This window comes from Meles meles, chromosome 19 (assembly GCF_922984935.1).
Source record: "Meles meles chromosome 19, mMelMel3.1 paternal haplotype, whole genome shotgun sequence".
NCBI classification, from domain to species: Eukaryota; Metazoa; Chordata; class Mammalia; order Carnivora; family Mustelidae; genus Meles; species Meles meles.
Genome location: NC_060084.1, coordinates 4,371,948 through 4,508,518, shown reverse-complemented (window position 1 = coordinate 4,508,518; position 136,571 = coordinate 4,371,948). Strand labels below are relative to the sequence as shown.

The 136,571-nt window shown below is 58.6% G+C and overlaps 6 protein-coding genes across 12 annotated transcripts; 5 read left to right on the top strand and 1 right to left on the bottom strand.

Annotated features, from left to right (window-relative positions):
* Positions 1–24,739: 24,739 nt before the first annotated feature.
* Positions 24,740–40,137, top strand: MLYCD (malonyl-CoA decarboxylase). Of its 2 annotated transcripts, XM_045988496.1 has the most exons (6): positions 24,740–25,312; positions 32,738–32,850; positions 33,782–33,938; positions 36,761–36,910; positions 39,006–39,557; positions 39,594–40,137. In XM_045988496.1, the coding sequence occupies exons 1-5, from the start codon at positions 24,770–24,772 to the stop codon at positions 39,537–39,539; spliced, it is 1,497 nt and encodes a 498-aa protein (XP_045844452.1). In that variant the 5' UTR covers positions 24,740–24,769; the 3' UTR covers positions 39,540–39,557; positions 39,594–40,137. The 2 variants fall into 2 exon arrangements, with proteins under 2 accessions (XP_045844452.1, XP_045844451.1); XM_045988495.1 differs by having other exon boundaries at positions 39,006–40,137.
* Positions 40,138–46,458: 6,321 nt separating this feature from the next.
* LOC123931199 lies at positions 46,459–48,971 on the top strand. The gene is made up of 4 exons (XM_045988075.1): positions 46,459–47,161; positions 47,600–47,789; positions 48,544–48,710; positions 48,905–48,971. Exons 1-4 carry the CDS (start codon positions 46,980–46,982, stop codon positions 48,969–48,971), a joined length of 606 nt encoding a protein of 201 aa, XP_045844031.1. The 5' UTR covers positions 46,459–46,979.
* An 18,791-nt stretch (positions 48,972–67,762) lies between these two features.
* Positions 67,763–78,534, top strand: OSGIN1 (oxidative stress induced growth inhibitor 1). Of its 3 annotated transcripts, none has more exons than XM_045987921.1 (6): positions 67,763–68,416; positions 71,969–72,073; positions 73,503–73,639; positions 74,357–74,548; positions 74,808–74,899; positions 77,253–78,534. In XM_045987921.1, exons 2-6 carry the CDS (start codon positions 72,007–72,009, stop codon positions 78,199–78,201), a joined length of 1,437 nt encoding a protein of 478 aa, XP_045843877.1. In that variant the 5' UTR covers positions 67,763–68,416; positions 71,969–72,006; the 3' UTR covers positions 78,202–78,534. The 3 variants fall into 3 exon arrangements, with proteins under 3 accessions (XP_045843877.1, XP_045843878.1, XP_045843879.1); XM_045987922.1 differs by lacking the exon at positions 67,763–68,416 and adding an exon at positions 69,097–69,375; XM_045987923.1 differs by lacking the exon at positions 67,763–68,416 and adding an exon at positions 71,012–71,140.
* A 1,127-nt stretch (positions 78,535–79,661) lies between these two features.
* On the top strand, positions 79,662–107,704 carry NECAB2 (N-terminal EF-hand calcium binding protein 2). Of its 2 annotated transcripts, XM_045987488.1 has the most exons (13): positions 79,662–79,886; positions 82,296–82,320; positions 87,398–87,506; positions 89,384–89,409; positions 89,555–89,652; positions 99,065–99,201; positions 101,705–101,829; positions 101,956–102,035; positions 104,600–104,653; positions 105,243–105,355; positions 106,381–106,458; positions 106,932–107,023; positions 107,270–107,704. In XM_045987488.1, the coding sequence occupies exons 1-13, from the start codon at positions 79,662–79,664 to the stop codon at positions 107,296–107,298; spliced, it is 1,191 nt and encodes a 396-aa protein (XP_045843444.1). In that variant the 3' UTR covers positions 107,299–107,704. The 2 variants fall into 2 exon arrangements, with proteins under 2 accessions (XP_045843444.1, XP_045843445.1); XM_045987489.1 differs by lacking the exons at positions 79,662–79,886; positions 82,296–82,320 and adding an exon at positions 85,430–85,718.
* A 2,742-nt stretch (positions 107,705–110,446) lies between these two features.
* On the top strand, positions 110,447–112,130 carry LOC123930948. Its single transcript, XM_045987490.1, has 2 exons — positions 110,447–111,733; positions 111,939–112,130. The coding sequence occupies exons 1-2, from the start codon at positions 110,809–110,811 to the stop codon at positions 112,016–112,018; spliced, it is 1,005 nt and encodes a 334-aa protein (XP_045843446.1). The 5' UTR covers positions 110,447–110,808; the 3' UTR covers positions 112,019–112,130.
* Positions 112,131–112,417: 287 nt separating this feature from the next.
* SLC38A8 (solute carrier family 38 member 8) lies at positions 112,418–132,942 on the bottom strand. Of its 3 annotated transcripts, XM_045987487.1 has the most exons (12): positions 132,799–132,942; positions 132,612–132,702; positions 131,554–131,744; positions 128,326–128,524; positions 124,955–125,096; positions 124,283–124,384; positions 122,087–122,144; positions 118,240–118,354; positions 116,629–116,776; positions 116,025–116,233; positions 114,801–114,852; positions 112,418–112,955 (listed from the first exon to the last, which is right to left on the bottom strand). In XM_045987487.1, exons 3-12 carry the CDS (start codon positions 131,740–131,742, stop codon positions 112,862–112,864), a joined length of 1,308 nt encoding a protein of 435 aa, XP_045843443.1. In that variant the 5' UTR covers positions 131,743–131,744; positions 132,612–132,702; positions 132,799–132,942; the 3' UTR covers positions 112,418–112,861. The 3 variants fall into 3 exon arrangements, with proteins under 3 accessions (XP_045843443.1, XP_045843442.1, XP_045843441.1); XM_045987486.1 differs by lacking the exons at positions 132,612–132,702; positions 132,799–132,942 and adding an exon at positions 132,061–132,588; XM_045987485.1 differs by lacking the exons at positions 132,612–132,702; positions 132,799–132,942 and having other exon boundaries at positions 131,554–131,987.
* Positions 132,943–136,571: the final 3,629 nt, after the last annotated feature.

The window sequence follows — 136,571 nt, the reverse complement described above, 5'->3', positions numbered from 1 at the left end:
ATGGAGTCCCGCAGTGGTAGCCTGCTTCTCCCTCTGTGTGCTGCTCCCCCTGCTTGTGCGCACTCGCTCTCTCTCTCTGATTGATAGATAGATGATCGATCTCTTTTTTTAAAAAGTTTTCCTTAATGAGTAGTTCTGAGGAATATGTAACCCCACAAATAATTTCGAGACCAAGCCTCTCAGTCTGTCACATAAAGAGTCCATCCTTCATACAGATGGAAAACAGATTGCTTGTCTAAAGAGACTCCTGCTACAGAGAGAGCATTTGGAGGAAGGTTTTCTTTATTACGTCACTTCTCTCCCCAAAATAAACCACTTTGGAATTTTGAAAGGTATCCTCTGTGAAAGTGTTCACAGCACTGTCCACAGCAGCCAAACTATGGAAAGAGCCCAGTGTCTGTCAAGAGATGAATGGAGAAAGAAGATGGAAAACACACACACACACACACACACACACACACACACACACACACCTCAGCCATCAACAAGAATGAAATCTTGCCATTTGCAATGACGTGGATGGAACTAGAGGGTATTATGCCAAGGGAAACAAGTCAATCATCAGAGAAAGACAATTGCTTTATAATAGGCCTACATCTGTACCCTGCAAACTTACTTACTGATGGGTATGTTCCGTCAAAATGCTTGGAGACTGTATCAGTTTCCTGTGGCTGCCAAAACAAAGTAACCCTGAGTGGCATAAAACAACACACGGTTGATGTTTTACTGGAAGTCACAAGTCCAGGATGGGGTCCACGGGGCTAAAATCGGGATGTCAGCAGGACTGAGATCCTTAGAGGCTGTAAGTGAATCACTTCCTTGCCTTTCTGGCTGCTACCGGTCACCTGTGTCCCTGAGTTCCCGTGTTACACCTCCTCCTCCGACTTTCCCTCCTGCCTCGCTTTTTTTTTTTTTTAAGTTTTATGTATTTATTTTAGAGACAGAGAGTACAAGTTGGGGGAAGGCAGAGGGAGAGAATCTCAAAAAGATGCCCAGCTGAGCGTGGAGCCCAGCACGGGTTTGCTCTCAGGACTCTGAGATCATGACCGGAGCTGAAACCAGAGTCAGAGGCTTAACCAACCGAGCCACCCGGGGGTACCTCCTGCCTCATTTTGACAAGGACCCTTGTGATGATGAGGGGCCCACCTAGATAGTCTCCCCATCTCCAGGTCCTCAATTCAACTACATCTGCAAAGCCCCATTTGCCACACAAGCTCATTTTCAAGGCTGTGCTTTGAGGGGAGCTGGACCCCATCTTTAGCTAATGCATATCGCATTTCTTTTGTCACATTTCTGCCCTTTTGGCTGAAAGTAATAAACCTCCTCCTGTTTGAGTAACAGGAAATTGAGATGCTCCTCTACCGTCTGCTGGGTCAGCTAGACCAAGGTTTAGATCTTGACTCAGGCACTTCTCCCTGTATGATCTGGACACATTTGCTGCCCCTCTGACCCTGCCCTCCCTGTATGATCTGGACACATTTCCTACCCTTTAGTTAGAAAAGAGAAGCTAATCTAGATGTTGGAGGGCGGCAGGGAGGACGAAAGGCCACAATGTATAAATCGCTTGCACAAGGGGTCTGCTAAGAAATGTCAGTTTCTCTCCCCCAGTGGGCTCAGAATTTCTACCTGCGCAATTCTGCATCCGTGGAGAAAACCTCACCAGGAAAGATGCAGAAACAGGAGAGCAAGTCCAATCCAAGAGTAAACACCACTTTGCACCAATTTCACGGTTTCGTTTAGGGATTAACAGACAGACTGCTTCATTCACAGCTTCCTGAAAACAGTGCCAAGCATGACATTGATAAATCAACCAACTTAGAACCAAACGCATCCTTGACCTGGCAAGGGGCGCCGAAATAATTTCCTTGAAAACAACCATCTCCCTAATTGAGCAGCCGCTTGCTTTGACAATTTCCCAGATTCACAGAATGTAAACACAATCAGCCATATTTGTTCTGCAAAGTGCCTTGATTCTCATTGGAGATCTCGAAGAGTGTGCTGTTGGAGAAACCCATTCACAGGTGGACATCCTCCAAAGGAAACATCTTCATTTTCCTGCTCTGGAAAGTGGGGCTTGTCAAATCGCATTTTCCTGCCAAAGACTTTTTCTTCCATGCAGTAACATTTCCCTCTGCTGGAATGTCTAGGTTTTGCTACTGTATTTACTAAGAAGAGTTTTAAAAGAAAGAAGCAAGTCCTAAATGGGGTCATTCCCCACCACCACCACCCCCAAAAAGACTGGATTATGGTTTCAGTCTCTCCGGGAATATGACCTGTTAACAGTCCATCTGAAATTTCCTGATCAGCGCTGGAGAGGTAATCCACGTGATAAAAATCCTTCCAGTCCCTTCCTCCCAAAAAGAAGTCCTTTCTTTTTCTTTGGCTGATCACTTCCTTGCCTGACCCTCTTACCCATAAAAACCTTATATTTTGTCAAACTCCTCCGAACGTCTCTCTACTTGCTAAAAGGGATGCTTCCCAATTCATGAATTGCTTAATAAAGCCCATTAGCTCTTCTATTTACTCAGTTGAATTTTGCTTATTTTATCTTAATTCCAGTATAATCAACATACAGTACTAAATTAGCTTGGATGTATAATATAGTAATTCAACAATTCTATATATTACTCAGTGCTCTTCATTAGTGTCTTTTTTTTTTTTTTTTTTTTGTAAGTAATCTCTGTGCCCAACATGGGGCTCTAACTCACGACCCCAGAGATCAAGACTCACATTCTCCATCGAGCCAGCCAGGAGCCCCATGACAAGTGAACTCTTAATCCCCATCTCCCACCCCTCTCCCCTCTCGAACCATCAGTTTTCTATAGTTAAGAGTCTGTTTTTTGGTCTCTTTTTTTTTTTTCCTCCTTCGTTCATTTGTTTTTTTTAAATTCCACATATGAGTGAAATCAGATGGTATTTGTCTTTCTCCAACTGACTGATTTCACTTAGCATCGTACTGTCAGGTTCCATCCACGTCATTGCAAATGGCAGGACCATGTTCTGTCCGATGGCTGAGTAGCAGTTCCTTGTCTGTCTGCACATCATCTTTATCCATTCACCAGTCTGATGGACACGCGGGCTGCTTCCGTATCTTGGCTGTCGCAGGTAATGCCGCGGTAAACACAGGGGGGCATATGTCCTTCCTAATTCGTTTTTGTATTCTTTGCATAAATACCCAGGAGTGTGATTACTGAATCAAATGAGACTTCCATTCTTCATTTTTTGAGGAACCTCCACGCTGTTTCCCAGAGCAGCCGCCCTGGTTTGCGTTCCCACCCTCAGTGCATGGGGATTCCCTTTCCTCCAGGTCCTCGCCAGCAACCGCCGTCTCTTTGTGCTTTTGACTTCAGCCGCTCGGACAGGTGTGAGGTGATGGCTCATTGTGGTTTGGATTTGCATTTCCCTGATGATGAGTGGTTGGATTTGGGGTTTTTAATAGAACAAAAAGAAATTGAATAGGAAATGCACTTTTGCATTCTAGGCAGAGGTTCTTAAAGTTGTGTGTGTGTGAGAGTCTTCCAGGATACTGGTTTAAAAAAAAAAAGAAAAGGGGGCACCTGGGTGGCTCAGTTGGTTAGGTGATTGCCTTCGGCTCAGGTGATGATCCTGGAGTCCCAGGATCGAGTCCCACATCGGGTTCCCAGCTCCATGGGGAGTCTGCTTCTCCCTCTGACCTTCTCCTCTCTCAAGCTCTCTGTCTGTCTCAAGTAAATAAATAAAATCTTTAAAAAAAAAAAGTGATCTTAGTACTCCATGCCCATCTCCTAGGAATTAGAAAGAGGGAGCCTGCAGTGGGGCTGGTTAGAGCCCTCGCAAACGCACACCCCACCCCTGCCTGTCCCAGTGAGTCTGACACACGGGGCCTTCCCAGGAGAATTAGGCTGAATTCTGAAGGAAGGAGGGCAGTCGCTGGACAAATGCCAGTGTGGGCATCCAGTGTATCCCTTTAGGATGATTTGGTGGGAAAAGGGAGATATTCAAGCTCAAGAAATCTATCTTCCTCTATTTTCAGCTTTACTGAGGTGTAATTGACATAGAAAGACTTGGACAGATACGCGAATTTAGAAATACTCATCCATCCTGGAAGCATCGCCACGATCAAGTTCATAAACATAGCCATCATCTCCAAACGGTTCTTTGCATCCCACTTGCTGGTTTTCCTTCATTGTTTTTTGTGCGATAAAAACATGACATGAGATCGACCTCTGGACAAATTCAGAGCACAAGGCAAAATTGTCAACTGCAGCGCCGTGTTGTACAGCAGATCTCCAGAACTTACCAGCCTTGCATAACTGAAACTTCATATAGTGGAAAAGAAACTTCCCATCTCCCCTTCTTCTCCAGCCCCTGACACCCGTCAGTCTGCCCTCTGCTTCTCTGAGTTTAATTATTTTATGCTATTTGTTTTTTTAAGATTTTATTTATTTGACAGAGACCCAGGGAGAGAGGGAACACAAGCAGGGGGAGCGGGAGAGGGAGAACAGGCTTCCCGCGGAGCAGGGAGCCAGATGGGGGGCTCCTCTCAGGACTCTGGGATCATGACCTGAACCACAAGTTTAATTATTTTAGATACAGTATATAGTGGAGTCGCGCTTGGCATATCTAACTTATAGCATAATGTGCTCCAGGCCCACCCATGTGGTTGCAAATGGCAGGATTTCCTTCCTTTTTTAAGGCTGAATAATGTTCTGTTGTACGCATATACCGCATTTTCTTTATTCATTCATCTATGGATACTTCGATACCAGATACCGCCAGCCTATGTCGGGTTCTTGACTTTGGACCAAGAAAGAATTCATGGATGAGTCAGAGTAAAACAGAGCGGAGGGAACGTTATTGCAAAAGGGAGAGTGCACACTGGAAGGGGGAGTGGGGGTCCAGTCTGGGGTCTAAGTCCCACCGCGAGAGATGCGGGGTTCTGCTTTGCAATCATAATAAAGGGGCAGGATATTCGTGTAGGGTCTGGGAACCGGCGGGAACTTCCAGGAACGCTGCGTACCATCGCGCATGCTCTGTGCCAGCTACTCTTTGCAGGCTAACTGGGACTTTGTGCTCATGCGCAACAGCGGGACGCGTGTGGACAAGAGAAACCGCGAAGCTGTGGCAGGGCTTACCCAGTTGTGGCAAACGCTCTGTCAGGTGTCGCACTGCGTGCCCGTATTTTGTTCCTCCTGCAGTTTCGCGGCACTTCCCTGTTATGGGCCTCGATTTGGCTTGCTCCCACGCGTTGGCTGTTATGAACAGCGCTGCAGTGAGAACGGGACTGCAGGCATCTCTTCGCGATCTCAGCTTAGTTTGGAGGTGGGGGGGACACCCAGGAGTGAGATCGCTGGACCATATGGGAATCCTACTTCTAATTTTTGGACGAAGCTCCGTACCGTTTCCCATAGTGTCTGCATTCCCACCAGAAGCACAGAGGAGTTCCGATTTCTCCCCATCCTCACCAACACTTACTATGTCTCCGCCTTTTTTTTTTTTTTTTAAGATTTTGTTCATTTATTTGACAGATGGAGATCACAAGCAGGCAGAGAGAGAGGAGGAAGCAGGCTTCCTGCTGAGCAGAGAGCCCGGTGCGGGGCTTAATCCCAGGACCCTGAGATCATGACCTGAGCCAAGGCAGAGGCTTAACCCACTGAGCCACCCAGGGGCCCCTATCTTTTTGGTAGCAGCCCTTCTCACAGGTGTGCCTGCTCCCTCCTCCTGGTGTTGATTGGCATCTCCTGTCCGTTCTGATGCTGACCCCTTCTCGAGTAGCCACTGGCCATTGGCCCGTCAGCTTTGGAGAACTGTCTATGCAAAACCTTGGACCATTTTTTTCTTTATTCGAGTTATTTAGTTTTTTGCTATTGAGTTGTAGGAGTTTCTCATATATTGGGGGAGCATCACGCACAATTGGGTATATGGTTTGCAAATACTTTCTCCCATCCCAGAAGCTGACTTTCCACTCTTCTGATTGTTTCCTGTGCTGGACAGGAACGTTGTAGTCTGACGTAGTCCCGCTTGTCTGTTTTTGCTTTTGGTGCCTGGGCCGTTATTGTCATATCCGTGAAGTTGTCACTAAGATCGACCTCAAGAAGCTTTTCTCTCTGGGTTCGTGTTCTCTTCCAGGAATACCATGGTTCCAGCTCTTCCTTCCCGGTCTTTAATCCATTTTTTTTTAAAGATTTTATTTATTTATTTGACAGACAGAGATCACAAGTAGGCAGAGAAGCAGGCAGAGAGAGAGAGAGAAGGAAGCAGGCTCCCTGCTGAGCAGAGAGCCGGATGTGGGGCTCGATCCCAGGACCCTGGGATCATGACCTGAGCCGAACGCAGAGCCTTTAACCCACTGAGCCCCCCCCCCAGGTGCCCCTCTTTAATCCATTTTGAGTTGGTTTCTGTGGATGGGTATCTTGTTGAAGGCAGACAGAAGAAGGGGAAAGAGGGGACAGGGGACATGTGACAATTTTACGAAAGCGGTCGTTAGAGTCCTCATGTTCGTTTCCCGTGGCCACTGCCACAAGTAACGGCAAGCATAGTGGTGAGCAATTTAGAACAACGGAAATGGATTCTTTTACAGTTGGGGGCGGGGGTAGTGATGGTGTCACGGGGTCCGCAGGGGCCACATCATAAAGGGTCCTGGGAAGGGTGTTGTCACCCCACCCTGCCCGTTCTCCAGACCCCAGGCTGCAATTGCAGGTATTTAGCAGAGGGACCTGGCGGGGTTTCCCCGTCAGAACGGCCTCAGGCGGCGCTAAGCTTCTGTGCGATTCCACACGCAACCTCTGCCTTCTCCCCTCCTCCTTCTCACCCCACCCCAGGGCAGTTTCTCGGAAGGCAAGTGAGAGCGACGTGACAATTCACACGTGAATAACTTCAAAGCCCTGGTTTTGATTGGACTACAGAGCACACATCCTAAGGGTACAGGGGTAGGACTGTCACATAAATAGGCGTCTGTGTCATCCACTCAGAAATGACGAACGTGGGGTGCCTGGGCGGCTCAGTGGGGTCACCTGTCTGTCTTTGGTTCGGGCCTGATCCTGGGATGGATCCCAGTGTCAGGCCTCCTGCCCAGTGGGGAGCCTGCTTCTCCCCCTGCCTGCAGCTCCCCTTGCTTGTGCTCTCTCCTTCTCAAATCAATTTTTAAAAATCTTAAAAAAAAAAAAAAAGAAAGAAAGAAAAGAAATGCAGAACTTTCCCGACATCCCCAAATGCTCTCTTCCCAGTGAGTGAACACACGTCCCTCAGAGATGTAAACCACTGTTCCGCCTTTTGTCACTGGAGATCAGTCCCTGCTCATCTCGTATGATAAATACATATAACTTTTAGAAATTTCCAATTTAAAAGATGCTTCAGTGATCTGCCAACAGCTATATTTTAACTTTTCACAGTAAGTATCAAGTTACTTGGGACCTAACTCGCGATGCCTGCAAACCTCAAATGCTGTGACTTTGAACCACGGCTGAAAATCTGTTCCGAGTGAACAAGGGTGTTGGCAGGCTCGGAGCAGGAGCGTGTAAAGCAGTAGTTGACAATTTGAAAACAGTCCCTCTGGCGGCCGCGCCCCACTGTTTGTGACCCGAACCGATGCCCTTGTTTGGGGCAGCCTGTGCTTTGGCAGCTGGAAGCATAGAGGGAGGGCGTCATCCAGAAAAGAGAATGCCCCCTATGGTGGCGTGGCTCCTTTTCCTTTTCGCTTCTGCCATTTGTCCCTCCGTTTTGGAAAAACCCACCCCTGGGATTAAATTTCAGCGCAAAGAGCAGATCTGGGGCTGCCTGGGTGGCTCAGTGGGTTAAGCCTCTCTGCCTTTGGCTCAGGTTGTGATCCCGGGGTCCTGGGATCGAGCCCCACATCGGGCTCTCTGCTCAGCAGGGAGCCTGCTTCCCCTTCTCTCTCTCTGCCTGCTGCTCTGCCTACTTCTGATCTCTCTCCCTCTGTCAAGTAAATAAATAAAACCTTCAACAAAAAAAAAAGCAGATCTGCCCAGCTTCTGTGAAGGGGCCCTGAGCGAGCCGGGCATCCCCAGCTGCCCAGCTTCACGATCGTATATTATCCTTCTCCCCAAAGACCTTGCCAGTATATGTTTCTTAAGGCCGTATCTAAATGTGCTTGGTAACTAGTAAAATCCTCCAGGGGTTATAGTTTCGAGGGGCAGTAGCACGGAGCTGTTTCTCTCGGCCCTGCACCTGTCAGAAATCCCCATTCAGCCACTGCAGTCCCATCCCGTGGTGACAGCACCTCGCCTCCGTCTCCATCCAATGCTGCAGAGACCATGGAGCAAAGAGGTCATGTGCACATGACATCAGCCACCCTGGTTGCCTCCCAGGAAGAGAAGACATAGGAACAGTGTCAGTTTCACCGAAGAAACCCGACCTGAACAGGTAGGCGAGGAGCGGGCACAGGCAATGGGACGTTCTAGAGGTGTCCCCAGGGCCCTTCCTACATCCGCACTCATCGCCTTCAGAAGGCAGAGGGACCTCCACTCCCCTGGCCTTTGCTGATTGGATCAGGGCTACACGTCTGCCTCCAAATCTGGAAACGGAGTTGAGATCCTTAGAGCACCTGGGCTACCTCTCTCACGGGGCATGTGAGCTGGGAGATGCTAGAGAGCTTCCCGAAACACCTGGTCTGGGCTCGGCTCTGCCCAGACCCCGGTAGACCGGGGACACGTGGGGACCCTGCTTCCAGGAAGTCTCCATCTTCATGGGGAGGAGAGACAAAAATCATTCAAAAATAATAAGCACCTATTTGTGAGGGGCGTTCTGATGGAAACAAAGGCTGGGACAGAGGAAGGAAGGGAGGCGAGGGGAGGGAGGTGGCAGGGCGAGGGAGGTAGCCTACTGGGGATCCGCCTCTCAGGGAGCCAGCCAGCGGAGGAATGAGGAGAAGCCTGTGCAAATGCCCAGAGGTCAGAAAGTGGAAAGAGCCTGGCACAGGAGAGGGGCTAAGAGATGCCAACTGTGGCTGTGGCCTCGGAGCAAGGAGGGGGGAGGCAGCCGGGGACGAAATGATGGAACCAGATGGGTCAGAACTGAAGGGTTGTGGAGGACGTGGTTTGGAGTGCCAATTTTACTTTGAATGCAGGAGCAAACTACCACCTACCGTTACGCTAGGGAAGAATTATATGACCCGTGAAGACTTGGAGAACCAAGTTCAAGGTGCCTTGGGGGAGGAGAGGGTTGGGGGGTGATGATGGTTCCTTTCCTGTCGTCTCACCGTCACCCACGACTCCTGATGTTTTCTACTTCTTCTTCCGTCCATTATTTGAAGATTCTGACGCGTGATATAAATACAGAGAGGGGCGCCTGGGTGGCTCAGTGGGTTAAGCCGCTGCCTTTGGCTCAGGTCATGATCTCAGGGTCCTGGGATCGAGCCCCACATCGGGCTCTCTGCTCAGCGGGGAGCCTGCTTCCTCCTCTCTCTCTGCCTGCCTCTCTGCCTACTTGTGATCTGTCTGTCCAATAAATAAATAAAATCTTTAAAAAAAAAAAAGATATAAATACAGAGAAACTTCCGTGATGAGTTACCGAGATCAGTAGGTGAACACAGCCCTGTACCCAGCATCCAGATGAAGACACAGAACAGGATTCCCCCCGCCCCGCAGCCCCCTCGCATCTCAGCCCCGACCCCCAAGGAACCACCGCGCTGGCTTCTACCAGCAGACCTTGGTGTTGACAGTTCTGAGTGTCATGTGACGGGATCGCACAGCCCGTACTCATTCGCGACGGTTCCTTTCACGTCGTACTGTGTCGGGAGAGTCGCCCGGGCTGCAAATGGGGTCGGGGTGGCTCATTCTCACTACTGGAGAGTAGTTCGTGGTGTGACGGTCCACACCTTACGCACCGCACCATTGCTGGGATGGACAGACTCTAAGGCGGTCCCATGATGCCCACCCCCCGGGTTTTCGTGCCTCGGTGGGCTCCCTCCCCTCGGGAGTGGGCACGGTGTGTGATGTGATTGTAGCCCACAGAACACAGCGAGGGCAATGGGATTCACTGCCATGATTACAGAGTACTGTGACCTCCACTTGGCAAAGAGACTCCCCCCTTTCCGGCTTTCGTGAAGCAGTGGCATTTTGGGGAGGCCCCTGTGGCAAGCCTAGGTAGGACCTGTGGCCGAGGGAAGCCTCCAGGGACGAGGGTTGACCTCCAGCTGACAGCCAACCAGAAACTCGGCCCCCGGTTTGACAATCAAAGATATAAATTCTGACCCCACAGGAGCTTGGACGTGAGCCCTTCCTACCTGAGCTTTGAAATGAGAGCTCCGCCTAGCAGACGCCTGGATTGGAGCTTTGCAGGATCCAGAAGCAAGGTCCGTCCCCAGATTCCTGGCTCCCAGAAACTGCGAGCTACAAAAGGTATGTCAGCTTAAGTCACTCGTTTTGTAGCAATTTGTTACGCGGCAGTAGAAAAACCAATATTTTGGGCATTTGGGTAGCGCCCCGGTCTTAAAACTTGGGCTGCTGCGAACATGCCGGTGTGAGTCTTTCCGTGAACATGTGTGAGCCCTTCTGTGTGCTGTTGACCTGGGAGGGAACGGCTGGGGCAGATGGGACACGCACGTACGACTGCAGACATTCTGCCAACGGCTTTGCCGACCAAGGTGTGCGCACTCGGGAAAGAGGGGGTTCGCACCCAGGCAATGGCAGCTCACAACCTCCCCGTTTTCAGCCGCCATATCCGCTTGCTCCGCTGTAGGATAAGTGATCTTACAACAAGAAAGGCCTCTTCCTCCTAATTTCCGATGAGCAAAGCTTCCGAGTGTAAAGTACTTTAATGCAAGAAGACTCACGTGTGTGTCTCAGTATGTCATTCTGTGTCACCTGGTATCTCATATCTCATCCAACAACGCAGTCAGGGAGGCGCGCGTGTTATTGTACATATAGAGATGAGGACCCCGAGCCCAGCGCAGACAAAAGGGCGCCCCTGAGACCAGCGGCCCTGGCCTGGGGTCTCCTCGCTCCTGAGCGTGAACTTGGCACTGCCCCGTGCCTCTTTATCCCTTTTCTCTTCCTTTCTTTCTCTTTGCATCCCTTCCTTTTTAAAGAGATCATGAGGGCGCCTGGGTGGCTCAGTTGCTTAGTCGTCTGCCTTCCGCTCAGGTCACGATCCTGGAGACCCAGGATCAAGCCCGCATTGGGCTCCCTGCTCAGTGGGGAGTCTGCTTCTCCCTCTGGCCCTCCCCGCTCTTGTGTTCTCTCTCTCTCTCAAATAAAAATCTTTAATAAAAGAGAGAGAGAGAGATCATGGCCCGTGTCCAGATGGGGGCGGGCAGGGGCGAGGAGATGCCAGGACAACTTTCTCTCCCAGCATCGCTTGCATCCTACCTTGGTAGGCAGACGCTGGTCGGAAGCCCACGTGAAAATCCTCTCCGTCTCTTCGACATTTGAGCCTTCATCATTCTGAGTTTCTTAGTCTCATAAACCAAATCCCAGGTCTCAGAAGCGCTTTCCGTTTCTCTAATCAACAAATATTTGCAGGGTGTCTTAGAATGGATCCTCACCACCATTTAATTAGACAGTGGTTTCGACGGGGCGCCCCAGATGGCGCTGTCCGTTAACATGACTCATGGTTTCAGCTCAGGTCATGGTCTCGGGTCCTGAGATTGAGCCCCGCGTCAGGCTCTGCACTCAGCACCCCGTCTGCTTAGGATTCTCTCTCTGCACCCCTACCTGCCTCCACTCCTGCTTGCATTTCTCTGTTTCTCCCTCTCTCTATATATAACCTTTTAAAAAAGAAAGGGAGGAAGAGAGGGAAGGAAGGGGTTGAGATCGCTCTACGTTTCTTTGCAGGCAGCGACCCCAGTGGTAGTGGGGAACACATAAGCCTACTCAGCCTCAAGGGGAGGGGACTTGGGCCCCGCCCTTGGTGGGGATCAGCTAGATGGTGGACCGACAGGAGGACAGGAGTTATCCTTAACGCTGTCTTGGGAACAGAGAGCCCACAGCAGCCCATGGCTCAGCATGGAGACGTACGACTTATGCCTTGCAGTCAGCTGGAATGGGTCCAAATCTTGGCACGTCCCCTGACTAGCTGTATGGCCTCGGGCAAATTACATAACCTGTGCGAGTCTCAGTTTTCTCATCTGTAAAATGGGAAAACTAAGCCCCTCCATGAGGAAGTCATCTGAGAATTCAATGAAACCCAGCGAATGAAAGGCGGAGCCCCTCCCCGGCCTATAGTCGGTGATCCAGGGTGAATATTATCACTGTGATGACGGAGGCCACTTAGTCCTAGGATAAGTGACCCCATGTGCTGCAGAAACATGCTAACCGTGCCATGCATAGGAATTTATCTTCAACGAAAGTATTTCAATGTAACTCGGGTCTCGGTGAGAACACGGAATTATCAGGAAGAGATTGAATTATATTTAGTACAGTTATTAAGGCAGAAAACATGAGACATTTCTAAATGCTAGAAGTGGTGGCCCGGCCACTGGGAGCTCTCTGGAGGCGGGAGCTTGCTTTATGGGTCCTTGTCACACCAGGGCCGAGAGCCTGGCACACAGGAGACGCTCTCCAAAGGTTCATGGCATCAAATCGCATCTAACGGAGGATGAACCATAGCTTTCTCGAAGATGCGTGCATTATGAGCTCGATAAATACAGCTTCTTCTTCTCCATCCAAAATGGAAATGGGGGAAGATACGGCTTTTTCTTATTATTAAAAGTCATGCGTGCTCACTGTCATATATTTTTTTCATTTCAGGCCAAAAAAATTCAGGCAACTGAAAACATATTTAAAAGACAGTTTTTTAAACAACCTGAGGGTTTTGAAGGGTCAGGGGTGGGAGGTTGGGGGAACAGGTGGTGGGTAATGGGGAGGGCACGTTTTGCATGGAGCACTGGATGTTGTGCAAAAAGAATGAATACTGTTACGCTGAAAAAATAAATAAAATGGGAAAAAAAAAGACAGTTTAAAAAAAAAAAAAAAGAAAAGTCATCCGCCAGAAATAACTACTATCAACATTTTGATGAACTTTTTTTTCTTTTCGAATGCTTTTTAGGAAATAAAAATAGAAGTGTGGTATAATAGCGTTTTATAAGCTGATACTTGTCACTTGGCATCGTGGTCCCCAGACCTGCCATATGCGTGGCCTGGAGTTAAAGCAGGACAGGAGCGGAGGAGCTGCAGGGCAGCTGCTCTGTCTGTCTGTCTGTCTGTCTCTCTGTCTCTCTCTCCTCTCCTCCCTTTCTCTGTTCAGCTTTGCATGACCACAGCATAGGCTGGGGACTGTCCCTACCAGGCTCAGCTGAAGCACCAGCTCTTGGCAACGCCTGGTTCTCAGGCTCCGTGCCTCCCCCTGCCCCCCTCGGCCCTTCCCTCAGGGTCCCTGCCTCCCTCCCCACCCCCACTGCTCCTTCCTCCCCGTCAGGCAAGCGGAAGGACCAATGCCCCCTGAGTTCTGGAGTCTCCAGAGCTTTGCCGAGAACATTACACACGATACCCCGGTCCGTTTCCACTAGCGCTCTCTGAAGGATGCTGTCGCCACCACACCCATTTTACAGATGAGGAAGCAGAGGCAAAGGAGGGAAAGTACCTTCCCTCTGGTGACAAGTGGCGGCTTAGGACTTGAACACAGGACCTAAGACTCCGCATCCTCTGTCTCCACCACTTAGCCGCTCTCCTGCTCGGCAGCAGCGGGCCGGGGCAAGAAGTGGAAATCCACTAACTGAGGGCTTTCTTTCTTTCTTTTTTTTTTTAAGATTTTTTTCTTTATTTATATGACAGACAGCGATCACAAGTAGTCAGAGAAGCAGGCAGAGAGAGAGGAGGAAGCAGGCTCTCCGCTGAGCAGAGAGCCCAACGCGGGGCTCGATCCCAGGACCCTGGGATCATGACCTGAGCCGAAGGCAGAGGCTTTAACCCACTGAGCCACCCAGGTGCCCCTACTGAGTGCTTTCTTGTACTTCTTTCCTCATGTTCCTGAAATGTCCACCCTTTAAGGTAGAGTTGCGTTGTTCTCCAGCAAGGAAGCCAAAGCTCAGAGAAGTTAGGTGACCTGCCTGGGTCTCCCAGCTCATTAGACAGACCATCGCTTGAGACCTCACCTGCCTGACGCAGAAGCTGGTTTGTGCTGTGGTAACACAAGCCTGCTCCTCTCCACACCAGAGCCCTGTGGCTGTCCCACTGCATCCCTAGAAGGGCAGCCGCTACCCCAAGAAACTGACCTTTGAGTAACCAGTCACGAGTGGGGCAGTTTGTCACGTGGACACTGGACCCAGACTGCCTGGGTAACCGTGGGCAAGTTGCTTTGCCTCCCCGTGCCTCAGTTTACCTCCTCAGTAAAAACGCAGCTGAAGATCGAGCCTACCTCTCAGAGCTTTGTGAGAGCTAAATGAATGAGTTTCCACGAGCGTGTAGGACAGCGTCTGGCACCCAGTGAGTTCAGTACCAAGCATTAACGATTCTTCCTATTAATAGAGGCTCATGTTTGATAGAAAATGTATTTTTCCCATTACATTTCCTTTTGAAGCAAACAAAGCAAACCTCCGATGGTGTGTACGTTTCCTGTGGCTGCTGTAACGTCTCTGCCAAGTTCCTGCTGAAAGCAGCATGGGTTCATCCTCTGAGAGTTCCGGAGGTCTGAGGTCCAACCCTATTCTCCCGGGACTAAAAAATCACGGTGTTGACAGGCAGGGCTGCCCCCCTTCTGGAGGCTCCCGGGGAGACTCTGATCTTCCCAGCTTCTCGAGGCACCCAGAGTCCTTGACCTTCGGCCCGTCCTCCGTCTTCCTCCGTCTTCCTCCATTAGCACCTTCAAATTTCTTCAGCTCTGGCGTTGCCGCCTCCCTCCTCCACCGGGAGAACTCAGACGGTCTCCCCATCTCAGGGTCGGCCGCTCGGCAACCTCAGTCCCATCTCCAGCCTTACCTCCCCGTTGCGCGTGTGACCTAACATGACCACAGGCTCCGGGGAGGAGGACTTGGACATATTTGGGGGGACATCCGTTTACCAAGCATGGAATGGTAGCGGGGTCCCTTCCCTCCCATCTCTGTTCGCTTCTCTTTGCCCGGGCCGCCCCATCAAAGCTCTGACTCCTCTTCCAGCGCCCTGAGCCTCTGGTTCCTGGCGCCCCTTCAGCCAGCAAGGAGGACCGTGTGGCTGCCTGCGCTTGCCCAGTTGCTACTTGCCCAGAAAGTAGCATCCAGAGTCAGCGGTGCTGATATTAGCCACGTTTCTTAGCTTGGCTCTGCGGAGCGTGCGCCTGACCCCATCCCTGGGGAACCGTGATTCTGCTTCTTTGCTGTCAGCTCCAAGGCCAAGGTGGTTTTCACCTGCAACCAGATCACAGCCTACTTCCGGTCGTTCCACAGCAAATACACATGATGCACGTTAAGCACTACCATGTGCCAGGTGCTGGGTTAGGCCACAGGAATGGAAGAATAAAGGAGACACAGATCCAGCCCTCACAGAGCTGCGTTGGAGGCACGGATCAGGGGAGGGAGGCAGACGCGCGTGAAAACGTGGTGGGAAGCAGTTGGTTGTTACTTAGCTTAATGGGACCCTTGCAGGCCAGCAGTTTCCCTCTCAGGCGCTGGCCCCAGTGGTTTCCAGTGGGGCTGCATGTCAGATTTCCTGAAGTCTCCGCTCTGTAAAGTCCGGGTGCCTGGACCGGCCTCCAGCGCAATCAAACCAGAAACTCTGGGTGGACAGCCCAGGCGTCAGTATTTTTTAAAGCCCCCAAGTGATTCCAGGCGATGTGAGGACACAGGGCCAGCAGCATGCGCCCGGGCTCTGATGTAACCGGACCTGATGCAGTCTGGACCTGGATATCTTATTAAAACTCCCCCACGTGATTGTAAAGTATAGCAGAATGTAAGCAGCGCTAGTCCACAGCCGTGGGTCTCAGCAGCAGGAGGGCAGTCGTGTCCCCCAGGGGACCGTGGCAGTATTTGGAGACGTCTGGTGGTTGCAGTGGGGCGGGCGGCTGGCATCTAGTGGGTAGAGGCCGGAGATGCTGCTAAACATCCTACAGAGCAAAGGATACCCCCCGGCATCCAAAGAATGACCCTTCCCCCAATGTCTGCGGTGTCACGGCTGTGTGTCACCTAGACACATCCTTGTACGTGCACTCCAGGACTAAGAGACTGGTCTGAAGATGTTCCTAGCACAGCGTAACAGCAAAAACCAACCCGAGGGGCGCCTGGGTGGCTCAGTGGGTTAAGCCTCTGCCTTCGGCTCAGGTCATGATCTCAGGGTCCTGGGTCCGAGCCCTGCATCTGGCTCTCTGCTCGGCGGGAAGCCTGCTCCCCACCCCCATCGCCTGCCTCTCTGCCTACTTGTGATCTCTCTCTCTCTCTCTCTCTTTCTCCCTCTCTGTGTCAAGTAAATAAGTAAAATCTTTAAAAAAAAAAACAAAAAACACCAGAATACAGCCCAAATGCAGAGGCAAATCTACATTAGCATATTCATAGCACAGACAACTTCAGGGAACCATCTGAGGGCTAGAGAGGCATTAACACAGCAGGGGGGAGAGAACAGGGGCTTTGCTGGGGGGGAATGGGGTCTGGGAACCATGACGGCGTTGCCAGCTAGCACCAGGGACTCGATGAGTCTCTTTTCTTTCTAGGCTCTTCGGCTAGTTTGCCATTTCCTGAGGAAATTTATCCTATTTGGTCTTTTTTAAGTTAATTTGGGCAACTCCAGTAAAAAACATCAGTATGCATGGAAGTATTTCCTGCAGTGTAATTGATATATACATAATAGAAAAAAATTAGAGACCGTGTAAATATCCAGAAATGGCAAAGTGATTAAGACATTATGGTACATCAACTCAATTGAATGTTATGCAGCCATTAAAAAGGATAATTATGAAGGTGATTTAGAAGCGAAGGATATGTTTGTGGTATGATGGGAAATGAAAAAAAAACAGGAAATAAACAGCACAAACACAGTGATTACAACTCTGAAAAATATGTTGGCCTATGGACAAATAAGGATTTGCAGAAATACAGACTGTCGTAATTAAGATGCTTGAATTATGGGTGGGTTTTTTTCCCTAAAATTCTCTTTAATGCTGGGTTTTTTTTATATATACTTAAAGTAGACATCTTTCAGGACAACTGCCCAACCCATACCCCTCTCTGCTGAACACTGTGCCCCCCTCCGAAATGATGGATCCCCCTCAGCCCTGCCTGGTCCCTGTGACCCTGTGTCCCATCCTGGGTACCCGAGCCTACCTGGAGCAATCTGATTCTCTCTACTGATTGGCTAGCGAGATTCAAGACGCTAATCCTGCTGGGATAGTCTTTTTTTTTTTTTTTTTTTGAGATAAAATTTGTATAACATAAAACGTCCATTTTAAAGTATGTGATTCAGCAGTTTTTAGTATATTTACAGTGTTGTGCAGTCATGACTCCTATCTAATTAAAGAACATTTTCATCATCCAAAAAGAAACTCCATACCCATTAATGGTCACTCCCAGTTCTCCCCTCCCCCAGCCCTAGGCACCCATTACATTTACTTCCTGTCTCTACAGATTGGCCTGTTCTGGATATTTCATATTTATGTGGGGCTGTATAATATTGCTGTTTTTGTTTCTGGCTTCTTTCACTTGGCATGTTTTCAAGGTCCATTCGTGTTGTAACAGGTACCGGTGCTTCTGGGTGCCTGGGTGGCTCAGTGGGTTAAAGCCTCTGCCTTCAGCTCAGGTCATGATCCCAGAGTCCTGGGATCAAGCCCCACATCTGGCTCCCTTCTCAGTGGGGAGCCTGCTTCCCCTTCTCCCTCCACTGCTCCCCCTGCTTATGCTCACTTACTCTCTCTGTCAAGGAAATAAGATCTTTTTTTAAAAAAATGTATCCGTGTTTCATTCCTCTTGATGGCTGAATACTAGTCCATTCTGTAATCCTTCCCATATATGGTATATTCCGTTCATCCGTTCATGGACATTTGGGTTGTTTCTGTCTTCTATTATGAATAATGCTGCCATGAACATTTGTGTACAAGTTTTTGTGCAAATACATGTTTACAATTCCCTTGAGTATCTAGGAGTGGAATGCTGGGCTTATTGGATAGTTCTTTAACTACTCGAGGTAGTCCCAAAAGGATTTCCACAATGGCTGTATCATTTTACATTCCCATCAATAGTGTATGAGAGTTCCAATTTCTCAACATCCTCACCAACACTTATTTCTCTTTTATTATTATTTTTTAAAGGTTTATTTACTATTTATTTGAGAGAGAGCATGAGTGGGAGTGACAGAGGGAGAGGGAGAGAGAGATTCTGAAACAGACAGCCCTGAGCCAGGAGCCTGATGTGGGGCTCAGTCCCACAACCCGGAGATCACGACCCACGCCTTTTGACCAAGAGTCAGACACCCAACTCACTGCACCACCCAAGTGCCCCGATTATTATTATTACCATCTTAGTGGACTTGGAGTGATATCTCACTTTGCAATGCTTTGATTTGCATTTCTCTACTGACTAATGATGTTGACCATTTTTACGTGTACTTTTTGATCATTGGTATATCTTCTTTGGTATTTATATATATTTGGTATTTTTAATATATATTAATATATTTAATATATTTTAATTATTTTTTAATTTTAATTAAATTTTAATTTAATTTTTAAAAATTATTTTAATTAATATATTTTAATATATAATACATATATCTATTTTCATTCAAATCCTTTGTCAATTTTTTAATTGAGTTATCTTTTTATTGTTGAGTTATAATATATCTTTATATATTAAGGATACTAGATCCTTATCAGATACACAATTTGCAAATATTTTCTGCTAGCCTGTGGGTTGTCTTTTCACTTTCTTGTCGGCATTCTTGGATGCGTAACTGTTTTTAATTTTGATGGAGTCCAGTTTATTTCTCTTTCGTTCTTTGTGCTTTTGGTGTCATTTAAGAAATCACTGCCTAACCAAGGTCATGAAGATTTATACTTATTTGCCCATCTAAGTGTTTTATAGTTTCAGCTCTTGCACTTAGGTCTCTGATCCATTTTGAGTTGAGTTTTCGGATATGGTGTGAGGTAGGGGTACAAACTCATTTTTTTCTGCACGTGGCTACCTGTCGTTCTAGCACCCTTTATTGAAAAGTCTCTTCTTGGGGCACCTGGGTGGCTCAGTGGGTGAAGCCTCTGCCTTCGGCTCAGGTCATGATCTCAGGGTCCTGGGATCGAGCCCCACATCGGGCTCTCTGCTCAACAGGGAGCCTGTTTCCCCCTCTCTCTGCCTGCCTCTCTGCCTACTTGTGATCGCTCTCTCTCTCTCTCTCTCTCTATCAAACAAACAAATAAAATCTTTAAAGAAAAAAGAAAAGTCTCTTCTTTGCCCAGTGAATAGTCTTGGAATCCTTGTTAAAAATCCCTTGACTGTAGATGTATGGGTTTATTTCTGGACTCTCAGTTTTATTGCATTGATCTCTGTGTCTGTCTTTTTGCCAGCACCACATTGCTTCCATTAGTGTAGCTTTGTAGCAAGCTTTGAAATCAGGAAGTGTGAGTCCTCCAAGTTAGTTCTCCTTTTTAGGGGTTCATTTGGCTGTTGGGGACCCCTCGCATTTCCATGTGAATTTTAGATCCAGCTCTTCCTTTTCTGCAAATTGGAATTTTGAAAGGAAATGCATGGGCTCTGTAGATTAATTTGGCCAGTATTGCCATCTTGACAATATTAAATCTTCCAGTCCATTCGCAGGGAATGTCATTGCATTTATTGAGGAATTCTTTAATTTCTTTAAACAAGGCTCTGTAAGTTTTCAGCGTCCAGATCCCAAACTTCCTTGGTCAACGTGATTCGTATTTGTTTCCTTTTTTTTTTTTTAAGATTTTATTTATTTATTTATTTGATACGGAGAGAGAGATCACAAGTAGGCAGAAAGGCAGACAGAGGCAGAGAGAGAAGCAGGCTCCCTGCTGAGCAAGGAGCCCGATGCGGGGCTCAATCCCAGGACCCTGAGATCATGACCTAAGCTGAAGGCAGCGGCTTACCCCACTGAGCCACTCAGGCGCCCCTTGTTTCCTTTTTGACACTCCGGTAAAGTGAACTGTTCTCTTAATTTCGTTCTTGGATTAGGGAAGTCTTTTGAACGGAGGGCATGAGCAGGGAGAAGTAGGAAGTAGCAGGGGACACCTCGAGAAAAATGAGACTGAACACAGATAAAAGCAGAAACCAGAAGTTGGGGGAAAGGAAGGCAGGGAGAAGAGATTGAGAACTGTACTTGAAGCAAACGCTTAAGAAAACTAGATTCGAAGACCAGGTTCCCACATAAGTAGGAGGATCCCAAGCTAGATGGGAGCATGTGGGACGTGGCAGAGACGGCCAGACACCAAAGAAGCCCGTCCAAACCAGAGCCGCTCTTTAGCCTCTGGTGACGAGTTCATGCCACTTCCTTCGTAAAGAGGAACTTCAGGGTGCTTTGTGTTTTTTGTGCCTGTGTTTTTTTCATAATGAACCAAAGGGAGTTTCCACATGCCCTTTGAAATCAGGCAGGCCCAACGAAGGGTGGTCTCGCAAAGAACTACCTCCCAGGAATTGTATACTGCCAAACTCTTTCCGGAAGCTTCCACCTATGAAATTCCAGCACCTGGAGAGAGTCAACCAGGTGCTCTGCTCCCCTCTCCCTTGAGCAAAAGATACTGAAGGAAACAAAGTCCCATCCTAGTGCTGATAATGTCCTGCAGTTTGGCTGTGTGGGGCCCCTGCCTGGTGTGTGATACTCTCTTCCCTAAACGTAGCACATTTGGGCAGAGAAGGAGGAGGAAAGAACCAAACTCCCTAGAGGACAAAACAGCTCTCTCTTAATCGCTGTAATTATTGTCTTGTCATCCCAGCGGCTGCTCAAGGTTATGGTTTTGGGTCAGTCAGCTCCCCACTCCCGCCTCACCCCTCACCTACTGTAGGATTCCAGAAGGAAGCTGCACAGGAAATACAGGTCTCAGACTCATGAAGAAATAACCCTGCCCTGGGTCAACATGTTGCTTCATTTCTGACACATGCAAATAATTTTACACCCATCCCCCAAGAGTTTCAGTTTTATTTACTTACAACACTTTCCTTCCTTCCTTTATTTACTTCTAACAATTTAGCTAAAATGTTACTTTCTCTACTTGCCATGTGCTTGCCCTGAATTGTTTCCCTGAACAAGTCTGTGAGATGGATATTGCTGTCATCACCGTCTCACAGAGGTGGAAACAGCCTTTAAAAAGTGACGAAACCCGCCCACAGTCACTGAACTCGTAAGTGGCAGGTCTACGACGCATGGCTATAGCCTTCTGCTGACTTGGAAGCCAGTGGATTTGGGTAGAAGACTGTCTGCCTCCCTTGCTTGCCTCTGCGAAGGTGACTGCTCCAAGAAGCCCCCCACAGCAAGCTTCAGTTGCTTATTGACTAGAAGATTCTAGAATTTTGAAGCTGAGTCCCAGCCATGGTCAGTCCGTTCTTCTAGCCCCAGCTGCATCTCCTTGGGGGGCAGGGGGACCCAATATTGTCCTGGTCTCTGTCCTTATCTCCTGGTCCTGCTGACTGAGTGCCCCAAGTCTGATCCCACCTGTCATTAACCTGTTCAGCAGATCAGGTATTTATTAGTAAAAATTGCTGGGCCAATCGGCCGTGTTGATAGATCTTGCAAAGGCACCGTCCACAGGGCTGGTACCGAGACATACTTCAGCAGCAAGGTCAGAGGGCGCTTGTGTCCCCACAGCCTGTGAGCATGGGCCCGGGTCTTATCAACTTTCCGATCATTACAATCCAGTAAATGAAAGCTGGTCGCTCATTGGAGTTTCAGTTTGCCTTTTTAAAATTATGAGTGAAGTTGAGCACTTTTCATATTCTAAAGAGCCATTTCAGTTTCCTTTTCTAAGAACTCCCTTATATTCTCTCTCCGCTTTTCTGTTGGGTTCACAGTCTTCTCACATTGCATTGTGTTTTTTTAGGTATTAGGGAAATTCACTGCATGCAAATATTTTTCCAATGTAGGGTTTGTCTTTTGATCTTGTTTTTTTTTTTTTTTTTTTAAGATTTTATTTATGTATTTGAGAGAGAGAGAGAGAGAGAGAAAAACACAAGCCAAGCTTGGGGGAGAGGCAGAGGGAGAAGCAGACTCCCCCACTGAGCAGGAAGCCCAATGTGCAGCTCAATCCCAGGACACTGGGATCGTGACCTGAGCCAGAGGCAAATGCTTAACCAACTGAGCCACCCAGGCGCCCCTTGATCTTGTTTTAAACATAAAGAGCTTTGGGGGTGATGCCAAAACAATGAACACTGTTATGCTGTAAATAAACAAATAAAAAAAAAGAGCTTTGGGGGAAAAAATGTACTTAAATTTACCAATCTCTCTTATGGTTTGTGTCCTATTTTAAAAGCCTTTTCTTGCTCTGCAATTACTCTGCTCTGAAAGTCCTTAAGCCATCTGGAATTTATTTTGTACAGTCTGAAGTTAGACAGGATCATTGTGAGGACTAAATGAGATAATGTGTTTAAGGCTAAGAACAGCAGATCACATTTAGTAGGTGCTCAATAAAGTGCCATTAGCGTGTAGGGGTAGGTAAAGGGCTTAGCCAGTGCTTGCCTGCATCTCTCTCCTCAAAGGCATGTCCCGGACATCCAAGGGGGTTTAATGGGACATCAGTTACCACTGTGTGACTAAGAAAGAAAGGGGTCCAGACTCTGGTACCCACAGATCATGAGATGCCCTGTATATCCCCAAACAAACAAGAAAGGCCCTTCCCCAGAGCCCACTGTCCACCCTTTGATCTCAGCAGGCTCCTTGATGCTGTTCTTCAGCCTTTGTACCTAGACAAGGCTTTTCTTTTTCAAAGAGCACAGCGAGCTCTTGGTTGGACTTTTTCTAGACTCCACTGAACTTGGCATCAGGCCCTGCAAACTCCCTGCAGTCTCCCAGCGGGAGATCTCCCTCCTGTAAGGAGAGACTGCCATAGGTTGTGTTCGGAGGCTACAGGCTGGGTGTAATTCCACCACCCACGACACCAACAACCCACTGACTTCCCCACTGCCTTTCCTGCCCCGTCTTGCGTTGCTTCTCCTGGAGTTTTAAGAATGAGTTCCAAAAAAAAAAAAAAAAAAGGAATGAGTTCCGAAATCTAAAAGTCTAGTCCACCAGGCCACAGAGTAATAGAAATTAGGTGGAAAGAGACAAAAGATACGGCTAGAAAGGAGAGCAGGGGCTGTTAGTGTGGGGTCTGCCTTGCTACGCTGTAGCATTTGGTTTCTGAACCAGTGAATGACATGGCTAGGCGGAGAATTCAGAAAGTTCACTGAACAGCTGATGCCAGGAATGGATTGGAGGTCTGAGCCTGGAAGCAAAGAGGTTACTGTTGTGGCCCCAGTGAGAAGGGATGTGGTTTCGAGGCACCAAAGGGGAATGGGGGCAGAGAGAAGGGAGGAATTCAGGAGCCCTTTTAAAGTAGAAGTCAAGCGTGCCCGGGTGGCTCAGTCGGTTATGCCGTTGCCTTTGGCTCAGATCATGATTCCAGGGTCCTAGGATCAAGCCCTGCATCAGGCTCCCTGCTCAGCCTGCTTTTCCCTCTCCTGCTCCCCCTGCTTGTGTTCTCTCTGTCAAATAAATAAAACCTTAAAAAAAAAAGAAGGTAGAAATCACACTAAAACGTACATGTGGGATGAAGGGCAGGACAGAAGTTATAAAACTGTGTTTTTGAACTTGAAAGAATGAATAGGTCAGCTCACCCCTGTCCCGCCTCCCCCTTCAAACCATAACTAGCTTCTGGTCTCAGCTTAAATACCACCTGCTCATCCCTGCTCACCCTGGTCACAGTGCAAAGCCCGCCCAACCCTACTGGGTCCTGTCACTCCACGCTGCCTATTTCCTCCTTAGCACCCATCACAGTTTGATTATCCTCTCCTTTGGACCGTAAACTCCATGGGGCACCATAGGTCTACCCAGTTCATTCTTTTATCTCCCGGCCTCATACCAAACCTGGCACTTAACAGGTGGTTAACAGACACTGTTAAATGAATTTAGGAAGGAGGGAGAGGGATACCTGGGTGTCTCGGTTGGCTGAGCATCCAACTTGGTGTCAGCTCAGGTCATGATCTCGGGGTTCTGAGATAGAGCCCTGCCTTCTGCTCCTTGGTGGGAGCCTCTGTTTGAGAGTCTCTCTCCTTCTGCCCCTCCTCCTGCTCCTGAGCACGCGCCCTCTCTTTCAAATAAATAATTAAAAAAAAAAAAAAAAGAAAAGGGACGAGTTGGGGACTAAGACGGTGGCAGTGCCCCCTCTGCGGCGTCCCTGAGAGGGGCTGCGGCAGGCAGCTGGAGACCTGGGTCCCGGGCTCCGAGAGAGGAGGGCTGCCGCTCGGGGAGGCATCTTGTGTCATCAGACCCTGGCAACGATTTGAGAGCGCCTAGGCACGACGTAAGACGAAGGCCAGCCTGCTAGAGGACTGCCACCGGGGACGCGTGGGAGCACGTCGTCCTCAGACGCCAGGGACCGGGAATCCGCTGGTGTAGCGCGTTCCCCCAGGTGGCTCGGGTGCATCTGGCGGTAGCAGAGCTCGGCTCTAGGGCGGGGGGTGGGGCCAGAGGACCGCGACTGAGCCGGTGACTTTGGGTGGCCAGGACACGGGGCACGCCCGCACGCCGCCCCGCCCGCCCGCCTCTCCCGGGTGCTGGGACCTTTGGGCTCACTTGGCCCCGCGCCGCGCTCCGCCCCCCGCGCCGGCCCCGCCCTGCGCTCCGATTGGCCGCCGCTCCACCCGCCCCCCTCGGCCTCGACCAATGAAGCCGGCGCGCGCCGGAAGCCGGAAGCCCCCCAGCGCCGGCGTCCCCCTAGGCAGCTGTCGCGCGGCGCCATGCGAGGCTTGGGGCCAGCCCTGACGGCGCGGCACCTCTTCCCGCTGCGGCTCCCCCCGCGGCCGCCGCGGACGCTCGGACCCCGGCTGTCGAGCGGGTCGGCGGCGGAGGCGGGCGCCCTGGAGCGGGCCATGGACGAGCTGCTGCGGCGCGCCGTGCCCGCCACGCCGGCCTACGAGCTGCGCGAGAAGACGCCGGCGCCGGCCGAGGGCCAGTGCGCGGACTTCGTGAGCTTCTACGGCGGCCTGGCCGAGGCGGCCGAGCGCGCCGAGCTGCTGAGCCGCCTGGCGCGGGGCTTCGGCGTGGACCATGGCCAGGTGGCCGAGCAGAGCGCCGGCGTGCTCCAGCTGCGCGAGCAGCCGCGGGAGGCGGCCGTGCTGCTGCAGGCCGAGGACCGGCTGCGCTATGCGCTGGTGCCGCGCTACCGCGGCCTGTTCCACCACATCAGCAAGCTGGACGGCGGCGTGCGCTTCCTGGTGCGGCTGCGCGCCGACCTGCTCGAGGCGCAGGCCCTCAAGCTGGTGGAGGGGCCGCACGTCCGGGTAAGGCCCCGTCCGGGCCCCCGCCTTGCACCAGGTCCGCGAGCTCCTGGCGGCCCTCCCGGTACAGTCCCCACCTGTCCTCGAGCCCCAAACACTGCCCCTTCCCCGGCCTGTAGCCGCGCACACTTTGCCAGCCCCACCCCCAGTTACAGCCCCCTCCGCCCCCGGGGCCCTTCCTTCCCAGGCTTTCCGCATCCTTGCCTTGGCCCAGGGTTTCCTGCGTCCCGCCTCCTAGAAACCCGGCACCGCCTGCCTTTAACGCGACTGTCAGCGCCTCCGTGGTTAAGTGTGCTCCACGAAGTCTCTTTCTTGCTGTTTTAGCTGAGTGCGGTCCGCATGGTACACTTGGACGCGCATCCCGCCGAGCATCACGCAGCCTCCCAAAACGCGGGTGGTGTCAGCAGATGGTAGTGGCACACCTGCGGCGTGTAAGCCGTGGTCTGAGCAGCCCTGCGGGGTGCACAGAGACAGGCCTCTGGTCTCTGCGTCGTGACCCGGCAGGACGTTACACGTTCCTGAGTTCAGCCCCGAAATGTGATGATTCCCGGTTGAGCACTCGAGTAACCAGGCCCCGAGCAGAGTGAGCGCACCTGAGGTGCGGATAAACGCTGCGCAGTTCAGTAACGCTGCCTGCAAAGTTTGCTGACCTTCGGCGTCGTCCCCTTCTGCTCTGGGTATTACATTTGAAGGAACCACTGGTCTGCCCTTTTAGTGAGCAGAAAGTGATGTAAAAGTTTCAGGAAGCTTCCAACGTTCAGAACGTCTTTTGGCACAGTTGGCTTTGAAAAATTGAGCGTGTGAGCGATTATGTCCAAATTCATTTATGAACCCTAAATTGAGCATGTGAGCGATTATGTCCAAATTCATTTATGAACCCTAAATTGAGCATGTGAGCGATTATGTCCAAATTCATTTATGAACCCTAACACCGGCATGGTAGTTTTTACGTTCTTGTCCTCATTCTTAGGTGGGTTAAGGAAACCTACTGAGGTCAGGAGACTGGACCAAGGACTGAAAGCAAATAGGTGTGTCTCCGATCACCTACCCAGACCTCAGCCTAGGGTGCTTTGCACCCTGTTTCATAACCACGTCGTGAGGGGTGAGTTACGGTGCCTGTGGGAGACTTCATCTTTCTCAGTGATGCATGAACACTGGGGATAGTTAAGAGTGGGGTTAACCTCAGTGACAGCCAGTGCTGTGATTGATTAGTCATGATGGCTGGTTAATTTGTAGTGCTAAATGTGCATCGAGGGCCACGATTTGAATTGATCACGTTTCTGACTCAAGCGCAGGCTGAATGGCGGAGACGTCATATTCTGCACACCCGTTGTGTTCCCGTCTGCTTGGGGAAAGTCTTCAATCCAAGCACAGGTTGGTTTGTTCGTTCATTTTTCTTGAACTAGGACCACGGTGGCCCTTCTGAAGCTTGGTTTTTACTACGTGGAAGACTGGAGAATTGGGTAGAATGTCACCTGTCCCAGAATGAAATCACCCTTTCCTCCATCCTTCCACGCAACACGTGGCCACTGGGTGTCTGTCTGACACCAGGCGTGCTCCTGATGTTCAGGTCACTCGGTCAGAAGTGTCCACTCTAGTCTAGTATGGCAAGGGTTAATAGCAGGCATGGTGGCTGGCAGGTGCTTCGCCTGCTGGCTCATCTCGTTCTCAGCAAGCCGTAGGGACCCGTTGTACAGACGGGGAGATTAAAGCTGCTCATGGTCAAGTGCAGTGCCTTGCGTCCTGAGGCAGTATTCAAGCCCAGTCCTGACCAGAATTGTGTACTTTGTTGCAACACGTTGATTCTCAGAGCTGTTGACTTTATTGTATCTAAAAGGGATTTGGTTTCCTTAGAACTTCCCTTTTTCTGCTAAATCGAGGACAAGATAAAACAACCCAGTGAATTACTGGCTCTGTTTTACTTAGTTTTTCACCAAATGGGGAGTTTAATATTCTCTAGTTGTGAGTGTATGTCCTTTTCCCAAGAGTAAGCTTGCGAGTTTCCATCTTACCGGTAACGGCAGCGCTTACCTTTCTCTGGAACCAGTATCATTGCTCACTGTTGGAAAATCATCAGTCCTGCCGTGGCCAGAAGGATCAACATGTGATCCCTTTCCTTTGGCATCCTTGGTGCACCCCAAACCGCCGCGGACCCTGCCAGCCCCGCCATCTGTCTCTCACGCCTCTCCACAGACCCCGTCTCCAGCCGTGCCGGCCCTGATGGAAAGTTCCCGACCCCACCTTGCTGCGTGATTCTTGTTGGGAAGCCCGCTAGCATAGGAGCTGCTCAGCCCTCAGCTTTTCCAACACTGTAGTTCAAGGTGGCCTCAGCCGGGTTTGGGCTTCATGGCGTGCATTATCTATGCGTGTATTATTACGTTATTCACTTGGATTTTATACCTTAACATCAGAGTCGAGCATTTGAAATGTATTATTCCACAACTGCCCACCCCCGCCACCAACTCCAACTTGATGATCAACCCCTGGAAAACTGGGAGCCTTGTCTTAAATGTCTTGCATAGCGAAATGCTGAATGACGCATGAGAGGAGTCCGGGGTGCCCACCACAAGACGGAGTCGGCACGCTCACTCCTCCCGTCTGTCCTGACGTCCCACTGCTGCACTCCAAGTTCTGAGCCCACAGGGAAGCCCAGAGGGCTTGGAAGGTTTCTGCTCGGCCAGCAGAGGCTTCGTGGTAGATGTTTGGACAGCTCTCGGCAGGTTTCAGTGTTTCGGCCCCAGTGATGACGAAGGTCCCATCCAGTTCTAAAGCCTCCGGTTCTGTGACACGTTACCGAACGTATCCAGCCCCTTGTTCTTCCCCACACAAGAAAACTCAACTTATCATTCAGGCGAGAAGGAGTGTGGCAGCCGAAAGCTGTGACATTGAGACTAGATTGGGGGATGGGGGGGCGAGGGGCTCACTCTGGGGAGAGCCTGAGCCAGGTCCTCAGCTGTCAGGGTTCCCTTGTTTTTTTTAACCAAGGTGGTCCACACACGAAGAAACTGTGTGTATCGACAGGCAGAAATATCAAAGATATTTCTTGAACAGAGGATGAGTGGCAATCGCCTGATGTTTGCTTCTGTGTGTGGTCTAGACAAAGGCAAGTAGCCTTTTCTAGACCCTCAGTCGCACCTCTTGGCGTTTCTCTACCTGGAGATCGTGTCCTCCTATCCAGTGTGTGTAACCGTTAGAACTAAACCCATTAATCCCTTCTCCGTTGCTCTATGTAGTCACATAGCACTTTATAAATCCCTGTCATTCAAGCCCTTCAGAGAATAGTTCGTTTTTTTTTTTTTAAATCCGTAGACACCGTCCCTGGGATCCAGTTCTGTAATCTGTCACTGGGATCACATGATGCGCGCGATCCACTTTGAGTCCGCTTCTTCTGTGTCATTCTGGATTGTGGATCTGAGCTAAAGAGGCGACAGCTGGAACCTCTTGCTCAGAGGAATTCAGTGTTAGAAAGCACTGGAAGGTCGGCATATGAATCGCTGGAGCAGGAGTCCCAAACGCCCAGGGACCCGTGGTGCCCTGCGATGCTGGGAGAGCGGGGAGCTCACTCTGCCATCGCCTCAGATCTGAGCATCCCTCCCTGTGTGCCCACGGCACCGTGTCCCGGCTGGGTCGCTCTCCCGTACCTGCTTGTCTCCAGACTTGCAGGACGAAGCCACAGGGACACGCACGGGTTTGCACGAGGGCTGCTGTGGGTTCAGGCTGCAGTGGCATTTTTAGACTCACAGGCGAGTAGGAGGCCAGAAAGGAAGCTGATGGGGTGTCTTTCCCCGGGGCGGCGGATGAAGAAGGCCCTGTGTGGAGAGGGAAGGGGCCGGCTCTCAGGACTGTCCTTGCGCTTTGCTGCTGAGAGGCGTGGTTTTAGGCGGTCCGTTAGCCCCTGGGCCCATTGGCTGTGCGCTGAGGTGAGAGATCCTGCCGGCGGTTGTTGTGCTCAACGTCAGCCTGGTTCCCTTCTAAAAAGTGCTCTGGGGGTTACTGTGCAACTTGGCCCAAAATCAGGTTCACAGACAAGGGCACAGTTCTTGAGGGTCCCAGGTTGTGATTACTGGTAGTGAGGGTTGGCGCGTGCTGTGTGTGTGGTGTGGAGGCCTTCTGTTTTCCTCCTGAGGCTGACTGGGGTCAAGCAGTTACGGTGCTTAGAGACAAAATCCCCTGTGAAGGTGACTCGAGTTCCCATTCTAGGAGGTCTGAGCTCTGTTCAGTGGTCTGTGGGCACCAGAGGGAAGTTGGCCTTTAGAAAATGGAAGGGATTCTTGATGGCAGTTTGAACATAGAAATTCGAGGGAGATGAGAGGTGTGCGGGTCTTGACAGAAGCATGGGGGCCGGCCGGCGTCCCCACTGTCTCGAGGTCCAGCCACACTGGATGCTTTGTCGTACGACCTCTTTCGGTGACTTGTCTGTCCCGCTTTGCAGTGAGCGCAGTGGTCCTGGTTGGTTCTGTTAACTGTGCTCGGCTAGACGGAAAAGGACCTTATCTGTAGTTTGGCAGGGATGCCCCAGTCCCCTGGGCGACAGCAGCCGCCACCGATGGGAATCGTACGTAGAATGTCTGAGCTGTGCTGCCGGGACCCTGTCTAGTGCCTCCAGCTCCCTGTCCCAGCTCAGGGCTTCTGAGCAATGAGAACTAATTTTGCTCCCCATTCCAAACGTGGGGAGATATTGATAGCCAACAACTTCAGGAGATGGGGTGGGAGACCGCTTTTTCTCTGCCAAAAGGGGAGTTTGTTGGCCTTCTGCACAGTGTCCTCCAAGATAACCCCAGTCAGCAGGTCCGGAAAGCCGAGCCCAGGCCTCCTGGCCTCCCCCGCAGTCATGTGTGAGAGTCTGGGATTGATGGCGGAACTGATGCGCGTAAAGCGAAGGCAGAGTCCGTGTCTTCCCCTCCTGTCGCCTGCGGTCTGGCCCAGACAGTTGTGCCGCGTGAGCACCAAGCTTGGGGACTTGTGCCCTTTCACCTAGATTTCCAGATCTCATGTGGCAGGGTCACATTTCACGGCCGTCAGTAGCCCAAAATAGAACCAAGAGACCTTGGAGGGGGAGCTCTCATCGGCCAAATGATTTCTTTCTGCGTTAATCCCGAATTGATCCTGAAACTAGGTACTCCCACGCGCTCCTGTTGTGAATGTGGTAGAGGCCTCTGGCACCCTCCACGTGGAGCTTGGCTCATCCGGTCCTGACCCTCCAGTGCACAGGTTCCTAACCCGGGGTCCGCCAACCCCTGGGGATGAGCCAGAGGTGAGTTTCAGAGGATTCCATGAATCCCAGGAAATGGTGTGTGGAAATTGACTCACATGTTTGCGTTTTTCTGGGGAACGGGTCCCTGGATTTTAGCACGTACTCAGGAGTACGTGAGGACCCTAGGAAGATTGAGAACTGGTGTGGTCCGAGGCAGTATTTTATCAGCCGTGGTTCTGTACCGCCCGGTCGATGGCCTCTCCTCTCCCATACTGCCACTGCCTCCTCTCCATTCTCCAGTCTCTCTTGTCTCTTTCATTTGACGTCAGTCTGCTAACCGCCTTCCACGTGGGACACCCCCTGAATTCTTTGAGCACCAGAAGTTCAAATCACCTCTGCCCTTACTGCGAAGTTCCAGCTGAGTGAAGACCAGGTTATGGAATTGAGAATAAAGAGGAACTAAGGGCCTCTGGTCCAGCCCATAAATCCTTCAAACAGCTCCACCAGACCCTTACCGACCATGTACTTGGTCTCCGCCTATGGTGATGTTCTCTCTCTCCCAAGACGGCATCTGTAGTCACCCTAGCTATTCAGGGCTTCTCCTTTGTGTTAAATTCAGTCCAAGTCTGACTTGGTCCATGCTTTCCCGCGTTGGTCCACGGTTTACCTCCCTCCTCACCCCCATAGGGTCACACACAACAAATTTGGGGCTGGCTCTGTGCCCCAGGCCTTAAATATGTACAGATGGCCCTCACTTCCTTCTGAAGCCTTTCGTGACCCACCAGCCCTGTACTCGCAGCTTGTCCTCAAGTGACAATGTCGTGAGTCCTTTCACCTTTTACCAGGGAATAAAATGTGAAGCGGTCCTGTAACATTTTTACAACTTTTGCAATTACAGCTCTTTTTCAGTTCTGTACCAGATGTCCTGAGGTGCTTATTATTAGTCATAATATTCAGTGTATCTGTTAATACCTAGTTCATCTATGAGTAACAGAAACCCAAAATAATAGTGATTTGAATAAGAGAGAAGTTTGTCATGTCAGAGTCTGGAGGTAGACACCTCAGGGATGATTCCGTCAGTTGACCCAGACTTTGGTTTGGTTCTGCCTTAAAAACCTTCATCCCCAAAGTTACCTCATGGCCCAAGATGGCTGCTCCAGTTCTGGCCATCACATCACTGTCCAGCCTGTGGGGGAGCAACAAAGAAAAGATGGGCAGAAAGTATACTCTCGCCATTCTTTAAGGTTCCCATAAACTGCTCCAGGACACGTTTATTAACATCTGGCCAGAAGTCAGTCATGTGACTACCCCTGTCTGCAGTGTGATCTTAAATCTGGACAGCCATGCTCTTACCTAAAGTATAAGCTTCTGTGCGTTTGAAAGAAAGGGAGGCAGCTGTTGAGGAGCAAGCTGTGTCTGCAGCCCCGGGCATCCTCTAGCTCTGGCTGGCAGGTAGCCTACTGCTGTCCATGTTCAGTGTGTCACGGGCGGCTACCCCGAGCCAGGTCTGCCCCTGAGTCCTCTCCTTTCCCTACGCATCTGGTACCATTCTTGCTCGAAAGGTGAAGTTGACTCCCATCACTTCTGGACGTAGGTCGGATACAAGTAAGTGAAGAGAGATTAGAATAGTTGCATCAAATATAAGTGCGCTGATCTCCAGACACACTATTACGTCCCACTAGAGTAGGAAAAACCGCTCCCACCGCAGCCCTGACCCGTCGTCACATGAAAGCTACATCCCGACTTCAGAGATGTTCGGGTCTGAAATGGTGAGCTGACGACTGGGGCCCCGGACCCTGCACTTGTTTCTCTCAGGAAATGAGGGGTGATGTCTCGGCCCATCCCAGAGTGCTCCCAAGAGCACAGGCTCGAGCCCTGTGCCGCCTGTGTTAGCCGCGCCCTGCGTGGCACCCCACGCGTCGCTCTGTCAACCTAACGTTTTCGGTCGTATTCACGGAGGTGAACGCACCCCAACATACCATTTGATTAGGGCAGCTTAGCTCGCTTTGAATGCTCCCTCGAAGGCCTCTTTCCAACCGGGGTCAGAGTGGCCAAGTAGAGTGCTGGGTACCGTGCACGCCTGGTTGGGACCGTCCGCAGAGAAGCTGTTTGGAGAGCCACCCTGCAGGTGGCTTTTGTGTCCCGCTCTGGCCATTGTCCCTGCTGGCGACGAGGCAGAGGCGCGCATGCTCTTTGGTACCCGGCAGCCAACGCTCTTGTGTTCTCCCTTCCAGGAGATGAACGGTGTGCTGAAGGGCATGCTGTCGGAGTGGTTCTCCTCCGGCTTCCTGAACCTAGAACGGGTCACCTGGCACTCGCCCTGTGAGGTGCTGCAGAGAATCAGCGAGTAAGTAGCAAGGTTTTCACTCTTCCAAAATGTTAGCTGAGGGCCAGTCTTTGTCTGCACGTGCGTTTGGGGCCAAGCATGGGCTTTGAAAATGGTGTCCCGTCCTAGCTGGTGATGTCGTGATCACAGCTGGCCACCGGCTGTTGTGCCCGCAGGCCCGCGCGCAGGGTGCCCTTGACGTCCTCGTGTTTCCCGTGAGCCCCAGCGTCAGAGCCGCAGCACCTGCCCGGGACCGAGTGTGTGCGTTAGGGTCTCCCCTGGTTGGGCAGACTTCTCCCTTGGGCAAGTCTCCGAGTGGGCTGTATGGTGCATGATGCCCGTGTGCCTGGGACCTGGGGAAGCCCAGGCTGGCATGTCACTACGGTCCTCAGACAGGAGAAGCTCTTTCCATCTCAAGGTCTGGACACTCCGTGCCGCCTTAAGGAAGCGAAGGCTTGCGGAAGCTCGTACTTTGCACCGTGACCAGTTCCAAGGGCTGCCATTTCACTTGCCAAAAACAAGATAGTGGTTGGAGGAGGTCGCTAGACAAATGGAACCAGGTCATGATCTCAGGGTCACAAGATCGAGCCCCGAGCTGGGCTCCACACTCAGAGAGGAGTCTGCTTCAGATTCTTTCTCTCTCACTCTCTCTCAAAGAAACAATCTTTTAAAAAAATAAATAAATAAAATTGCTGCACAACTGTTTCCCGAGGGCCGCATGAACAGTCTGAAGACCAGGTATTAAGAATTCGGGGACCATTTTGTGCGTAAAATTCATCGGAGTTCCTCTCAGTCAGCGCTGTTTCGTATTAAAATGATTTTCTTTGAATTCTCCTGAAGTTCTATTTGAAGGATTTATTTGACTCTGTTGAGTCATAGGAACAGGAATCAGCAGTGGTTCTCTGACTTCTAAATTGTCCGTCAGTCTTGCTGCTGTCTGACCCCTCCCCAGGTCCGAGGCCGTGCATCCTGTGAAAAACTGGATGGACATGAAGCGACGTGTCGGGCCTTATAGGCGATGTTACTTCTTTTCTCACTGCGCGACCCCAGAGGAGCCCTTGGTCGTGCTCCACGTGGCCTTGACCGGCGAGATCTCCAGCAACATCCAGGTACTGGCCCGGTGGCGGCAGAACCACACGGGTGTCCCACAGAGCCCCGCCCATTTTTCTAAAACCTGGTCCCCTCCCGCCCACCATGAAGGGTGTTGCTTGAGGCGTTCACGTTTAGAACTGGCGAGAGAAGAAATGTCCTGATCTGCAGCCACGGGGCGGAGGCACGTGCTGTAGACAGTTACCGAAGGAGGACGGCGCTCCTCTGCGGGAACTGACTTTGAGCAGGCCGGGGCCGAGGAAGGGGGACACTCGCTTCCGCATGCGAGCACTCGTTCAGGGCCTGTGGGCAGGTGTAAAAGACCGTGACTAAAAGCATGAAAACCAGACTGTGTGCCGCGTGCCCGCTGCGGGCCCAGCGCTCTGCCCTGGGAGCCGAGGGGACAGGCCCACGGTGACAGGCCCTGCCTGCTAGGAGGTTGGTGAGAAAGTCCAGATGTTTCCTGCAGGTACCGGGCAGGGGGTGGGGCGCGTCTGCTGCAGAAGAACCAGGGCGGGGCTGGGGGATGAGGGCAGACCCCGAGGAAGGGGAAGGAAGGTGACAGGAGCCGAGACCCCCCAGGTCAGTTCCGGCTTTGGGTCTGGAATGGCGGTTAGGAAGCTGGAAAGATGAGGACAGGTCTGGGGCTGTGCTCATGGGCTGCGTTTCCTGGTATCAGAAGGCGGAGAAGTCAAGGAGAGCAAAGGGGCAGGAGTTCTTGACCACCAGGGGGAAATTGTCTGAGGGGTTCCCATGTCTGAGGGGCCGGACCCGCTGGCAGTCCCCTGGGCAGGGTGGTGCTGTCTGTGGAAACAGAACAGGGGTTCTTTTCCACGATTCCGCCCACGATTCCCACTCGGAGGGATTTACCCCTGGGAGATGCTCAGACTAAGAGCGCGGCCAGTGGCTCATCGGTGCGCGTGTACAGTTTCGAAAGGCTGGACCCTGAGGGCCCAGCCACCCGCCGTAGAGGACGCAGGAGAGAGACGAGGACGTGTACATCAGGTTCACCCTCCCACCCGGGGTCCCCGTGCGTGTATCTAAACGTGGATTCCCTGCTAGGGTTTTGGCCCAGAAAGCCGGCCTTGACTTACTCTTGAGTCGGATTCAGGCCCCAGGTGGGCACGTGTGGCGCACTCTGACGTACGTGTGTGTTGATGGAGTGTCTGCTCGCTGCCGGTCGGCCCCGGAAGCATGTTCCCCGCGTCGCTGCTCAGCACCCTGCGCGTGACGCGTCACTCCCGCTAATAGTGTCCTTCAGTGGGTGTGAGAAGACCGAGGCTGCCGCGAAACTTCAGTGATGTGCCCACGATCCCAGAACCAGTAGGGATGAGAAGGCATTCCAGCCCAGCCCATGCCCCGTCCTCAGGGCAGTGCCTTCCCTGCTGGAAGTGGGGGGTGGGGGGGATATGGGAGCTCGAAGGGGGAGGGGGTCATGCACAGGGTGTGGGTGTGTGTGTATTTAAGTACATATTTTGAGCTGATGGAAGGCGTTCACCCCAAGGTTAACAGCAGGACTTGGCGCTAGGTTTTGGAGGAGCTCGTGATTTCTTCCTTATGCAATTACTTCTTGCCTCCTTGGACATTATGCATGTCTCACTTGTCTAACCAAAGAAAGATCCATCTGTATTTTGAACACTTTAAAAAAAAATTTGTTAGAACTTTTTGAATAAGGAACATAAGATAACCTACAGAATTCTAGAAAGACCAGCGAGGCTGGCCCCATAAGGCAAAGACCAAGCCCAAGGCTGAGGGGTGCCCTGACCCTGACCACCTGGAGCCCTCCCTCGGAGTCCGGCCCCAGGAGAGAGGGCTTGGCGCCGCCCCGGGGGTGTCCCTCCCTCTGTGTCACCAGCCACCCCAGGTCCCAGTGGCAGCAGTTGTTAATTTTTCAGGCGTCCCAGGAAAGACCCTTTGAGCATCCGAAGGGGACGAAAGCTGGAGGTCATTTCCCCCCTTGGGAGACATGCGCACGCACACGCTCCATACTGAGTTTCAGAAAGCTTGGGGACTCCCGGGCCTCATCAGGGCCCTGGGCCGAACCCCGCTACCGCAGGAGTCTGATGCAGCTGGTGGAATTCAGGGTAGCTTAAGTGGGCTCTGCAGCAAGCTGCGTGCCTGCACTGACGCGAACTCAGGGTAGCCCCTGCTCTTGCCCGTGGTCGGGAGACCTTCAAACAGCGAGGTTCGGAGCACCCTGCCTTCAGAACTCGGAGCTCATAGGATCAACCCTTGCCTACAGAGTCTTTCCAGGGTGTGTGTGTGTGTGTCTGTCTGTCTCTCTGTCTGTCCGTCCGTCCGTCCGTCCGTCCATCCCCGGAGGAAAAACAAGGATGTTGCACAAAATCAAAAAGGTCCACAGAAAAGTACATTTCCTAAAAGAAAAACCGTATAGAGCCATGCATGGCATATTGAGAAATCTAGAAACCTAGAGCTTGCAGAGCAGGAACGAAAATAACTAGCAACCAGCAGGCCTGCACGGACGGGGCAGCCCGGGGACGGGAAGGTGAGGCGGGGCGGGTTGGGTATGGGTGTCGCAGGCGGGCCGGTAGGAGAGTTGTCACTGGCTCGCACAACACAGAGGCCTGGGAGAGAAAGACAAAGCAGACACACTTTGTTTTTTGCGAAGTTCAAAGCGATCAGCATGGCGCAGGGAGGCTGGGCAGTCGCCACCTCCGGAGAGATTTCCGGTGGGAGCAGGCCTTTGGTCTCCAGAGTCGCGTCCGTGAGCAGGGGCGAGGGTCCCCAGGTTCCCGCCCTCCCCAGCTTCTCCCCCTCCCCCCAGGAGGCTGGGCAGGCATGGGAAGCGAGGGGCCCGGCCCAGCATCGTCGTGTCTTGCAGGCCATAGTGAAGGAGTGCCCCCCATCGGAGACGGAGGAGAGGAGTGAGATCTCCGCGGCCGTCTTCTACTCCATCAGCCTGACGCAGCCCGGCCTGCAGGGGGTCGAGCTGGGCACCGTCCTCGTCAAGCGAGTCCTCAAGGAGCTGCAGGTGAGCGTGGCACAGGGCCTCTGGGACCAGGGACGAAAGAGGACCTGGGTTGGGGGGTGGGGAGGAAGAGCCAGATGGCCCTTGGCCTGTCCCAGGTGCCCCGAGAGACTCGGGAGAAGGAGGCAGTGCCGAGAAAGGGGCATCTGGAAACTGGCTTCTCAGATGTTCTCCGAGGACATCAGCCTCTCCAAGGAACCTTCCATCTGGCAGCTGGGGCCTTTCCTGGCTTGCGTGTGCTATCCTGGCTCCATAACCACCAGCCCCTTCTCTCTCCTGTCCCCGTTTGGACGGCATACTTTGTGGCCGTGCCTGACCGGCGCCCACACCCTCCGGGCTCTGGCCCCGACACCCCCTCAGCATGGGCTTTCTCATCGGCCGTGAAGGAGTGTCGAGGTTAGACCGGGCAGCTCGAAGGTAAACACTCTGGCTTTTTTTTTTTAAGAACTTCCCTGTGTGGCCCTGGGAAAAACACTTCACCATCCCACAAGCGAAATGTTCACATTCACTCCAGGTCTAGCTTTCCGAAATGATCTCATAAGGGGCTTGAGTGAACCGCAGTGAGCAGAATCTAGTTATTAGGTAAAATAATTAGATTGCTAATAATTGGCTCTGAGAGCGGCACTCTCTGCTTTGGGTGGTTCCACGAGGCACCGGCAGCAGAAGCCCTTCCGTGGAGAACGACAGTGGAATTGAAACACGGACGTGCTTTGTATTAAATGCACAATCGGTCATAACCCTCAAACTCGGGATTCAGCTGGATAGCAGCTTCATTAGAACCACTCCTTGCCACCTCTTCCCCAGAGGCGATGAGAGCCATTTCTAATTAGTAGAAGTTTCTTCTTCTTTCCTTCTTTTTTGCTGACGGTGTTGATAAAGGAGCAGGGAGAGGGAGCAGGGGGCATGTCAGAGTGAGAAAGGCCTTCAGAAGGAGGGCAGAATCCGGGATTCTGGGTCACTCACCCCCCGACTCTACTTCCGGATGGGTCAGAGTTGGCCCCTCCGCCCGGTAGCCATCCTCGGGAGGAGAAAGCGGGGATCACTGGTCCCACACTTGGCTGTGAGCCTGACAGTCACCAGGGAGAACCCTGAGAAAAGGCCCTCTCTCTGTCCTGCACGGGTGTGTGCGTCGCGGTTTATGAAGGCAGACTCTTGGGAGCCGCCCGAAGTGCCCAGGGAAAAGAACGTGGTTAGGAAAATCATGGTATAGCCTCATCTTTTAATACTGTTCTGTTGTGAAAGTTACGTTTTTGAATTTTGAATGAGAAACGAGAAAATGCTCATGGTTCATGAGCTCATAAAGCAGGGGCGTGAGCTACACGTCTCACTCAGGGAAAGGCCAGAGGAGTTAATGCTTTAGCAGACTCGGAGAGCGGCTGTCAGAATCCTGGGGTGTGACCGGTTTGTTGGTCTGTTTCTGCTGCCGTCCTGAGTTAAAAAAACTCTCCTGTAGTGGACACACAGTGTACTTTTATGCAGAAAATGCTAGAGCTTTACAAAACGGTCCTTGAGATCTGTCATAGGACCGCGCACCATAGCGTCTGACGAACCGAACTCTGAGATGGGGCATCAGCCGTGGCCTCCCCTTCTAGCCCATCCTCGCACGCGCTGTGGAGTCGTGGGACAACAGTTACTCGCTCACGACACAGCCATTGGGTCCTTGCGTGCCAAGTGCCAAACCAGGCTCTGTGGCCGCAGAGAAGTCCCTGGGAGGGGCGCGGCGTGCCACACAGACAGGAGCTGTGGTCCGAAGCCCGCGCATCAAGCCCCGCGGCAGCGCAGCCCCCGCTTCTCATGTCGGGCCCAGCCCGACTTGCCCCTGTGACACACGGTGCAGACAGAGAAGCCACCACACGGGCCCCCCTCGGGGACTCAGGATGCCTCCGGGGCCTAGCGTGGGCCAGATTCTTAATAAATGTGCCTTGAAGGGAGAGAATGAACGCACAGCAAATGCCGTGGTGTAACCTAGACAGCAGCATGCAGGGCTTGAGGAGGCCTAAGCGGTAAGTGCAGGGGTGTTTCCGTTTCCGTGACCAACCTGCTGAATTTCGTGTGTGTGTTTTCTCCACCTTCTTTCCCAACCAACCGCGCCTTACAGAAAGAGTTTCCTCATCTTGGGACATTTTCAAGTCTGTCTCCTATACCTGGATTCACCAAGTGGCTTCTGGGACTCCTGAACTCGCAAGTGAAGGAACACGGGAGGAACGAACTCTTTACGGATTCGGAGTGTCAAGAAATCTCTGAGGCCACAGGTGGTCCCGTTAACGAGACCCTCAAGGTCTTTCTCAGCGGCAGTGAGTGGGTCAAGTCTGAGAAGCTGGTCAGGGCGCTCCAGGCCCCCCTGATGCGGCTCTGCGCTTGGTACTTGTACGGAGAGAAGCACCGGGGCTTCGCCCTGAACCCCGTGGCAAACTTCCACCTGCAGAACGGGGCCGTGATGTGGCGCATCAACTGGATGGCCGATGACAGCCTCAAGGGCATCGCCGGCTCCTGCGGCCTGATGGCCAACTACCGGTACTACCCGGGGGACACGGCTGCCAACAGCACCAGCTACCTCTGCTCCAAGAGCATCAAAGCTTCCGAGCAGGTCCTCAGCCTCGTGGCCCAGTTTCAGAAGAACAGCAAGCTTTAAGCCTGTCCCGAAGCAGACATCCCTGACCCCAGACATCCCTGTCCCGAAGCAGACATCCCTGACCCCGATTTTGGGTATGGGTCAGGGAGGCTTATGGATCCAAAGGAGCTTTTTTAAGTCGAGCAGGGTTAGAGCGTGTTTTCTCTGACCCACGCAAGGTCGGAAGGGGAGGCTGTGGCCTGACTTCCACTGTGGGAGCGCAGGGTCTGTGCCTGACGCCAGAGGGCGGGGGCTGGACGGGGGACGGGGCGGGGATGCTGTTCCCACCCCTTCCAACCCCCCGCCCCATCCGGGAGAGCGGCCGGGGTCCCTGCTGGAGGGCGGTGCTGTGGTGCCTCCATCTTCAGAAAGCTCTAGAACCTCTGCTGGATGTCGTCCCTGGGTGGACCGGCCAGCCTCACCAGGCCCCGGGCAGGTGGCCCAGGTGAGAGCACTTTCCTCGGAGCTTAGCACGTAGTCAGCCGCGGTTGTCTTAGCCGTTTCTCTCCACTCACCCCCGAGGGACAGAGGGCTACGTGGCACCCGTGTTTTGGAGCCCCTGGGCGTAGGGAAATGTTCATGACTGCCCAGAGTTGACTAAATTAAATTAAATCTTTGAGCATCACACGAGGCGGTGTCACTCGGGGCTTGTATTGGACGGTGGGCGTTACGATTGCAGAGACGCAGGTTCCTGATGAACCTAATGGGACCGCTCGAGCTCGTCGGGTGAAGCCGTGAACCACTGGGGGCGACGAGGCTCATGGGCCGCGATGCACTGTGATGTACCAGGTCTGCCAAGAACAGCGAGGCAGGCAGAGCCAAGCCTGTGGCTGTAGGAGGCCCCCTGGGGTGTCTGTGGCCTGGTCTCGCTGTTGTCACTCCCCCAGATGGGTCCCCTGGCCTTCTGCATTCTTCATCTTCCAGACCGAACCCCTGCTCCTTCTGTCTCCCCTGTTGCATGGGGCCCGTTGCCTGGCGACCAGTGTTGGGGTGGTGGTCCCCCCCCGGAAATATCTCTGAATCCCCGTGGAAGCGGTCGGCAGCTGCTCACAGGGCTCTGGGCTCCTCGTGACCACGCTCGCGCTTGGAGCTCTACAGGGGCCCCGGGGAGGCGCTGCCGTCAAGGGGCCGGGCAAGAGGTCACACCTGAGCTGCTTTGTGGCAAGCGTGCCGTGAGACCGCCACCCTGGACGACAGCACCCCCCACCGCGCACACGCGCACACACACGCCTCACACTTCATCTCAAACCAAAGACACAGAAGCGTCTGTGTACCAGTCACCCGGCTCCCACCGCACTCAGCGAGCTTGTTTGCCTGCCAGGCCTCATCTCGTGGCTTCTCGCTGAGGGTTAGCAGGTGCCCTGTACGGGGGGATGGCTGGCTGGCCCGGGATGCGGACGGGATGCGGCTGTGGTCTGAAAGCTGCATTCCCGCCCCCCTGAAATTCATACCTTGGAGCCCTGTCCCCCAAAGGTGATGGCATTAGGACACGAGGACTTAGGGGGTGATTAGGGCATGAGGGTGGGGTCCTCGTGAGCGGGCTGAGTGCCCTCAACAAGCGGCCCCTTCCACCCTGGGAGGCTACAAAGCACCTGGGCCCGCTGGCGCCTTGAGCTTAGATTTCCAGCCTGCAGAGCTGCAAACAAATTTTTGCTGTTCAGAGGTCACCCCGTCGGCGGGGTTCTGTCACAGTAGCCGGAGAGGGTAACTCGTCTCCTCGTCTGTCTCCTCGGGTCAGTGCAGGTCACCGGAGGGAGGGAGCTGGGCTGCCTCGTGCCGCACTGAGCGGACGCTCCCCTCACACCTCTTAGCTTACACGAAACGCTGTTGTGCGTGCACTTGCCCCACTTAGCGTGGCTCCCAGCAGGGCAGGGGCGGCTGACATGGCCCGGCTGCCCGCTTCCTCCGAGTGCTGGTCACACTGCCCGGGTGTCCAGCCGGCACCCTTTGCAGAAGGACCGTGGCAGCAGCGGGTCTGGGAGGCAGCAGCGGGTTACTGTATCCTGGCACCGTTGAGTTGACAGTGCACCGGAGAGCACCCGCTGTCCGGGGACATCATTGCAAGGGGGACACCGTGGCTGCAGGTGTGGGTGCTGTCTCCCGGACCTGAGCTCCGTCCACGTGCTTCCGGGGGCCCCAGGGAACCACTTGGACCACAGTGTCTTCCTCTGTAAAGTGCCCACAGTGGGGCAGCTCACAGTAGGTGCTCAGACTGTCATCCTTCATTTCCGTAGGGTGCCAAGTTCAGGGCTGAAGCTGTGCTCCGCGCCCCCCAACCACAGAGCCTGCCCCTTGCCCCTGTCCCCCGACCCCCCCTTCAGACCCCATCTCAGGAGAGGGTCTGCTCCCGCCCCCCTCCAACCGCTGGTCCAAACTCCCCTCCCGTGGCCTCCCCGCTTCGGGGTGGGTGATTCAGACACACCCATCTCAGTCCTGTCTGCAAGGGTTTCCCCACTCCCTCAGGCCTGGGCTCTGCTGGAAATGGGAGTAATTACGATTCCCACGTGCTCATGGACTTGGGACAGCCCTGCTCTGCCTTGCTCATGGGCCTCTTTCTGTTCTGAAAGGCAGCACAGGGCCCAACAGTTGGAGCCACCTACCATCACTTTGCCTCAGTCTCCCCGTCTGTAAATGGGGTAAGGACAGCACACGGGCATGTCGGGGCTGCTGAGAAGCCCAGAGGAATGGCCGCCATCATGTTCACCCGGATAGAGTAGGTTCTCCATCCTCTCTGCCCCGTGTTCAGCGGTCTTCTGGCTTCTGTTCAGTTTCTAAAGGTGACTAAGTGAAGTAGTTTGTTCCCGGGGAGAAAGGGCAGGAACTTGCCCTCTGCGTTGCACAGGTCGGGAATCATGATGCCTGCCTGCTCACTCTTCCCCCGCTCCGCCATCCCCCCCACCCTCGCCTCTCTCCTGTTCTCCCTGCCTCCCCTTCCTCCGGCCTTCTCACGGAGGGCTGGACCTTCACTGCCCTCCGGACTGGGAACCACTAAGGGCTGCACAGCCCTGTCCTCCCGTGGCTATCAGGGGACCTTAATGCTCCGGCCAGAGAGACTAGTTTCTCCGTACTCTGTGGCTTAAAAGGTGGGGAAGAGGAATTGTCTAACATTTTTGCAAAGATCAGCTTTTCCTGGGTTTTGTTTGAAATTAAGCATAAGGTGTATTTAAAATTGAAATGGAGTGAACATCTCTCTGATTTTTAATTGGATTCTAAAGCGCTCATTGGAATGGGAAGTCCTTTTTGATCTATTCTTAGAACAGACAGCTGCCCCACTGATTTCCACCCATCACAGACGGTTTCTGCGTTCTTTGCAACTTAGCAAAATTGATAGAGGGGACCCCGTGGTGCTTTCTTGCCTTTGCACTTTGAGTTTTTCCAAGTGGCATTTGCATTTCTCACCTAGCCAATTTCCTGTCATCCAGAGGAGGAGGGAGAAGGAGCATTTATCTCTGCTCAGGGCTGGTGTTCTCTTTACCTCCCAACCCAAGGGTGTTTCTGATTTACAGACGAGGAAACTGAGCTCCAGGAAGGATTGTGCAGCGAGAGAGGAGCTGGGACTGCCTGGGCCGGCCAGGGCCAGAGAGTCTGCGACCCTCTCCTCCCCTGGTACTGACCGATCCCTGGGCCGACAGCCCAAGCAGAGGCTCAGGGAGGAGGTGCCCAGCCACCTGGCAGGAGTGAATGGGGACAAAGTCAGAAGGGCAGCCAGGCAGGCGAGGCAACGAAGGACAGAGCATGTAAGGACACAGAGGCTCTACAAAGGCGGACTGGCCCCGGGCAGGACTCTCCTGAGGCGGAAAGCAAGCGTCTTGTTACCATCTGTCCCAGCTTCTAACCAGCAGGCCAGGCCTGGTGCTGCGGTGGCCAGGGATCCCGAGGGCCTGGGCGAATCGGAAGCAGAGCCCTGGGCTGGGTTTGCCCACACTGTTGCCGAACAAACTCACAAGAGAAGCCACTAACTCGAGACGTTTATCTTGGGCGCTAGCAGCAGCTGGTGGGCTCAGACCTTAACAACTCACTCCTCCACCCACAAGACGGGCACCCAGGGCTTTACAGAGAGGTTTGGGGAGGTGGGGTACGTGCAGAACAGGCAGGGAGCCCGAGGTCATGGGTGGGGACGGTGTGTGTTCAGCATGATGGGGGGCCGGGAAGGGGGCACGTGGGGTGTGGTCTTCTAGGCAGTCTGTAGATAATCGGGGCTCTCTTGTCCTGGCGATTGGAATGGTCTAGTCACGTAAAACCTCTCAGTGCCTCAAGAAAGAGCTGTAAGAAATCAGAACAGTGGGGTTTGGGTTAAAGCATGAGTTAAGCAGTCGTATCTATTTCTGGCTTTAACTGTTGGGGTGTAGAGTTGAACTAGAGGGCTCGGTGACATTTCCTAAAACCTGAGCAGTCGGTATTTGTGCATCAGGGCTGGATGCCCAGCACCAGCCAGTTCTGGGCAAACAGGGAGCGTGGGCTCCGAAACTCCCAGGGGAGACAGGGCAGCCCCGCACACGGCAGAGCCCCCGTGGACCAGCCAGACCTGGAGGAACCCCACCCACAGCGCTGGGCCCCCTCCCAGCTCTGGCTCTGACTGGTGCTGGAGGCCCGCCTCTGATGGCTTCTTCGCTACCCTAGACACCGCCTTCCTGGGTTACTGGTTACCCCACATGGCACCTTGGTCAGGGCAGGACAATGACGGCCAACTCGGAGTCGGGACACGGGCCCTCTGGCAGCTTCCGCTGGAGGCCGGCTCGCTCCCTGGTGCAACCTGGCCACCCCTTGGCACGGCAGTGAGACGCCCAAGGAGCTCCTAGAGAAGGAGCGGGGAGCAAGCCGAATATGCATCTGTGACGGAGGCAGGAGCCCCAGGCTCATCCGTCTTTCTGCAGTGCCTGACGCAGTAGGGCTCAGTACAGACTGGCCATCTGTCAGAGAAGCGCACACACCTCATAGCCCACGGGGGATTCAGCCCTTCCTGGTCACTCTGGTGGGGAGGAAGGTGACTGGACGACTGCCTTCCCGAGCCCCACGGGCTGCCGGTGTGGAAGGAGGGCCAGACCGTTCCGAGAGGGTGCAGCTGGCTCTGGCCCGCGTCCCGCATGCCCCCTGGGGTCCTGAGTCCAGCAGGTGCCCTGTGGGCAGTGGTCCAGACTGGCCTGGGCTGCACGTCCCACTGGGCTCCCAGGGCCTCCGCCAGTCCCGGCACCTGCAGAGGGACGCCTGGCCTTGACCATACTCATCACCGTGCTGTGCTCCTGGCCCAGAGCATCACATCTCCATAGAGGCAGGGGCTTTCCGGCCGGACTGGGCCCTCGGCCCTGGCCCTCCCCACAGAGTCCTGCCCCGGGGCGCCGTGTGGTACTGGGGCCCAGCCCTCCTTCCCGCTGGAACCCAGGAGAGCCCACGTCCTCCATCCAGTTCCTGCCTGGGGACCATAATCCCAGCTGCCCTTGGTGAGTGCCCTTCACTGCCGGGGGGACCTGGGTCTTAGCTTGCGGTGAGGAAAGGAGAGCCTGGAGCTCCGGCTCTTCCGGGGCCGCTGTGCTCCCTGAGACCTCTTGAACACAGGGAAATTAAAAAGACACTTCCATAGTCCCACCTCTCCCGGGCCAGACGGAGTCCCCAGATCCGGCCACCTGGCTCTCAAGGCACAACCGCACTCCGTGCTGGAGCCCAGCACAGAGCCTGCCTCACGGCCAACTCCTCAGAGATGTGGCGGCCCCTGGGATGGTGACAGGCCACGGCTGGAGAGGCCAGGAGCTGCAGATCCCTATTCTGCCTTGAGCCACTGTCCCTCGAGATCAGAGACCCCTTTCGGGTGCTAAAAATGCTTCCAGGCGGGGATGGACTAGGCCTGAATCAGCGGGTCTTGGGTGCTGTCCACTCTGTTTGCCACTAGATGGCGATGCTGCCTCTTCCCTTCCAGCACTCCATCTCTGCTCTTAACTGGTGACCGCGACCCAGGCAGTAGACCTGCACCCAGACCCCGCACAGCGAGCCCCCCTTTCTCCCATAGGGCCTGAGCAGCAACGCTCAGGTCCACTGCATGCCCCGGGGCTGTCCAAGCCCGCTGCTCTCTCGGTTTTCCCAAGGCGGTCCCATCGCAAACTCCTTGGGTCCCAAGGCAGAACCAAGATCATTGACCGTGGAGGAGGAGTGGGGCCATTTGTCCCAGAGGACCCCCTCTCCAGTCCCTTCGGGGAGTCTCCACTTGGGCTAACTGAGGATGTGACTTTCTGGTTCAGGCACGGAGCCCAGATCACAAATCCTGCTAAATATAGGAGCCGTGGCCCCAAACCATGGTCATTTGGGGACCATCGTGACTTTTTATATCATTACCATAAATAAAAATGCAGTATTTCTTGTCCACAAGTAGAAGGCAGAGCACAAATAATACGATAAAAACAAAGCAGTACCCCTAAATCCTAGTTAGATCCGACTGCATTCCCTCTCCCTCCCACCCCTCCCAAGGAAGAGGTGAGTAAGTACCAGGGAAGATCCCAGGTGGACCGGGCACCAAGCAGACTCACAAAGCCCCCAAAAGACTTGAAGGAATAAGAATTGGGAAAGGCTCAGGGAGGTCCTTGCTCCGTCCAGGAGCCAAGAGATGAGCCCTTATCTCACACTTTGAGAAATGCTTCGAGGGATCATGTCTCCAGGCACACAAAGTCAACTTCTCCTTCAGGTTTGTCGAAGGCAGGTTCTCCGGATGTGTCCTTAAATACGAGGACCTGAAGGAGTCCCCCCGGCACGCAAGAGACATTGATCAGCCAACACGCCCCACCTCTGCCCCTTCCAGACTCAGCCCCACTCCTGCGCCAGCACCAGCCAAGACCAGAGAAACGGTCCAGATCTTTGGCTTCAAGTCCCTGCACCAGAAAGCCCCTTAAGGGCTGGGGGGCGGGGGGTGGGGGGACATGCTGCTGGAGAGCGGAGGGAGGGCTGGGTGCGGGCAGAGATTAGGTGAGGGGTGACACATTCTCTCCATCATCAAGTCCTTCCCTTCCGGCCACGGAAGTCTGGGAGATTCTCCCAGGACCAAGGATAGCTTCCCACAGGGCTGGTGGAATTTATGGGCGACACAGAGATCCAGGCGTCGTGCCTGGCTCTCCCCAGACGTGACTGTGTTCAGACATCGTTGTTCTACCTGTGACGTCCACACACGAGCAAACCATTGCTTTACACAGGCGTCCTCTTCCACTTCGGTCACTGCTGAGGACGGCTGGTGACCACGGAGGCTGGACATGCTTCATTTGAACCCCGATACAGGTTCCCAATCCGGACGTCATCCCTCGGGAGCTGTGTGGCCGTTACTGAGTGGACGCAGCGTGAATGCATCCGTTTTAATCTATAAAACAGATGGAAGCTAGCAGACGAGTTCTTTCATTCTGGAATTGTCCATGTTGGCCCTCCAAATGAGACTTTTCTTGTGTGTGTATTAAAACCTCTGTGGCTGCAGGGAGAAAACGTTTGGAAATGTCGGATGCAATGATTCGTGGGTCCTTCGGAAAGGCCGTGGCGAGCCAGGACTCTGGGCAGCGCCCTCCCTCTGCTGCTCCTGTGCGGGTGATGCCTCCGGGTTCTGCCGGCTCCAGCGCCCCCATTTCAGATGAGCTGTGGTTCGCTTCTCTTTCTGCAGCTCCGTCCAGAAGATTCTGGTAAGTAGAGAAGGACATCTGCCCCGTCCTGGGCCCCAGTGGAGGGGCGGGGTGGGAGGGGGTCATCTGTCAGAGATGCCCCAGATGCCCACGGGCCTGATGCGCTGGGGCCGCTCCCGCACCACAGATGGGGACACCTAGTCTTCCGGAGGCTCGGACCTTGGCTGCAAGCCGCACCTGCGGCAGGTGTTCGGGTCGTGGTGCTGGCCTGACAGCAATGGCCTGTCCCCAGTCCCCAGACCAGAGCTCGGAAGCAAACCCGTGCCTCTCACCCAGCTCCCTCCCCCCGGGACTCATCTTGGCAAGATGTGCCCATTTTCTTCGTGCTCCCCCAAGGCTGCGGGTGCCCCAGTAGAGCCTCTGCAGACGGGGGAAACTGAGCCAGGCCAGCGCCCCCGGGGCAGCACTGCTCTGAGACTCCCTCCCCTGACTCCCCAGCCAGCACAGGGTAGGACTTTGTGATGCGACAAACAGGACAGCGTGGACTCTTGTGCCCCTACTGTCCTGTTGCTACATTCAAGTCGGGGCAGGGGTGTCCCCTGAAGGACGACCAGCCGCACTGTGCCTGCTCCTCCCAGCCAGCCCTGGTCACCTGTCACCCTGCAGCACTCAGCCTGTGTGTCCCCAGGTAAGGAGGGGGCTTCGGCAGGGAGGGGCAGAGTGTCTCCGGGGAAGCCAGGGGGTCTGGTATGGGGGCCTCGCCTGGCCAGAGAGGAGGCAGCGAGGCCCCCCAGCCCCGGAGCAAGCACGCGTGCGTCAGTCCCCGCCTAGCGCCTGCTGTGGTACCATCTTGGGAAAGCTCCGTGACCCCCGAGCCTCAGTCTCCACAGCAGTAAAATGGGCTAACTCTGGTCCCACCCACACGGAGCTCGTCCACGGGTGGCCCCGGTGCACAATGACACATAACGGCACATACGTGCCCAAGCTGCTCGCAGCAAGACGTTGACCTTGGTCGTCAGGCCCTGTCGCAGCCGGACGCGGGCTCTCCTCAGGGCGCCCGCCCCTCCCACCTCCCAGCACCATGCCCTCCTCCACCTGCCACGCCGGGGCCGGAGAGAGGCGGATGGGGCAGGGCAGCCCTCAAGCCTCCGTCTGTCTGCATCTTCAGCCTCTCCCCTCGGCTCCGGTTTCCTGACTCAGAGTCTCTGAAATCAGGCCGGAGCCTCACATGTGGGGAGCAAGTCCCCCGGGGGCCCCGTGCTCCCCTGCCCGAACCTCAAGTCCAGCGGAGGGACCACAGACCCGGCAAGGTCACCCCATCCCACCTCCGCACCCTCCCCGCAGCCAGGAATGCTGTGGCCTCACGGGCTCCTGACTGTTCTCGAAGGTTCTCGCTTGACTTTCACTTGCGCTTTTCCCCTGGCCGGGGTTTTTCTGTCCAGCTGACCCCGTCGGAGACTCAGCCCGGGCACTGGCCCCCCCTTCCTGCCTGGAGACGCAGGCTGCGATCTGACACCCACCAACACCCCCGCCCCCGGCCTTCCTCTGCGAGTCCTGGCCACCCTCGAGAATCAGCTCGGAGATCACTGAACCCCCGGTGTAAACCCAAGTGCCAGGCCAGGGTCCCGCCCCTCCACGGCCTCCGGCCCCGCCCCAGAGAACACACAGCTGGGCTGGGCAGCGTCCAGACCTCAGTGAGCCCCGGGCTCTGCCGGCTGCCCCAGCCCTGCTCTACCCGAGTTCTCCGCCTCTGCTTCCCCAGGCCCTCGCCTTGGTCAGGGGCCCCTCGTTTATGCCTTTCAGCTGCTCCGCCGAGATTGGGCTCTTCTGGTTTCTGACCAGGCCTCGCCGTTTACTGAAGGGGGCGTGACCGTGGGAAGGTCATGTGCCTCAGTTTCCTTGTCTGTAAAATCCTGTCATCGCAGCTCCCTGCAGGGGAAGCTGCGGCCCTTGTGCTGTAATGCAGGGACGCGCTGAGCCTCCTGGCGGGGTGAGCGGAGCGTAAACGGCGCCGCCCTTCCCAACCCTGGCCTTGGGTGTTCTGGGGATCGGCGTGGCTCTGTGTCCCTGCACTCACACGGGTGGGGGCGGCTCGCCCGCGATTGGGAGAAAGTGGGCTCCTGTGCAATCCCTTTTCCTGTTTGAAGCAGCCTCCAAGGTTGACGGCCTAGTGCAGGGTCTTGGGGGCTGCCGCCCCGGGTCAGTGAGGCCGAGCACAGTCAGGCCACACCCCGTACCTGCCCCCCTTGTCCCCAACTTCTGACAACTCTGTCTTGGGCAGACAGGAAGCTGAGAAGGTGTTCCCGGGGGCGGGGGCCGAGGTTCTGTCCCCCAGAACCACCTTCCCTGCCTCCCCAGCTCCCAAGACAGAGAGCAGGTGTACCGCTGGGTGGGAGCCTGAAGCTCTGGAGGAAAAGTGGCCCTGGACAAAATCGCCTTTAGGTCAGACGTTCACGTGCCTGCGGTCCCTTCTGTGTGAGTGGCCGGGGCGGTGGTACCGTGTAGACACAAACGGGGGGCTTAGAGCAGCAGAAACCTATCTTCTCCCAGGTCTGGAGGCCAGAACCTAAGATCACAGTATGGTCAGGACCACAGTGTGGGCAGGACCGTACCCCACAGTATGGGGGAGGCCCCTCCTGCCTCTCCCAGCTCTGGGGGCCCCAGGCTTCCCTGGCCTATGGCCACGTCCTCCCAGCTCTGCCTCCGTGGACACATGGCTTCCCTGTGTCTGTCAAGTTGCCTTCTCTTTCTCTCTCTCTTTTTTTTTTTTTAAGATTTTATTTATTTGACAGGCAGAGATAGTAGAGAGAAGAAACACAAGCAGGGGGAGCAGCAGGCAGAGGCAGAGGGAGAAGCAGACTCCCCGCTGAGCAGGGAGCCCGATGCGGGGCTGCGTCCTGGGACACTGGGACCATGACTGAACTGAAGGCAGACGCTTAATGACTCAGCCACCCAGGCGCCCCTCGCCTTCTCTCTTAAAAGAACACCTGTCTTTGGATTCAGGGCCTGTGCTAAATCCCTGAGGGTCTAATCCCTAGATCCTTAATGGATTATATCTGCAAAGATCCTTTTTCCAAATACGGTCACACATACGGGTTCCTGGGGTTAGGACTCGGGCGTGTCTTTGGGGGAGCTACCCTTCGGCCCCCACTCCTGTGTCCTCTCTGTCCGCGACGTGATGGGGTCTCAGCGCTGCCCGGGAGAGAGTGTGGGGTTTGCATTTAACAGTGGGGTGGACTGGCTCGTGCTCTCCACTAGCCATGCCTGCTGCCCCCTCCTGCCGCTCCGCAAGCCACTTGTCGGGAGATGGCGGGGGTGCGGGGGGGGTGCTGGCCTAGCAGACATCTGGGCATCTGAGGCAGAAAGTCCCGCAGAGGGCACCTGGACCGACCCTTTACAGATGAGAACCCTGACACCCTGGCTTTGCCTGGAAGCTTCTCTGCTCTCGCCCTTCACCCCTGCACCCTGCCACTTCCGGGACCCTCGCTGACCAACACAACAGACTCTAGGCTTGGTCCTTTGGGCCGCCTCAGTTCTGCAATCCCCAGAGGGGCCATCCCTGCCCCAAGAGCCCTCTGCCAGTCTCCCGAGACTCCCCTCTCTGCTCTGTGCACCCCGAACCCCTCTGGTTTCTGCCTTTCCTACCTCCGCCCCTGCAGGCAGTCTCCCTCTCGCAGTGTCCTCCAGCTGACGCCTTCGGCCTTTCTTCCCTGCCCTTGCCCAAAAACCTCCCGTGACGGGGGATCGAGGTGTCTGTGCCTGCCCCCACCCCCACACCCATCATCACTTTCGCTTTCGGTCTTTGCTGGCTCACTGTCCCCTCCTCTGATCTCCAGGCCCCACCAGGAACAGGCAGCATGGTCTGTGCCCCGTGCTCCTGGCCCTTGCCCACACAGAGCACCGGCCCCACACTGGCTGAATGAATGGAATGTGACCTACCCCAATTCCATGGCCAGAAAGCCGCTCCCACGCTGGTGTTCTTAGCCTCCACTGGCAGGAAAGCCACGTGACCTATCCCAGAGTGCCAGGGGCCTTAAGGCACCATATAGGAGCTGACTTCTCTGACACTGTGCCTCCAGTGACAGAAAGGTCAGTGCCAGAGGAAGGAGCCCAGGAGAGAGCTGTCCTGGTGATCTCTTGCATAAGGATCACCCATAGGCTCAACTTATATAATGATGTTTATTGAACACCTGCTATGTGCCAAGCCCTTAAGTGGGAACAGAGCAGAAAACACCCTGGCCTCAGGGAAATTGCATCCCAGTGTGGGGGTCCAGACAAACAAATGAATAAGTAAGCATGAAGTATATGAAGTGGGGGTGAGGGCATATAGAGAAACACAGCTGGAGAAGGAGAGTGGGAGTTACTCTTTTATACAGGGTGTTCTGGTCTCACTGGGAAGACATTTAAGCAGAGACTTGAATGAACTAAGGGAACAAGTCACGTGGATGTCTGAGAGAAGGGCATTCTCGGTCCAGGGAACAGCAGGTGCAAAGGCCCTGTGGAGGTTGTGCCCGAAAGCAGCCAGAAGCCCAGAAGGGCAGGGCGGTGGAAGAGGTCAGACAAGTGAGGAGGGCAGGTTGGAGAAGACTGGTTTGGACCCCTGGCAAGAGGGAGATCATCAGAGGGCTAGGGACACCGTCTGGCTTTGGGTGGTGTGGTCATCCCAGCGGCTGGGTGGAGGATGGGCTGTGGTCTGAACAAGACTGGGTGCCACGTGCTCCGTTCAGTCGGGAGGCCATGTGGCAGTCCAGAGACTTGGTGGCTGTAGACGTTGTTCAAGGTGGTCAAACTCCAGATGGTTTTGCAGATAGGGGGGTTTGCTGATGACTTGGGTGTGAATGGAGGAGTCAGCCTTGACTCTGAGCAGCTGGAGGGAAGGAAGGGCACTTCCGGGGAGCCGTCCCGGGCCCCACAGGGAACTAAGGACGGAGAGGTCTGGCTCCTGAGTCTCCCTTCCCCCTCTGGCTGCAGCTTCCCTCCACCAGTCGCTGCCTGCCCCTTCCTGTCCCCGACAGAGCCCGAGGATCACGCTGAGGGACACCCCAGTTCCTTCCCACCTGGCAGGAGGCAGCAGGCCTGCCAGGGCACACACAGCCCGCGGGGCCGGGGGTGGGGGGGCGTGCAGGCTCGCCAAATCCTCTTTCCAGGGATGTGGTCACAGTGGTAGAGATGCAGAAACTCCCAATTAGGGGCCTGGAGAGGATCCAAAAACCCTGGGCCTCTGCCAGCTGCAGACTCTTCCAGATCAGGGTGTGTATACAGGGAGCAGTGGGAGGGAGCAGTCAGAATGGAAAGACCCAGAACCCCAAGCCGGTTGACCTGGTTTCTAGGCCCAGCTCTGTCTCCTGGGCTCCTCCATGGAGGAGGGTGGGGAGGAGAGGGAGGAGGGCGAGGGAGGGGGACATTTCTGTGAGCTTACCGTATGCCAGGCTTTGCTCTCCATACGGTGTGCCCTTCCCAGTCCTGTGCAGTGGTCGCTATTTTTGTCCCCATCTTACCAGTGAGGAAACTGAAGCCCGGAGCCGTTAAGTTGCTTGCCCCAGGTCACTCCGTTGGCAACCGGCCCCTGAAGCGTGTTGCTCACCACACTGCCTCTCAAAGCCCTGTGTGGCCGGCCTCCACCCACCGCACCGTCATCCCCTGTTCCCCAGCCCCAGTCCCACTGCTGTCCTCATACCGAACCTGCCAGCCCCAGGGCCTTTGCCTGTACTGTTCTCTGCCTGGAGTGCTCTTCCTGTGGCTGGCTCTCTGCCCACACTCTTTAGGTATCAGTGGAAATGTCGCTTCCTCAGAGACATTCCCTGACCACGCACCTTCCCCCACATCCAGGCATCGTCTTGCTCCCCCGTGCAGCTCGGAATACAATGGTGAGCACTGAGACCACCGTCCTCCCTGCGCCCTTGCCTGGGGGACCCAGCCCTGCCACCAGCTTCGGCCCACAGGATTGTCCTAACCCCTCACCTCTCTCCCACCTCTTGAATACACATGATCTTCTTGAACTGTGCCTCAAGCTAGCCGGTCTCCCCCCATCCCGCACCCCAGGAGTCACTGGTCTGGTTGAAAGACTTGGCCCTCTCAGCCTCACCAGCATCTTCAGCCCATCCTCAGGGAGCCTTCCCTGGAATGACTGCCCCGCAGGGCACTCGTGAAACCAGAATGGCTTCAATGATGAGCCCTAAATTGACAGAGCTGCGGGCAGCTGTGACCCGTGGAGCCACTCTCCAAGGAGTGCTTGCCCTCTCAGTCTACGACAGGAATTCTCCAGGAAGAGCAGGCCTAGTGTGAGCCCCTGAAGACCCAATCTGGAACCTTCTTGCCATATGGGTTCCTCTTTTCCGGACATTTTCTAATTTTCTGTTAAGATGTGGGCTCAGAACCAAATATCATTGATCAGTGCCCAAACAGGACCTTCACCTCCACCTTCTACAGGTGATGCTCCTAGTAATGTGACCCCAGATTGCAACACAAAGCTCCCCCCTCTTGCCTCTCCCACCAATCCCAGATCTCGAACGGCGGTTCTCAACTCTGGCTCTGGCTGCCCATGGGAAGCACCCGGGGAGTTCTTCAAACTCCCAGCACCTGGGCCACACCCCACACCAATTCAATCAGCGAGTGTCTCTGGAGTGGGAGAGCAGGCTGGTGTCCCGGACCTTGCAGTCCTCCAAACCCCAACCACTGTATTTGACTCACTGAATCCCTGGTCTCTCCAGGCCTCAAGGGTGACAGTCGTTGCTTAGGTAAATGTCTAGCCAAGGGTTCCCAAAGTGTGTTCCAGGAAACACCGGTTCTGCAAAAAGAAAGGGTGTGTGGGCAGTGAGTTTGAGAAATGCTGCTCTAAAGCCACCCCCTGCACGAGGTCATCCGATGAGTCACAGGGGAAGACAAAACACCTGAAATCAAGCTTCCTGTAGAACCAACCAGAAGGTCTGTTCCAGGAGAGCATGTGGGTCCTTGTCCAGCAGTCAGTCAACCCACAGATACGGCCAGCACGCCCTGAGCCAGGCCCTGGACCACGGGGCATGTGAGCCCTCCGTGCGGCTGAGCTCGCCGCCCCACACCCCAGCTCCCAGCTCACTCTCTCGCTCAGGTGGGCGCTGAACTGAGGGGGGGGTGACACACAGGTGTCCTGCCCCCACGGAGCCAAGCGGAGGGCTTGGAGGGGTGCCTCCACCCTGGTCAGCTGGCAGGAGGGGCCAGGCCCTAGCTCGAGTTCTGGGGGACGCAGGTGGTGGGGAGGCCTCCGTGAAACTCCAGAAGCATTTGCTTTTCTGTTTGACTTTTACCTACGTGCTGACCAGGCGTGCTCCGTGGAAGCAGTGCGGTCCTCAAAGTGCACGTGGGTGTAGAGAGAGCAGGTGTCCCCAGGCACCCAGCTCGCCACCTGGGAGAGAACCTCCCTGTCCTCCTCCTTGCGCATCCTTCCTCCCCCCACCCCACCCCGCCTTCCTTCTCTCCCTCCTGCCTCTACTCTGCGTTCTTCCCTTCCCCTGTCTCGCACACACGGGGGCAGACCTGTTCTCCCTCGCACTCACAGGGCACCTCTCACGCCGCTCCAGAGAGCACAGCTGCAAAATGCTCCGTTGTAAGAATGCGCCAGAACCTATTTAACGAGTCTCTTAACGACTGGCATTTGGTCCCGTCCCGTTTTCGGCTCTTCTCAACAATGCTGCAGCGAATCAGTCTAGACAGACATCGCTTCGGATGGGTGCAAATCCGTGTCTAAGACAAACCCCTCCCAAGGGGTGGTCGGGTCCACGGCCATGGGCATTGTTATCCCGGCAGATGGTCATTCCAGCTGCCACACCCGGCCACGATGACGCCCGAGGGGTGCAGTCCCTTGTATAAGGAATGCCTTTCTGTCCTAGAAAAGCTCCCCATGCCCCCAGGGGTGTCTGGTTTCTGGTGTCGGAATCATTTCTTCCAATGACATCTCGTGCAGGGGGTTGAGAAGTAAAAGAGGGAGCGGGTAGGCTGGGGTGGGAAAGGGGCGGGTATCTCCCCCGTTGTCTGCTGCTCCCGGGACGCCCTTGAGGGGGGCCAGGAAGGGAACGAGAAGGGGCACCCTGGGGATAGCAGAGCAGGAAGGGACAAGGAGAGAGAGTGTCACTGGCGTGGAGGGAGAGGAATCAGAGGCTGACACCGGCCGCAGTGTCTTCTCCGGGCGGCCACGACCGACGACATGTCACCCGGCCACACTGCACCCAGACCCGCTCGTGCCCACTCACTTTTCAGTTGTGTGAGCCGGTTGTGAAACACCCTCATGTTCAAAAATGATGTGAATCGTATTCAAAACAAAGATAACCCATCCTTTGAACTCCTCACTTCCTGATGATTTTGCGGCATTCGGCCACAAGCTGTGATCATGACGTCATCTATACCCGCGGCAGCCCCCCCCCACTCGCCTGTCCCCGACTTAGCGCGCAGAGCCGTCGCAGCTCGACGCAGTAGCTTGACGCTGGTGGCAACGTTTACACCGCAGAGAGTGACCAGCGCTGTAAATTAGGGCCTTCCACCATGCCCCCAAGGCTGGCTGTTCAAGTTGGCCAGCACTCTACCATGCCCTCTCCTCTCCCCTTCTGCCTTCTGCCCTCTGCCCTCCTGCCTCAGTCTTTCCTTGACGGAACCCAAGCAGAAGCCGGCCGGTCAGGGCACCAGGTTCCCGGGGCTCAGAGCAGGACAGAGAAGCTGGAGAACAGATGTGTGAGAAGCCAGTGGAAAAGAGTTGGCATGCCGGGCCCCTACTGACAGGGTGACTACAGACACCTTGGGACCCCCCAGCTCCCTCTGTGTAGGACGGACGTTTGGGCACCATCTCTACCCGCATCAGCGCTGAGCCATGCAGGCAGCTGGGAACTGGCCGGTTTGCCGGGGAGGCTTGAGCCGGTGCTCTGATTACGGATCAGATGGCGTCCGGCCCGTGTAGCAGAACCTTCCACGTTCTTTAGAATGATGATAGCATCGTCTTACTCAAAGAAAGCGGTGTTCCCATTGTGTCTGATTCATCGCCAGCGCGCTCTCGCGCCGGGCGTCGGGGCTCCTCACACCCGAGCTGCACCAGAACCCCTTGAGGGTTCGTGGGTGCAGAAGCTGCCAGGCCAACCCTCCCCCCACCAACGACGTTCTGCCCTAGCTAGTGGGGCATTGCCATGGAAGGAATGCATAGTTTGGTCTTTCTCCGGGCTCCCGGCCAGAGCTCCTGCAACCTTTGTAGCTTTCTGACCGATAAAGAATCCTGGAGCATCTTTTATGGTGACAGTTGATCTTTGACCCCAGTTCCGACATAGACGTCCTCCTGCAAACTTTGTTGGGTGGGGGGAGTGCCTTTTGTCCCACTGAGGTGACCCAGAGTGGCTCGGGCACAGCAGCCCCACCCCCCATCCTCCTGGGAGGGGCGGTGTGGGCAGGACACCGAGCTCATGGTCCATCCTGCCCGTGTGACAAAGCGTCCCTTAAAGTCCCTAAGGTGTAGGGTTTGGAGGGCTTCCAGGCTGTGAGCACATCCACGTGCCAGGGGGTGGACACACCGGGGCTCCTCAGGGACAGGAGCGCCTGTGCTCGGGACCCTCCCGGACCTCACCCTGCATCCAGGACCATAGCCATTGTAACGAACCGGTACTCGTTAGTTGCACGGTTCTCCAGCGTTCTGGGAGCCACGTGAGCAAACTAGTGAGCCCGACGAGGGGGTCGTGGGAACCTGTGATTGCAGCCAAGTCAGAGTGTGGGTCAGGGCATCTGTGGGGCTGAGTCCCTAACCCGTGGGGTCTGAGCCGGCTCCAGCTGGTGTCAGAACGGGTTGAGCTGGGGGACACCCAGCTGGCAGAGAATTGGTCGGTGCGGGAAACACCCACACATCCGGTATCAGAAGCAGCGGGGGTTTGAAGTGAAGGAAAGAAGCGGGTTTCCTAGACAGTGCATCTGGGATGGGGTGCGACACCTTCCCGCGCTCCCAGGTGCGGATGCGTGAAAACACGCTGCCCGAGGGGGCCCACCTCTAAGGCTCCCCCCCACAAATAGGAAGTGGCCGCCGTGTTATCGCACCAAGCCCAGACATGTGGCCTGGTGGACCAGGGGGACGTGCGCGGGCAAGGGCTTGCCTTGATCAAAAGGCCAGGTGGCTGCCGAGAGGGGACCCAGGAAGGCCCAGGAGACAGGGAGGAGGAGTCTGGGACAAGCCAGGGAAGGCAGAGACCAGAGGGAAGAGCCTGTGTGGTTCCTTCCACAGCAAGTCCAGGAACAGGCAGCACTAACCTGTGGGGAGAAAATTCGGATGCGGAGCTGGGTGTGTCGCATGCCTCCATCTCGGTGGCCCCACCGGCGTCTGCGTCTACCAAACACCGTCGAGCTGCACATGTGAGCCGTGTGTGTGCTTCACCAGCCGGGGGTCACACCTGCCTGTGTGTCCACCCAGCCTCGGCCTCGCTGATCCAGTAATTCCGTGGTCACAGCGGCCTCCTGCCCCTGAGACCCTGGCTGGGAGCGGCAGCCGCCGTCCCCACCCCAAGGCAAACTCGAGGTGCTCAGGAGAGCCTGAGCAAAGCTGGCTTACAGGAGGCGGGAGAATGTGGGGCCAGAGATGCTGGCCAGGGCCTGGGGCACGCCAGTGGGTCACCAAGATGCTCTAGGGAGATTTGAGAGGCCCAGGACGGCAATGGAGGGACACGTGCTCCAGGCAGAAAGGACAGTTCATCCAGGAGGACAGAAGTGACACGTGTTCAGGGAACTGTGAGCTTCGGGGCTAGCTGCAGTGTGAGGCCTGAGGTGGGAGCGAGCCCGACACTCGGGCAGGCCTGCTGGGCAGGGCCTTTGTCCCCTTAGGGCAGAGGCCACCTGCAAAGCACTGCCGAGCCGCTGGGTGTTGGGGCTGGTGGGTTCCAGCGCGGGGGCGGCACCAGTCCCCCAGAACAGGGGGCCCAGCCTCTGGAAAGCCACGTGTGGTTTCGAATCAGCTTGTACACTCACCCTCCCTGTGACCCGGCCGTCCGACTTCACCCCAAATAAACGAAAGCAGATGTCCCCACCGAGGCTTGCCTGGGAACCGTCACAGGAAAAAGCCGGACGTGGATAAGCCAGCTGTGGGGTACGCAGACAGTGGAACCGGGCTCAGTAATAAAAAAGAGGGAACCACTGGCCCGCACGTCCATGCGAGTGAACCCCAGAGCCACAAAGTGGAGAGAAAGATCCAGACACACGCGAGGACATTCTTTTTTTTTTTTTTTAATATTTTTTTTATTAATTTGACAGAGATCACAAGTAGGCAGAGAGGCAGGCAGAGAGAGAGGAGGAAGCAGGCTCCCTGCTGAGCAGAGAGCCCAATGTGGGGCCCGATCCCAGGACTCTGGGATCATGACCTGAGCCGAAGGCAGCGGCTTTAACCCACTGAGCCACCCAGGCGCCCCATGCGAGGACATTCTGTGAGATTCCGCTGACGTCAAGATCGAGAGCAGACAGCGCTGATGCGCGGGGACAAAAGTCAGGAAAGGAGTTGACGGAGAGGACCCCAGGGAGGCTTCTGGGGTGCTGGGCATGGCTCCTGTCTTGACCCTGCTGGTGGCCATGTAGAAAGCATGTCTGCAGTCCTCGGTGTGTGGGACAGTGTGTGCAGGTTATAGCATGCGTGTGTGCACATTTATACATGTAGAAACTGATACTGTGGGGGGGCAGGGCTGCAGGGGGCCTGGGGTGAGGGGCAGGTGGAGGGAGGTGAAGGGAGAGGACATGATGGGATTCTGTACCCCATAGTCTGGACCTTTGGGAAGGAGGAGACCATACCCACGTCCCCTCTGACCTGTCTCACCACAGCAAGCCCCGCTTGCCGGCACTTTGACCTCTCTGTCCCTCACATCCCCACAACACACACACACTCACACGTGTGTACACACACACATACACACACCATCCTGGAATCTGGCGGGTCCCCTGTGGGAGCAGGAAGTGGCTAGAACCTTGATGCTTTCCTGGGACAGCTGCCACAGCCCCTGACCCATGCTTGCCCTCATCCCCCCCACCACCTTTCACACCGCAGGCCTGACCCTGTCACCCTTCTTGGGGGTCTTCCTTTTGCTCTCAATGTGGGGGCGGGGACCAAATTCCTTCCATGGCCACCAGCGCTATAGGATCTGGCTTCTGTGAGCCACGGCCGTCCTCACTCACCTCAGCTTCTCAAAAATCTCCGTGCAACCTCAGGGCCTTTGCACCTGCTGCTGCCTTCACCCACAAGGCTTCTCCCCTGGTCAGTCCTTACCCACCACTCCATTCCCAGCCCGGCTGTCTTGTCCTGGGACAGCTTTTCCGGATACCCCCAGAGAGGTCAGTTCGCGATAGCACACCTAAGCACTGATCTCCCCCCGCCCCGGGTAACCATCTTCTCGGGAACAGGAAGATCCGGGTCTTTCTCCCTCATCGTACGCCCATTTCTCAGCACAGCGCCAGGTGATAAAAGCCTGCTGGGTGCGTCCCTGGAGGGCGGGGGTGTCCGGGCTCCTGCCCAGGGGGCCACAGGCATCTGGAGGGGAAACAGCACTAGGCGGATCTCCAAGGCTGTTCCTGCTGGCTGAGCCTGGAGGGACCACTTCTCCTCGCTCCCCCGAGCTTGTCCACCTGGGGGGGGGGCGCTGGGCTCGTGGGGCAGCACCCTCTGAGCCCAGACGTCCTTGCGCTCAGGATTCTGTGCCTGACCATGCCTGACGGTGAAGGAACCGTCTAGGCCCTCAGAGGGCCACAGATCTCAGAGCGAGGAGGGCACAGGAGCAGACACAGATCTGTCCCTGCCTCCCGACGGGTGACACAGCGACGGGCAGCCTGCTGAAATGGAAGGTGGAGGCCGGCGGGGGGCGCGGGGGTGGTTCCAGAGGAAAGGCTGCAGGGGCCTGGACTCCGGTCTGAGGCCCTTGACAGCCAGAGGTAGACAGGCCTGTCCTTGCACGGACTTGTGAGGCGAGTGGAGCCAGGCCCGGCCTGACGGCATTTTCAGCCTCCACGCCTCCCGTCCCACCGCTGGAGCAGCACCGCACGGCTCGATGCAGGAACTGTCTGCAGGTGAGGCAGCCTGCCGTCCCCCCTCCTCCCACCACACCCGCTTGTGCAGTCGACAGCTGGGCAAACCTCCCGAAGCCCAAACAGCCGGGCCGCTGCTCCGCCTCCAGCCAGGCAGCAAACACGCAGAGCCTCCGGCGCCTGCCCGGACCTGACTGTGCCCTTTGGCAGCAGCCCAGCGCCACAGAGGGCAGGCAGGCAGCGGGGCGGTCAGGTGGCGGGCTGCCCGGCATGCAGGGGAGAGATCAGTCCACGGGGCCTGGGGCCTGTGGGGTCCTGCCGTGCGCAGCCCCTGAGCAAGGTGGGGCTCCCGTCTCCTCGGGGAGGCGTGTAGGTCCCAGGCCCATCCTTCCCCAGCACTGGTCCCAGTGCCCGCGCCCTACTGCTGGACCCCCCCCCCACTCCAGTGTGCAGATCAGGAGCAACCTTGTGCCCACCCCAAGCCCCCGTCCCCCGTCCTGGCTGCAGCTGCGGCTCTGCGGGGCGTGATCGTGACCGTGGTGGTGATGAAGGTGATGGGGATGGTGAAGAATGTGGCGGGGGCCCCCAGCTGGAAGCCGGCTGTGGTGCCGTTTGGTCTCCACTCCGGGTGGTTCCTCGGAAACCGCAGCCGAGGAGGAACCACTCACCGAGAGGGAACTGGGCACCGGGGACACAGGCCACCAGGCTCACTCACCTCACTCACCTCACTGCCCCTCGGTCTCCCCGTCTGTGACTGTGGCTGATGAGAGTGGCCGCCTGGAGCCTCGGCCCGGGGTCTGGCTAGGACGGACTGGGCTGTGGCTCTTCTTGTCCTCACGTTGGTCTTGGCCTTCTCTCTGAGGACAGTGCCGTCCCCCTCCGTCCCCCTCCCTCCCCATCACTGTCACCTCAGCCCGGAGCCAGGCAGGCCTCAAAGCCTCTAAGCTGCTTTACAAGATCCTCACGGGATCTGCCTGAGGTCCGGGGGCTCCAGAGTCACAACCAAAGGGGGGACGTCACCGACCCCGTGAAGATGCATCCTCTGAGCACCGCTGGGCTCCACCTCAGGGCCCGACAGCATCCCCCCGAGGTGGTGGGGGTGCGTGCACCTGAGCAGGTCATGGGATGGGGCCCCCTCCGTCCTGGCTTCCTTTCTCTCTCCAGGAGCTCCTCTGACCCCCAGACTGTGACATCTTGTCTTTGCCAACAGCACCCACACTCACACCCCAGCCCAGACGCCTTGGCCCCATACTCCAGCCCTCTGTGCCCAGCTGGACGGGTCCCAGGCACCTCGGGTGGTACGACAGAGCTTGACCACCCCCTCCCTGCCTGTCTCCCTCCCAGGCTTCTCCACGCAGCCAGTGCCCCGCCACGAGGAAAACGTTCTTGGTGCCTCTGTGTCCTTGCTCACCACCCCGCGGCGCTGCGGGCACATTGGTAGCCAGCACACAGTAGGGCCGGGGAAATGCAAGCACCAGTCCCCCCCACCTTGGTCTGAGCTCCAGAAATGGAGACAGAGCTAGAGAGGTTTGCCCAGAACCAGAGGCAAAGCAGGGCCTGGTGGGCAGAGCAGGGAGCACGCTCCCTTTCCAGGCCTTTCCAGGTCAGCTTCTGCAGGGGCCTGCGCTGAAGCCTGTGTGGGCCTGGGGACCGCGGGGAGCCCTGGAGGCGGTCCAGCAGGGGAATGCAGGCTCCCGTTTGCCATTTGTAAGCTTGTAAGAGACCCTCCAGCCATGCGGGGCCTCAGCGGGCAAGGACAGGGCTCTGAAATCCTGCCTCCCGTGTTGATCCTGGGCCCCGAAGCCCATTTCTTAGGACTTCCACGCCGGGCGCAAGCACTGCTCGCCGTTCAGGGTAGAATCGTGCAGAACACTCTCAGGGCTGTTCTTCCCTCCTGTCCGGTCGCTGGGAAAGATCCAGGCACCTGACCCTAGGTTAGATCACCCAGGCCCTGACCCCGCCTGCCCGAGAAGGCAAGGCCCCGAGGGCTGGTAAAACCGATAACAGTGGCAAACATGACATTTTTCAGCAGCGGGCGAGCCAAGAGCAACAGAGACAGTGATGCCCCTGCTCCCCAGGACCAAGGGGCAATAGCCACAGAGGCCAGAGGGAAAACAGACGGCTGCCTCGGGTGCTTCTGGCCCCGGGGTCCAGGACAGCACACAGTCGGACCCAGCGCTGTGCCCCCCGGCACTAGACGCCCACAGTCCATGAGCAGAACAAAACCCAGAAAGTCCCATCGGCCTCACTTCCTCTCTCTGCCTGGTCCCCTGCCTGGTTGGGTTCCAGCCTCCAGGGCCCATGAGGCAGGTGGGCAACCCTCCCCCCCCCGCCCCGCGCCAGTTTCCGGGCCGCTCCTCCTGCTTCTGGCATTGCCAAGGCTTCCACGTCGGCTCAGGCTGCAGAGTCTTTCCATCTGGGCCTTCGCCGCCCCTTGCTGACGCGTGGTCAGCGGCGGCCCTGGAGGTCGCTCCCAGCCACTGCTGGTAATATCACAGCCGTTGGGGACAGTGGGGAGGGGTCTCCCAGTCGAGCAGAGCTGTTTCCACGTGGGGCGTGCGCCGGGACTGGACTCTCTCACGGTATGGCACAGGCCAAGGGGCAAATGTCAAGTCCTCCCAGTTCAAAGTCAGTGGCATAGAAGCGAGTTGGAGAAACTGAGTCACACAGTAAATGAGCAAGGTGACATCGAGGTTCATCAGCGGTTGAGTCGGTGGTTCTTTGGCGGTGAGACCCCCCCACCAGGGTCACCAGCTAGCCCCTGCCGTCCTGGTGTTCATTCTGGCTCCTTGGAAGATGTGTTCCCCTTTTCAGACCTCATGATTCTTCCCACAACCGCGCAAGGAGTGTGGCTCACAGAGGTCAGGCCGCAGGCTGGGAGGGGCGCTCGCACTGGGGGACCCTCCACGGGCCAGGGGGGCTCAGGCTGTGTTGGTTCTGCTCATCCCCCAGCCGCACCAAGGACAGAGGGAGCTAGCCACTCCCCACGAGCAAACTGCGGGTAAAACTCCCCGGGGCCAGCCGCACCCTGGCCCAGCCAGGTCGGAATCTCCGGGCCGGCGGCCTGTGTGTCCAGGTGGCTTTAAACTCTCACCAGGCGATTCCCGTGAGCAGCAGGGATGAGAAGGCTGCTTGGCTGTCTGTGTCTCTGCACAAGGCAAGGGAAGCTCAGAGGGGTTAAGACACTTGCCCCAAGTCACACAGCTGAAGACGAGGGAGTCAGAGTCCCTGTGGGTCTGACCCCTGGGCCGGAGCCCCAGCCACCCTGACCGCGGGGCAGGCGCTCTCCTGCCATAACTTTCCCCCTGGTTTTGAAGGAGAGGAGGGGGGAATCTGAAAGCAGAGCACGCGGCTGTAGGATGGGGCTGAGCCCCCCACCAGGTTCGCCCCCAGTCCAGGTGCAGACTCTCCTCCGGGGCCCAACCCGCCCTCTGCCTGTGGTTCTGACCTCCCGGTCTCTCTGTTGGCGGGGGGGGGGGGGGGCTCCTCCAGTTCTGACCTCATTTCCCCAGGGATCTGCAGCAACTCCCGGGGTCATGAACCCAGTCTGGGCTGGGCCCCAGCAGCTCACAACGGTCCCCGCGTGGTCTCAAGCCCGAGTTCCCTCCGCCACTTCACCGGGAAGAGTGGCCTTGGGCAAACACCACCTCCCCCCCCCCCACGCCGGTTTCTTCATCGGTCAACTCCACTTGCTATTGAAAATATTTGCCCACCCCCTGCCTGGGGGGAGTTGAGATAAGGTGGTGACAAGGCTTTGTAAATGGCAAATATTAGCCCTGGTGTCACGTGCCGGAAGGGCCTGCTCTCGTCCATCCAGGGCTTCTGGGCGCAGTCCCACTGTACCGCTGGCTGTGACTTGGGGCCACGCTTAACAGGGCCTCAGCTTCCTCACCTGTAGAATGGGAGCACAGCAGCCCCGTGCAGCCTGTCCTCACCGCACTAAGCGCACAGATCAAACGCTCCCGTCCCCAAAATGCATACAGACCAGAGGAGGACCATGGTGGTAGGCAGGCCCTTCTGGAGAGTTCTGCAGGCTGTGTGTGCCTCTGTGCTCCAGGCGGGAAGGAGGCTTTGTTCCTTTGCTTGTTCACTGTCTCCCTTTTCGCTGGAAGTGTCCAGTTCAAGCCCCAGTTCTATCGCTCAAGCTGTGTGACCTCGGGCTCCAGACTGGCCTCTCTGAGCCTCAGCGATGTATAAAGAACATTCTGTCTACAGCCTGGAGGTGTCCGGCAAGTGGCCGTGCTATGGGACCTGCCACAAGGGAGGAGGGAAGGGGGGGCCGGAAGCAGCCCCGGGAATAGTGCTAGGATTTCGTAGGGGGAGAGGAATGGTGGTTTTGGTAAGGGGCACGAGGGATCCTTAAATTTCCAGGACCCCAGGGAGGCACCCTGACGCTACCCTATTCTCCCTCCGCTGGTTCCCCAGCGCCCAAGCACGTGCAGGGAGTTTGGGGGAGGCCCGGGGGGTAGGGTAGGGGCTGCTGCGTCTGAGCCCCTCCTTGGGGCTGGGCCCCTGCCACAGCTGTCACCACTTTGCAAATCCAGTGCCCTGATGGGGAAACTGAGGCTCAGAAGGGACGCACCTCTCCTAGGGCACACTGCCCAGCTTCTTGCAATGAGTGGTCCAGATGCCCAACCGGTGCGGTTTCCCAGGGACCGAAAGTGTTCCCGGAACACAGCGGGGCTTTCGCTGTCGAATCCGGGAACATCGCTGTTGGCAGAAGCAGCAGGTGCCCACGTCCCGCAGAAGCCTAACGACAACCACATGTGTAAATTTTCCAGTCACCACATTAAAGGCGTAAAAAAGAAACAGGTGATATTAATTTTAATAATAGACCTTATTTAACCCCAGATGTCCACAATATTTTCACTTGGACACGTAATCCACATAAACATTATTAATGAGACGTTTTACCTTTTTTTTTAATCCTAACTCTCCAAATCTATGGTATTTTACCTTTATAGCTTACAGGCTGCCCACGTGAATTTCAGATTAAAAAAAATGAAAAAAATATTTTTAGTGTAAGTATATCTTAAATATTGCATGGGACACATTTAGGCTCATACTTCTTTCTTATATAATTTCAGTGGCCTGTGTGCCTGTAATTTTATTTATTTTAAAGATTTTATGTATTTGACAGAGAGAGAGAGAGAGAGACCATGAAAGAGGGAACAGAAGCAGGGGGAGTGGAAGAGGGAAAAGCAGGCTTCCTGCCCAGCAGGGAGCCCCGTGTGAGGCTCGACCCCAGGACCCCAGGATCACGACCTGAGCCACCCAGGCACCCCAGTGTGCCTGTAACTTTTATTTGCTACATCCTCCAACCCTAGTTTCAGTACTTCTGGACCCAGAGGCGTCCCGGCCACCCAGACTCGTGGGGGAGAAGGGGACAGGCAGGTGTAGAAGGATCAGGGCGCCCAGCAGAGTCCGAGAAAGCCAGTCACCCCAAGTCTGCCTGCCTTGCTTCTTCCTTCTCCATGGCCCCCCTAACCATCATCCCTGGTCGCCCGTGACATTATCAGTCTTTGTCTTGGTCGAGCTTTTTGGAAGCCACTCAACACTTTCTATTTCCCACAATCTCCTGGCAGAAAAAAACAGGCAACGGGGAAGAAAGTCCACATCTCGCCCACAATTCTCTGCATCAGCAAATTTTCCAAATCCAGAAAAGGGGTCAGGGCCAGTGGGGGTGGTGGGGCAGGTCAGTGGGAGGGAGGAAGGGCCAGAGCCAGAGATGGGGCACCTGGGGGCCTGCTTCCTTCTCAGGCCTTCCTCTCTGACCCTGAGCCCCAGCCTTGCCCCACAGGGGCCGAGATGCTCCAGGTGGGAGTCTCTGACTTGGGGTTGTCTCTCTCTGCCTCAGTTTACACATCCAAACACACTGGGGTGTTGCAGTCCAGAGCCTGGGATGGGGAAGTGGACACAGCCACAGCCAGGTGGCTGCCGGGGAAAGATACAGCCCGTGCGAGAGGTAGGTCAGAGGGAAGCTGCCCTCCCCGTGCTGGGACTGTCCTGGGCTCCTGGCGTGGGCGGGGGAGGGGGGTGGCAGGGGGTACCCATTCCAAGTGTCCAGGAATGTCGGAACAGAAGCCCAGAGAGGTAGGCCACAGCTAAGGTCATACAGCATACCTACAAGGGACTAGAAGCCAGCTGGGGAGCGGTACTCTGGGCTTCCCGCTGCCCCGCCACATGCCAGGGACAGTGTCACGTGACCCCACACGGCGCTGCTGCCCAGGACCCCAGAAGAAAAGAACGGAGAAGGCCACTTCCCCCTGGGCAGTGCCTTACCAGAACCCCCCCCCCCCCCCCCCGCCCAGAGCCCCGCTGGCCCAGCTCACCACAGGCAGGGTGTGGTTTGTGGGCCCCCGTGCAACATGAAAACAAGGGACCCCCTCATTCAACAATGAATAAGGATTTCAGAGTGGGGACAGCAGAGCGTGACACCCAGTGCAGGCCCTTCTGAGAGTGGGGTCGTGGGCACAGGGCAGATGCCTGTGACCCCCCCAGCAGGAGGAGAGCGGAGGCAGGAGGGACGTGCTCCCCTCACACCTGGCCTGGTGCAGCCCCCTTCCCAGGCTCCCGTCCCCTAATCTCCCTAAGCCCAGGGTCTCCCTTCTCGCCCAGTTCTTTATGCTGCCCCCAATCCCTCAGTTCCCTCCAGCCCCTCCCTGCGCTAGCCAGCTCCCCTCTTTCCCCCTCCCCACCCCGGCTCTCCCCTCCCCAGCCCCAACAGGACTCTGCCTCCTCAGAGGTATCTTTCGTTGGTGGGACGCCAGACCCTGTCCCCAAAAGAGCCCCATGGTCCGACCTGGTCCCTGCCCTCCCCATCCCCCCCGGCCCCTCCCTGTACATAGTCTACAGTGTGCACATTCTAACCCCATCCCCTGTGGCCACCAGCCCCAGGAGGGGGACCACACAAACCAGAAGGGGCACTGAAGCGTTCCATCATCGATTGAGACTCACAGTGTTGGATTCCCATGATATTTTTAAAAATCGAGAGTAGTGCCCAAAATGCAGGATGAAGAAAATAGCAAAGTTTCGAATAAAGACAGTATCAGTATTCTGATTTTTCCTTTAGCGTCAGGCTCCAGTATGGCTCAGCACGGCACGGTTACGGGTCCCGTTGAGTCCTGAAATTTTAATACTCGGTTCATCCTCCACTTCGTGCACTACTATTGACTTTTTAGAACTTTATTTGTTTATTACGTGATCTCTACACCCAACATGGGGCTCAAACTCACAACCCGCCATCAAGTCACACACTCCCCCGACTGATCCAGGCAGGCGCCCCTAATTTTGATTTTCAAAAAAATTTTGCACGAAAACACGATCTTCTTCATCACTGAGTGTTTTGAGTGCCCCCTTCAACCTTTGCGTGCAAGGTGAGTGCCTCCCTGGCCTCCCACAGGCCCCCCAACTACAGGGAAGTCCCCAGACAGGAAAGGACGGCCTGGCTACCAGTCACATCAGTGATGAAAATCGCGGCTGATGTGCACCGAGTTCTACGGGCCAGACACCGCTCCAACTCTACCCCTCCTCCCTCCCTCCCTCCCTGAGCACTACTCCAGATTCGGGATGAAGCGGACACACTTCCTGCCCGCGCAGAACCCACAACCTGGTCTGGGGACAGACAATGCAGTAATAAGGAAGGATCAGCAAGTGTGCGGAGAAAATAACCCGGGAACCGACCCAGGGCGCGGCTTTATGTTTGAGGCGTGGGAGCCAAGAATGGCATCCCCCAACTGCCACACCCCCCAGGAGGGACAGCCTGTTCGCTGGCCCCATTTTTCAGATGAGAAAACTGAGGCAGCTTGCCCAGGAAGTGACAGATCCAGACTCTCACCCTGGACAGGCTGATGCCCGAAGGCTTTATACGGGGTGGGGCGAGTCTGAGTGAAGAAGGGGGCGGCACCAAGTGCCCCTTGGGTGTCCTTCTGCACTTCAAGGGCCACCTGCCTAGGAGAAAAGGCCGCGTTGGCTGGATCGGGGGCCTTTGGGTCCTCTATTTACTGACTGAGCCCCCGCGCCCGGGGAGGGGGGCGCCTGACACCCCCACGCCCCGCGGCGGGGTCCCTTTAAGGCCGCCGGCCGTGGGTCTGGTGCAAGTTCATTCATCCCGGGCCCCTGCTGACTCACGCTTATGAAAGTGGTTTTCCTGGCCCCGCCCCCGCCCGCCTCCTCCCGGGCGGTGAAATACCCCGGCCTCGCCGCCTCGCACAGCCTCCTCGGTCCCCTCGGGCAGACGGCCACTTGCTCCGCGGAGGCCCCGAGAGCCGGCCCTCCCGGCGCGCGCCAGGCCAGGCTCGCCGCGCCCCCCGCGCTGGTCAGGTGAGTGGCCTGAGCAGGGCGGGCGCGGCGGGGGGGAAACGGGGGGCGGGGGGCGCCGCGGGCCGGGCCGGACGCTCTTCCGCCGCCGCGTCCCCAGGTGCCCGGCCCCCTCGGCCGCCGCCCGCCCACGTGACGCCGCTCGCCGCAGGGGAGGGAGGTGTGGCCGCCTCGGCGCGCTGCCCGCCGCCCGCCACTGGGTCCTGCAGCCGGGCCGGGAGCGCCTCTCGTCCCCGCACCCTGCGGCCCGGGCACTGGGCGCCTGACAGGCTTGGGGCGCTGGGCACGGGGCGGCGCTGCTCCAGGTGGGGGAGGCCCGGGCGGGAGGGGCGCACCCCGCTGGGCCCCGGGGCTGCGGGCAGGTAGCGCTCGTGTCCACGGACCCGCTTCAGCCTCACGTCCCTTTCCTGGTGGCACCGTTCCCACGGTCTTTTCCTCCGGGCACCTTGCCCACCTTCCGACGGTCGGCGGCCGGCAGGACCTGAACTCGTTGGCAGCGTCTGGGACGTTCCTGGGCCAGAAGCCCCCTCCGGCCCGACCCTGGTCTCTCCCTCCCGCCCCAGGGTTAAGAACGCCCTCTGGCTGGGCTGGGCGTGGCCGGGATCCAAAGTCGAGTGAGCAAAGGGCCCCCAGCGGTGCCCAGGAAATGCCGCGGTGCAGGTGTCCCGAGGCTCGGAGCCCCGGGAACGCTAGGAAGTGCCGGTGCTGCAGACTTCAAGGAAACACCCGTCGTTGAAGGCGGCCGATGTTCCCATTTTTTCTTTGCTTATTTGCTTCTGTGAATGACAGACTCTCCCCGGAGCTGTTTGCAGTTGGCACTTGCTGTCTTCAGGAGGGACGCGAACAAAAAGTGAACTTTAAAAGTTGGCCGTTCCAGCGCCACAAAACTAAAACGCATAAGTGAAAATGAAAATAGTTTCAGATCGTCTGCTGCCCCTTGGCAGCGTGTGCGGTCCTCCAAGGTAATGAGAGTTCTCAGCTGCTCGGGGATGCTGCACAGGAAGTGACCTCGGGGTGGTGACCTCATGTATGTGGCAGCTGGAGGCTTCTGGAAGGGAGCACTGAACTTGGAGCCCAAAAGCTCTGATGGGAAATGGATCCCTCCACCTTCCAGGAAGCAGGATAAGAGGCGAACCAAGGGCTCCTAGGCGTGCCTCTTGCCTCTGTGGGATGGGGGAGGAGAAGGTCAAAGGGACAAGAGGGGTGAAGGGCGTGGCTCAGCATGGGCGTGCTCATTCTGCGGGGCCATGGGGAGCCCTCGTGGACTCAAACCCCAGGGTTCAAACTCTGGATCTGTCTCCCACTGGCTCTTTGACCTCGGGGGCATGGCTTCACCACCTTGAGCCTCAGTCTTCACATCAGTGAAGTGGGTTGCCATGAGAATTAAAGTTGTAAGGCCTATGGAGCTCTCAGCAAGGACATGGCATGGGTCCCCATTGCCGTTATTCCCGGAGACAGGAGGGATGAGGGGTGGGGACCTGGGGCTGTTGGGAGGTTCTCGGAGCGCGTGCTGGGGAACGGCCGTCCTGCTCCCCACGGCCTCTGGCAGAAGCTGTCACACCCTGTCGTTCTGCACTCTGGAGCCCGGCTCCCTGACCTCAGCTGCTCTGTCTGTAGTACGGGAGTGAGTGGAAGGGTACCCAGTTAAATAAGGGTTAAATGAGTTAACGTGTATAAAGTGGTTAGAACATGCTTGGCACGCAGCCAGCTCGTAGACGTGCGCGAACGTGAGCCCTTTGTGGTGGAGATGGGGGTAGTGGTGGGGGGCGCCCCCCAGACCCTCGCCCCGGGCACACAGCTCAGCCCCTGCAGGGAACCCTGTTTGGAGAAGGCCGCGCAGTCCCTGCTGCCATCTTTCAGGCCCTGGGGCCCCGGGGTCCAGCGGCAGGGGGACCGTTCCCAGGATGATGACATCCTTGACATGCCCCGTGACTGACACTTCCGCTGTGGGTCCTCCGCCGCAGACCACCCTTTCCTCACCCGCTGGCCGAGGTGACACGGTTCCCCTCTGAGCGCCGTCAGCCCAGTGCCACCACTTAGGTGCAAGCCATTCCTAAAGTGCGGGGCAAGGTCCCTTGTCGTCCCCGGGGAGCAACACCGGTCGGGGAGCAACACCAGTCGTCTCACCGGCCTGTTGCTGGGGGCAGGGGGCGGGGCTCTTCCTTTCCATCTGCTCCGGGTGGATGCTGGTGTGTCCGTCCCTCTGCACGTGTGGAGGTCGTATTCTGGCCCCGAACACGTCTGGTCCCCAGTCAAGACTTTTTCTTCCAAGTGCAAATTGGTTGCCCACTTTTCCAAATCTGAGCATGCACATCAAAATCCAGAAGACTTCTGCGGGCTGTGACCCTGGGCCCCCATCCCTGGCTGCTTGGGGGTTGGGGGTGGCACGTGACAGCCCACTCACTCTTGGACGCGTGTGTGTGACCCCGCGTCTCACTGGGGCAGGCCGGTGGCACGCACAGTGCACACACAGCGAAAGCCTCGGCACCGGTTTCAAAGCCAACTTTGTGACACTGAGCAACTGTGCGCCCTCTCTGGGCTCCAGGTGACACATCTGTGACCTGGGGTCGTCACCGACAGGGCTTCCTGCGTGCGGCCGTGTGAGGAGTAACTAGGTCCATGCTAAAGGCCACACGCTCCGTTGTCTTGAGGCCCCCAGGACGGCAGCGTGTGGGCAGCGGGTGAGGTCGGAGGCCCCCTTAGCTGGGTGTGGGGGAGGTGGAGCAGGCGGGTCTGGACCCTCCCTCCCTCCCTCTGGTACCTGCCCCCCCAGGAACTGGGTTTAGGTCCCCATGGGTGATGCGCTGCAGGCCAGTGGCCAGCAGGGGGCGTAGGTGTTCCAGAAACTGGCAAGTTCACGGGCATTTTCCCCAACCCCAGTGACGCCCGGCTTGCCAAGCTTCAAGGCTACCTGTTCCGCCTGAGCGGCTGGAGCTGGCAGTGGGCTCCCGTCCTTGCCCAGTGGCATATTCGCTCCAGCCAGTGCTTCACGGCGATTACCTCCCTGTGTCCCCCCAACAACCCAACAGGGTAGAAACTATTATTATTCCCATTTTCTAGATGAGGAATCAGACCCAGAGAGGTCCAGGAATGGGCCTGTGGTCACCAGCTAGGAGGCATCTTGCTGGGCAATGGCTCCAGAGGCCACTGGCTACCCGGAGCCTGAGGACTGGATTGTGGGGTGGGGACTGTGGGGGTCGCAGAAGTGCTGGGCAGGGCTTGCCGCGGGGCAGGGGAGGGCTTACGGAAGATGGCCCATGAGCTGGGGGTATTGTTACTGTCTGCTGGTGAAATGGGGAGAGAGGGGTGAGGCTCAGACCTGGAGTGAGGTCACTGGGCTGGAGGAGGGGACCCTGCCGTTTGAGGGGAGGCGGTTTGTTTGGACTGTGACAGGTGTGGGAAGGAGAGAAAGAGCAGGGGAGTGGCATGCTGATAGGCCTCAGCAAGGACATTGGACTTGACCCTGAGGGCCACAGGACAACACCCCGTAGCCGGGAAGGGAGTGCATGACACCCCAGGCTCATGGAGTAGCCCTTTCTCCCCGCTTGCCCCCAGGTCAGCTGCCAGCTGCGAGCCCCCCACCAGCCACAGCCATGAGCAGCTGGAGAAAGGACCCCCTCGGCGGCGGCAGCTCAGAGCCCCTCACGGTCGCCATCATCGGTGAGTGCATCCGGGAGGACGGGCTGCGGTGAACCCCTGGGGTGAGGGTCGGGAGCCAGGCAGGCCCAGGCCGGGCATTTCTTTACAAAAGTTGTCTTTAAAATTGGCCGTTGAGCATTCAGGACGTGCCTGGTGCTAGGCCTAGCAATTTACAAAATGTCATTCCCCGTGACCCCTCCAAGAACCCCTGAAGTCGGAGAAGAACTGTCCACGGAGACTGTCCAGCATGGGCAAGGGCCGGGCCCTAAGCCTGCAAGGGCTACTGTGTCTACCTTGTACCCGGCACGGTGCTCGGGGCCACGTGAGGCAGACGCGGCGGAAGCACGGGGTTTCTGTCCTCCAGTCTGCAGAATGGGGACAGACGGCCCCTCCCGGATTCAAAGGCCATTTCTGTAAATCAGAAACGGCTGAACGTCGGTGACTGCATATGGTTTGTCCTAAGGGCACGGTGCATATGGGTGATACTCTGCACAGCACAAGATAAGGGGGGCCGGGAGACAGAAGGAGACAAGCAGTGTCACGGGGGTAAATGCCCAAGAAGCGCCACAGATGAGCAGTGTGACTCATCCAGGCTTGGGGACTGGAAGCCCTGCGGGGGCGCTGTACCCCTCCTTAGCCTCCCTGCCCAGCTCGCCCCACCCACCCCCACCCAGAGCACAGGAATCTAGCCTGTTAAGATCTTTCTCATCTGGGGGCTCCTGGGTGGCTCAGTGGGTTAAGCCGCTGCCTTCAGCTCAGGTCATGATCTCGGAGTCCTGGGATCGAGTCCCACATGGGGCTCTCTGCTCAGCAGGGAGCCTGCTTCCTCCTCTCTCTGCCTGCCTCTCTGCCTACTTGTGATCTCTCTCTCTGTCAAATAAATAAATAAATAAATAAATAAATAAAAAAGATCTTTCTCATCTGTCTGACCAGCCACACAGCTCTGGGAGGACATGACGAGTTCTTAGTGATCTTAGAATCTGTCGTGTTGCTGTGTGACCACAAGCAAGTTACTTAACCTCTCTGAGCCCCAGCTTCCTCCAGTGTGAAAGGGAAAAAGGATAGCCAGAACCTTGCTAATGTTACCGGGGGACACGAGGGGCTATCGCACGTCAGGGCTTCGTGCGGGGCTGGTCCAGCAGCAGCATCTGTCACGTTTTACAGTCTCGTTCTTAAGGTCCCTTGACACCTAGGAGGCACTCCGTAAACGTCGTGGTTGTCACCTGCATCGCCCTGTTGTGAAAGGAGCACCCAGGAGGCTCTCGGCAATGGTCCCTTACTTTGTCCCTGTTAGTACGCACAGCGCCTGGCCCGTGCTATGGACTCACTGTTTTATGTTTCTGAATAAAGAGCAAATCAATGAGCCAGACAGGTCAAGACCAAAGCCCTCCGAGCCAGTGGTCTGCTGCCCCTAAGAGCCCTGCCCTCTGCCCCCACCCTCCCTCCTCAGGCAATGGTCCCTCGGGCATCTGTCTGTCCTACCTGCTGTCGGGCTACACCCCCTATGTGAAACCGGACGCCGAACACCCGCACCCACTACTGCAGAGGAAGCTCGCCGAGGCCCCGGGGGTCTCCATCCTGGACCAGGTGGGTCAGAGCTCTGGGCACGGGGCAGGGGACACCCCCCGCCCCCCAGGGAACTGGGGCAAAAAGAGAAAGATGCATCTGTTAGTCACACGAGGGGCCGCAGAGTCCGTCGTGACATCAGTTGTCACAACTGGAGCAATGGCAGTCCGGGCTCCCAGGGTCGCAGCCAGGGAGGCCATTTAACCCCATATAGTACCCAGGACAGCGCCGCACCCCCCCCGCCCCCACCAAATCACAAGCCACCCCAAACATCAGCAGTACCGAAGCCGAGAAATCCTGCCTGAATCATTCGGCTCACCAGCCCCTGCCCAAGAGGGCGCACCTGACCTTCACCCATGCCCCTTGCCTTCTGGAAGGCCACTCATTGCCCGCCCCCCCCCCACTTCCGGCATCAGCCATCCTCCTAGCTCCCTCCCCCTCAAAAGCTGGCTGATGAGGAAGTAATTGGGTCTAGACCAGCATTTCTCAGAATGCCTTCTACAGGACATCAGTTCCTCAGAGAAAATACTCCTACTCCAGGAAGCCTGAGAGATACTGGGTTTGGCAAAAGTAAATGCAGCTGCGGGACTTGTCAGAGCCTTTACTGTGTGGATGTGCATTATCTCCTTCTGTGATGCAGCATTTTCCAAGCCTGTGTGACCGCCCTGATATGAGGGTGGGAGCGCAGGCCTGGGCAGCCTCCCTCCAGTGCCCCTCTGACCCGTGCACCCCCTCCAGGACCTGGATTACCTGTCTGAAGGCCTCGAAGGCCGGAGCCAAAGCCCTGTGGCCCTACTCTTTGATGCCCTCCTGCGCCCGGACACAGACTTTGGGGGAAGCATGGAGTCCGTTCTCACCTGGAAGCACCAGAAGGAGCGAGCCATCCCCCATGTGGTCCTCGGCCGGAACCTGCCCGGGGGAGCCTGGCATGTAAGGGGGAGCTGGGAGAGGGCGAGAAGGGCTTTGGGCTGAATGTGCCCAAGGTCTCGGAGAGACTCCCTCCCGAAAGTCAGGGCTCTCCCACGCCCCGCCTCTCCCTTCCCTCACATTCCTGCTCTCCCGGCCCTCCTCTCCCTGCTCCCCACCTGCCCTTCCTGCACCCACCCCAGCGAAGGTCTCCCATGCCCTCCCTCCCTACCGGCTTGGGGGCATGAAGAGGCCTGGACCAAAGGACTCCTTTCGCATACAGTCCATTGAAGGCTCCATGGTGACGCTTAGCCAAGGCCAGTGGATGGGGCTCCCGGACCTGCAGGTGAAGGAGTGGATGCGTAGGAGGCGCAGGTGAGGCGGCTCGGGAGAGCCCGGGGAGGGCGGGGGTGACTGGGCCTCCCCTGGACGTCGAGCCCAGCAGCCAGAGGTAAAAGGGCTCTGCGTTCCCACTAGCCCACCCCTCCTTACTTCGGGACGGGAAACTGAGGTTCGGATGGGGAAAGACTTGCCCAGGACCACAGGGGGCTGGGCTCACCCCAAGACCCCCTGCCAGTGCTCCCGCCGCCTGATGGACAAACCGCCCCCCACCCCAGCATGGCCCCTGGGAGCATCCCAGCCCCTAAGGGACACTGACGTGACAGCTGGCCCTTCCCACCCCTCAAGCCTGGCCTGCAATAATTTCTTTCCTTCAAGGTCAGCGAGTAGGATGCACTTCCTTTTTGAAACGCTCTTGTCAGAGAAACTTGACCACACATAGACAAGGAAGACAGCTCAGCCCAACCCGACGCCTCTCCATTGCTCTTCCATTCGGGGGTGCTTCCCCCGTCTTGTTTCTAGCTCCATCGGGACCCCTCGACTCCCACCCGTCTGGCTGTCCTGGGGGAACAGCTTGGTCGCTGAGCAGATGAATTCCAGCCCTGCCCCTCCCGGGAATCGAGGCACCACATTGCCCAGTGCTCCGCGGGCTGGGGCTTGGCAAACAGCGGATCGCCACTCGGGTGGTGGTTGACCTTGTGTGATACCCTGTTCCCTCCGACCCCCAAGGGCCATGACAGGGGCCTGTTGTCCCCCCGCCGCAACTCAGTTTCGGAAAGACTCTGTGTTCCTGCAGATCTGATACAAAGATATCCAGAGAGAGACAAGGACTTCAATTTTAACTCTAGACACACCTTTTATATTCTGCTTTTAAGGACAGGATAGGGCATAAGGGTGTCCGGTGGCGAAGGCTGTGTTTGCCATCCTCCTTTTACGGGACTGCTTAATACTGCCCACTCGGCCGATCTCCCGTCCGCTCCTAGGGCAGGGCCACGCCCACAAGGGCCACGCCCCCTGCCCTCCCGGGCACTCAAGCCCCGCCCAGTCCTGGGCTTTCCTCCTTTCCCACCTGCCCTTCTTAGAACAGTCTGTAGCATCTCGGGACCATTCTCTGGAACAGTCTTTACTCAGAGAATGGGAAGTGACAAACCCACAGACACAGACCCCAGAGTTCCAGTTCCAGAAGCAGACTGGCGAGTGGGGAGCTCGGGGGCCTTGGGCATGCCGTGTGAGCTGGCGCTACCACGGGGCCTGGTGGGTGTCACCTAGGGTCCTCCATTTTTTTGTTTTGGGTCGGGGGGGGGGGGGAGGCGGGAGGAGCAGAGACAGAGGGACAAGCAGACTCTGCGCAGAATGCAGAGTCCAACATGAGGCTCGATCTCACGATCGAGAGCAGGACCTGAGCCAAAACCAAGAGTCAGACCCTCAACCAGCTGCGCCCCCCAGGCGCCCCTCGTAGGATTCTCCTTCAGCGAGTTCCTCCTGAACAACGTGTCCGCAGCTGGAGAACATAACCCACCTGCGGTCACACAGGCGGGCGGCGGAGCTGGGATGGCGCCCAAGCCTTTAGCTCAGGCAGGGAAGCACTGAGAGCGAAAGCAAGAGGAACAACACTGGCGGTGAATCAGCCTCTGCCCTTGCGGGGCGTGGGGGGGACTCTGCCAAGGGCTTTGCAGGGGCTGCTTTTAAATCAATGGGTTTAGTGAAGTCCAGGAAGCGTGCCCCACTCCAGCGGGCGGGTGGAATGTCTGCAGGAGCTCACGCCTGCACGGCAGCTGCCCAGAACCAAGAGCCAGACGCCCCCAGCCCCGGGAGCCCCCCTTGCACCCGCCCCCAGCACAGCCCCCTTCCTCCCGCCTGCGGCCGGCCACTCCGCCACCTCTAACTCCACACACCAGCTTCCTGGACTCGACAGGAACAGGATCCTCGCAGCTTTCCGTAGCTCAGTGTCCAGCCCTGGGAGCAGGGGTGACTGTCTCCTGCCGCTCACCACCGGGCAGGTTCTGGCCTGAGGTCCCCGTTCACATCACTGTCCGACCCTCTCAGCCACCACAGGAAGTAGTTCCAACGCCACCATCATCCCCGCTGCACAAATGAGGAAACTGAGGCCCATAGCTCACCAGCAGTGGAGTCAGGATTTGAACCCAGGCCGCCCGCTTCTGGAGGCCACGCTCTCCCCCACCCCACCCTCATGAGTACCCGAACTAGCTCTGTTGTACACACGAGGAGCTGGAGGCTCCGGGGGGGGTAAACCGAGTCCCACAGCGGGGAGGCGGAGCCACCGTCCAGCTCCAGGGCCTACCGCCGGCCTGGTCACCCCGTCGCCCCTGACGGCTCCCACATCCCCGTCAGCTGTCTGACACCCTCCCTCCCCCGTCCTTCCCTCCAGAGGTCTTCGCAACAGCAGGGCCACAGCTGGGGACATCGCTCACTACTACAGGGACTACGTGACCAAGAAGGGCCTGGGCCACAACTTCGTGTCCGGTGCTGTCGTCACAGCCGTGGAGTGGGGGACGCCTGAGTCCAGCGGCCCCGGGGCCCGGGAGCCCGGCCCCCTCTTCCAGGTGAGCGGCTTCCTGACCACCGAGGACCAGAGCCGGCAGCCTTTCTCCCTGTGCGCCCGCAACGTGGTGCTGGCCACAGGCTCGTCGGACAGCCCGGCCCGGCTGGGCATCCCCGGGGAGGCCCTGCCCTTCGTCCACTACGAGCTTTCGGCCCTGGAGGCAGCCACGCGGGCGGGCACAGTGAGCCCGGGCTCGGACCCCGTCCTCATCGTGGGCGCGGGGCTGTCGGCCGCTGACGCGGTCCTCTACGCCCGCCACTACAACATCCCCGTGATCCACGCCTTCCGCCGGGCCGTGGACGACCCCGGCCTGGTCTTCAACCAGCTGCCCAAGATGCTGTACCCCGAGTACCACAAGGTGTACCAGATGCTGCGGGAGCGGTCCGTCCTGTCGCCCGGCCCCTACGAGGGCTACCGCAGCCTCCCCGAGCACCGGCTGGTGCTCCTCAAGGAGGACCGCCAGGCCGTGCTGCAGGACCCCGGGGGGCTGCAGAAGGTCTTCGGAGTCGCCCTGGTGCTGGTACTCATCGGCTCCCACCCCGACCTCTCCTTCCTCCCCGGGGCGGGCGCAAACCTGGCCGTGGACCCTGACCAGCCCCTGAGCACCAAAAGGAACCCCATCGATGTGGACGCTTTCACGTACCAGAGCACCCACCAGGAGGGCCTGTACGCTGTGGGGCCGCTGGCAGGGGACAATTTTGTGCGTTTCGTGCAGGGTGGGGCCCTGGCCGTGGCCAGCTCCCTGCTGAGGAAGGAGGCCAGGAAGCCACCCTAACGCCTGGCCTGGCCTCCTTGTACCCAGGCCCTAACGAGGAGGGGAGGTTCCTACAGCCCCGCAGGACACCCCAGCGAGGGCCGGGGGCCTCTCCTGGCAGGAGACGGGAGGGGCCCTGAGCCCAGGTGGCAGCCTCTCGGATGAAGACGAGCAGGGAACCCAGGCTGCCCGGACTGGGACTAGTGTCCAGAGTGGGAACAGAGGCCACGGGCCAGGGTAGGCTGTGATTTGGGGAGAAAGCTGCTGGTCCACCGGCTGAGCACTGAGCCGAGAGGACTCCAGGACCTACTCCTTCCAGAATCGGGTCCCAATTAAACCCAGTACCTGCCTCCACTCCTGTGTCTGCGGATTCTGTGCGTGGGGAGGGGGCCGGGTGCGCCCCCCGGGAGGGGGCGGAGCACAGGGCCATGCCGGAAAGCCTTGGGCTGGGGGGCTGTGTGACAAGGGATGGTGCCCTAAGTCGGGCACAGCTGTGTTAGGGAACTGAGGGGAGGGTGTGTGGGGGGTTTCACAGCCCCTGCCCACCCTCCAGCCTGGTCCCTGTCCCCGCCTTCTACTCTCTCAGCTGAAGGATCACTTAGTGCAGGCGGTCTCCTCTGCCAGGAGCCCCTCCATTACCCCCAGGGCAACCCCCTGTTCGGGCCCAAGGTTCATGGCTATTAAAGGCTCGTGTATCTGTGCAGTCACTCCAGTATCTGTCTCTGCCACCCCGATCGAGGTGCCAGGAGGCCAAGGACACCCCCGCCCCCACCCCAGTCCCATTAGTGCAGCCCATAGCCCAGCACGGCCCTTAACAAGTCCTTTGGACAGATGGACGATGGGTGGATCGGGTGCGAGGGGAAGGGGGTGTTCTGGGCCACCAGTCTGGGCGCTGGTGGGGGAGGTTTTGAGGGGACCCGCAGGCCCGCAGGAGTGGTGGGGGAGGACCGGCGCGTGTGCACGGGTCCCCGGAGCTGCAGCCAGCAGAGGGCGCTCCGCGCTCGCCGGACACCTGCGCTCCGGCCCTTGCGTCGGCGCCACGGGTGGGGTGGGGGAACCTTCGGGAGGGGGGCAGCGGGAGACTTTCGGGGGGCGGCCCCCAGAGAGCCCCCGTCCGCGCGGCCGAACGGCCGCCGACCCCACGCCTCCTGGGCCGCCCCTGCAGTGGCCAGGCTGGGGTCCAGCCCCCAACACCGCGCCCCCGCGGTTCGCCCCCCGCCGCCGCGCCCGGCCGCCGGGGGCGGGGTGGGGGGGAGAGGTGGACACGAGGCACGTGGCTCGGGGTCCAGGCGGAGCGCCCCCCCTTCCCCCGTCCCCCGGCGCCGGCCCGTCCCCGCGGTGGCCGCGGCCGCGGGGCAGAGGGAGGGAGGGCGGGGCGGCGCGGGCGGCGGCGGCGGCGGGGAGGGGTCGCGCGGGGGCGGGCCGCGGGCCGGGCGGGGGTCGGCGGGCTTCCGGGCGGCGGCGGCGGCGGGCGCGGCGCGATGTGCGAGCGGGCGGCGCGCCTGTGCAGGGCCGGCGCGCACAGGCTGCTCCGGGAGCCGCCGCCGCAGGGCCGGGCGCTAGGCGGGCTGCTGCGCTGGGTGGGCGCCAGGATGGGCGAGCCCCGGGCGCCGCTGGCCCCCGACGCCCCCGACGCCCCCGCTGCGGACCCCGGCCCCGGCCCGGGGCCCGGCTCGCCGCGCGGGGGCACCGCCGTCATCCTGGACGTGAGTACGCGCCGGCCGGGACCCCAGCCCCCTCTCCCCCCACCCCGGGCGCTCCCGACGCCGCCCTCCTGCGCCCCCGCCGGGACCCGCGAGGCCCCCTCCTCCCCGGGCGGGGGACCCCCGGCCCTTGCCCCCTCGGCGGCCCGGAGCGGGACCCGCCCCCCGCCCCTCCGCGTCCCAGAGCGCGACCCCAGCCCCTCCGAGCGCAGACCGTCTCCGTCCTAGTCTCGCCTCCTCCCCGGACCGCGACGGTCCTCCTCTTCCCACGCCCTCCCTCCATTTCTCGGGATCCCCACCTTCTCGGAGCCGGAGCCGGGACCCTGGAGTCCTTGGACCCGGCCACCGCCCCCCTACTTTTGTGCTGGCTAAACCCTTACCCCAGCGCTGTACCTCACCCTGTACCCTCATCCCTGTCGGGACGCGAGCCCCTGCCGCCTCCCGCCCCCTCCTCCTCTCCATCCCGATGCCTGCCTGATCCACACTTTTCTGAAACCCCTTCCCCTTCCAGGCGCTGTGCCCCTTCTCCCATCCCGGGCACAGACCGTGAGCCCGGGTTTTCTCATCCCCAAAGCCCCTTTCCACCCCCAGGCACCGGCTCTGTGACGGTGGAGCCCCCTCCCCACCTGTGTCTTCTCTCCTTCAAAGAGCTGGGGTGACGTGACCTCCATCTGCTCTGAGCCTGGACCCCTCGGGGCTCCCCCCAGCCCCCACCTCCACTAGGAGCCCCCTCTGTTCTCCATTCCTTCCATACCCTCGACTCAAACCTCCCCCCCCTCCCTGATCCAAGCACCCACCCCTGGGAAGCCCACCTCACCCTCCCACCCACTCCCCAGGAGTGGGAGGAAGATTCTACAGGAGGGACTGCTGGGGGGTATGGGGGGGACGTGCTCTGTAGAGCCAGGGAGAGGCGAGGGGGCTTGGTCCACGGCACCACCCCCACCTCCTAACAGCACGGCGGTGGTAGGTGGTGCCTGTGCCCCTGAGGGTCCTATACGCTGCGGGTTTGGGGGAGAGTCTTGCCCGTGTGTTGGATCCTTGGGGGGAGCGTGGATCTCCTCTCCCCTTCCCTCCTTCTCTCCTGGAAACCACAGTTGGCTCTGTGCAGAGGGGGCTGGGCAGGACAGGGAGAGCTGTCCTGTGGGTGCTTGTGGTTGCCTGCGGACACGCGCGTGCTTGCACAGGCATGCGCGCGTGCACACACATACACACACACACTTGCATAGCCGCTCTCTCTCCAGACCCCAGCGTAGTTCGGGGAAAGCCCTGTCCAGACCCTTCCCGTTCCCAAGTGTACAGGCAGCGGGCTCCGGGGTCCTTGCCGTGCTGGTGTGTGTGGGCTCTGAGCCTCCATTTCTTCATCTCGGAGACGGAGTGGTGCGTGGGGGTGGGGAGCAGAGTCCTGGAACCCCGTCACGTGGTCTGCATCGGTTGCTTGGTTGTCCTGGCCATCCTGGGTCGCTGGGGGTAGGACCCTGGCCTCGGGGCAACTTTGCTGTTAGGAGTGGGGCGGGGCTCTGCTCCTTGCTCCCCCTTCCGCCCCAGCCATGGGGGCTCCTGCGCAGGTACCCCAGAGCAGGGTTTCAGCTGAGGGAAGGGGGTGATGTCCGAGAAGCCTTCCTGAGCTGCGGCTTCAGTGTGTCACAGTCTCGGTGCTTGGGGGGGAGGGTGACCTCTGTCCTTGGCCCCAGGGCCAGAGCCAGAGGTGGGACGGATGGTCAGAGGCGGCGATGCCTCCCCCTGCTCCTTCTTACCAGCATGGCTCACCTCGCCCTGCAAACACCATGTCTCAGCTCACCCTTGGAGGGGCGGGTGGCTGTCAGCTCCCCCCTCCCCTCCCCCTGCAGCCACGACCTCGCATCTGCAGCGGGGGTGCCGAGCTCTGGGTGGCCCGCTTCCGCCCACTCCCCCACCCGGACAACAATCCACTGCCAGCCCCCGCTGGTCCTCGAGGTTCCCTTAGCAGACATCTCTGTTGGGACATAACTGACGGGGTTCCGGGAGGGGCGCAGCGTCCCCGGGCCACAGATGCCGAGTGTGGGACTGCGCGTAGCTCGGTGGGTGCGGCCGCGTGGACGGCCCTCTCTGGAAGCACACCCGCAAGCATGTGGCTGGGTGTGAGCCTGTGTGTCCACGTGTGTGCACGCGTAGCTGCCAGTGTGGCCGTGGGCAGGCTGGCGGCCCAGAAGGAGAGTGGGCGCTGCTTCCTCGCGGGCGGCTGGGAGGGCTCTGCCTCGAGCGTCCCTCCCGCCCCGGATCCCAGCTGGGGTCTTCTCCTGGGGGAGGGGCTGCTCTGCTTCCCAGCACCCCCCCCCCGCACCCCCGGGAGTGGGATCCCAGGATGAGTCAGAAGCCACTGGAGGGCGTCTGCCCCTCTGGGGCCCCAGCTGACTGTACTTCTCTTCTCCGCAGATTTTCCGCCGGGCCGACAAAAACGGTGAGTTTCCCTCCCAGACTGTCCCCTGAGTGAGGCCCTGGCTCTTTCTGTCCTGATGCTTCAGGGGAAGGGACCACGAGTTGGGGGCATGAACAGCCTTGCACCTAAAAGTCCAAAGTACAGGATGCTGAAGTCAGAAGGCCACGACCCAGCTCTGCCCCGTGCCTCAGTTTCCCTGTCTATACAGTGGAATTCCTGTGGTTCTTACTTAGGAGGGATGCCACAGGGATTCAGGGAGTTGGTGTCTGTGATGCCCGGGCGTTCTGCATATTGTACGTGCTTGGGGAACGTCAGCCCTCATACAGCTGGGAGGGACCAGAGCAGCGCAGGGAGGGGTGCCCAGCGACCACCCTTTAAGGGATCCCCCGGCCTCACTCCAGGCCCTGGCACATGTCTTCCTCGCCGCGACCTGGTGCCCTCGGTGCTGTTGCTCCTATTCTGACAATTCCGTAGCAGCCCAGAGAGGTTAAGTGACTTGCTCAGGGTCACCCAGCCGCATGAAGACAGTCGAGCTTGTGGTGCGACACCGGGACTTTTCGCCACGTCAGGTGTCCTCCCCAGCGACGTGAGGGGCACACTGTCGGGGCCCGTGGATGCTGACTCTGCGCTTCCCCTGACTTCTTAGAAAGTCTTTCCAGTATATGAGGGAGGTGGGGGCCTGAGAAGGACCAGGTTTCCCAAGGGACAGCTGAGCCTCACAGCTGCAACAAGGAGCAGCACGACTTCACATAAACACCTTCGTCCTTATTCCCAGGGCCAGCGCCACGCTCCGTGGCCTTTAGGTATCACATAGTCCCTCCGCAGGCCTCAGCTTCCACATCTCTAAAGTGGGCTGACTGGTTACTCTTAACTTGCCTGCAGCCTTGGCTGTTGGGAAAGTGCAGGGAGGAGGTGTGCGAAGGGTGGGGAGCAGGGAGTCCTTGGGCCCCGGGGCCTGTCCCGCGTGGGCTGGAATTGCAGGTGGCCGCTCTGGCCCAGGGCCCCGCACCCCCTCCCTCCCTGACCCATCCCCCCATTGGGAGGATGGGGTGGAATGAGAGGCCTTGGGGAAGGGCCTTGCACAGGCCTGGACTAGAAGCCAGGGCCCAGGGGTCTCCATCCCCTGCCCCTCGGCGTGACGGTGGCCCCTCCCAGGCCTCTTGGGACACGGGACTCTCAGCAGCAGTTCCATTTGGAGCAGGGGGGATGGATAGGGATGCGGGGGCCCTGCAGTGACCTCCAGAAGCGCTTGTGGCACCTGGGCCCAGACAGCCTCCGAGGTCCAGCGGGGGCCGAGGGGCTTGATCCCGGACCCGGATGCAGGTGTCTCTCTGGCATCTTTAGTGTGCCGTGGCCTGGGGTCGCGTGGTCACCTTCGCCCATCGGGAGTCCCTGGCTGGTAGGAATGTGGGCTTCTCCCTGCCATGGGCACACAGTAGGTCTTTCCAAAGGTCTGTAGGCTTCGAGGTCACGGGTCTGTTCCCTGCCGAGTGTGGCTGTGCACGGCCGTGGGGCGCAGCAGGAGTCTGGCTGCCGGTCTCTGTGCGGGCGGCCGTGGCTCTGCGTGGCCGTGCCTGCTTCTGTGATGACCGCTGGACACACCGCGTGTGCACGGACCCGTGTGTGTGTGTGCACACCCCTGGTGAGGGTTCGGCACGCCAGCCTCCCTACAGGCCCATTTGGAGTCTACTCCTAGTCGCCTGTTGCCCCATGGGAGACCGTGTTTCCGCCCCCTGAGCACAGCGGAGGAGTCCCTCGACATTGTGCCATGGCCCCCACGGAGGCCGAGCCCATCCCCCTCTGGGGGCCTCAGGCCTTCCCGGCCTCTGCGCTGGGGGGTTGTCACCGGGTTGATGTCGGTCCCAGAGGAGCCTCGGGGCCTGTGAGGAGGTGGAGTCCCTTCTCTGTCACAGTCCTGGCTCTTGTGACCTCAGGCCGGTCACCAAATGCTTGGGGCCTCAGTTTCCCCATCTGTAAGTGGGCCTGATGACACCGGGACTGCCCTCCGAGGGCCCTAGTGGGGCTGTTGCCGGGTCCGGGTGCCCAGGCCTTGGGGAACCGTGAGGCCGACGCCACCCGTGGGCGTGGACGCCGTGGTTTGCCAGCAGCTGTTTGGTTCCTACCCGCGCTACCCCGGGAGCTTCCCGCCCGGGGGCTGCCAGCGGCCACCCAGCACCCCCTGTTCCTCGACCTCACCGGGGCTTCACTGCGCTTCTGCTGGGACAAGACGCATCAGCCTCTTTTTAGCAATGCCCACAGCACGGCCCAGAGCACGCCGGTGCGGGACTGCCGGTCCCGGGCCGGGGAGCAGCGTGGGCAGCGGGGACCGAGAACACGTCTTGGGGGGGGGGGGGTCGGGACGAACCCGCAGGGGCGGCCGGAGCCGCAGACGGGACTCACAGGTGGGTGCTGGCCCTGCCCTGGCATCCGCAGGTGGCGAAGGTGACCACGCGGCCCCAGGCCCAGGGGTGCAGGGTGGGGTATGGTCTCCTGGCAGAAGCCTCCAGAACCCCAGGGCCAGGTGCTCGGGGCCAGCCTGTGCTGGTGGCTCCCGGGACGGACGCTTCTTCGTTGAGACAGACGGATCGTGGCTCCGGCGCGGAGGCCGAGGGTCGGGGGTCTGCCCGCAGCCCGGGCACGAAGCCTGGGAGGGTGGCGGGTGGTGTCCAGCAGCGCCAGACCGCGTGCCTCTCCAGGGACGTGGACACAGGCAGGGTCCTGGCATTTGAAAGGTCACAGCGACAGAGCTGAGCTCATGCTCATTAGCGTAGACACCTGAGGGGGGTGCCAGGCCCTCTCCTCTGATGGTAGAGGCCCCGGCCAGGAGCCAGGAGCTGTTCCTTCCCTCATTAGCGGAGCTGGGCTCATCAGGGCTGTGGCAGGACATTCAAGGTCAATGTCAGCTGAGAAGTCTCTGCCTGGGGGGCCTGGCGGGCGTCTCTCTGCCTGCCCGCCTGAGTGCAGCGTGCACAGAGGAGCCTGATCGCACAGAGGAGCCTGATCGGCGGAAGGAGGGAAAGGCAGGGAGCTGCCCCCCACACCCCCAAGGCCGCGCCCGTGGCAGCCATGAGTAGTCAATCCCTGCACACTTCCCCTCCCCGGCAGTGCAGACTTGGCCTTGCCCCTGGAGGGGCGGGGGCTCTCACCGGAAGACTCTGCCCCTGGCCTGGGGGGAGGCATGGACGCGGGGGCCAGTTGGCTGAGGCTCGAGCTCCAGCTGTGGATCCCTTAGCGGCTCTGGGTCTCTGTTTAGCGCTCTGGAAAATGGGAGTCTCGTGAGGACCGAATGGCCCGCGTGTTGGCCGCAGTTCTGCACGGGGCCTCCTTGTTTGTACAGCTCTGGTGCCAGAGGAAACTTGGAAAGTCTCTTCTTCACAGACTGGAAACAGCCTCCGTGGGCCGTGCCTCGTTTACAGCTGGTAGCGGGAAGGCCTTTTTAGGGTTGTGCGCGCGCAGGCGTGTGTGTGTGTGTGTGTGTGTGTGTGTGTGTGTGAGGGCGTGGGGTGGGGCTTGTCTGCTTTGTTTTGGGGGGTGGGGAGCTCTTGTTTCTGAAAGCTACAAAGTCCTTTCCCTCTGCGGCGCTGAGCCTGGCAGTCAGAGGCAAGCAGGGAGGTTGCCCGCAGCCCCGCCCTCCCTCCTGCACATGCGTTTGCTCCCTCTCTCCCGTCTCCTGAGCTCCTGAGCTTGCAGGCCTCGTGGGCCGGAGGGAAGACAGGTAGAGGGAAGCCGTGGCAAGGTGCAAGGGTCTCCCTCTGCCGAGCTGGTTTCTGGGCCCTGCTTTGAGCCCCTGCAGAGTTTGTGGGAGCAAAGTGAGATCATCCCGGGCCTTTAAAATACAGGAATGGGAGCACCTGGGTGGTTCTGTCGGTTAAGCCTCTGACTCTTGATTTTAGCTCGGGTCATGATCTCGGGGTCCTGGGACTGAGGCCCGCTCCGAGGGGGGGGTCTGCAGGAGGTGGTCTCCCTCCCGACCCGGAAGGGGCGTCTTCTCATCCACACAGAGGTGCCACGTGGGCTTGTAGGGGACTTTGACTGCAGACTGGCTGGACGTAACGGCAGGGGGTCTGCGCCAAGGGGCAGGGGCTTCCCTCTCCCTGACTCGCACGGACACCTGCAGGCATGGCTCCTTTAAGGAGCAGCTGGAACTGGTCTGAGATCATGGGGAGGGGGTGGAGATCAGCAACGGGAGAGTTTGCTCCACAGGTGAGCCTTGGTGGAAGTTTGGAGTGGGGTGGGGGGGGGTGGAGAGCTGGGCCACTGCCTCTCCCAGAGTGTCTCTGGCGTCTGCCTCGAACACCCTCCTCTGTGACCGCCTGCCCCCAGCCCATGAGACCTGCCAGTGCCCCGGGGGGGGGCGCTGCAGGCGGAGGGAGGTTCGGTGAGACACAGGGTGGGTGGGCGGGACCCAGGCCTGGGGGGCCTCAGCCGTCCCAGGCACACACAGGCTGGCCAGTGCCCGCCCGGGGCCTCCTTTCTCTGCGGTTCGGTGTCTTCATGGCTGTCCTCTGGCGGACTGAGACCCACCTGCCCTCCGTGGGCCACCGTCTCACGTGGGCCGGCGTGACGGTTTGGGCCCCCAGTTTGCCGCGTGGCTGGGTCACGGAGAGGAGGTGTTCCCTCCCCTGGGTCGGGACCTGGGGCTGCGGTTGGAGATGGTGCCGGTATCGGGGAGGTTGTGTGGACGTTTGGAAGCAAGAGAGGAGGGTCCTCAGACCCCCCGGCTTTGGCGTGGTGCTCCCTTGGAGGGTGCCCACCCCCAGCGGCCGGCGAGTCGGGGGAGAAGAGGGCCTGGCCCAGAGCAGGTGCCGTTCGTCGACCGTGTCCGTGAATGAGCCCCAGCCAGCCGGCTGCCGCTTGCCGACTCTGTTGGCTCGGGGACTCTGTAAGTGGGCTACGATGTGCTTGTTTGGGAATCAGCGGGAAGAGGCAGTGATTGTTCTGCGACCTGGAGTTTACTAGTTCATCTGGCCGTTCGCTGGGCGGGCGGAGGTTCTCCGGCTGGAGCTGATCTGCAGATTGGGGGGTTGTCCGGCCGGCCTCGGGGCTGTCTTATCTCTCAGACACCAGCTGCCCTCCCTCCCTCCTCCCTCCCCTGCAGACGACGGGAAGCTGTCCCTGGAGGAGTTCCAGCTCTTCTTCGCAGATGGCGTCCTCGACGAGAAGGAGCTGGAGGACCTCTTCCACACCATCGACTCCGACAACACCAAGTGAGCCAGACCCCCGCTGCTGGGCTGGGGCTGCGTCCCGTGGGTCTGGGGGGACCCGTCTTCCTTCCTGGCGAGGCGATCAGTCTCTGTGTCCACTCCCCTGGAGGGGCAGGAGACCCGAAACATCCCCGCACCTGCCGACCCACAGGTCAGGTCTGGTGGCCCCCGCTGGCCGGGGTGACCGGGGTGTGGGCACAGGGACGTCGCATTGGCCGGTTTGTCTGTCCTGGGCACACGTGGCTAAGAAGGAACAGAGCCTCGACACTGCGGCGTGCCCACACGGTCATGAAAAGGAGACATTGGCAGTGACCTCCGCCTCCTGCTAACTCAGCCCGGTTCAGACCCAGGCACCTCGTGCTCGTCCCCGGTCCCAAGGGGACCTCCGTGACCTTGATCTTCACTGGTCCTGTCCTAAACCAAACTGACGAGATACCAGTTGTAGCTCTGACTTGAGCCCTGTTCCTCTCTACCTCACAAACCCCACCATAACCCCCCGAACTTGCATCTCAGAACCAGCCAAAACCTCTGGCCTGACCCATCCCTAAGTCAAGTGCAAAGTGTAGGGTCTGCTCATACACACCTGACCCCACCAACTCACTCTTTCCCTGGGACCCCGGGCAGGATGAGGCCCGGCCCCCTTCTCTGCCCCGCGGCCCATCCCCCTCCTCGGGCCCACGCAGGTCATGGGGACCAGAGTTCCGGGGGTGCTGCTTGGAGCGGGTGTGCTGAGCCGGGGTCCCCTGAGACAGGCTAGAGGCATGCCGCACCAGGCGTGCCTGCAGGGGACCCAGCACCGTGGTGACCTGGACCGGACGTTGGGGCTGCGAGTGTCCTGGGAGGCACAGGCTGGGGACCAGGGTGGGCAGGTGTCCTTATCTGGGAAAGGCCACCGGAAACAGCTTCCTGCTGCAGCCCCCGTGAAGGGCTTGGTTTCTGCAAACAGATGGAGGTTTCTAAGCACTTCCTGCAGCCCCCAGGGAGCTTTGAAAGGGGTCTGTAGGTGGCTTCTGGTTTACTCATTGTCACGGGGCCTTTTGTGTTGGGCCAGCTGAGTAGGGGGGAAGGAGGCTTTGGTTGAAATCCTCATCTGAGTACAGTTAAACAGGCTTCCTCTCTGCAGGACTTGTCAGGACATTTAATATGGGATACGAATTGGAGGAATCTCTAAGACAGGGCTTACAGAGCCTTGAACCTAGATTTCTTTGGCCACAGGAGGCTTCTCCCAGGTGCATCTTCCAGAACTGGGATTCCAGGAGCTCTCCAGCCCAGGGCAGTCCCTGCTCTCTCAGTGAGGGAACCAGGGCCCGGAAAGGGTCCCTTGGCATGTGCCCCCAGCACGGCCCACCACCGCGTCTCCGTTCGGAGGCTGCTGCCTGCACCTTCCCCAGCGTGGGTGGCATTCTGGGGCTTAGTGTCCTCCGAGGAAGGACATAGTCCTCTCCGCGCTGTAGGCATAGGGATGTGGGGACAAGCAGTCCTGTCCCAGGACTCCCAAGAGCCCCAGGACCCAGCAGGCAGGCGTGCCCTGGGGGAAGCCCATACTGGCTATGGGCTCCCCGTCTTCTGTCCCATTCCCACCCTTCTCCCAGCCCCTGGCCTAGGCCCAGTCTGTGTCCCATGTGCTCATGACATGGGCAGCAGAGTGAGGAGAGGAAGCGAGCGGTGCTGCGGTCAGAAGAGTTACAGGGGGAGGTTCCCTGCTCCGTCCTTGGGAGGGAAGCGTCCTTGACCTCGTGCGTGAAGCAGGGCTGGCAGGGCCTGTGTGGATGATGATAGATGAGGCACAGCGGGCAGCCCGGGGCCGTGCACGCTGCAGAGTGGGAGGGCAGATGGGACGGGGACAGGCCTGACCTGAGTTTCCCTCCTTCTCTCTGTAGCCACGTGGACACCAAGGAGCTATGTGGTAGGTGCCCAGCTCTGCAGGGACCAGGACTGGGGTGGTGGGATGGGCCTCTGGGGAGCACTGAGGGCTCAGGTGGGATGCGGGAGGCCGCGCAAGGGTGGGGTCCTCCTCCGTTGCCCCTGACCTTTGCTTTGCCTTCCCTCAGATTACTTTGTGGACCACATGGGCGATTACGAGGACGTCTTGGCCTCCTTGGAGACCTTGAACCACTCTGTCCTGAAGGCGATGGGCTACACCAAGAAGGTCAGGCGGTGTGGGTGGCTCCCGGGGCTCCGGAGTCTGGGATTCGCTCCAGAGCATCCTCCGCCAAGGGGCCTGGACTTGGGATGCTGAGCGCTGGGTGGGTCTGGCTCTGGGGTGGGCTTTCCTGGGGGCTCCCAGAGGGAGCTGGTGGAGGTGGGCGGAGCGGCGTGGTGAACGGCCCTGCAGTGTCTAGAGTGGAGCGTGGTCTGGGCACGCGGCACTAGAAAGGGAGCAGCGGCCTCCCCAGGCCCTCCAGCGCCCTTGGACAGGGGAGGGACCCAACAGTCTCGCGCCCTCCTGCAGCAGGGTTATGGGACGGCAGGGGAGGGAAAGGCATGGGTTCCTGCATCTGCGCTTGGCTGAGGGCTTGCACAGTGTCCGGTGTGAGCACCCTGTCCGGGGGGCAGGACCACTGGGAGTGTTGGGAGCAAGCGCAGTGCAGGGGCCCCTGTGGATCCCAGAGAGCGGTCTCTCCAGCGGCTCTGCCCACGTGCTATCGTCTCCTCGCGTGCCCTGGAGGAGGACAGGAGGCAGGGAGCGGGGGCCAGGTTGGGGGCTGGGCGTCGTGCCATCTCTGCTGAAGCCCAGGGGCAGAAGCAGCCCGTCCCCCGGCCTCGGGGTCTGCGCCCCGCTGGGCCGGGGGCTGCTGGAGGGGCAGGGATCCAGAGAAGGGATGCCCTGGGCTTGCCAAGGACCCGCACTGGCCAGCCCTGGGGTGGCCACTGGCACACAGTCACCAGTCCCATCTCGTAGCTCTGCAAATGAGCTCTGAAGCGGGAACCCTGCGGAGTCCACCAGCTGGCCGGAGCTGCGGGCTCAGTGAGGGGGGTGCTGAGGCAGGGACCTGGACTCCGGGCCCACCTGGGGGGTGACAGGAGGGCCAGTTGGCCCCGAGGGGGTGCAGCCCACTGAGCGAGGTGCGCAGGGAGGGAGTGGGGAGTGGGATGTGGTAAGGGACATGCCGACCAGACTGAAGGACGCCCGGCCAGTCCCTTACCCCCGCGAGCCTCCGTTTCTCCATCTGTGGAATGCAGCGTCCCCCTTCCAGTCTTCGGGGGGTTGAACGAAGTATGGTCTCCCGGCTGCTTAGCACGGGGCCTGGCACAGAGCAGAGGTGACTGTTCTAGCGTTAAGACTCCTGTTGTCTGCCCGGACAGAAGCAAGACGAATTCTGTACGTTTCTTCCCAGTGGTTCTCGGTTACTGCCCCACGTCTATCGGAGGATCCCTTTCTTCGTTTCTGTCTCAGAAAAGCCGGGCCTGTCCTGAGCCTCCGTGCACCCACGTCGCATGCCTCCTCCTGTCCTGCTGTCTGAGTCTGGGTCTTAGAGCCTGTCGTAAATCCCTTGTCGGAGCCGTTGCCTGTCGCCGCCTGGATTCGGGGTGGACGTTCCGAACGTAGTGGGTGGGCAGTGGGTTTGCAGGGCAGCGTGGAAAGAGCCCAGACCCTGGGATCCCTACCTGGACCTGGGGTAGCAGCCCAGCTCCGCACCTGATGGGCCGGGAGACGCGCCCCACGTGCCCCCACAGGACCCCTGGGGTCCCGTCGGGGATGGAGCCGCCTCCCGGCGAGGCTGTCTCAGGCGTCACCCACGTGCTCGCTTCCTTCTGGGTCTGACCATAACCCTGCCAGGGAGACCTCACTCTCCATCAAGGAGAGGACTCAAGCATCAACCAGTAGGACTTGGACAGGTTCTCGAGAGTCTGGTCTGGGAAGCCAGACGCACGTGACGCTCGGGGCGGCCTTCTGGGCATTTCCAGCGGGGCCAGTGACTACTGGTGTTGGCAGGGGCAGCGGGCATTTCTTTTTCTGGCTGGTTTTCGAACCGATTTTTGCTGGTAGCCATGCAGCTCGTGGTCCTCTGGGATGCTTCTGTGTCTGTGGGATGCGTCTGTGTCGATCTGTGTGGACCACTGGCTTCCGGGGCTGTGGGGTCCCGGCGCGAGCTGGGACCTGGTGCACTTGGCTTCTCGGTTCCTGAGGCGCGCAGCCCTCTGATTTCTGGGGCGCGTCCTGATGCCTTTCCTCCCCCCGATTCGGCAGCCGCGTCAGGCTTCCTCTTGTGGCTCATGATTTTCAAGTGTGTTTCTCCAGTATTTCTCCACTAATGACAATATTAATACCAGCTCTGTTTTTAGAACTCTCTTCAGCCTGTTAAAAAATGTATATATATTTTTGCCTTCCCTTCATTACATTTCGTCTTAGGAGGTCGCAGTGAGTCTTTCAAATTTCCTTCGGATGGCGTGAGTCTCCTTCAGCGCTCGGCAGGGTGGATTCTATTCTTGGAGTATCTTCTGCTGAACATTCCTTCACTCCTGGGAGAAACCCCGGCGGGTGCCCGGACCCTCTGTCGCAGCGCTGGGCTCTCACTTGGTCTCCCTTGGAAATTGCGGCTGGACATTGATCTGGGGATGAATTGTGGGTTTGGAAGATCTTGTTGTGTGTGAATCCGCTTCTCCACCACGGAATCCTTTTTTTATTCAAAAATAGAAGGATCTTATTCAGGAGGCTGGGGTCAAGGTCCAACATGGGGGAGGGGAGGGGGTAGTATTTTCATCGACCTTTGAGGTCATTCTGGTTTCAGTGAAGCATTTGACTTTTTGTGTCCCTTTCAGTGCCGTTTTAAATAAAACCGTCGTGGACACGTTCAGCTTCGCGATCAGTCATGCATAGTATGTTGATGATTTTTTTTATTAACATATAATGTATTATTTGCTTCAGAGGTACAGGTCTGTGAATCATCAGTCTTACACAGTTCACAGCGCTCACCATAGCACACACCGTCCCCAGTGACTCACCACCCAGTCACCCCATCCCTCACCCCCCAACTCCCAGCAACCCTCAGTTTGTTTCCTGAGATTAAGAGTCTCTTACGGTTTGTCTCCCTCCTGATCCCATTTTATTTCTTTTTTTCCCTCCCTATCCCCCATGACCCCCCACGTTGCCTCTCAACTTCCTCATATCAGGGAGATCATATGATAATTGTTTTTCCCTGATTGACCTATTTTGCTCAGCATGATACCTTCTAGTTCCATCCACATCCTTTCAAATGGCAAGATTTTGTTTCTTTTGATGGCTGCGTAGTATTCCATTTTATATATATATATATATTATATATATATATTATATATATATATAATTATTCCATATATTCCTTATATATCTCACCTCTTTAACCATTCATCTGTTGATGGACATCTGGGTTCTTTCCATAGTTTGGCTATTGTGGACATTGCTGCTATAAACATTCGGGTGCACGTGCCCCTTCAGATCACTACATTTGTATCTTTAGGGTAAATACCCAGCAGTGCGATTGCTGGGTCATAGAGTAGCTCTATTTTCAACTTTTTGAGGAACCTCCATACTGTTTTCCAGAGTGGCTGCACCAGCTTGCATTCCCACCAACAGTGCAGGAGGGTTCCCCTTTCTCCACATCCTCGCCAACTTCTGCTATTTCCTGACTTGTTAATTTCAACCATTCTGACTGGTGTGAGGTGATATCTTATTGTGGTTTTGATTTGTATTTCTCTGATGCTGAGTGACGTGGAGCAATTTTTCATGTGTCTGTTGGCCATCTGGATGTCTTCTTTGCAGAAATGTCTGTTCATGTCCTTTGCCCTTTTCTTGATTGGATTCTTTGTTCTTTGGGTGTTGAGTTTGCTAAGCTCTTTATAGATTTTGGATACTAGCCCTTTATCTGATATGTCATTTGCAAATATCTTCTCCCATTCTGTCAGTTGTCTTTTGGTTTTGTTAACTGTTTCCTTTGCTGTGCAGAAGCTTTTGATCTTGATGAAGCCCCAGTAGTTCATTTTTACCCTTGTTTCCCTTGCCTTTGGAGATGTTTCTAGGAAGAAGTTGCTAGTTGCTATGGCTGAGGTCGAAGAGGTTGCTGCCTGTGTTCTCCTCAAGGATTTTGATGGATTCCTTTCTCACATTGAGGTCCTTCATCCCTTTTGAGTCTGTTTTCGTGTGTGGTGTGAGGAAATGCTCCAGTTTCATTCTTCTGCATGCGGCCGTCCAATTTTCCCAGCACCATTTGTTGAAGAGACTTTTTTCCATTGGATATTTTTTCCTGCTTTGTTGAAGATTAGTTGACCATACAGTTGTGGTCCATTTCTGGACTCTCTGTTCTGTTCCATTGATCTATGTGTCTGTTTTTGAGCCAGTACCATACTGTCTTGATGATGAAGGCTTTGTTATAGAGCTTGAAGTCCGGAATTGTGAAGCTGCCAATTTTGGCTTTCTTTTTCAGCACTCCTTTGGCTATTCGGGGTCTTTTCTGGTTCCATATAAATTTTAGGATTATTTCTTCCATTTCTGTGAAAAAAATAGTTGATGGTATTTTGATAGGGATTGCATTGAATGTGTAGATTGCTCTAGGTAGCAGAGACATTTTCACAATGTTTGTTCTTCCAATCCAGGAGCATGGAACATTTTTCCATTTCTTTGTGTCTTTCTCAGTTTCTTTCATGAGTACTTTTATAATTTTCTATGTATAGATTCTTAGTCTCTTTGGTTAGGTTTATTCCTAGGTATCTTATAGTTTTGGGTACACTTGTAAATGGGATCGACTCCTTAATTTCTCTTTCTTCTGTCTTGTTGTTGGTATACAGAAATGCAACTGATTTCTGTGCATTGATTTTATATCCTGACACTTGACTGAATTCCTGTACAAGTTCTAGCAGTTCTGGAGTGGAGTCTTTTGGGTTTTCCACATAAAGTATCATATCATGTTGATGATTTTTTTAAAAAAATCTAAAATCTTCTTTGACCCCAAGCAGGAACTTGATGGAGATCGAATTCAGCAAAACATCTGCTTCTGTAGCTCTAGTCTTGTTTTAATGTTGGTCCTGTTGGGCTACGCTTTAAAAACTTCTGTTTGACAGTTTTACCTGTTTTGGTTTTTTGAACATTTTCTTAGTTATTTTAGAAAGAAAGAGAGCATGCGAGCAAGCAGTGGGGAGGGGCAGAGGGAGAAGGAAAGAGAAGCTCCAGCAGACTCCCCATCGGGCGCAGAGCCTGACTTGGGGCTCCTTCCCGATCCCACGCCCCTGAGATCACGACCTGAGTCAAAATCCAGAGTCAGACTCTCAACCACCTGGGCCACCCCGGCGCCCCCAGCTTTGCCGCAGATGCCCAGCCCCTCGACACGTGTCTTTCCATTTCCCGATACGGTTCCTGCCGTAGCTACAGTTTCCAGCCTTCTCTCCTCTGTCCTGGGTCCGCAGGCTGGTGGTCACTGCTCTTTTCCACGTGGGAAGAGCAGGGCTTCCGTTCTTCTGACAGTCCGGCTGGACGTCTTCAACCTTGACCTTGGACGTTTTCCCTGCAGCTGGGATTCTCGGGATTCGGGATTCTCTCGTGGGAGGCACCTCCTCCCCGACTCTCCCCGGACTTCTGCCGCATCCCTGCTCATCCAGGGCCTCCCTGTGCGGGACGGAGGCGAGCAGCCCCGGTTCCCCCACCGCTCTCACACCGTGTGATTTCCAAGTGATATGGTGCTTGAGCTGTTTTGATAATGACTTCGTGGGTGCTCAAGAGGAAGATGGGGATCATCCTTTCCAGAACGGGAAATCGGAAAATGGCTGTCCCTTCTGTGTTAGGACACGTGTATTATTAAGACTCATTGTAAAGAGGGGAAACTGTGTCTCTCGTACAAATGGAGAGTGCATGCGGTCCCTCATTGTGGTCAACCCCAAGATTTTTATTTATATTAGAGATGCTAATAACATCACCGTGCCACTCCTTTTTTTTTTTTTTTAAGATTTTATTTATTTGACATGCCGAATGATTTAATCTCTGTATTTTTAGCTGTGTTGTTTGACACATATAGACTTCTGTTATGTTTTTATTATATAAATGGTACAGGTTCAAAGTCCAAAATTTAGGAAATAGAGAAAAGTATGAAGAAGAATTTCAAATCGTTTCTGACCTCACACCGTCCTCACCACCGTTAATCATGTTAGTCTATTACCTTATTACCTCTGAGCCTTTTTTGTTCCCCGGTGACTTTCTTCAATATACTTAATATCGTTCTGTGCACAAAAACTTATTTTTTGCCTTTTTTTCCACCTAATATTTTAACAAATACTTTTCCCACGTTATTAAGTGCCCAGAAGCATCTTTTTAAATATTCATATTTAAATGTACTTACTGTTCTGCTCTTTGGGGCATATTAGAGTATTACCAGGTTTTTCTGTTACAAATAATACTGTAACCTTGGGATATAAACATTTACGCACACTTTGCGTGATTTCTTAAGGATGGGCGATCAAAAGTGAAATGACTGGGTCAAAGCGTATGAGCAGTGCACGGCTTGGGTACAGAGAGAATTGCTTTAGGAAGTGGCTGCATCCCTCTGAGACCCCATTGCCATGTTTATTTACTTATTTTTTTTAGGATTTTATTTATTTGTGATAGAGAGAAAGCACAAGCAGGGGGAGCAGCATGCAGAGGGTCCCAGAAGCAGGCTCCCCGCTGAGCAGGGAGCCCGATGCGGGACTCCATCCCAGGACCCTGGGATCGTGATCCTAGCGGAAGACAGATGCTCAACCGACGGAGCCCCCCGGCACCCCACCATGGCCGTGCTAATAGCCATTTTCTCTCTCCCGTTACATGAAGGTTCGGTAGAGCCCTGCCCTTGCTCTGCTAGATTTTGACGTTATATCCTGACCCTTCTAACCTGTGGAATACCGTGCCCTCTAAATCCCATCCTCGAGTGATACCACGACTTGTCCTGTTCGTCTGACCAGATTTGGGGGCAGGATTTTTTTGCACAGGCTTGACGTCGTTCATCTTCTGCTGCTGTTTTGGTTCAGGAGTGCCTCCGTGTGGATCTCATTTCAAGTCCGGGACTGTGTGCTTACAAAAGGGAAGTCAGGCTGCTTTTTTTTTTTTTTTTTTAATTTTTTAGATTTATTTGACAGACAGAGATCACAAGTAGGCAGAGAGGCAAGCCGAGAGAGGGGGGAAGCAGGCTCCCTGCTGAGCAGAAAGCCCAATGCAGGGCTCGATCCCAGGACCCTGAGATCATGACCTGAGCAGAAGGCAGAGGCTTTAACCCACTGAGCCACTCAGGTGCCCCAGGCTGCTTTCTGCTTGCTTTAATTGTTACCATCTGTCCGCTCTGACTGCTGTTGGACTCTGATGCCCGGCAGGTTCCCTGCTTCCTCTTCCCTCTGGCAATTTACAGGTCAGCTCTCTTAGGAGCTGTTGATTGGGATTTCGAAGGGAAACATTGTAGCTTTCATTATTCACTGGCCACATAGCAAGCCAGCTCTGGGTGGGTGCCCTTCGTGGCTTTTATACCTACCTAATAAAAGACACTTCTGTGCCTCTTGGTGGAATTAAAGGACTTCGAGGTTTTCAGATATTTTTTTCCATACTTGTGCCCTCTTTATTGACATAATCCAGGGGGATCAAAATGAAGCGATGATGAATATTTTCATTTCCTGGCCTCTCTAACTTTAAATTTAATTGGACCATCACTGCTGCTACTTCTCACGACTTCCCTGATCACGGGTTCTTTCTCTGATTCGATCCTGGGTATTTCGAGGGGAAATTCCGAGGCGTAGCTGGCTGGAAAGGCGCTCATCTGGTAGCATTTCAGAGACATGCCGAATTCCCAGATCTGATCCTTTCCTTCTGGAATCTGTGGATTTGGTGTCCTGGCTGAGGCATCGGTGGTGGCGGAGGAGAGATCTGTAAAGGCTGCATTTTCACCGCTTTGGAAGATAACTGGTCTTTCCGGAATTCAGCGAGCCACTTCCACTCCTGGGTCTTCGCAACCTCAGCCACGGGTCTAGGTGCTTCTAACACACTTGCTGCAGCTCATTTTTCTGCCTGATGGTTTCTCGCGGGTTTTCTGTCTTTGCATGTAACTTCTTACCCCATTATATCTTCTCGGCCGTTCATTCGTCCGGGGCCCGCTGATCCCTGGATTGAGAGCGCTTTCCGCCGTTGCAGGGGAGGGTAATCAGTCACGGAAACGCTTCAGGGAACCAAAGCCTTATCTGCCTTCTGCCACAGAGTCATTCTCTGTCGGGGCTCGTCTCCAGTGTTGGCACAGGCCATCCCCCTCCACACACCTCCCTGCGTGTGCCTGCCCCTGCTCCCCACACTCCCCACGCCTGCCTCTGTTTCCCTCTCTGTCTCTAGCCATGCTTCCCTTGTGCACTCATTGCTAATTAATTTGCAGGCAGAGTGACAGATGGCTTAATTTGCTGTCCTTGAGAGCCCTGTCGTCCCTCGCCTTGTGGAGACTGGGCGGAATTCCACGGTGCTGGGCAGCTGGCTCAGGAGGGCGGGTCTTGGCTGAGGAGGCAGGAGAGGCGCACAGTGTGCTGGGGACCAGCTTCCCCAACCCGGTGCCCTTTGATCCCTCATCATCCTTGAGTGACCCGGCTAAGCCAGAACCTTCTCCGTTCCACCGCCAAGCCCTCTGAAGCCAGAGGGCTCTCCCCTGGATCCAGAAGCCTTGAGAAATGTCTTTGCAGCCAACTCTTGACAGAAGGGGCGATTCCGTCTCCCGCCACAGAGCAAAATCTGTGGAAACCCTCTTCCTCCTCCTTCCCCCACAGTGCTCTCCTCGTGGCCTCGGAGTCTCCGGCTCCCGGTTCCCCCCATACTCCCTGCTGCCCCTGCTTCTGAGATGGAGTCTCCGGCCTTTCCTTGAGAGGGGCCTGTTGAACCTCTCTGGTCGCTCTCGAGCCTTCTTCGGTTTCTCTGAGGAGCTCACGGAGGCCCTGGAGCCCAAGGAGTCATCCTCGGAGGAGGGAGGGGGATGGGTCGTGTGTTCTTCTCCGGTCATCCTTCATCCCTGTCAGCAAGAACATCAGGACCACCACCGCCGGCGAGCACGCCCATCTCTAACACTGCCTCGCCAGCATCATCTTCACGAACACTGTCCTCGTGCTCTTGTCACCGTCATCGCCGTCTTCGTCACTGCCGTCCTCCTCCTCACCGTCCCCACCACCACCATCCCCGTCTTCCCCGTCACCGCCAGTATCGTCCCCACCATCATGCATGTCCCCAGCGTCCGCGTCATCTTGATCACAGCAGCTGCTGGTCACCGAGCACTCGCTTTGGGACAGGCCTGGCCCTGAGCGTTTGATCTCCGCGTTGTCGTTCAGTCCTCCACATGACCTTGTGAGATAGAGGCTAGCGGGACTCCCGTCATCGTCCCGGACGGGAGGAGCCAGGGCATGGTGAAGCCAGGGCTCCGACCTCGTCTCCTGTGTCCTGTGTCCTGGCGCAGGAGCTCTACTGTCCCCCAGACATGGGTGGCCCTGGGGTCGCCATTTCCTCCTGCGAGGCAGACACCAACCCCAGGTGCCCCCCTGCTCTGTGCCAGACCCCCCCCTCGGTTCCCTCCGCATCCCTCTCCCATCCGTGCCCCTTCCCTCCACAGGTGTACGAGGGCGGGAGCAACGTGGACCAGTTTGTGACGCGCTTCCTCCTGAAGGAGACGGCCAGTCAGATCCAGTCGCTGCTGAGCTCTGTGGAGAGCGCCGTGGAGGCCATCGAGGAGCAGACCAGCCAGATCCGGTGTGTCCCGGGCCTCCCCGGGTCCCCTGGGGCCGCGTCCCCCACACCCACGGCATCTGCTGCTTGCTGGGGCCCCGTGTGTGCGTGGGGGCTGGGGAGTCCTTGGGTAAGGGGCTGCACCTCTCTGGGCCTCTATTTCCCCACCGGGAAAGTGGGGGCGATTCGATCCCTGCCTCTTCAGCGACGTGAGCGTGGAATGAGGCGCTGTCTGTGCAGGGCACGGGGTTTGCGTGCGGGACCCGCGTGCGCTGTGTGCGCAAGCGCGGAGTTAAGACCGTTTCCGAGAGCCTGACGGGTGGGCCACGTCCCTGGGCCGCTCACTAAGGTTGTTACCTAAGACTGTTCTATGATTTGCCTCGTTTTTGAAACTGGAAGTAAACTCTGGAAACTACGTGGTTGCCATCACTGGAGAAGCTTCCGTGAGCCGGTGACATAGCTCGAAAACCAGGCCCCGGTGATGCGATGCGGGGAAGCCCAAGCCTGCCCTCCCCTCCATCTGTTAGAAGGGGAGACCGGGGTCTCAGAGGCCTTAAAGAAAGAGTAGCAGCCCAAGCCCCTGACTTTTTTTTTTTTTGAAGTTGAGGAAGCTTTATTTCAGAGAGAGCTAGAATTCTAGACAGCCCTCCCGAGTCATTGGAAAACCCAAAGCAGGAATCCCTGGCATCTCCTCAAGAAATTTAAGACACTCTTCAGTGGGGAGAATTCGTTGAAGCCCCGACTTTAAGGGAAGAGAAGTGCAGTGATTTCAGGCTGCGTTTGCATGTCAAAGTCAAGGATGAGCGTCTGTGTGGGGAAGGCCGGCCAGGGTCCAGAGAGGAGTCACTCTCCTTCCCCTGGGGGCCACAAGCCCTCACATTTGCTGTCCCAAGTTGAGACACATCCCCCTTTCCAGAACAGCCGTTGCATCTGGTGTGGAGAAACGGTGGACAGGAACCACAGTGGCTCGCCGGGGCCGGGGTGTCGGTGGCTGTCCCGTGGGGGGTTCAAGCACGTGATGTGTGGCTGGTGAGGGGTGGTCCCAGCCAGATAGGATTGCAAGAGCTGCTCAGGGACGCTGTTCCCCAAATGTGTGTGCTCTGGGCACCTGTGGGCACAGCACCTGGGAAATGTCAAGTGCAGGTGCCCGGCCCCTGCCTGTGGCCCCCGCCCACACCTGCTGGATTGGAGTCCGGGGTTGCTGAGCCCACGGCTCTGCCTCCGTCCGTGCTCAGCCCGGTGACCGGATGGGTCCCCCGAGCTCTGGAGGCGGACACGGAGCTTCCCTTCATTTTTGGGTCAGCGTCTGGATTCAAAGCTGCGTGTTGTCTCCCGCCGTAGGACAGGTGTCCGTGGGTACTGTCGGGGGCTGATTCCCTGCTCTGTGCATGTCCCGTCTTGTGTCACCAGCCCCATGCTGGGGACCTTCCTTTGGGACCTTGGTGGCAGAGGGAACCGTTTGCGAGGGGGAGGCACATCTCCACATGCACTCCCCTGCCTCGAACCGCCCTGAATCTCCGCTAATTAACTCGCCCCCGGGTGGCAGGTCCCCTTCGGCTCCCCTGTGCGGTGCGGCCACCGGTTCCAAGCCCGGGGCCCCTGCGGGACTCCCCCGGCGCGCACCTGTGGTGTGACAGCCACACTGAATTTGCTGCGGGTTCGCGGAGCGTCAGGATGGACACCTCAAAGACTCTGCCCGCCTTTCCCCTCCCAGAAGACTTGGGGTGGCCCTGCGTTACGGGGGGTGCGGCTTGCGAACTCTCGGGATCACGGGAGACAAAGTCTGGAATGTCCCAAGGCAGGAGGAGACCCGGGACAGGGCGCGTTGGCCGCGTGCCCAGGGGTGTGTGTGCATCTGGGTGTATTTGCGGGTGTGGGGTGAGTGTCCTGGCATCTCTTTGCACGTGGGTGTTTGGCCCCCCCCCCGAGCACGGGTCGAGCCCCCGCTCCTGGGCCAGACACTGTTGGTGATGAGCCGCGTGTGCCCATCAGGGCGTGCCGGGGCCGTGTGCCTCTGTGCCTGTGTGCGTCGTTGTGCGTGGGGCGGTGGACAGGGACGGGACATGGGGCCTGGCTGAGGGCAGGAGCACCGATTTTTCTGTGCTGGTCTGTGCCCTCTCTGGACTCTGTCTTAGGGCGCCCGTTTTCAGAGAGGGGGCCTCTCGAGCTGGTACAGAGCCAGGCTCCCTCCGCCCCACCCCAGTGAAGCAGGGAGGAGAAGCTGTCACTTCTGCTGTGGGGTGGGAGCCTGGCTCAGTGTCAGCCCTGGAATGGATCCCCACTCCCCCGGGCACAGAGCCAGGGCTGGGTGGTCCTAGAATGCCTGTCGGCTGTGCGGCCTTGCAGAAGGCACCTGTCTGTGGGTCTCCTTTACTCCTCGGGAAACCAAGGCCATTATGGCAGCGTCACGGGAATGGGACCCCACCGGGTCACCTGTGCGCATTTCTGCTCACAGTGGGTGTGTAGTGTTTGTCCAAGCGGCCAGGGTCCTGCGGCCTCCGTCATCGGTGTGTTTCCTCCACTCCAGCTGCAGACAGAACCACAGCAAAGCCAGCCACGGCGCGGTGGAGACCTGGGCCCCAAGCGCCCTGCCCCCCCACGCCCCCAGCGCCAAGCTGGGGGCCGCAGAACAAGGGAAGAGTCTTCCATCCGGTGAGAGAGTGGCGCCCTGGGGTGGGGGATACCGGCCCGGATGCAGCCTGGGCCTCCAGATGGGACTGGGAGGGCTGAGAGCGCCTCACACCTCCCACAGTCAGCATCTCTGTTTCTTTTCCTTAGTCTCTGCAGACCCCAAGGAGGAGGGCCTGGAAGCCCAGATTAGCCGCTTGGCAGAGCTGATACGACGGCTGGAGAGTAAGGTAAGCCCGCCCCGCCGCCACCCTCTCCCTGCACCCAGTGAGTGTAGGGTCAGGCCTGGAGTTCAGACAGGAGCCAGGGACTTTGGGGAGGACATCCCCCAGGGGAATGGGGGAACGGAGAACAAGACTAGGGGAAATCTGTCCCTTGTACTGGCCCAAGGAGAGGTGCTAGGGGAGAGGGGGAGCTGTCACAGGGCTGGGGGCAGCTGGGAGGGGCGTCTCAGGGAGCAGGCCGGAGTCAGCAGGGGCTTGGACAGCCAGGCAACAAGGCTTCCTGCGGCTTTGCTGGAAGGTGGGCCTGGCCTGGGCAGGTGATGGCAAAAGGCGGTAGGTGAGGGACAGCGATGTCCCAGAGGCAATTAGAAACATTCCAGTGACCAGCGGCCGTTCATGACCTCTTTCAAATATGGTTCAGTACGTCCACGGGTAATTAAAAAAAAAAAACGGCACAGTCTCTACAGAATCCTGTCTTCCGAGAACATTTCACCACTCAGTAGGTCCTCACAGTCTGGCCCACAGGGGCCGTCACTGGTACCGCAGGCAGGGCTTTGAGCCTGCAAGTCTGATGTGAAGCTATGGGTGGGGCTGATGTCCCCTGAGGCCACTTAGCAGCTGTGTGACCCTGGGCCAGTGACCTACCCTCTCTGAGCCCCAGACTCAGTATTCAGAGTAGTCCTCCCCCTAGCCTTGTTGTGAGGATGAAAGAAAATGCGTTCTTAACGCCTCCCCCGGAGCGCCTCCCCCGGAGCCTGCCGCGCGGTGAGCATCTACTCTGAGCGGTTGTTGGCCACGTTACTGGGTGTTCAAAACCCAGACGCACGTGTCTGTTTGGGGGACCCCGGGTAGCCGCTCCCCGCGAGCTCAGTGGTTACAGCCATTGTACGTGTCTCCTAAGTCACTGGATTTTTCACATCCTTGGCAAAAGGGCAAAAAAGTACTTTGCTGGGTTTGGGGGTGAGGAGGGATCCGCGGGGGCAGAGCTCCCCACGCAGAGGGAGGCCGAGGCCAGACCCTCCGGAGGGGAGCCTGAGGGCGGAGGCGGCCGTCCACCTGCAGGCGGAGGCCGAGGTGGGATCCCCCTCCCCGGAAAGCCTGCCGAGCGGGCGCCGTGGGAACGCTCGGCGGGACCCTGAGGCCCGGTTGCCATAACAACTCCGCGGCGCCTCCGGGGGGAGGTTGTTTGAAGCTTATTTTTAGCTCGCGGTCGCCTTAACAACCAGCGGCTGGAGACCTCGGAGCACCTGGGTGTCCTGGAGACGGGGCGGGGCCCCTCCTGCCGGCCCCTGATTGGTCCAGGCCGCCAGCAGGAGCCAATCCGGGGTTGGCAGGGGGCCCGCCCTCTGCGCCCCCGCCTGCGCCTGGCCGCTCTGCCTGGGTGGGACTGGCGGGGTGCTGGAGGGGGCGGGGCAGACGTGGTGCCTCTGCACCCCGCACCCCCGCCTCCAGGAGCCCGCCTCGGCGTTGTAAGGTGAGGGGCCAGGCACACCTTGGGCACCTGTAAAGCTCCTTGCAGCCCCGCGTTTCTGAGAAGTCCGCACCTTCTGCCGGACCGGCTGCAGAAATGAGGCCATTTGGGGCACAGGCGTAAGGGGACACCCTGAAGGATTTCAGAGGTAGTGACCGCACAGGTCACGGGCCGATTACCACTGGCTGTTCTCCTAAGTAGCTGAGATGTCTCACAGCTGTGTCTCCTCCACGCGAGAGGAAGGACCCCGTGTCTGTGACTGTGCGGGAGACATGGGCGTCCCGTGGAGGAGGACAGGAGCAGGCGCAGAGATGGCCTTAGTGGGGTGCGCAAGTTGGAGAAGAATCAGGAGTCCGGGGGTGGGGAGGTGAGAGACCCTGGCTTCGAACCCAGCCTCCAACAGTCACCCAGCTTTCGTGGCCTTCGGAGCCAGCGTTTCGGCTCTCAACCAACGGGAGCATCCGTTGGGTTCTGTGTTCTAGACCCCGGCACAGGGTTGTGAGCCGTGTGCACGCGGTTCCTGCTTTCTTGGGGCTCGTGGGGGTGGGGGCGGGGGCAGTGTCTTCCTCAGACAGTCTGGGCGGTTCAGCAAGATGTATTTGTAGAGCATCTAGTTCAAGGCCTGTGGGAGGCCAGGGATAATGGACCAGGCCGTGGAGAGCATTAGATTCCGGGGTGACTGGTATGTTGATGGGGAACCTCAGGGCTTTGCCAGCAGCTGTGGCAAAAACCCAGCATTCTGGATTCAAGTCTCAAGCCCCCATGGTTGCATGTCCCCAGAGGACCCTCCCCTGCTGGCAGAATGCCCCCGGGGTAGTTCTGGTTGCCCTCTGTGCCTCCCAGTGCTCCCACATGCCAAGGCCAGAAGGGCTCTCGGCCGCTATGCAGCCCGTCGCCCAGCCTGGCTTCCCAGCTCCCCTCAGAGCTAGCGCTGTGTATGGACTGAGCCCTGTCTAGCCATCTGGGGACTCCAGAGCCCCTGGAACCGTGGAGTGGGGAGGCTGGAGCTCTTTGATGGCTCTCATTGTGGTAGTCCTGGAGGCCTCTTTGGGGGAGGTGGCCTTTGTCTCCAACATGTCTTTGTATGTGTTGGTTTCAGACCCTTTGGTTTGATCTTCAGCAGCGCCTCTCGGATGAAGAAGGCACCAACATGGTGAGGCCTGGCCCCTTCCCGCCCCCCTCCCGCGGCCCCATCCCTGCTGGAGCCCGGCCTTGATGCCGGCAACTCCGTGTCCTTGACACCCCAGCACCACCACCGGGGAGACACGGCCCCAGTTCCTGGCCACCCAGCCGTCCCAGGGGTGTCTTTTTGTTCGGAAACAGTTTGGCTCAGAGCAAAGTGATAATCACAGTGACACCAGGACAGACTGAAGCAGGCATGAATTGTGCTGGGCCTGGGGATGTTGCCTCTCGGACCAGAGTGCCTTGCGGGCAGCTCCCGACGGCCCCAGAGCCTCTGTGCACACCCTTCTCGGGCGTCCTGCGCCGGCGGGGCTGCTGGCAGCGTGGGGCTCTTCGGTCCCTGCTCCCGTTAGCGCGTTTTTCCATGTAAGCGTGAAGGGCGCGTGTGTACCTGTGAGGCTTCTCTGGTTTGACGTTGCGCAGCTGTCTGAGCTCTCTGCGGCAGGGTCTGGGGAGGCCAGGTCTTGGGCTGTGCCCCGGGAGGGGTCCCGGGAGGATAGAGGGGCCGAGGGGGGCAGCCGGCCCGTGGCGCCTACCCTCACCCCCTCTGTGCCCCCCAGCACCTGCAGCTGGTCCGGCAGGAGATGGCCGTGTGCCCCGAGCAGCTGAGCGAGTTCGTGGACTCCCTGCGCCAGTACCTCCGTGGCACTGCCGGGGCCGGGAGCTGCTTCCAGTGAGTGGGGCTGGGGGTGGAGGGCAGGGCAGGGCCGGGCTCCTCGAGGTCAGACCGTGCACCAGGTAGGCCGCTCTGTGGTTCCGGCTTTGCCCCACCGCGTACAGTGGCCGGGACTCCGGCTCCCGGGCTTCCGCTTCGTCGTCCCTGGGGTTGCTGGAAGGGACGATGGAGGAGGGGGGTGTGCCGGGCTTATTGGGCCAGTGGCCGGGGCAGCCAGTATTCTCTCCTAGTGCGGCCACCCCAGGGCCTCACCCTCTGCTCCCTGCTGCAGCCTCGGCTTTGCTGGTGGCACCGCGTGAGGGCTGCGGCCCGGACCCCCGGGCTCTCACGTGCCTGGTCTCGTGCCCACCGGGGAGCAGCCTCTTTCCCTGCTTCTGTCCGGCACAGTTAGGGCTGGAATTGCCGGGAACTGTACGGGGAATGCCACCCCTGGCAGAGAGCCCTCCTCCTGGGGGATGCTTGGGGTTCTGTTCTGCGGAGCTAGGGGAAAGCAGCAGGCCGGAGAGCAGCTGGGGGGGGGCAGGTCAGGATGGGGCTGGAGAGGGCGGAATCTGAGCACCTCGCCCCCTCCCGGACGGGTCAGCCACACCTGGGGAGGCAGCCCCCTGCCTCCGCCCCGGCCCTGGGTACAGTCGGCCCTACTGAAGGGAGGGAAGGGGGCCTGGCAGGCCACTGGCCCCGCGCAGGCCTTCCCCCAGCCACCGGGGGGCCCATTCCAACTCGCAAGAGTGTTTTAAGGATTAAGTGAAGCCATTCTAGAGGAGAGCGTGGCCAGAGAAAGACGCTTTTATTTTTAAAAGTAGGGTTTTTAAATGAATAGAAAACCTGTTAAAGCATCGTCGCTTTGTAATTCATTTGGTGAGGAGCCCTTGGCCCCGTGGTGGGGGTGAGGGACACCCCTGGAACCTGGAACCGAACAGTCCGGAGAGCAGGTGCTGGGGGCCCCTCCCACCTCCTGCCGGTCTCGGGGGCTGCCTTGAGGGGGATAGTCGGACAGCCCCCAACTGGTGCTGCTCTTTCAGCATCGCGGCTGTGAGGCTGGCTGACGGCTTCACCTTCGTGGTCTACGAGTTCTGGGAGACGGAAGAGGCGTGGAGGAGGTGAGCAGGCCTCGAGCCCCTTCCCGGAGCACCTGTCCATGTGGCATCGGCCCACAGGCTGCTGGCTTTACTGGGCCGACTGGGGCCCTAACTGCCCTAACCAGCTGGGCTCCCGACCCAGGTCCCTGAGCAGCCAGGAAGCCAACGTGAAGTCTGTTGCCATCCGAGAGCTGTGGCCCCAGGGGCTCAAGCCCCAGCAAGTTCTCTGGTTAAGAACACTCGTGGGAACGTGGGGGGCTCAGCGGGTTAAGAACGCTCCACAGGGGGCGGGAGCCCAGCCTGTCCCCCGCCCCAAACACAAGGCCAGAGCATTCGGCGGCCCTGAGGCTGGGCCTTCGTTTCTTTAAGCGCCTAGTGTGGCTGAGGAGGAGGGAAGCCCCCAACTCCGCAGAGCCGATTAGAGATATGTGCCCCCAATCCCGGGCCGGAGGCGCCCCCAGCCCCCAGAGCAGCCCCCTGTCCCCGTCCCGCAGGCACCTGCAGAGCCCCGTGTGCAAGGCGTTCCGGCACGTCAAGGTGGACACGCTGAGTCAGCCTGAGGCCCTCTCCAGGATCCTGGTGCCAGGTAGACAGAGGGGGGTGTGCAGTGTGTCCTCGAAGCGGGAGCCCAAGGGTGTGAGAGTTAGGCTAGCCCCGGAGAGGGGACCGGGCCGGAGGCGGAGAGAACCCTGCAGCCTCATGACCCCGGAGGGGGCTGCAGCAGGGGCAGGGCCTGGAGGCGGGGAGGTGCTTCCCGGCCTTCCTCCGGGACAGGGCCACGGGGCTGCCCTTCCCAACCCGCTGCCCTGCTTCTTGTCTCTGTCCCTCCCAGCTGCTTGGTGTACCGTGGGCCGCGACTGACCACGTCCCTGAGGCCTTTGGATCCGCCTGCCCCTCCGCCCACTCTTTTCTAGAAACTTTGGTACACAGCTGTCTTTTCACTGTTCTTCAGACAAGAATGTATTCTCCCTGTTTGCCGTGAAGGAGCAGCCCCTTCCCCAAACCCCCGCCCTCCTTAGCGGCTGCCGCGGCTGGGGAACAGCAGGCACAGGGAGGCGTCCTGGGCCCAGCACCTGCCCCAGCCCGGCCCCGTGGCCACGCATGACCCCCCCGCCCCCGGCCTCATGGGCCCGGGGGACGCCCCACCCAGGTAGGAGCCGCGCCCCTGTAGTGCCCCACTCGGCCTGGGCCCCGCCGCGTCGGCCTGGAGCGCCCCCGTAGCCAGTGCCCGCTTGGGAGTCCGGCACCAATAAACGCTGGTTGGGAACGGCGGTGTGCTGGTTTTCTGTCGAATTTTCTAGCGGGCGGCCGCTGGAGGCACAGAGCAGTCATGGTGCGTGGGGCCCCTTACGAGCCGTGAAACCCTGACCCCATCACCCCAGAGTCTGTTTCCTTACCTGGAACACGGAGCCGATGCATCCGAGGTGCGTGTCTGACAGACAAGGCCACGCCCGCTCCCAAGTCCTGGGAGGCCCCGGGTGCTCCCCTCGGGCCCACTGGTTCACGACGAGGACTCGCAGAACTCAGCGGAGACCGTTCACGCCGCTGCCGATTCTGGCACGACACAAGGGGACAGACAGACTGAAGTCACCAGCAGGAGGATGTGCAGGGGCCGCAGGGAGACCAGGCCCAGAGCTCACAAGCCTCCCCGCCTGCTGTCTGCCCACACTGACCTGTGACGACAGGCACAGTCCTGCTCTCCAGAGCCTCGGCCATGAGGCTTCCGGGGACCCAGCCCTGCCCCATGGGGACTTCGCCTCCAGCCCTCGGGTGGTCAGGCTGAACCCTCCAGGTCAGAGGCCCCCAAGTAAACAAAGGTTTGAGATCAGGACATTCCAAGGTCCTAGAGGTCCCCTCCCAGGAGCCGAAGTCCGAGGGCACGTGGCTCCGGGCGCCGAGGACCCTTCACTGCACACCTGTAAGGGAGCTATTCCAACAAGACTCGAGACTCACGATCATTTCAAGTCCTATTCTGGAACCTCTCTAACGTCCCCGCTCTGTTTCCCTGTCCTAGAGGCAGAGAGATCAGACACAGGAACCCCAAGGGACCAGGAAAGACAGAAAAGTCCTCAGCCAGGACAACCGTGGGTCGGTGGGGCCTGGTGGGGGTTCTGGGGCCATGGAGGCACCTGGAGTGGCCAGCCTGGGACATGGGGACAAGAGGACAGCTGTCACTGCCACGTGGGGCTGCCGGGAGCCATGAGGTCCCTGCTCCCTCCCCCCTTGGGTCCTGCCACCGCCTGGCAGGGGCGGATGCTGGCCCTTCAGGCACACCCAGTGGCCCACAAGGTGGGCTTTGCGGGAAGCGTAAAAAGTTCCGACCCCAGCTACGTACCTCCCAGCAGCAGGTCCCTGCAGCCAGCCTCTCTGAGCCCCCGGTTTCTCATCTGTGAAGCGGGAGAAGACCCTTCCTTGAGGACCAGGAATGGCTACTCATGAGAGTGGCATGTAACGGGGTCCCGCCCCCAGCATCCACAAGCACCCCCAAAGCCGGTGCTGCTCCCATCAGCTCCGCGGCTTTACAAAGGGGCCGAGGCTCCTCGGGGCACAGCTGAGGAACCCCACGAGCTGGGCATGTCACACTTCTGCCACACGTCCTGCCCGCTGGCCCGAGCACTGCGCCCAGACTGGAGCATCTCTGCTGACGGCAGCTTGAGCTCGTGGAGCCTCAAGTGGTTTCGGAGTGGGTGGGAACAGGCTCCGGGGAGAACAGATTTCAACCCTGAAGCGTGTCAGAGCGCCCACTGAGTTTACACTTCACGGCCAGGCACGCAGACAGCATCTCCCTCAACGCTGCCTGCGCCATCCTGGGCTCGGCAGGTTCCCGGCAGCGGTGGGGGGAGGGGAGGGGATGTAAACAGAGAGGGCAAGCAACTCACCAGAGGTCTCACAGCAAGCTAAGGGCACCACTTACATCCCAACCCAGAGCTACCCGTCCCCAGTCCGGTGCCCAAGCCCCTGTGCCACTCAGCACAGACACGTGGGAACAGCTCTAGGTTGGGTCATGAAGACGTCGATCAGGTTCCTCAGGCAAAGACAGTTACTCTAGGAGCTGGCCAGCCCATTCCTAGGTCTACCCCACGCCCCCAGACGACTGAGAGACACGTGAGCAAGGACTTGGGTACAAGCTCTGAAGGCCGTCAGCGGGCGGACAGACCACGTGGGCTCTGGCCACCCCAGGGAGTCCCGTTCAGCCACAGAAAGGAACGCGGTACGGACCCCTGCACATCACGAATAACCCGTGAAAACACAGAGCCACATGCACGAGACCAGCCACGTGTGATCCCATTCATCTAGCATGTGATCCCATCACGCGGAACGTCTAGAATAGTTTTATCTATAGGCACGGAGAGGAGATTAGGGGTTTCCGGGCTGGGGTCCGAGGGAGGAGGGAGTGACGGGGTTTCCTGCTGGGGTGACCGAAGGGTTTGGGGTCCAGGCGGAGGTGTCTACCCAACACTGCGGTAACCGAATTGTACACGCACGGCGGTTCCTTCGGTGTGACGTCAAGCTGACCTCAACCGCCACCCCTCCCCAGACCCCCATCAGCTCACCTGTCCACATCAAGAAGTTCCCCACCTGCATTCAGTGGCCGATCCACGTTCTCACCGTGTCCAGTTCAAAAGCCGAACCTCCCGTGGGGGGGTGTATGGAGGCCAGCCTGTGCCGAAGGAGGGGAGCTGCTTGGGGGCCTGGCAGCACCCGGGCTGGTGTCCCTGCCCAGCTGGGGGGGCCCTGAGCCAGGGCAAAGTCCCTCCCTAGAGCCTCCTGCCGCCCACGCCACTCAGAGCAGAACTCATCACCTGTGACACAAAACCTCCCTTGGCCACGTCCGCAGGATTGAGACATGTGTCTCTACCCTCACGCACAGGGGTCACCGTGGCCCGTGACAGGCCAGCCTCTGTGTCGACGGTGTTACGGGGAGGTCTCAGCTCAGGCTCCCCGCTAACCTGGGGTGGGAGAGGGGCCGTCCTTAGCTCGGTTTTAGAGGACAGCAAGGACGCAAACTGCAGACCACAAGGGAGAAGGGAGGCAGTGGCTGCTGACCTACCTGGAGGGGACGCCGCGGCTGACGACAGCACAGCGGTTTGCCTGGGACAGCGACCTGAGGCCACCGGCTAGCCAAGGCTGCCACCGCTGCTCGGCGGCAGGCAGGACGGGCTCAGATCTTTCCAAGCCAGAGCCCAACCAAAGCCCTACATGATGCCACCATGACCTTGAGGACACGGCTTCAGCCCTTCCTGCTGGCTGCTGGCAAAACCTGAGGGGGCCTCAGCTGGAGAAGGACCACCCCGAGTCAGCTCACACCGCCACCGGGGGAGACATCAGAGGGGAACACCCGGCCAGCTGTGCTCTGCCGTGCGTCCCGGAATGATGACGGCTGAGCTGACGCTCCGTCCTACGAGATCACATCCTCTTCCTGACCGAGATCAGGCTGAAATGACTGTCCCCTGTGGGGCTGGGCACCACTCTCCCCCAGCATGCAGTACCAGTCCGCTGCCCCCCTGCCGTGCCCTCCTGCTTTGGGGTGGGCCCTGGCACCCTACTTCGCTTTCTCCTCGGCTGCCAGGAAGCTCTGTGTTCACCTCCTCTCAACCTAGCTTTTCTGGAAATAAAGCGACCGCGGTCAGGCCCCCCTACCGCTGCTGTAGACACACCATCACCTCTGAATCTCACGGGGAGCCCGCCGGGCTGCTCACCGCGGCCGCTGGGGAAACAGAGTCCCACAGGCGGTTCATAAACTCCCCAGATCTGAGTAAGCAAACGGCAGGAACCAGTGTTCAAAAGCAACATTCCGAGCCCAAAGCCAGGCCTCACGGTGTCCTCTTCGACGGCCCTACCCTTTCCCTACCACACTCTGTCCTTCCCGGGGACTCCAAGAGCCCTCGAGGGCTTGAGCCCGGCCACAGCATTTCTAGAAGCAGGTGGGACTCCACTGGCTGGTGCCTGCGGGGGAAGCTCTGCCGCAGCCCACGGCCTGGCTCTGAGGCCCTCATCTGGGGGGGCGGGGCACTGTGGCCACCGGACAGAGGGCATGGCAGGGTGTGCAGCTGGCCCCCCTCACTGGGTCAGAGTCTACACCCACAGCCAGGGCAGAGGAGGGCAGAGGGGAGCCGGGACTCTGCCGAGCCTCAGTGCCTCACCTGTAAAATGGACGAACTTGAAAACGTGCTGAAGGGAAAGGAGCCAGACACGCAGGCCGCTCACGGACTGTCCGGCGGCAGCAGGTCCACAGAGACGGCAGGCCTCCCCCCGCTCCCCGGGGCCAGGCAGGGACTGCTGGTGACGCACGTTTCTCTGGGGGGACGAGATACACCGGAATCGGATGCTGGCGACAGCGGTGTGACCCCAGGCGCCAGCTTCCACTGAACGGTACACTCCACAAGGCTGAGCCGTAGGTATACGAGTTCCACCCCAAAAAAGTGAATGCGAGTGGACAGTGTGGGAAAAACAACAAAACCCAGTTGCATCCCCCTAGCCACACGGGCAGGACCACATTACTCACCGCCATCTCCCGGCCCCGGCGCCGCTGCTTCGGCCGACGTCCCGAGGCAGAGGCAGAGTGGCTCGGATCCAGTGACAGCCCGGACAGCCCAGGTCCCATGCAGGGTCAGTGCCAACGAGCACAGAGACAGGAGCAGCTGGGCCCCTGGCCGCCTCCCTCCCCACCCTCTCCCCTACCCTGGGCCTGGGGCCGACCCCCGGGGCCCCTTGTCCCCAGCTGCGGGTGTGACCCTCACCCCAGGACTGGCTGGGGTCGGGGGCTCTCCTCGGGGTCCTCCATTGGAGTGGGGGCCAAAGCAGAGGTCCCTGGGCCTCAGCCCCAACTTCTGGTCTGAACTATATCCCCCGGAGATGATAAGTGGAAGAAGTCCCGACTCTGGGGACCTGTGACCATGACCTCTTTGCAGCCCCTAAGTTAAGGGGAGGTCACCCTGCACTAGGTAGTTCAGAGCCAGTGACTGGCGTCCTCGTCAGAGGAGGGAGCTCCGGACAGACACGTGGGGCGGACGCCATGTCGGGGGCAGGGAGCCGAGGCGAGCGGGGTGCACCTACAGGCCAAGACGTGCCCAGGATGGCCAGCAACACCAGCGGCCGGAGGAGGCTGAAGGCAGGAGGGCTCGCCGAGAGCCCTCGGCAGGAGCACGGCCTTGCCCACGCCTCAATCTCAAGCCCCCAGCCCCTGGGACTACGGGGACCGACAGCTGCTGTCTGAGGCCCCCGGCACGTGGCCTTCTGTTAGGGGAGTCCCAGGACATCAATACACCCTCCTCGGCACCGCACCCGAAACCCTCCGAACCCGCAGAAGCCCACATGAGCAGCCTCAGAAGACAGGACGTATCCGTTTCTGCAGCATCTTTATGATGGAAGGACACGGGTGCCGCACCAGCGCCGCGTGGAGGCCGCGCCGACCCCCTCCCGCTCAGAAGAGTTCCAAGGCCGCGGCCACCGTGCTCTGCCCGAAGATGAAGGTGCCCACGAGCACGGAGACCACTCCCCACACCTCCAAGCAGCACCTGCCGGGCCAGTACACACACACGTCAACATGCTCTCCCCTGGACCTCCGTGCGGCAAGCCGAGCACACGGCAGAAAGCTCATCGCAGGAAGCCGGCCGAGTCACCAGTACGGGCTGGGGGCGGCGGACTCCACAGTCTTCTCCCTTACCTGCAGGAGGGGTTTCCAAGGCAACGGGGGATAATGGCCCCTGGCAATTAAAACCTCACACTGCAACTGTTAACTGATGACTCCATTCCTCCCCAGCGTTTTATCAAAGCCAAAGAAATGGGGGAGGGAGATCCCTTTCCACTCCTTTCCCTTTGGGAACAAGGGAAGGGGGGATGAAGCCCCCCTGGAAATGAGGAAGGAGAAGCCACCCCAAAGTCATCGGCGCTGGGGACAGGGGGTGGGCACAAGGGCGCAGGAGGCGGATGGTCAGCCCCAGCAGCCACTGAGGACAGGTCTGCCAGCTTCGTCTTGTACCAGCAACGCCGCATCGACAAGGAGCCAGGATTCCCAGGAGCGGCAGGGCTGCCAGAGACGTTTCTGGCCCCATCAACAAAGGCCCCAGGAGCCGCTGGCACGGAAAGACTGTCCAGCGGAGCAGTCACGCATGCCCCCGCGTCGGAAGCGGAGAGCGTGGTCAACGCGCCAGGAGCCGGGGCTCGTGGTCAACGCGCCAGGAGCCGGGGCTCGTGGAGCAGCTCAGAGGGATCAGAAGGCCCTGCAGGAGCGCCGGAATGCAAAGTAGCTTCAACGCTCCCCAGTCAAAACTGTTGTGAGCCGGAAGCAAGGCACGAAACAGAAGCAGCAGGACCTCAAAGACCACTGAGGGGCCCCAGACAATCGGGGCCAGGCCCCAGCCCAAGTCAGGCTCAGAGACATCCAGAAAAGCTCTTCTGCACCTGGAAGGGAACGAAGCCTAGCCGGCGGTGGGGGGGAAATCAAGGCCGGGCTGGAGGGGGCTGGAGGCAAGAGGAGACAGAGATGCCAGCCGGGAGATGGGACCTGGGCTGAAGCGTGGTCCCCAGAATTCATGTCCACCCCAAACCTGGAAATAGGGTCTTTGTGATGAAGTTAAAAATCTGGAGAGGAGATCCCCCGGGATGGGGCTGGGCCCTCAACCCAGTGACAGGTGTCCCTATGACGGAGAGACACGAGACACCTGAGACAGAGACACACAGAGGCCATGTGAGGCTGGAGGCTGAGACTGGGATGATGCAGCCGCAAACCAGGGACACCTGGAGCCACCAGGTGATGGCAGGAGATGCCAAGGGACAGAACAGGCTTCTAGAACTTTCAGAGGGAGCCTGGTCCTGCTGGTAGCGTGACTGAGGACTTCGGGCCTCCTGAGTGGGGCGAGGACAGGTTTCTATTGCGGTGAGTGCCCCAGCAAACATAACAGCATCTCTCGGCAAGTCTCGGCCCATCTCCCTGCCTGTCGGGTGGGACTAAGAGCCACACGGGCTCTGGCTAAGCTATGCTCCATCAGCGGCACGCGGCCTCTTTCTCAGTGGGGACAGCCTGGGCCCCTCAGAGGCAAGGATACGGTTCCAGTCCTATCACGGGCCACGCAGGAGAAAGACTTTCTGCTGGAAAAAGGGATATCCCAAATTCTCCTGTCTACCCCACCGCAGGGAGCAGGCAGGAGGCACGTGTGAGACCCGGACCAGGTCAGCCCAGCTGCGGTCTCAGCTCTGACCTGCTCTGACACCCTCTCCCTGTGTGGTGAAGTCGAGTCCCGGGGCCGGCGGCTGGCCCATATGCAGGACAACGGGCCCTCCGCGGTCCCTGCCACGTTCCCGTTCTGCTCGCTCAGAGCCCTCAAGTGCCCACATTGCCACCCTTGTTTGGGGACACTTACTTGACGCGCGGAGTCACGGGCTCGACGCCGACAGCACAAATGAGGCACAGGCCTGCCAAGGAGACACGGGCCACTGCAGCGCCCCACGGCCAGACCCAGAGCAGCCCTGAGCTCGAGAGCTCGGCCGGCACCCAGCCATCCCCCGGGACCCGGGACGCCAGCGAGGTCTGTGCCCAGCATGGCCACCTGGGCTCCCTCTGTTCCTGGCACAGCGAGCTGGCGGAGGGCCTGGTCCTAGGGGCCCGGCTCAGCGTCCCCTGCACACCTTGGCCGCTCTGAGCCTCCCTTTCAGACAGCAAGGACAGCCTGCCCTCCGTGCCAGCCTCTCTAGGAGGACCCATCGGGGCCAGACTCCAGGCCGGACACTGGGAAGCTTTTAGCAGCAGGCAGCTGCCTGGCAGATTTTTGTTTCTAAGAATTCTCCTGGGATCTGAAGCCAAACAGTTCTGCCTAAAGCTCCCACGGCCTCTCCCCCACTGAACCCGTCCTGGCTGGTTGTTCCCAGAAAGTGGGAAACAGCTGGAGCGAAAAGGCCCCCCCAGGACAAGGGCACCGAGGCCAACACACCAGATGTCTCGGACTCCCGGTAAGCACGGGGAGGCCAGCAGACCTGCAGCGGCCCGAGGCGCCGGCCACATGCCCACGGCCCTCGCATGGGAAAGCGCTTCCCAGAGCCAGAGTTGCGGGGATCTGGGGTTCCTGCCTGAAGGCCAGCGGGTGCCCGGCACGTCTGCTTTTCCGGGAGGGCCCTCCCCAGGCTTCCCAGGCCGGGATCAGCCTCCGGCCACCTTGACTGGACCTTTGCTCGCTCACACTGGGAAGGTTTTGTAAGAAACTGTGTTTGCCTCTCAGGTCAGGGACAAGGTAAGAAGATGCTCGCAGGATACCTCGGAACCACGTCATGTAACGGCAAACATTTTTAAAATTTAAGAGGAAACTCCACAGTGAGCAGCAGCAAGGGGAGGGTGGGCATTGCCGGGGGTGACGCAGGCTGTGCCTCCCAGGAGGCCTCTGGGCCTTGGTCTTCCTGCCAGCAGGATGGGAAGACAGCAGCACTCGGCGGGCGTGTCCATCGTCAGCCACGGAGATGTCTCACTTGAGGGGTACACAGTCCCCAGCCTGTGTCGGGCTCAGTGACCCGGGCTGGGTGCCACCCTCCCTCTACGGGGTCCCCCCCCCCACCCCAGCGCCTGAGCTCCAGCGCAGAGCGAGCAGGTGGCCCACCTGGGAAGATGAAGATGAAGAAGGAACTGACGCCCCCGATGATGCCGATGATCTTGCTGAGGTCGGGCAGGAACAGAGCCATGGCCAGCGTCACGGCCACCCACAGCACGGTCAGCAGCCCCCGGACCCACGGCCCCGAGGGCTCCGCCAGGGCCCCGAGCCCACCTGCCCGGCAGCAGCTCCTCCTCCAGAAATCCTGCATCACCGACCTGGAGGCCACAGCAGCACAGGGGTTCCAGCCCCATCCCCCATGGGGCCCCCTGGACCCCCTCCCGACTGCCCTGCACACCCAGCAGGCTCCCCACTCCTTGCCAGCCACCGTTCTCCAAGGACTGCACCAACCCTCACACGGCTCGGTCCACGGCAGGCCGCCGCCACAGAAGGACCAGGCGGGGTGCAGTCTTGGGGGGACTGGGGCGCCAGGCTCCGGTCGTGACCCTCAGTGGCTGGGCCACTCTGGGCAAACCACCCCCCAGCCCCCTGCCTCTGTGGTCTCTACAGAAGTTCCGCCAACACCCAAGCCCACGCAGTGCCGGGCATGACCTGAACCCTGAGAGAGGTCAGCGCCCTGCCCCGAGCGGAGCCTCCGCGGGCTGGGCCTCACCTCCCCAGGAAGAGCACGATGGGATAGACAGTCACGACGGAGACCCCGAAGAGAGCCCGGGCCACGATGATGACGACGTCGTTGCCCGGGTAGGACATCAAGATGTCGGCAGAAACGTCCGTCCCGAAGGTCAGGAAACCATAAACCCCTGGGAGGCCGAGAGGGAGGAAGCCCAGAGAGCTGAGTGGGAAGACGCCGGGCCGGAGGCAGAGACCGGACGGAAGGCACGGCAGGGGCCTGCGGTCAGCGGCGCTGCACCAGCACCGCGCAGGCAGGGACGGCGGCCGCACGTGCGGCGAGCGTGGCCTCACACAGGAGCCCAACCACCGTGCTGCACGCCTGACACCAACGAGACCTCGTGAGTCCGCGCGACACAGAAAAATTCTTCCCGTCACATCCCCACCCCTCCACTCGGACACACGGACAGCGCCCAGCTCCTACCACCCTGAAGGAGCTCCCTGGGAGCGGACAGAAGGTTCTAGAAGGGTTCTGCGGTTTCTCAAGGCTTTCCTATCCTCGGCCGACACATAACTCTGCATTTCTCCATCAAAACTCCTGCTACCCGACGCTGCTTCTCCTTTTCCCAGCGCCGGTGAGGGCTGCTCACGGAGGCAGCCGGCACTCAGAACCCTAACGACGCCTCAGGCGCGGTCCGTCCCCGTCCTGCCCGTGCACCCGTTCTGACCCAGGGTGTCAACCGTTGCCAGAATCACACGGTTCCGTGACCCTCCCCCACCCCACCCCTTGGCATCCTGGTCACCTGCCCTGTCCCGAGACTGTCCCTGTCCCGAGACTATCCCTCCTGCCTGAGTTGTGGCTCTGCTGGCTTCTGTCTGGGCACTTTCCAGAAGGTCCCACAAATCTGCTGGCCTGGAGGTGGCCCTCCATCCCCAGGTCACGGGCCCCCGACCCAGGGGACACAGACTAACAGTGACCACCCCCACCTCTCCCCGCCCCAGGAAGGGCTCACCTAGCAAGTTTCTCAGGTGACCGTGGGGCTCCAAGGAGCCCGAGACATCTGCGGCAGCCCACGGGCTTCCCGAGTCAGGGGTGCCAAAGCCAGAGGCAAGAAAGGGCCCCAGCACATCCCTCATGCAACTGTTCGGAAGTCAGCCTGGGCCTGAGACCTGGGGTGTGCCGCGTGACCTTGGGCATGTCACAGGCCTCCCTGAGCCACACTCTGTCACCTTTGGAGACCCTTCTGCCTGCAGCCCAGGTCTGTGAGCACCAAATCACACAAGAGGGCTTTGTACACTGCTCTCCCTGGCTCTGATGCAAGGATGACCCGCGTCACGGCCCCGTCCGCCAGCGGGGGAGGGGGGGGTGGCAGTGTGTAAGAGCAGGGCCTCTGGGGACGGCCAGGCCCTGAGTCTGGCTCTTAGCTCTGCACATCTAGTCGGGGGACCCTGAACAAGCCACAGGAGCCCTCCGAGCCTCCGTTCCCTCGTCTAGGAAACAGGGACTTCCCTAAGGGGTTCGGGTGAATGGGCAGAGGCTCCCATGCCTGCGCCCGGCATAGCACACTGAGCACGCGGGAAGGACTCCAGAAGCAGACGCCATTTGGGGTCTCCGGCCCCCTACCCAGCGCCGCGCTGCCCCGGCGGGCCTTACCTGTGAGCGAGTAGATGAGGCAGCAGGCCAGCAGGGCCAGCACGGAGACCAGGGCCCAGTGGGAAAGGCTCTGGCGGCGCATGCTGCAGTAGAGGGACACCGCGGCCTCGTGACACTGGAAAGCAGGGGCGGGGCTCAGGGGGACGGGGCCGGCGGGACACAGAACCACCCAAACACCCCGAGAGTCGAAGGGCTGAGGTAATCAGCAGTCACACGTGGAATATTACACAGCACCGAAGAAAGAACACAGCCGTGTGCCCACACACAGGAGAGCCTCATAGCCGTAGCGCTGTGCAAGACGCAGAAATGTGTTTCCGTGGACGCGAAGTTACAAGCTAAGCCGGGGCAAGGGGTCTCGATGGCAGCACCACCGACATCTGAGGACGGATGCTGGGCGGAGTCCCTGGCCTCGAGCCCCTGCATGCCAGGAACACCCCAGTCCTGGCAATCAGGTCTCTGGATGTTGCCAAATGAGCTCTAGGAAACAGAACTGCTCTAGCTGGGAACTACCACTTACGGTGACAAAGGGCAGAAGAGAGGGTGGAGGGTGCTAGTGAGTGGGAAAGGTCACAGGGGAGCACTCGGGGGGACCGGCAATGCTCTAGATCCTGCCTGGGCTGAGGCTCACATGGGAGTACACGTACCCGTGACCGATAAACTTCACAGGGACTCTATGACATCACGACAAGACTCAAGCACAAACCACCCGTAGCCAACATCAAGGACTTGGTTGAGTTGGGGCAGGTCCTGGGCAGTGGCATTTCACGAGCAGCCCGGGAACCCCGGACTCGCATTCAGCGTTGAGAGGCGCGGCTCTACCTCCACGTCCCCCTGTGGCCGCCGGGACTGTCACAGGCTTCTAGGACAGGGTTCCTACCACACGTCAGCCTCTTTACTCACTTGTGATCAAAATCAAACATGCCGATCCTCTCCTCCTGCCCACTCTCCAGGCTCCGAGGAGCCATGCTTCCCTCACCCACTGGGCTCAGTTCACCTCCGTTCCTTTTCACTGCCTCAGGGCCTTTGCTTGTGCTGGGTCCTCTACCTGGGATTCTCTCTTGGTCCAGCCAGCTCTCACCCACCCTTCTAGAAAGTGCTCCCCAGCAGGACCGAGATCCTCCTTGTGTCCCCACCCCTGACGTGAGTATGTTTGGGATTGCAGGTTCAGCATCTTTGGCTACATGATAACAAGGACCACATCTGCCTCACTTACGCCTCTGAGCTCAGGCCAAACATGGGGCCTGGTACAAAGCTCAGGAACACTCCAGGGGTGACTCATTTACCCACCCCGTAACCCACCAGCAACCAGGAAGCCTCCCCAGTTCTCCGATGCGGAACAGTCCCCCTTGCGCTAGTCTGGGAAACCACAGAAACCAGCCGGACACAATCCCCTCCCCCCTGGAGCACACATTGGTGGGCCGGGGGCTGGTGCAGCGGGGACACACTGGGTCCTCCAGACTCCAGCTGCCATAACATCATCCAGCCCAGGGTGAGCTCACACACACCTTCCCCCCAGACCGGCCTCAGGGCATGTGATCTTGGGCTTTCTGCCCCAGGCCTCCCTGACCTTGCAGGAGCCTGCTGGCCATAAGCTGGCTCAGCTGGGCAGTGGGGGCTTAGCCCCTGCAGGGAACCTCCACCAGGGGAACCCAGAGAACCTACACTCCCACCTCCCGCACTCCTATGGCATTTCTGAGGGACATCCCACATGCTTTCCAGGAGGGCCCAGTACCCATGATGGGGGCCTCCCCAACATGCCTTCCATCTCCCTGTCCCTGCTCCCAAGCCCAAGGCCGCCGCAACCCCCCAGGCTCTGCGGGACCGCACAGGACGCCACACCGGGGGCGGGGAGGGTCTCGGAGGCTCTGCGCCTAGAGGAGAAGCAAAGCACAGCGGTCAGGACGAGCGGTGACAGGATGCCACCCAGCCCTCCTTCCAGTTGGTCCCCCGACTCCCAGGCCCTGTTCCTCCTGGTCTCGCGCAGGGAACTGAAGCACGTCCTGCGAGGGCAGGGCTGCTCGGCCAGGACAGCGGCCGGGACAGCGTGTAGGATGGGGCTGGGCCAGGGCTCTCTGCTCTCCTGGCGACAGAAGGTCAGGCAGAGGAGCACAGACACTGAGAAGCGCAAAGCGGCCACACGTCCACCCCCGAGGAACAGATTCACAAGCCGTGCTCGATCCATCCAGCGGAGCACTCCGAGGGGGCTGGGAGCAGAGGCTGCAGCCTGACCCTGCCACTGCGCAGGCCCTCGGACTCTGTGCAGGCTGGACGCGGAGCCCCACTGCTCAGTGTGGGGGGAGGGGAGCTGTCCGACCGGGTCTGAGCTCCCTTCCCACCATGCCCCTCCGCCTGGCGGCCCCCTCCGCCTACCTCCTACCATCCCCACTTCCAGCTGCTCCCCCCACCCCCCAAGTCCCGGGAAGCTCCCAGCCCAGATGCTGGCAGCCCTGCCTGGGCCTGAGCCGCACCCGCACCCCGACCTTGCGACGCACACCTTCTCCCAGCCCCCCATCGCTGCAGCCTGGGTCCCTGGAAACCGCAGCCCGGGCCCCGGTTGCTAGGAGAACCAGTTGAGGAGCCGTGGCAAAGGTGAGGGGGGCACCCGGCGGAAGCATCTGGAAGGCCGCCCCCGCGGCACGAGCCTGCCACACCACATGATGCCTGGGCGCGGGAGGGAGGGATGTGAACCACAGCCAGACCGACTGCTGACAGCAAAATCATCGCTTCCATCTTTCAAAATATTGGATGTGCAAGAAGAAAAGTGAGAAATTCCTGCGAGCGGCTTGCTAAGCCCCAGAAGCGATCTATCGGCGGATTTATGAGGGAGATAAATGGAAATGTTCCAGGACTTTTTTTTCCCCAAACATGGTTCTCAAAGCAAAGGCAAGACGAAGGAGAGAAGCAGGAGCTGGTTGAGAGGGAAGCGGCCCAGACCCCCTGCCCTTGCGAGCAGGATTCCACTCTGGGCAGCTTTGGGGGCGGTGGTGTGCTGGGGAGGGAGGGGCTGTGTTTAGGAGGGAGGCACATCGGTCCTAAAATGAACACACAACGGAGTCCGCTGCCACCCGCTGAGAGACTGGAAGACCCGAGGACCAGAAGGCAGGGAGCGGGGCCGTGCCCTCCACCACACCCCTCCAGCACCGCGTGGGGCGCCTGGCTCCCCCCCCTGCCGCTCTCACACCTCGCCTGAGACCCTCTGCCCTCCCCGGCAAACGGGGCGGTCCTCCCCGGCCCATGGGGCGGTCCTCCCCAGCCGGTCCTCCCCTTCCCTGGCTGCCTCCCACCCGTGCTTGAAGGTCGCTTTCAGGCACTGGTGCTTGGAAAGGCTGTCTGTGAACCTGCCCCACGCAGGGCTCCCTCTGAAGGCCCTCCGCCGGATTCCACACACAGAAGCCATCCTCCCTCCGTGACACCCCGGTCCGAAATTCTGTCTATGCCCCGTGCACCCCACCACGCGGCCGCCGGGATGCCGTCCAGCCCTCCCCGCCTGCAAGCCTTCCGGGGCCGGACCCCCTGTATGAGGTGTGCTCTAGAAGCAGGCGGCCCCAGGTCTCCAGTCGTGGCGCCAGTCCTGTGAGAATTCTAGAGGATGGCACAAATTCCAGATCTCCATCCCGCCCCACCCCCAACAAACGTGTTGCTGGCGCTGGCAGGGCCAGGTTCCCAAGTTCAACGACAACGCATACTTCACTGAGCCCAGATGCCCACCGGCACGCACGGTCTCCCAGAGAGACAGCCTGTCTCGTCCCCCGGCGAGGCCTGAACCTTTCCTGACAGAGGCCCACACTCTCCCAAGGGGGCAGGGCGTCACCCGCACACGCCTCCCCATGCCCGCAGACATTATTACCTGGAATCCGAAGCAGATGGTCGGGAAAACACTGAACACAGAGGTCCAGGAGGAGGGTCTGCAAAGGGACGCGGACAGGTGTTTACCACAAAAGCACAACTTGAAACAGGCTCAACTCGAGGAGGAGTTTTCAATGACTGCAGGAAAATGTACCTAAAGCCTAGGAGACAGATTCTTAATCACCAGGAAAACGAGGCGTGTTAAATGCCACACCTTCTAGGTCTACCTGCACTGACGTCTGTTTGCTTGCCATGCTCTGTGCACGCAGAACTCAGGCAGGACTGGGCTCGAAGGAATTCCCAACTTCTGCTGAGGCCGCCTGCTCCCACCAGGCTTAGGGGCGGGGACGCAGGCAGCACCGCTCGGATGCAGCGGTGCAAGGACGGCTGGACCGCCAGCCACGCTGCCTGCGAGAGCGGAGGCGTGCACAAGGCAGAACCTCCAGGCCCGGCCGTCTCAGGGGTCCCCGGCTTCCTTTGAGAAGCTCTGGGTGCCAGCCTCTGGCACCCTGGAGGACACGGAGGCACGAGCGACACCTGCTGGCCCTGGTCCCCGGCAGCTCCTGCCCATTCCTCTCCTCCCCTCCTCAGAACGCTCTTCCCTGCCTCTCTCCCAATCCCCCTGGGCCTTCACCCCCTTCTCAAGCAGCCTCCATGGCTAAACCCAATGCCAGGGCTTAGTCAGCAGCACCTGGAGGCCACCACCCTGGCCTTCTTGAAATTTTGTCCACTGACTTCTGAGGTGCACCTTCTGGCCTCCTCTCTCCTGGGTTGAGCAACATCTCCCCAGATTTACATCCCCTGGGAACCTCGCCACAAAGACTCACTTGGAGTTGGGTGTTTGTACATGTAACTGGCTAAGCTTAGACGAGGTCCCACCGGAGCAGGGGGGCTCATCCCCCGACTGGTGTCCTTACCAGAAGGGGAAACAGACAAGGGGAGAAGGTCCTGCGAGGACAGGGCTGGAGATGGGAGGGAGGCGCCCACGTGCCAACAGAGACCAAGGATGGCTGGGGCCACCGGAAGCTGCAAGGGGCAGGAAGGAGCCCCCAGAGGTGTTGGAGGGAGCAGGGCCCGGCCGCACCTGGCCTCTGAACTTGCAGACTCCGAGAGGCATATTCCTGCTCAGCCCAGCACCGCAGGAGGACGGTTTCGCCCCGTCCTCCTGCTTCGCCTTCTCGCTCCCCTTCCACAGGCTCTGCCCTCGGACCTCGTGGTCCCGGACTGAGCGCCACCGGCTCAGGGGCACGTCTCACCCAGCCCGGCAGCCTTGAATGCCACCTCTGGGCCAACACTAACCACGTTTCCCTCTCCAGTCCAGACCCCTCTCTCCGACCTCCACACACGTGGGTCCAACTGGCCACCTGACGCCTCCATTAGCGGTCTCAGAGCTGCCTCCAACCTAACATGTCCCCACGTGACCTCTTCCCCCAGCCACCTGCTCCTGTCTTCTCCAGCCCAGGAAACAGCGCCCTTCCCAGAGCTCCAGCTCAAAGCTCAGAGGCGTCCTTCCCTCTTCTCCTCCTGACGTGCCCCTTCTAATCCAGGGGCCAGGAGGGGCCCCGTAATTCGTGACGCCTGGTGCGAACTGCACTGCTAGCCTCTTGTCGGTCTGAGGCTTTCAGGGCGGCAAGAACAGAACTTACGAAACCAAGTGCAGGGACCTTCTGGGCACAGGGCCCTGGTGACTGTCCGGGTCACATCCCCACAGTGCAGGCCCGGCCACAAGACCTGACTTCAAGCCCTGCTGTGCTCAAACTCCTATGGGGGCTTCCCGGCCCAAACTGAAGTCCTCACCACAGCACGGCAGCCTCAAAGGATACTCCCCCGCCGAGTCCCGGCCTTGCTAACGCCGGTCCGGCCACGCCGGCCTGCACGCACTCCTGTTCCCTCCGCCAGGCACCCATGCCTTGCCGGCCAGCTCTGCTGCCTCCGTGCCGTGGGGGATGTCTGTCTGCGAGAGCCCTGGGGCCCCAGCTGGGTGGGGCGTTCAGTGGGTGCGTGTCCCTCCACCTGTCCCTGGCCCTCACTCGCCAGAGTCCATCCTGAACGAGGACAGGGCACTTCGCAGGGCTCTGCTGCATCAGAGATGTGAAGGATTTCACAGGGAGGTGCGGGGACTCTGGGTCCCTCTTCCAAGGATCCCGGTGCAGCACCCCTGGGAGCCGTGAGGCTACACCCCACCCCCCAAACTCACCCAGCTGCAGGGCGGGGCTCATGGACGAGGCCTGGGGGCCCGAGGTAGTACTGCACCACGACGACCAGGGCCAGGTAGCAGGCGGCCAGGGAGCCTAGGATGCTGACAGAGGGGCGCGGCGTCAGGGGCCTCCGTGCTGGGCTCACCAGCCCCGCCAGCTGGAGCCTGGGCTCCCGCACGGAGTGGGGGCCGCGTGCCAGCTCTGCCCACGCTAGCAAGGTGCTGGGCCAAGTCCTCGCTGCTCTGAGCTTCACTTTCCTCTCTGTGCCACGGGCACGGGGAAGACTGCTGCTTCTCCGTTCCAGCTCCAAAGTGAAACGTCTATCGTCACGCACAGCAGGCAAGGGCCGGCTGCGCACTCAGAGAACACTTCTGCCGGACTCTGTCTTCTCGAGAGTGTACATAAAGCCTCGGAGCGTCAGATGGCAACAGAAGTGTGTCTGGGGTCTCTCGATTCTTAACCGAAGAGCGAGAGCTCGGCCGCCGGTCACATCTGCACCGGCAGCGTTCCTGTCCATCTGTTTCTCACCACGCGCTCGTGTTACTTGTGCCCTTTTCCAGCCCTTTCCTCTTGTCCACATGGCAGGACCGAGGTTGCCAGCTCCCCTAACCCCAGGCAGAAAGAAGCTCCCCCAGACCCCTGCCCGCCAGGAAACGTCTGCAGGCCCGTACCTCGTGTATTTCTGGAACCCGATCTCCCGCGGGACGGACAGCGGCAGGATGACCAGTGCGGACAGCAGGGGCAGGGTGAAGCGCTGCTCGGCATACCAGGGCTGCGGGGCCATTGGGGCGCTGGGCAGCAGGAAGTCGCACACTGGCGGGCAGGGGGACAGGCCCACTAAGAGCGCTACACGCCCTCCACCCATGGCCATGGCTTCGGCCATGAGGCTCCCTGCTCCAGGTCTGGGCGGGCTTGGCCATGGACACTAAGTCAGCCTGTGAGCTAAAGGGAGGGGATGGGGACCCCATCACGTGCCACCACGTGGGAAGGAAGCCAGCCAGACGCTGCCCCAAGTGATGGGATCCAGCAACAAATCAAAGACAAAATGGCCAGCCCTCAAGTTCTTGCGAACATGTTTTGGTTTGCACAGGAGCCCGGTGGGTGTGTGGGGTGGGGGCCTGGAATGGCCTTCCGGACCCAGAAGTGGGAGACCAAGTCCAGCGGACCAGAGTGACCACTTTCTTGCACACCAGGGACCGGAGGAGAATTAGGGCAGGCCTGAGCTGCCCCGATCGGCTCCATGTGGGTCAGCTGGGGGCACCTGGCTGAGCGGAGGGCTGGGCTAGAGACCCTCGATGGTCCACTCTGGAGGCCTGCTGGGGATGCCTGGGCTCCACCGGGCCGTCCCTGCAACCTCAGGGTCTCTCCGCAAGAACCCTCCAGCAGTGTAGACGGGGGCAGCCGGGGGCTCCCCAAGACCCAGTGGAAACTGCCGGTCCTCAAACGCTAGGCCTGGAACTGGCCACATCCCATCGGCTACACTCTACTGCGCCGAGGTGTCTGGGAGCCCACTCCGAGTTCAGGGCAAGGGGACAGACTTCCCCCACCCTTCCCCACCCCCATCGCCCACCAACCACAGGTGGCCCGTGGCCCCCTTGGGGCTGCCTTCTCTGCTGGACGGTCGCCCTTCTTTGTGCGTCGCCAAGTGCTCAGTAAATCCCACCATGCAGAGAAATGAAGGGCTCCTCAGAACAGCTTGTTTCTACTGAACCATTGTGAGGGCAGAGTCCCACCCTGAGGTCGCTCCACACCGGCACCAGGCAGGACAGCGAAACAGGCATCCCAAGCCACAGACACCACAGCCATGCACGCACCCAGAGGCCACGTGGCCTGGGAAGGGGTGCAAGTCCCACTCACCACCTGGAACGCCTCAGCCAGGAACCCAGCTCTGACATCCGGGCTCCTGAGCCCTCATTCTCTAGAACATTCCTCGAGGACTTTCAGCACTTGTCACTTAACGTCATTTGTACCCAGTGCACGCAAAGCCACACCCAAGCACCCCCAAGCTCTAGTCAGCCCTCCTCCCAAGAATCCTGGGCTTGCCCACAGAGAGACCCGGCCCCAGACACCTCACCGCCAACACACTAGCGATGCCCTCGCGACCCCAGGGCCCCCATGGCCTGTATCCTGACCAGTGTGCTAATCCCTCCAGCTGCCCCGCTCCCGGGCCTGAGTGCAGCCTCCAAATCCTTCTCAACGCGGCTCCACACCATACGACCAGAAGTGAGACCGTGTGGGCCTCTATCTGCTGGCAACAGGCAGGGCGGTTTTGTGCTCATTTACCCACCGGGAGGCTCTGATTTACCAGCCGACGTGCGTTCGAGGCTGAGTACCTCCTGAGACATGGATCCCATGCATTTCCATATCCTAGCGAGGCTGAGTACCTCCTGAGACATGGATCCCATGCATTTCCATATCCCAGCACCAGGGGCCTTCTCGTCTTCGGCTCCGGCGGCAGCACCAACAGAACAGCAAAGTGGGAGCCCAAAATCCAACCGTATCGATGGTTACGGTCCAACTAACAAAACCTCAGCACTAATCCAGTTAAAGTCGGCCACCGTCAAGATGAGAAAAAAGCAAGACGCAATCACGTGGCGTCTGCAGGAAACGCCTCTGGCCTCCCAAGGCCCAAGAAGGCTCCCCATGAACGGGCTGGGAGGAGAGAGAGGCTGGCCAACACTCATTGTAAGGAGCCCGGTGCGGCTACAGTCGGAGAAGGTCACTGGGATGGCAACCCAGACACCAAAAAAGGGTATTTCATTGGGGCGCCTGGGTGGCTCAGTGGATTAAGCCACTGCCTTCGGCTCAGGTCATGATCTCAGGGTCCTGGGATCGAGCCCCGCATGGGGCTCTCTGCTCGGCAGGGAGCCTGCTTCCCCCCTCTCTCTCTGCCTGCTTCTCTGCCTACTTGTGATCTCTGTCAAATAAATAAATAAAATCTTTTTTTTTTTTTTTTTAAAAGGGTATTTCGTGGTGGTAACAAAGGGATGGTTCATGGGTGTGAGCCTGGTAACGGAGCTTCCACCACCAGGGGCAAGAATGGACAGAATTAAAAAGGCAAACGGGCCGCATGGGTGGCTCCATCCAGTACTTGTCCGACTTCTGATTTCGGCTCAGGTCACGTCTCAGGGTTGTGAGATGGAGCTGGCTGCCCAGGCTTGAGAGTCTCTCTCTCCTCTCCCTGCCTCTCCCCCAGCTCATGCTCTCTCTAAATAGTCTTTAAAAGGGCAAACAGACAAGTCTACAATCACAGCGGACTTTAACTGCCCTCTTCCAGGAACTGACAGAATGACGAGATTTGGAAAACAAACAGCGAGGCTACGGAGGACCTGACCAAAGCCGTGGGCCATCTCGAGCCGCGTGTCCCTGAACACAGCGCTCAACAGCAGAAGGCACGGCCCTCGGGAGCGCATGGGATGCCCACCGAGACGGACTGCGGGGCGCCCAGCACAAGCCTCCAACACCCAAGACGGAAGCCACGCGCAGTGTGTTCTCCGACAGGGCACAACGAAGGCAGAAACGAAGAGGGCGTCCAGGAGACTCCCAAGAAACTGGACACTGAACCACATGAGTCCAAGCCTCCATGGGTCAAGGAAAAAGCCACAGCGGACGTTAGCAAGTGTGCCGAGTGGAAGGACAATGAGGAGACCCTAACAGTGCTGCGGGGAGCGGAGGACAGCGACTGCCGTGTTCGCAGGGAAACGGCCAATGCGGGGACGAGACGCCAAAGAGGTCTGGGCTCAGTCGTGGAGGCTCCCGAATTCAGGGTGACCCCAGACTCTCTCTTCAAAGGGCTTCTCTGCAGCTGGCTCGGCTCCCCCGCCCTGCATGGGGTTGTCCCCGCCAAATGTCCAGCACAGCCCCTCTCGCTCCGTGACCCTCAGTGCGCCTGTGACTACTACTCTGGGTCTCCCTCTGCCACAATGGGACAAGCTTAGGGGTGGCCTTGGCCTCTGCTGCTCCCCCCCCCAGGGCCCTGCTCAGCACCTACATCTTGCTCATCAACTAGAAGCCCTGGGGACCCCCCAATGCCAGTACTTACGCTTCTCCAGCTGGTCCCCAATCACCCTGAGGAAGGCCACGGAGATCATGAGCAGGTTGACAATGAAGCAGGCCTCACACAGCTTCCCAATGATGGGGCCGCACAGGTCTCCAACCACGCCCTGGTAGGTGGCCTGGCCGCTGACGGAAGCAGCGTAGCCCAGGATGACCAGCCCGCTGATGAGGAAGACCAAGGAGACCTGCAGGGCGGGACCATGAGGCCAGGGTGCATCCCCAGCTTCCCACCCAAGCCTGCTGTCCCTTGAACTCTGATGCCCCCTCCACAGGGCCTGTTACCCACAGAGGCCACCTGCCGCCCAGGGACCTCCCCTCGATGGGCCACCAGGCCCTCCTCTGCCCTAAGACCGGAGCTATGGAGCAAGGAACAGCCGTGTCCTCGCCAGCAGTATATAAGTCTGGGCATCTGGACTCATGCTTCCTAGTCCCAGTTGAGCAAAAGAGGCATCGGAAACCCCGAGAGTCTAAATCCGTCTCCTGAAATTCCGTGGGTTGCGGGTCACAAGCACGTGTCATTGGCCAAGGTCCAACAAATTCACGTGTGCCACCCACGCCCACCCCCGCGGAACATGCCATCACAGCCAGGGGCTTTCCCCTGCCCCTTCCCGTCCTGTTCTGCCCTGTCCCGTCCCGAGAAACCTCTCCTCACGCCTGGCTTCTCCCACCCGGAGCGACGTGCACGAGACGCCCCGGCCTCCTGGGGGCACCAGCAGTTCACCCCTATTTCTGAGTGTGAGTTCATCGCCTGCGTAGAACATGACCGGTCCGTCCAGGCCCTGATGACAGGCTTCTGGGTGGTTCTCCCTCCTGGGCTGCTGGCAAAGAAGGGCTGAGCATTCTAGAATAAGCCACCTGAAGGATGTATCCTTCGTTCTCCTGGACACACACCTAGGAGGGCTGCTGGACCCCAGAAGACGTGTGGGTCTAACTCCGCAAGAACGTGCCAAACTGCTCTCCACGCGGTGCTGCTGCTGGTCCCCACCCCCATACCCGTCCCGCCCCCAGCGAGGCTCACAGGCCCCGCTCGCTCCAGTTTAAGGCTACCTGTCCCCAAGAACTGGTTTCCACGTTCCCAGGAAGGAGAGCAATGCAGGAGTTGGGAGACACAGCCAAGATGCCTGAGGGAAGCTGGAGTGTCTGTCTTCACTGTTCATGCCACGGGACAAGCAGCAGGACTCCCGAGAAAGGAGGCCATAGGACGGTGCGGCAGAGATTGCAGGGACGTGTCCCCTCCCCCTGGTCCCGCCGCCACTGCTGGAAGAGGCAGGAAGACGGGGCACAGCCCCGGCCACGCGGGATCTAGACTTTTGGTGTCTGGTACCCTGAGAAAGAATTTGTTTTAAACCCGTTTGTGGTCCTGTGGTGGGTCCAGGGCCCTGAGGACACAGATATTGACGAGTGTCCGCGTCTCCCTGGGTCCTCAGCCTTCTTGACCCACCACGCTCTGAGCCCCACGAGGGCGGGGACTGTGTCTGTTCTTCTATCGTTTAGCCCCAGAAACACACCCAGCCAGAGGCCGGCACTTGGAAGGAGGGGGGCCGGTGGGGTCCGACGGAGCCTCTGCCCATGAGCGCCTCTCTTCCAAGTAGCGAGGGACCGCTTGCATGTGGGACAGGGCGCCCCGCAAGAGTGACCCTGAGCCTCCACATGGCGGGACAGCAGAGCCCTTACCCTGTGCCCAGGCCCACCTCCCTGGGGCCCCAAAGAGGGTCCAGGTTTGTTATGTTTCGTGAAAGCTCCAGGGCTGACCGGTATCTGGAGACCTAGAACCTCGTCCCAGGAAGCTCTCAGCAGTGGGGTGTCCAAACGCTCATGAGGGAGACGGCGGCTCACTGGCCAGGAGAAGTGGGGGAGGCTGCTGCCTGCAGGTGGGCGTGGGGGGGCCACCGGCCTCGTTCCTTACTTGTTGGGAGTTTGCGTTTACTCGCACTCGGCGTCCCCTCCACCCGGGTCCGCTCAGGGCAGGCATCTTTAGACCATCCCGCCCCAAGTGCGAGTCACAGCAGCAGGAGCCCTGGCCCCTGGGAGCGCCTCCAAAACGCACACCCTCTGGCGCCCCCAGACCTGCTCGATCGACACCTCCAGCTCAGTGAGGCGCCCGGCAGACGGCACAGAGCGGGATGAGGCGGACCCCACGGCCCTGCTCACAGGGCACTGGCCACAACCGTCCCGACCCCCCGCTTCACTGTTCTCTCTACGGCTGGACGTCAGGCCTCTTCATCGTTCTGGAGGGCGGCCTTTCGCCATCACACGTCCCAACACAGCAGGTTTCCCCTCACGGGCGCCTGGACAAACTCTTCCGTCTCTGCGGGGCTCCGCTTACCACCACCTCGGCCGGGAGGCCTTCTCTGCCCACTGTGTGCTGCGTCGTCCCACCCTCGGTCACATGACCCTTTGAGCAAGACGACCGCCCCACACGGTCTTACTTGCCTTCCTGTGTCGATCCGTGTCCCCCGTTAGAACGAGCTTCCAGGGGACAGAGCCTGCACGGCTGCAGGGAGCCCCCAGCAGGGCAGGCCCTCGGCCGGCGTCGGGGATGGCGCAGGTTACCCTACACGGGGCAGGACCGAGCACTTTCCAGAAGGACTTCAGAGGCCCCGCGGCCATTATCAGCCGGTTGCCATAAAGCAGCGTGGGATAGCGTCCGTGGGGGAGCTCCCCACAGCTCGGGGGGGGGGGTGTCCTCGTAAATAAAATGAAGCTATGCCCTTAGCAGCCCTGCTCCGTGACGGACGTTCAGCCCCCGACTTTGTGGGGAAGGAATTCGGGCTGGATCTCTGCGACACGGCAGAGGCCCCGGCCGGGCGGCGTGTGGGTGTGAGGGGCTCACAGCATCCTACACGTGACCTGACTGCACGCGGGCTCCCACTTCCATTACCGAGCTGCACCCGGCGGGTGAGGGCCACCGCCGCGCCAGGTGAGGCCACGGACACGGCGCCTTACAGCCGCCCGGCAGCTCCACTCACTGCAGGTGCCGGAGAGCACCCGCTTCCCGCGGCCTCCACCTCCCCACCCGCAGCAGCCTAGGGGCCTTCTCCCCCCCACCCCCGGGCCTGCGGCAGGACGGCAGGATGATCCCCTCCCCAAGCAGCAGAGAGAGAAGCCAACCTCAAAGGTGTCGGATTCTAGGCCAGCGCTCCAGAAGCCATGCCAAGGATCCCGGCTGGCTCCCTCCTCAGGAGAACCCCCAAAATGCTCTGCAGGGGCTTACCAGCTCCACCAGGAAGGCAGGGGTCACCCCACCGGCCTTGTAGAAGGCCCAGGGGAAGTTGAGCAGGCCGGCCCCCAGCGCAGACTTCAGGAGGATGAAGACGGCACCCAGCGAGGATAGAGTGGGGCTGGCGGCCGTGGGAACTGGCTTCTCCGGGAGGCCGGGGCGGCCGCCTGTGGCTCCCTCCATGGCTAGAAGCAGCGGCAGGGTGGGGAGAGAGGCAGTCTTCACGCTGCCTTCCCGCCTGTGACACGTCTTGCTCCCCAAACCAGTCAGAGCAACACATCTGCCCCCATGTCCCCATGCCACAGTCTGCCTCATGCTGCCCCGTTGAGTTAGCTGTTCCCTGGCTGGCCCCACGGCCTTGGTCCTCACCCCTCCGGCCCTCGACTGCCCAGGCTTCACCATCACTCGGGCCCTCCCACCAAAGCCGAGCGCAGCACCAGCCCCTCGCCCGGCTCTGCCAGCCTCCACTCCTCCCTGCCCGCCCCAGCCCCCAGCCCTTACCCCCAAACCCAGACTTCAAGGTCTGGCGGTCCTCAGCCATCGTGGACAGGGCTCAGGCTTGCCGCAGCGGCACAGTTGCATTTCCTGGGCCCCGCAGGCGGAAGAAGGAAGATTCTAGCTCCGCCAAGGGATGGTAAACCAATCAGTAATAAAGGGAGCCTTAGAAAGCATGTGTTGGGGCCACGTCCCCACTCCTATGGGGACAAGGACGAGACGTCAGAGCCATCTGTCCCAAGAGCTTGCAGCTTCTGAGACTCCAGCCTGAGGAGGGGTCTTAAGACTCCCTCCCCTCCCCCACGGGGGTGAAGGCCCCTCCCAGGAGGCGGGTCTTTTCTGGGGGCCTGAGGGTCAGAGGGAGTGCAGCCCGGTGCGCTCAAGGGGCAGGCCTGCACCTCGTCTCCCCCACTGACCTGGGCACAGGGTCCCTCTCCAGGCCCCCCGGCTGAGGAAGTGGGCCCAGGGAGAGCCTGGAGCTCGGTGTCTGCACTCGCTAGGCGTGTGTGATCTCTCCGAGCCTAGCTTCCCATCTGCGAAGGGCTCTATCTGCCCACCTTGCCGCTCGCAGTGGGCTGAGGGGGCCGCTGTGGACTCAAGCGCGTGCAAAGGCCGCAGGCAGCCAGCAGGTGCTTCCTCGAGATGCCCCTGGAACGAACGTGCACACGCATCACCTGCGGTCTTGTTAACGGCAGAGTCTACTTCTCAGTTCCTCGGGAGGAGCCAAGATCCCTCCTGACTCACAGGCTCCGGGGGTGGGGCCGGCGCTGCGGGTTCAGACCACACTCCGGCAGACAGCGCGTCTCCGACGCGAGACCCCGTCAGCGAAGACGGCAGGCAGAGCACGAGAAAGTGTGCGTTCTGGAGAACAGGTCCACGAAGGTCACATCGAATTCCAGTGTGAACCTGCTCATTCCCGCCACCCAGCTTCAAGTCCCCCTGAGGCTGTCACAACCCAGCGTTTCTGACTCACTCATAACCAGCTCCCCGGTGATGCCCACAGAGCTGGTCCCAGGACGGCCTCTCAAGGGCTGTGGCTTTAAGCTAAACATCTCCAGGGCCCCGGAGCCTCACCCGATCAGTCCTCACCTGGCGGACACGAGATCAGTGCCAAGGGTTCTCCTCCGTGTGGTTTCCAACGGTCTCAATCCCGTGTCCCCAGCAGACCGATTATACCTTTGCAGGCTCCACGCAGAGCATGCTCAGTAAACATGGGCCTGCCGGGTGGCCAGCCTGTTAGCAGGGACAGGGAAAGGGGTCTGGGCGGGTGGCCCAGGAGTGCCCAGCTGAACATCTCGCGTGGCACTCGGGCTGGGAGCCTGGGCCTGCAGCTGGCGCCAGGTGTCTGTGCCCTGACGCCGAATCCCAAGATGTCATCATGCTCCACGCGGGGCAGGCCCTGGGCTCAGCACGTGACCCCTGGCAAGTGACAGGCCTGGGTCCATCATCCCCAAACCTGCATCCCCCCACAGCCTGCCCGACCAGCAGAGCCCAGCCCTGGGGTCCCAGGTGAAGAAGTGTGTGTGCACGACAGATGGCAGGAGAGACAGACGCCCGGAGAGCAGCAGAGGTGATGACTTCCCGCATGGAGGCGTCTCCGAGGCTGTCCTGACCAACTGCAGTGGGGGCTGACACCAATGGAGCTTCGCCCGCTCACAGTCCCGGGCACTGGAAGCCTGAAACCAGGTATCGGCAGGGCCATGCTCCCGCCGAAGGCTCCAGGGGGTGACCCCTCCTGTCTCGTCCAGCTCCTCGGGGCTCCAGGCTCCATCTTCCCAGGCCACCCCACCCAGGATGACCTCCTCTCCAGATGCTTACCTTCACTGCCCCTGAAGAGGCCCCCCGTTTCCATGCCGTGTCACACCCACGAGCTCTAGGGCACGCTACTCAGCACCCTGTTCCCCCCGTATCTGGCACCTGAGTGTGTTCTCAGCCATTCTGTCGGACAGTCATTCAACAAACACTGACTCGGAGCGAGTCCCAGGGGAAAGAGGTCTCCACTCTGCAGGACGGGGCTACCTGCGAGGATACCAGGACTACACAAAAAGCCACGGTCCAAAGGGAGGGGGAGTGCCCGCGAGGCTCCAGGAGCTGGGGCATCTGGAGGGGCCCCCGGGAGGAAGGTGACAAGGCTGTGCACCCTCAGCGAAGGGAGCAGGGGAGGCATTCAGGAGGCCGCGGAGTCCCTGTGAAGGCTCAGCCAGGGGCCCTGGGGAAGGCCTCCATGTTCTGCGGGCCCCCAGGTTAGAGAGCCGGATCAGACACCTCGGAAAGGCCTTTCTGGCTGCATTGGACGTGGAAACCCCACCTCTTCCTTGCAGAGGTTTTCCAGGAACGCAGTGAGGTCGGCCCCCTGAGGAGTGGCACCTGGGGGTGGCAGGTGGAGCCCAGGCAGCTGGAGGGCAGAGACCAAGCCCAGGATGAAGGCTGAAAAGCTGCACAGCTCTGACCGGCTCTCCCCACCCCCACATCCAGCCCGAGGCAGTGACAGGAGATCAAGAGCCTCACCAGGGGCTGGCTTTGTACTGCTTAATCTGGGCTCTGGAGCCTGGGGCCCCTCCAGGTCCCTGGCTGGACACCTCATTAGCTGCCCATTAACGTGCATGACTTAGAAATTGGCCACTGGGCTGTGAAATTCCACTCAGTGAGGAAAACCTCTTAGTTCTGAGAGGCTTTGATATGCACTCCCTGCCGGCCTCCCAGGGCCGTGTGACCTTTCCAGGCTGTGTGGACGCGCCCTGGGTGCTCCATCCGTGTGGGCGGCTCGGGTGGGGTGCACACCGGGCCTCGGTGGACCAGGTAGGGGGTGGTCGGCCCAGTGCCTGCAGGGACGCGGGACCATCCCCCTTCCGTGTCATCCCAACAGGGGAGCACCTGCCATCAATGGTTCTTCTAGGGGGTCCAGCTCCTTTCCTTCTCCACAGAGTATGGGTCACATGACAGGTTCAGAACTGCAGGGAGAAAGATCTTGTTTCCCCAACCTCTGTGCTCACCCATCCAGTAGAAAGTTCTGGAACATGGATGAGGGCAGGTCCCAGGAGCCAGTCCCTGGCTCCTCTTGTGCCCTGGCTCTATGGTCTGGATCTGGGTCTGGCTCTGGGCCTCGCTGGGAGCACCTGGGAAACAGGATCACAACGGTTTCCACCCTACAGGGCTGTGGGCAGGATCAGGAGAACGTGCTCTTGGCACAGAAGTGCACAGCAGGTGTCATCTGGAATAGCGCGCATCAGACTGTTACTGGTATTTGTGTCTTTCCCTCGGTCTGATTCTGAGCTTCCAGAACAGCGTTCTGAACACTGGCTGCCCAAGAATCGTGGAGGAACGCTTCTGGAGGAACGAGAGCTGGACTCACCCCCAGAGCTTCAGGTGACGGGGTTCAGGGGCGGGGCAGGCCTCTGGATCTCCACAAAGCTCCCTGAGAGCCGCTGAGACGCTGTGGAGGAGGAGCATGGTTCTGGGCAAGCGAGGACCCTGCCTCACCTGTACTCCTGGGCCTACGGCCCCGTTTCCCACGGCTGCCCCGGGGCCTCAGGCAGCTTAGCAGAAGCCACCTGGGGCGAACCAGGAGCCCATGGCCTCTCACGGGCAGCCCCATCCACAGCAGCTAACCACGGACTCAAAGTTCTCCTGTGCAAACTCACCACAGCTTGGGGACAGAGGGGCCCAGTGTGCTCGTCTGAGTGACGGCCTGTGAAGATGTCCTCATCCTGATCCCAGACCTATGAAATGCATGAACGGACACAGCAAAAGGGACTCTGCCAATGATAATGAAGGACCTTGAGGTGGCGCGAGGGTCCTGCAGGAGCTGGGCAGGCCCTCAATATCCTCCCAGTGTCCTTACCACAGAGACACAGGAGGGGTCAGAGAGGAGAACGCTCGGTCAGGACTTTGAAGGTGGAGAAGGGGGAGGAACACAGGCCCCTCTAGAGGCTGGAAAAGGCCTGAGACAGGTTCTCCCCGGGGGGACCTCCGGACAGAACCAGCGTTGCCCACACCTGATTTCAGCCCAAGAGCCTGATTTTGGCTTTCCAACCACCAGAAGCAGAGAATACGTATGTTTTCAGCCCCAACTTCGCAGAGACTCGTCACAGTGGCAACACGAAATGGACTCACCCAGCACCCTGGGTTCTGATGGCTGGCCCCTCAGAGAGGCTGGGGGTCTGTGGACTCAACTGCAGGGCAGAGACTGGGCCTCCAGGCGATACAGGGCCCAAGGGCACGGGCCACGCCGAGTGCTGCTGTCCCCTCCTTCTAATGAGAGGCTGGTGCCCAAGTTAGGGCCCGGAACCCAGCTATGGGTGGGAGAGGGCATTGCACCCTCGTCAGCCAGAGAGCAGCCGGATGGCAGGACAGTGAGGACGGCGCCCGGCCTCAGCAGGCTCTGTCACCTGGGTCCTGAGCCCGGGCCCCTCCTCCTCGCCCTGCCCCCACACCTGGTACAAGAACCCACTGGGGAGATCTGGGGCTTTGGGTGTAAATCCTGCAACATAAAACCCACTATTTTTAGCCCCTGAAAA

Bases quoted from the DNA above. Each gene is read 5' to 3' on its own strand.
- NECAB2 (XM_045987488.1), top strand. From the start codon at position 79,662: ATGTGCGAGCGGGCGGCGCGCCTGTGCAGGGCCGGCGCGCACAGGCTG. The intron at 89,410-89,554 runs GTAGGTGCCCAG...GCCTTCCCTCAG, and splicing joins GGACACCAAGGAGCTATGTG to ATTACTTTGTGGACCACATG. The intron at 107,024-107,269 runs GTAGACAGAGGG...TGTCCCTCCCAG, and splicing joins CTCCAGGATCCTGGTGCCAG to CTGCTTGGTGTACCGTGGGC.
- OSGIN1 (XM_045987921.1), top strand. From the start codon at position 72,007: ATGAGCAGCTGGAGAAAGGACCCCCTCGGCGGCGGCAGCTCAGAGCCC. The intron at 73,640-74,356 runs GTGGGTCAGAGC...CACCCCCTCCAG, and splicing joins GGGTCTCCATCCTGGACCAG to GACCTGGATTACCTGTCTGA. The intron at 74,549-74,807 runs GTAAGGGGGAGC...TTTCGCATACAG, and splicing joins TGCCCGGGGGAGCCTGGCAT to TCCATTGAAGGCTCCATGGT.
- LOC123931199 (XM_045988075.1), top strand. From the start codon at position 46,980: ATGTCGGATGCAATGATTCGTGGGTCCTTCGGAAAGGCCGTGGCGAGC. The intron at 47,162-47,599 runs GTAAGTAGAGAA...CTGACTCCCCAG, and splicing joins GCTCCGTCCAGAAGATTCTG to CCAGCACAGGGTAGGACTTT. The intron at 48,711-48,904 runs GTGCCAGGCCAG...TATGCCTTTCAG, and splicing joins AACCCCCGGTGTAAACCCAA to CTGCTCCGCCGAGATTGGGC.
- SLC38A8 (XM_045987485.1), bottom strand. From the start codon at position 131,961: ATGGTGAAGCCTGGGCAGTCGAGGGCCGGAGGGGTGAGGACCAAGGCC. The intron at 116,234-116,628 runs GTGAGGCCCAGC...TGTGGCCTCCAG, and splicing joins ATCGTGCTCTTCCTGGGGAG to GTCGGTGATGCAGGATTTCT. The intron at 114,853-116,024 runs GTGGGCCACCTG...TCTCCTTGGCAG, and splicing joins CTTCATCTTCATCTTCCCAG to GCCTGTGCCTCATTTGTGCT.
- MLYCD (XM_045988496.1), top strand. From the start codon at position 24,770: ATGCGAGGCTTGGGGCCAGCCCTGACGGCGCGGCACCTCTTCCCGCTG. The intron at 25,313-32,737 runs GTAAGGCCCCGT...TCTCCCTTCCAG, and splicing joins TGGAGGGGCCGCACGTCCGG to GAGATGAACGGTGTGCTGAA. The intron at 32,851-33,781 runs GTAAGTAGCAAG...ACCCCTCCCCAG, and splicing joins GTGCTGCAGAGAATCAGCGA to GTCCGAGGCCGTGCATCCTG.
- LOC123930948 (XM_045987490.1), top strand. From the start codon at position 110,809: ATGATGACGGCTGAGCTGACGCTCCGTCCTACGAGATCACATCCTCTT. The intron at 111,734-111,938 runs CTCTGGGGGGAC...AGGACCACATTA, and splicing joins ACTGCTGGTGACGCACGTTT to CTCACCGCCATCTCCCGGCC.